Here is a 143,468-nt window from a genome sequence, read left to right on the forward strand (position 1 = left end):
TGGCCTAAGTAGATATATTCGCTTACAACTTCCACTGCCTCGCCACTTATCTCAAACTGCTGTGCTGTCCCGAGGTTATTGATCATTAAACTTATTGGTACTCAGGTTATCGGTACTCGAGGTTATTGGTACTCAAACTCAAAATGTACTCAAACTCAATTCGGACTCAAAACTCAAAATGTACTCAAAACTCAAAATGTACTCAAACTCAAAGTGTACTCAAACTCAAAATGGACTCAAAACTCAAAATGTACTCAAACTCAAAATGAACTCAAAACTCAAAATGGACTGAAAACTAAAAATGTACTCAAACTCAAAGTGAACTCACACTCAAAATGGACTCAAAACTCAAAATGTACTCAAACTCAAAATGAACTCAAAACTCAAAATGTACTCAAACTCAAAGTGAACTCAATACTCAAAATATACTCAAACCTCAAAATGTACTCAAACTCAAAATGTACTCAAAACTCAAAATGTACTCAAAACTCAAAATGTACTCAAACTCAAAATGGACTCAAAACTCAAAATGTACTCAAAACTCAAAATGAACTCAGAACTCAAAATGGGCTGAGAACTCAAAATGAATTCAGAACTCACATGGCCTCACAGAGATTGAGACAGTCAGAGAGTGAGAGTGAGATTTTGAGAGTGTGAGATTGAGAGTGTGAGAGTGAGAGTGAGAGTGTGAGTGTGAGTGAGAGTGTGAGTGAGAGTGTGAGTGAGAGTGTGAGTGAGAGTGTGAGTGAGAGTGTGAGTGAGACTGAGTGAGAGTGAGAGTGAGAGTGTGAGTGTGAGTGAGTGGGAGTGGGAGTGGGAGTGAGAGTGAGAGTGGGAGTTGGAGTGAGTGTGAGAGTGAGTGAGTGTGAGTGTGAGTGAGAGTGTGAGTGTGAGTGAGAGTGAGAGTGAGAGTGAGAGTGAGAGTGAGAGTGTGATTGTGAGTGAGAGTGAGAGTGTGAGTGAGAGTGAGAGTGAGAGTGAGAGTGAGAGTGAGAGTGAGAGTGTGAGTGAGAGTGAGAGTGAGAGTGAGAGAGTGTGAGTGTGAGTGAGAGTGAGAGTGAGAGTGAGAGTGAGAGTGAGTGTGAGTGAGAGTGAGAGTGAGAGTGTGAGTGAGAGTAGTGTGAGTGTGAGTGTGAGTGTGAGTGAGAGTGAGAGTGAGAGTGAGAGTGAGAGTGTGAGTGTGAGTGTGAGTGTGAGTGAGAGTGAGAGTGAGAGTGAGAGTGAGAGTGAGAGTGTGAGTGAGAGTGAGAGTGAGAGTGAGAGTGAGAGTGTGAGTGTGAGTGAGAGTGAGAGTGAGAGTGAGAGAGTGAGTGTGAGTGTGAGTGAGAGTGAGAGTGAGAGTGAGAGTGTGAGTGAGAGTGAGAGTGAGAGTGAGAGTGAGAGTGAGAGTGAGAGTGAGAGTGTGAGTGTGAGTGTGAGTGTGAGTGTGAGTGTGAGTGAGAGTGTGAGTGAGAGTGAGAGTGAGAGTGAGTACCTTTTGCTGTATACCTTTTGCGATATCCTCATAATTATAACCAGAAAGCATTTTCATATTTGTCCCACGTGACCCCCTCGATGAGACCTTTAATTTGATACCCCACACACCCTAGCAGGGTCATATGGAATTCATACCAGTCAAACTAACCATGACTCATGACTGTAACCAGGACGGATTATTTAGGTGTCCGACATGATTCCCCTAACTGGAACCTTCAATTTGACGCCCCACATGCTTCAGCGGCCTCACCTTGAATTTAACCCCATCTATGACTCATAATGACCATCTCATGATTCGAACTACGAAGCCTTTTTTTATTTGTACCACGTGATTCCCCTCTTCAAGACCGTAAATTTGATACCCTACACTCCCTAGCGGGGTCACTTCGAATTTTACCCCAATATAAGACTCGCCATGACAATCTAATGGTTATAACCAGGAAGCATTTTTGTATTTCTCCCACGTGATTCGGCTCATCAAGACCATTGATTTGATACCCATCACATCCTAGCGGAATCAATTTGAACGTTAAACCAATCAATGACTAACCATGACTATCTCATGATGTAGCCCTACCACATTTTTGTCCCACGTGATTTTCCTTATCGCAACCTTCAATTTGATACCCCGGACACCCAGTGGCATCATTGTGAATTTTAACCTAATTTATGACCCATTTTGACTATGTCATGATAATAATCAGGAAGCACGTGATTACCCTCATCGAGACCTTTAATTTGATACGCCCTAGCGTCATGAACCTGAATTTTAACCGAATCTTTGATTTACCATGACTACGTCATGATATATCCATATCTCATGTTCGTCCCGAATGATTCCCCACATCGAGACCTTGAATTTGATTCCCCACATGCCCTCGCAGCGTCATTTTGAATTTTAACCCAATATACGACTCATTATGACTGCCTGATGACTACAATCAGGAAGCATTTTTTTTATTTACCCCGCGTGATTCCGTTAATCCGGACCTTTCATTTGATACCTTACACGCCTTAGCCTCATCAGTTTCACTTTTCACCCAATCTAATGTGGTCATTATTCTGTCTTAAGGGGTGCTGCCCAGTCAATTCAGCAAATTCATTTGAAACAGTAGAAAGGACAGCCCCCGCTCCCATTTCCCCCCGGGTCTCACCTCTTCCTTTGTGACCCCTAGTATATCAAGCCGTTAGCAGTAGCAGGCGAACAACCAGCACGCCAGCGCCGCCGTGTGCTTTCCCACCACCCTTTCCCACGCTCTTAGTGGATCCGTCAGGAGGAAAAGTTAAGACAACCCTTTTTTATGACCTCACCAGTCAATTATCACTCACGCGCCCAGCCGCGAAAATTAGGTATACAGCAAGTGCTTATGGCCATAAAAATTCAACAAGAAACTAAAAAAAATCAGACACCACCTCCCTCCCAACCGATCATGCAGATCGCGATTGGTGCCATACCCGCAGGTAACTTGAATTCCGAGCCCACAGTGACGCATGAAACTTAACAGCCAACCATAGCTGCCTGCTAGGCTACTCATATGTACTCAAACTCCAATGGACTTAAAACTCCTATTTACTCAGAACTCAAAATGTTCTCAAAACTCAATATGTAATCAAACTCAAAATGTGCTCAAACTCAAAATGTACTCAGAACTCAAAATGTACTCAGAACTCAAAATGAGCTCAAACTCAAATTGTACTCAGAACTCAAAATGAACTCAAACTCAAAATGGACTCAAACTCAAAATGTACTCAGAACTCAAAATGGACTCAAACTCAAAGTGTACTCAGAATTCAAAATGGACTCAAACTCAAAATGTACTCAGAACTCAAAATGGACTTAAACTCAAATTGTACTCAGAACTCAAAATGGACTCAAACTCAAAATGTACTCAGAACTCAAAATGGACTCAAACTCAAATTGTACTCAGAACTCAAAATGGACTCAAACTCAAAATGTACTCAGAACTCAAAATGCACTCAAACTCAAAATGTACTCAGAACTCAAAATGGACTCAAACTCAAAATGTACTCAGAACTCAAAATGGACTCAAACTCAAAATGTACTCAGAACTCAAAATGGACTCAAACTCAAAATGTACTCAGAACCCAAAATGGACTCAAACTCAATCGGACTCAAACTCAGTCGTGATCACTCGGCTCAAACTCACTCAAGCTCAAACTCACCATGCCACACTAGCCTAGCGCTCACTCAAACTCAAACACACGCGTGAGTTTGAGTCCAAATGAGTCTGAGTGAGTGGACTCATGAGTGAGTTTGCCGACCTCTGTGCACTATGGGCTGCAAAAACTGTAGGTTGAGTTCCAAATAACCCACTGTGTATACAGGCGCGTGCTGATTTTATACCAGGCATCTAACAAGTATGTCGTTTATTGAGCAAAACGAGTCACGTCTACGTTAAATATACAGTAACACTATGTTTGTTCAGACCTGCAAGGATATTTCGGTACATTTTCCACAACCATATCTTCCCGATATTCGGATATGCGTTATAGGAAAACTGCACTCAAGAGGAGGAGGAGTAGGAGAAGGAGGAAAAAACTTTATTTAACAAATAAATCGAGCCGGTTAGTGGGCTCGGTCCTCAGTCCAGGACAAGAGAGTAAAAATAATTTCCTTCAATTCATAGAACGCCATCCCGAGTAGAATAGGATTTGTTCTTTGCGCCTGGAAGTGTTGAAAACAATAAAGAGCTACTTGGAATTATTATTCCTCGGTTTCTATTCTTGTAATATATGCAGGTATACTATTTATTGCGTTAGTTAGCGAGTATATCGTGCCTTCAACACCGTAATCATGTCACCATTGTTCGGGTTGAGAGTCAGTTCGTTATGATAACGATATGATTACGATAGAAATTCGGAGCACAAAAGCCGCTTTCGAGTACTGTGAACAACGTTGTTTAGGGCGCGATCGCGGTGGCGTAGCACCAACCTTCTCATTGTATTTGCATGTGAATAAACAAAGCACGCTGCGGATATGCACCTTCTTGCACGCAGCCGTAATGAAGGCCAATTTGTGAAGAAGGGAATGTATGCCATACAACATGAAGGAAATATACACACGATCTTTGTGAGCCTCCCAAACATCCCAAAACCTCCTAATAAGACATTTGTGACGGCGCAGAAAAATTAATGCGTTGGGCAGAAAAACAAGCAAGAAACATTATTCTGACACAAGACAACAACAACGAAAGAAATATAAGAAAGCCGCTTTATTTCCTGCTGTGCGATGCGCGTGTAGGGGCCGCTGCTTGGTACGTAGCATTAGACTGTTGAGTCTTCATAAGAGCATCTAAAAATACTGCAGGGAAGCCTACGCATTTTGAATACTTATCGAGGAGCTCTGATCGCTGATCCTCGCGAATAAGCTAGAAAGGACGAGTTACACACGATCTTCTGGCCGATGATCTGAAGAAAGTTGTTCTCTATCTCCTCGTGTGTTGCAAACTTGGGGGGATACAGCTTGATATTATTCAGATGCGTCTGAAGCTTGCAAAATAACTGAGTCACTAGAAATACTCTTTTCAACGCACTACAGCAACAAAGCGGGCGATTTCTAGCACAGGCACTGCTGCCTCTCACAAGCGGAGTGTAGCAGACGACAGCGGCGCGAGTCCCTAAGCCGATGTCATAGCCAGGGGGCGCCACTCAAACATCTCACCGCCAATATCGATTATTCCTTTGAAGTTTGCGATAAAACTGGTATCATTGTTATCGGGACACGGCAGACTTTTTAATGAACCAAACATGTATTTTATTTACCCCCCCCCCCCCGAACGAAAATCCTGTTGAGTCTTCATATGAGAGCATCTCAAAAATACTGTAGGCAACCCTACGCATTTTGAATACTTATCGAGGAGCTCTGAGCGCTGAACCTCGCGAATAAGCTAGAAAGGACGAGTTACACAAGATCTTCTGACCGATGCTCCAAGAAAAGATTCTCTCTCTTTCCTCGCGTCTTGCAAACTTGTGGGCGATACAGCTTGAACTTCAGATGTGTCAGAAGCTGGCAAAATAACTGAATTACGCTTTGAAATACGCTTAATCCACTAGAGCATCAAAGCGGGCGATTTCTAGCACAGACACTGCTTTCCTTACAAGCGGAGTGTAGCAGACGACAGCGGCGTGAATCCCTATGCCGACATCAGAGACAGGGGGCGCCACTCAAACATCTCACCGCCAATAGCTTATCACCCAATAGGGACCGGGCAGTAGGGCGGGTGGCGCCACCACTCGGCGCTCCCCTCGTCAGTGGAATGAGCCGGTGCATTGGACTACACATGGAGGACTACACAGCCTCCTGTTGTTTTTGTCGTGTTTGCTTCGTTGCTTTGAATGTTTTGGTGGTATTGTGGGCGGACATGTGAGATGACACGAAGTCTAGACAGATTTGTTGGGTTCTTAGATGCAGTAACGGCTACGCAAACTTGCCGGACGCTTCTAAAGATGGGTATCGGCTACAATGGTATGAGCGCTTTGTGCAGCGATCTACGCTTGGCTCCACCCGTTCTGAGTACGAATAAAACTACTATTATTAGTACTCATTTCTTCTTAAATGCACTAACGGCTACGTAAACTTATTTGAAGATTCTAAGTTTGGGAACGGGCTACACTGACATGAGCGAGCTTTTGGCAGTGCTCTGCGCATGGCTCCCTGTGAGCCAGCGCACCGACTACTAGCGACACCTGCCCGACACATCAGAAGCCAGCGCCGCAAGCGCACAGACTACGGCGACACCTGCCTGCCACATCGAAAGCAAGCACGAAGCCGAGGAGAGCGAGTGTGCGGCGCGCGGCCGGCGGTAGTAGCTTGAGAGGCTCCTCGAGGCGCCTTGCCTCGCTAATAAAGTTAGTTTTCTGCCTTCGAGTGCCTTGGTCGCGTCTCGGGCCCTCGCTGGCCCGCGTCGCCCCTCACAACTGGCGCAGTCGACCCCGAACCGTGCCTGGAGCATCGCCCCGTGAAGTTTCGTCGCCCAGCGCTCCCTCCGTGTGCAGGCCCCTAGTGAAAATCTTTCAGCTGGTCTTAACTGGGATCAACTGGTCCCAGTGGGGAATTAACTGGTCCCAGTTGGGAATTAACTGGTCCCAGTGGGGAACTAACTGGTCCCAGTTGGGATGCAATTGGTTCCAGTTGGTAGGCGACTGGTCCCAGTTGGGAAGCTGAAAGGGGGCAACTGGTCCCAGTTGGGAGGCGACTGGTCCTAGTTGGGAAGTTGAAATGGGACAACTGGTCCCAGTTGGGAGGCATGGTCCCAGCTGGGAATCTGAAAGGGGCCAACTTGTCCCAGTTGGGCTTAAGCTGGTCTCATGTGGTAGGCATGCTTATCGAATGTAGAATCAATGTATAATGTTACAGATTATTGTCTCCTCTGAATTTGCGCAAGCTTTTAACCCGAGGTACCCTTAATTAACAAAATCAGACGTCGTAAAATTGCCGTTCTCGCGCACCGGCGGGTGGCCCGAACTCTCTCACCGTTTCCTGCCGTTGCATATTATTTTCTCCTCCCTCGGCTTTGTAAATTATCATCCCTCTTAACTTCTCCTCCTGTGTCCTCATCCATTTATACTTTTCTTCCAGCACAACTCCGCAACACCCAGTCGACGCGTATGATGTAGGGGCGCGCTGGCGATCGAGACGGCCGTCCTAGGGCCGCGAGAGGGACGGTCGCGACGGCGAAGGACGGTCTCGCGAGCACGTTAGCTGAGAGGCGCGCTGCAGGGAATTAGAGTTTCGGATAGGGGGGAGATTTCACGACGCCTGCGACGCGCCAGAAAATTTTTTTCTTGATGTGCAGGAAAACAAATTAGGCAAGAGCGCTTTTACCGGGCATACAAGCAAATACAAGCATAATCGCGAGGAACGCCAGCTGGAAACAGGTAGCAGCATAGGCGTAGAGTTTTCAATTTCCCGGGGGGGGGGGGGCAAATACAGATGTGTATATATATATATATGTATATATATATATATATATATATATATATATATATATATATATATATATATATATATATATATATAATTTTTTTTATTTTCGTTATTTTAGTTGTTTTATTTTTAACCTTCTAGCTGTCTACATCCCCTTTTCCCGCGGGCTTTGCTGATCGCGGCTACTGCTGAATTGGCGTAGCACACACTGCATAGGCGTACAATTTTCCATTCTGTCGTGAGAGTGTGACGGGGGTGGAAGGCATCGGTGCCCCGCGTGAGCTCAGACAGTTTTACATGTTCGCTGAAACGGTAGGACAAAAAATTGAGAAAACTGTTACATGGTGTCATCATTTATTTTTTTGTAAACAAGACATTAGGGGCTATAGTGCAATAAACAAAAAATGGGATATCTACAAAAGCATGAAAAATGAAATATCTACAAAAACCACACTTAAAGCATACATACCCTTCCCCCCCCGCACACACACAAAGTATATGGAGACATGTATAAGTGCAAGCACAAAAAATAAAATCACGAATCAGAGTTTTTTACACGTATACATCAACACACAAAAAAACTAAAGGACATACACATACATGATATTTTACAAATGCTTCCATGGAATGGTGTGCTAGCTGTACGCAGGTTACTCATTCAAAGACAGAAATGAATTTTTGCGTACAGCCGATCTGCCGATAAATTCGTCAGCAATGAGATCTAAGTTTATCTTTCGGCTAAGCTCTTTGTGCCCATGGAGAAGAGCAACATGATTCAGCCTTGTCTGTCCCATCGTCGACCCCAAATATGTTTTGACTCGGCGGAGGCATGAGAATGATCGTTCTGATGCGCACGACGTGACTGGCACAGTCAGTGCAATTTTGACTAGCGTGGCTATTTCAGGAAGCAACGTCTCCCCCCTGAACATCTGAACAACGTCTTCAAGTGTTCTGACCGGCGGTTCATTGCGCTGCCTTGCAATGTCAAGCGGCATGTCTCGGTGCAGCTTTAGGCGCTCAGTTTGAAAATATGAGCCGTAAAACTGGGAAATGTATGTGGCGTCGGCCCTTCCAGCGAGGAACTGCTCAATATTGATGATGTGCTGCCACGTATCGGCGGGATAACGGTCGTCTAAGGAAGAAAGCACCGTGTCCACTACGTTGTAGTACAACTGGCGGTACAGGTCTTCAGTAGAGTGGAACACATGACCCCCAGATCCACCGTCGTAGCGGCGTGGAGTTTTTTTTGAAGCTGGGATCGATGGCTCTTCAATCTCGAGTTCACTAGCTTCGGCCAGGCTCTCAGCCCAAAAGCGGGGAAAGCTGTGACGGAGTTCACTAATGCTCTCCCTAGCAGCCTTAATCATCCTTTTAGCTTCGTCAAGCATTAAAGACCGTTTCTGTAGAGCGGGGCTCACCGTTTCTAAGCGTCATAATACTAGTTCCATTAAAGGGACACTGAAGTGATATGTAAACATTGCGGGATTACTAGCGCAAATTGTAGTCCGGAGTCCCCAGGCCATGTTTCGACCACTCTAGACGCGTTTACGCGATTTTATTTAGTAGAAAAAGTAATTCGAAAATGCTGTCCTCCTCTCTTTACGCTCGCCCATTTTCTGTGGCGTTTTCGTGTGACGTCAGGAGGGGATGAGCTGGCAATTGGCTGCGGCGCTACTGCACGGCTCCCCGGCCAACAGAGTCAGTCGGCCCAGCGTTTCGTCCGCCGGCCGCCGGCGGGTCGTCGCAGTCCAGGAGGTTAAAAAAAATTGCTTGGTCGCAATTCGTTCGCTTAGTTGAAACGAAGCCAGGACACGTTTGTGAATGGAAGAATGTGCCTTTCTTTACTTGGTTTGTTTGTACACTGTATCTAGCTCCAAGTCAATCACACAAGCGCTGCACAAGCGCACATGCGACGCTTCGCTGACTGGTACGCCAGTAGGAAAACATAAGGCCTCTTGAAGGCGGGAGAAGAGTCAGCGAAGTCAATATAGGTACTAAGGAAATAAAATCAACTGATATTTTTACCGTACAGCGTAAAACTAGGGCGCGGGAAGCACTTTTTTGCGCTGGGCGAACAAGCACAGCGGTCAGCAGCACGACTACGCATCTGCGAACGCTTTTCCGTCTACGAAATGCAATTGCTCGACGTGAGCTACTGTGGAAACTCGGGCGACGCTTACTGCACGAGCGCGATACAACAAATAGTCACCTAAGCTGCCTGAAATGCCAAAACTAAATAAAAGTGTAAACTGGTTGTACAATATATACCCTATATTAGCGTAGCTATCGCATCCCGCTCCGTGGCTCAGTTGTCTGAGGTGCTAGGTATATCACCGCGAGTGTTTTGCAAGTCACGAGTTCAAATCCCCGCGGGTACGTCCTTTTTTTTTTTTGTAAGTTAACTTTTTTGTTTGCCGCCGATGTTTTCTATATTGAGTTCACCTTTTTTTCGGCCGCAACGTTCATGGCTACACGAACTAGTTCACAAAACGCGCGCAGGCTGGCACTGGCGCGCTAGCGAGTTCTCGTTGGCGTGCTGTTGCCATAAGCACCGACTGCTTGCAGGCAGTGGGCACATGCCAGAATGAACAAACCCTTGGCCTGGTGCGAACACACTTTTTACGATACAGGCATGAGGGAGGCGAGCTCCAAATATGGGGGAAAAGCGCACGACATTTGGGCGACTGCGGGTTCGCGGAGGGCGTTCATGCACTGCGTAGGTCTCGGCTAGTGAATGCCAGACTACAAGCCGTCCTGGGAGGCTTATCTTGTGCATTTTACAGCCGACAACATGGCAGAAGCGCGGTACGATGATTACTGAGATATTGAGAATGCCCATCCAACAACGCCATTGGTTATGTTTTACAGAACCGAAACCGAAACCGAAACTTGTTTGATTGCTAACCTTGGGCATCGTCCAATCACGGCGCCCCTCCTCTCAACGTCACAGCCTTAGTTGGTGCGGCCGCCGCAAACCGCGCATGGTAGTTTTTCTTCGTTCGCGCTTTGTAAAATAATTACCGATTTGTCAACCGGATAAACGATGAAAAGTGTGCTAATTTGAGCCAGTCTACGCAGTGCAAGCAAAAACGGGAGCTTGACAAATTCACTTCAGTGTCCCTTTAACTTGAGCATGAAGTAAGTCTGAAACTTTGAAAGCGCCTTCGCGAGCCCTGAAGCCTTTGCGCTGCTCTCATTGTGTTCCGAGGTAGGTAGGTGGTTCGATGGAAAAGGAAAAGAAATGGACTGGGGATATTATTGAGCCCAGCTGGGGGCTCACCGGCATACAACCCCGTCCGGGGGGTGGGGAATATAGAAGGGGATAAATAGGATAGGGTAGAGAAAAGGAGATAGGTAAAGAGAGAAAAGTTAAGGCGCCGCGAGGAAAAGAAGCGTTGCCACAGTCACTGGGGGCCACCGAGCACAGTACACACCACAAACACAGGTCCTGGCGTCATGCTGCGTCCGGGAGAAGTTCTCGACGGGAGCGGTGGAGCGTAGAGGCGAGGCTGTGCTGCGATGAGTCGTGCGCGGAGGTCCGAAGTGTGGGGAGCTTGCTGAGTGAAGTTCGAGGCAGACGAGCGGTTACTGGCGAGCGGGAGCAGGCGCTCGACGGCCCGACGCAGCAGAGCGCGCGCCGCCCAAACAAACAAACACCCATGGCTCGCGACGCGTGGCCGGCATAATCGCGATACCGCCCCGGCCGCGCAGGAGCGAACGAAAAACACGTCCGCACCCCACTACGACCGAGGCCAAACTCTCCGAGGCTACTTCTTGCAAAAATAAGATCAGCGGCCTGTAGTTCTTCAAAGCAGAAGGTAGAGAAGATGCTTTAAGAGTCCACCTGGTGGGGCAAAACTTGACCAAACTGACGCTTTCTTCCTCTTCCTGAAATGTTTTGAACCAATGAAGGCGCTTTGGGGAGCCTGTGTCAAAACTTATCAGATCCGTTATCACACTCAGAATGTCACGGCATCTGTCAACTGTTTGCATCACGTCGTTCAAAACAAGGTTTAAAACATGGGCGAGACAGTGCACATATATAGCTCTAGGCTCCTCCTCTCGTATGAGAGCTTGCAGCCCACTGTGCTGCCCTCTCATGTTTGCCGCGCCGTCATAGCACTGTCCGCGACACTTTTCAATGGGTATGTTAAACCTATGGAGAATGTAAAGGGAAAATGAATGAATTTAAACACGCCTCTGCTTAGAACACAAACGACTACACTAAATAAATTTGTTAAGGGTCTCGACTTGACAAACAATTCTCCACCGACTGCCGGTAGCGAGTAATTCTAAACTACGGTCTGAACGAACAGCTGAATATATAGAACTGATGCCACACATACCTTTGCCTTGTTTCTTTGCATGGGTGTCCAGTCCACTCGATCGCGCAGCCCAGCACAACCAATTTCACACGGCACGCTTCCCGCCAAACAAAACGGTTAGACGGATGGTTCTATACTCTTGCCAATCACGTGTAGCGACTGCTTCTGTCCGGCCCGCTGCGTTGTTCGGTCGACCGGCCCTCGTCTCCAACTTCAAATTTTTACTTTCCTTGCTCCCAAAACACCAAACACTTCAGTTTTATGGCACAGAAACCACGCCTCCAAATGCGTGTCACAACAGTATACGAAGGCCAACTAACACACACCGGGCCGCTGACTGGCCGGATTGCTTGCGCTGTTTTTTTTTTTTTTTTTTTTTTTGTAGAGGCTTGGACTGAGTGTCAACTAGCCGGCCTAGAGGGGCCAAGGGGCGCGACGCGCCACCGATGGAAGTACTTTCTTCGAGTGCATTTTGTTGTGTTTCTCCAGGGGTGGCGGACACCGCTTAGCGCTTCGGCGGCAACTGGGAATCGGTTGGCCCTAATTCTCGGAAGCATGCGAGGGGGCCGGGGGCCATGTGGTTTCGAACCGGGCGCGTTGAGTGTTCAGGCTTCGGCGCGGGAACAATAGCGGCAGCGCAGCGGCCAGGTCATAAATCGCTGGGTGGACACGTCCCGAACACGCGAAATGTCAAGGCGGCGGCCGCGGCGTCGACGGCTTTCTTTGAGACTGTAACACGCTCTGGTTTGTTTTGAAGTGAGTAATTCGGGGATGACCGGAAACGGAGCGACAACTGGACATGAATTCTCAGAACCGTTGCCCCCCTCTCCAAAGAGCTCCTCAGCTTCTTATTTCTTGTTTTTTTAAGCTTACCACTTATGCGAGGTCGAAAACGTGTTGCGACCGTCAGAAATACGGGCACGAGTCCTAAAAACCACTGTGTCGCCAAGTGATTTGTGGGCATACGCGCACACGCCGGCATGGTTATCGCCTCCTCCGCAGAAGTAGCGCAAGGAGGGGAGCGGTTCTTTATCGAGGCTGCAACCGTGGCCGCCGAACCACGTGCACTTGTTTCGAAGAAGTCGCTTCCTTTACTAGTTGCCGACGACTGGGGCGTCCGCAGAACAGCCGGCCGGCCCCATTTTCCGCCTTTGCCGATGCCATGGAGGCTGGAGCATTGGGTTACTGCGGCTTCCCTGTGTCCCACTGGATTGAAGGCCGCACGCTTCCCCACCGGCCGCCTCCTTTCCAGCTTCCTCACCGTTTCTACGAACCGTGTGTGTGCGTGCGCGCACGGCTCAGGACGCATTCCGAGAACAGTGCGCCGGCAGCTTCCGAGGCATCACGGGTGCGTGTTCTTTTGCCATTTGGGTATCGGAGGGTCCTGTCAGCATGCGGCCTTTCGGGGCGCATGCGGCATTTCGGGACGTTCCGCATGCGTCACGACGAACGGTTTTAGTACAGTGTACTACACTGTAGTTTTAGGCCATCGACTGATTTGTAGTGGGGGTGCAACCTTTGACGTGACGTTTACGCGCGGAGCGCAGACTTGGGAACAAGTCAAAGATCCTCAGAGGTGCAATAAAGCCTCTGCGCCCCTAACTGATTTCGGAAAAGGGGACCGCTACACCTGCATGCTGCGGAGCATCGAATAATAACGACGAGTGCCCTGTTATTTCTTTTTTACTGCCTTTTTACTGTTTTTACTGTCTTTTTTTTACTGTTTTTCGGTATCAAAATTCGCACCCCCACCCCCCCCCCCCCCCCAAAAAAAAAAGAGAAAAAAAAAAGCAATCTCTGGGACCGCTACTGCACCCAGCCAGGGTTCTGTGGAAGACGTTCAAGCTTTTATTGTTTTTCTGGAAAAACCAAGATGTCGCGAATTTAATTAAGCGCACAACGGGCGGAGAGCCGCACCTTTGCGGTCTTGCCAGCAGAATGGCCGATAATTTGTATGGGAGTATTGAAAGACGCGTTTTTCTGTGCGACTGCGTAGAAGGGGCCTGAGAGACGTCGATGTTTCTCTTGTAACGCCGGCGAAATGTCAGTTGTCACGGGTAGTTACCGCTTTGGAGCGTGCAAAGAGCGGGTGCGTACTGGTCGGTATAGTTACACTAGCTGCGAGGTCATTACAGGTTTCACCAACTATCAATAGGATGTCCCCGGCTGGCCGGACGGAGAGAGTTCTACACGAACTTCCCCGGTGGGGGCGACGCCCCCACCGGGGAAGCTCGGTGGGGGCACGCGCCCCGTTGCCCCCACGTAGTTGACGCCTATGGGTAGCAGAGAAAAGTGCAGATGTCGCGGCCACAATTGCCGTGGCAGAAAAACCCCGTCATTAATACTGCCTTCAACGTGTGATTTTTATGAACTACGTTTATGAGCATGGAGGAAAACCTTTTCTTTCCGTCATGTTTATGAGCCACAGTAGCGTCCATTTTGATACGCCACTACGATGTTAAAGGGGTCCTGAAATGCCTTCCGCCGATGCATGGATGTACATGTAACCAAATAAAGCAATGTATTAGCAATCTCCTCCTGCAAGAATTTTGTTAAAGCGATGAGTATTAGCTGAGAAATCGTAAATCAAAAATCGTCGCGCCGTATTTCCTCCTCCTTTCAACTGTTTCTTCGCTGTTGGCCTCCCCTCCCATGATGCTCCGCTCCTCAGCGGTGACGTACTTCCGCTATTGCGCTCCCACAGACTGCCGTCTGCTACGGGTCAGCTCTTTCGGCTTTTTCATCTCTGTAGACACCATGGACACAGGCTGGAAAAGCGAACGAATGACCTCGCCGCATGTGTGCGGCCTGGCCTCGCCCTTTCGCGGTGTACGTAGCTGTAGTTGGTATCGGCGGCGAACTCGCAGCCGCGTGGGGAGAATCGTGCGCTCGTTCCCTTTGGTGCACCGCGCACTGTTTATCCAAAAAGCGCGGTCTCAGATGTGGCCCCGCTGGCGCCGGGTGTTATTTTGCGGTGGTTGTAATTCCTACTACCGGCGGCATGTGAAAAAAGACATTTTCAACCGACACAGAACCCGTGCACAAAACGCGCCGGATCGGATCGCTTTATCAGCGGCGATGAACGTGAAGGCGAAGAGCAAACCAACGCTGCACTCGATCAGCGAGAACCCGTGTTCTGACAAGCTGCACCCATGTGTTGCATTCAACACTGACGGGAAAGCGTTTGTTTGCACTTGTTTGGATAGTCGTAAAATGTCCAAACACTCCGGCACTCCGCTAGCAGATCAGCCGGCGAGACATTTCGGAAAACATTTGACAGATGGCGCCGTATGCATTAGTGTGTCGCTACGCCAAACTGATGAGACGCTCTACTAAAACTCCCATCGCGGTGTCACGTAGCGGGACGCAAAAATTTAGCGTTTAGCGTATGCAAAGGCCACAAACGCTGTACTAAAACTCTATTAGCAGCAAAATAGCGTGCGTATGTGACACCGCTTGCGTTTACAAAGCTGCACGCCGAGCGCGTACGTTTCAAACCTAGTGACATCGTTTAAATACACTGGCAAGCACAGTGTAACGTAGTCAGATATCAACCGTATGCTCAGGCGACAAGCAAGAGCTTGTTTTATGTGGGGCGGAGATTGCGCATAAAGGCCCCCTAGCAAAAATTACCAATAGACAAAACCAATAGCCTATTGGGTTATTGACACCAATAGCTATTGGTGTATCAGTCTATAGGTGTATTGGTACCTATTGGTGTATTGGTCAGTCCTATAGGTGTATTGGTACCTATTGGTGTATTGGTCTAGTCCTATAGGTGTATTGGTATCATGGGCCCACTGGAGCATCAATTGAAATATGGCCAAATGCATGACAAGGCGTTTAGTTCACTGCATTCATTTGGCCATGCTACACTTGCTTCAGCAAGTTTCTAAACGCAACGTGGTCCCACTACCCTTCAAATATCACAAAGCCGTAAGTGCTGGTTGACTGCAGCTTTATTGCCCAACAGGCTGTCGAATTTCCGGTGCATATATTCCTCGAGTCAGAGCTGCAAGACCTGCAAAAACAGTATGGCAATAATTAGGAACTTTCGCAATAACTGCACATTTTAATAAGTGTGTCTGGCATTTCGTCCAGGCGAAACATGCCAGCAGCACGCCGCTACGGCAGCACGCCGCTCGACCACAAACTACAGTGCGTGAGTACGCCGATGTGGTCGGAACGCTTCTAAAGCTAGACAATCCGTTTCGATGCCATCTGGATGAAACATTACCCGCGGCACTTCATTTCATCTGTACAAAACGCTATATGCACAGTTGTTAATCGGAACACAAAGTCCTACATGCATTTGTACTCAGTTCACACGTGGTTGCATCGATAGTGGCTTTTCCAAAAATAAAAGCGCCGCTTGCCGACCTGCTCTGCTATTTTTAACAAGAAATTTTATCAGGAAGTAAGAAGCTTCTACAGCTTCACGGTGAAAAGAAATGTATACATACCTTCAAATGCGAAAATCTGAGCTGCGTAATGCGTGCACGCTCGTCACCGCCGCCGTGCGTGAAGACAATAATCCTTGAATACGAGCGACGCCGAAGGTGTCTTTACGTTCTAGTGGTCCACAGATGATGTCCTCATAGCTTAATATTTAAAACTAACAAATACAATGTGTGGAACTAAAATTCACAAACAAGGTGGCTGGCCGCTGAGATGAACGCCCGCGCCGCGGGATCGCGCCGAAGCGCCGGACATGGAAGAAGCCATTTTGCTTTGTTTGGCATACGAAACCTCCGCTAGGTTCATATTATCAGAGAAGCATTATTGAGAAGTTTTAATTAATGTATTTCACCCTAAAATTATAATGCAATTTTATGATGCGGGCTTAATTATTTTGGTGTTAATTTTGATTTTGCAGGCTTTACTTTCTGCAAACATATATTAAGTACGACATTCATCCTAAGAATCGGCCGTTGAATCGGCACCCAAAACAAACATGGCCGCTCCGCGGCACAGCGAGATTGGAAAAATTAGAGGCGATGGTTATGAAGGCGACCGCTGACGCTTGCGAAAAGATCTATAACTACTGCAGGCACAGAATTACACGCGCGGTGTGTTTTGCTTGTCGCAGGCTTGCGGGCAACCACCGTGCGCCGGCGGCTGCAACTCGTTGCTACCAGGAAATTTTTAAGCGCTACAGGGACATTATTTTTGAGGCGTGCTAAATGCAAAATGCTTGCAGCTAACGTGAATCGAATGTTTTCGAGCAGAAACATTGCTTGCAGGGCGGCAGATTCATTTTGACCAGCGGTGGTGTGTACCGAGCGCCGCAGCGCGAGATCGACACACGGGCGGTTTTACCTTTCGCCTCGATCTGGAAAACAACCGCTGCGGCCAGGATCGCACCCCCGTCCTTGAGCTTAATCCTTTATTTAGTGACGCTATGGGCTTAGCAGCACACCGCCTAAAAAAGCTAAGAGCTCTACTTTTTATTTGTGCCTGTAAACCAATAGCACCGGACAATGTATTTGACCAATAGATATCCCCTATTGGTCTATTAGGCTGATACAACCAATAGCTATTGGTCCCACTATTCCAATAGCTTTTGGTCCCATAGCTATTGGTCCCAATGGGACCAATAGGACCAATACGAATTGGTCTATTGGACCAAGACATGTCACTCTATCGGACCAATAGATTTTGTATTGGTCCTATAGATACTCAAATAGAACCAATAGCCTGACCTATAGGACCAATACATTATTTCTATTGGACCAATACAAATTTCTATTGGAATTTTTGCTAGGGCCCGTTCGCACTTGCGACGAAAGCGAGTGAGAGCGGCAGGAATTCCGTCGCTTTGTCGCGCGACGATCGTTTTTGTCGAATGGTCGGGACAAATTTTGGTTGCGCGACAGAATTCCCGTCACTTTCGCTCGCTTTCGTCGCAAGCGGGAATGGAAAGTTCTGCAGCTGCCGTCTGCTACGCAGCTCGGAGGTAACCGCGCGATCTGCTCGGGCCGGATGAACGCGCACACTCCCGCACGGCAGCGCCCCAAGCGGCAGACGGCCGCGTACATCGCTCCCGGCGCCCGCCTGGAGCCCGCAATCGGCACACTAGCCAGTATATTTCAGGCACTATAATGGAGGAAAGATTTTTTGCTTCCGATCATGGAGGAAAGAAAAGCTTAGGAGAGGCCCTGACGTCACACCCAGCGCAGCCGGAAACGCCATTTCTGTAAGTCGAATGGCGGACCATTGGCCCTCCATGCCATTGGCGGACTCTTCTTGCCTCTCTCTCTCGGTGCACCTTCTCCGCCTCCTCCGTCCCGTATCGCCTCTCTTGTCGTCTGCATCTGCCAGCGCCGAGCCGGCGGAAATCAGCTGATAGGCAGGTAGAAGGCCGTTTTGCAGCGCGTGACCGTGAACCTAAACGCGCGGTTACACTGTTACACGTCTTCAGTGTGGCCGCAGCAGGTTTGCGAAGCGGCTCGCTCTAACAATGCCGCAATGCTCGGTGCCAGGCTGCAAGTCGCGATCGGTACCCAAGGAATTGGGCGTCACTTTCCACCGGTTAGTGCATCATTCCGCTGACAAGTATTGCTGTACATTGGTGTGCATTCATCCTTTGTTCGCAATCGCCGCCGTTTATAGGTTCCCAAGCGATGGAGAACGCCGCGAACAGTGGGCGAACGCTGTGCGGCTACCGGACTGGAAAGTGCCCAAGTTTGCGTTGCAGTTTCACTGGCAATCCCAGAGATGACTAGTCAATTAAACGGCCGTCCTATATATATATAGGTAAGCAGTACTTCATGCAGATTTCACGCTAAAAAATTGTGGAATGTTTTTACAGTTGTTCGCGTGCCTTCGATAGAATTTTTTGCGGAGGAGGAGGAGGAGGAGGCAAAACGTTTTATTGAGTAAAAAAAAATGAGAGGGTGGGTGGCGTCAATAAACTTTTTTTCGCCAAGTTTCAACTTGTCTCAGTGTCAATAAATTCAAGGTGATATCAGTTGAAAACGTTCATACACTAACCTCGCAGTATGAAGCGTTGAAAAGCGAAATCCAGAGCGAGACCACAAAAAGATCCAGATTCCAGATCCAGCACTAGCTCTTCCAGTCAACAGACGGACACCTACTAAGGTAATAGGACGATGGAAATATATCAACTGAGAATCTACCTTGTAACAGTTGCAAAGGCACTGCCGCGCATTGCCGGCCTAGCAAACAACATGCAGCGGCGATAACCAAAAAATTGAGTTGCGAATCGTTCGGTTGCAAGTCGCCTACGTACTGCACACCGTGTATCACTTCCCGAAAATCTACCTGACGGGTGTCCGCGCGTACGACGGGACGGCGCGTTCACGATATCTGCACTTCAATAGGCGCGTCGTGATCGCGACCGGAGCAATAGCTTGACGCGGTGCACTCGCAAGTAGAAATTAAATGACATATTCACATCGGCGCAGCTGTCACAACTCGCAGCATCCTTTTCGAGTTCCGCAAGACCACAGCGCAGCAAAGCGAAGCAGCAATCTTCGCAATCGGACGACAAGGCAGGCGCTGCCTTTCCTCCATGACTGGCGAACGGCGGGCGGGCTGTTGCTAGGACGCCGTTGCTAACGCGATTTCCAATGGCCGCCGAAAACACGTGACTTCCTCCACACTTTTGCCAATGCGCGGGGATAGCTGGGGGCCTCTCCTAAGCTTTTTTTTCCTCCATGCTTCCGATGAACCTAGTTCTTTGCCCCTGTGTTTTTAAATACGTGAAGTGGTTAGCACGTCGTCCTCACGCAGCTCTGTATCGTCGTAGCATCGCTGATTGTCCGAACGAAGCTTGCAGCTAAGCCAATGCAGCGACCGAAGCTGTGTGTGTGTGTGTGCATCGCCTCCTGTGTGTTGTGGACGCGTTCGTTTCGCGATGAAATGCGACGTTGTACTTCTGCGGGTGGATAGTGCTTCCCATGGTCTGGATTATCTTTCTCGAACGACGTACCACTCAACCTCGCATGGGGTATGTGCAGTGTGCCTGGCTAAAAGCCTTCTCGCTTGCGCGCCAGAGTTGTGACTTGCTGCTCGTCCCCGCAAACCGGGTGTGAGGCGAGTGCCGAATTTACGACGGGCAGGAGGAGGCAACTCATCGTCTGTCAATCGCGGTTCAGACTTGCAACGCATGTTGTGACGTTGCGTTCGTTCGAAACGCATCTATGGATTGTTTTGAAGTTGAATAAAATGTACGCGTCAAACCCGGGCATTCGGCTCAGGGCGTTCTCTGCGATTGCACCAAAGAAGTGCCACGGGACTTTCTTTATGGTACGTACTCACGTAAGATAAAATCCACGTCGTGTTATGGCCGTGTTGCATTCAATACAAACGGTTAAGCGTTTGTTTACTCTTGTTTCGTTTGTCGTAAAATGTCAAAGCACTCCGGCACTCCGCTGGCAGATCAGGCGGCGAGCCGACGCTGAGCAGACGACTCATCTCTTTGCCGGAAGTGCGTGAAAAAGCCGCCCAATAGCAGGATGTCTAGCTCATGACGAACATCTGGGAATCGATGATGTAGACATGTGAAGATGGCGGCGTCCAAAAACACGAAGGAAAGGGTGAGAAAAAAGCGACAAACTTTGCAACAAAAGTGTGAGCTTTCCGCTGCGCGTAAAAGAGTAATACTTGGCACAGGTGACGTTGGCGACCCAATCTAGCGATTGCGCTAGTTCATTTAGTGTGCTCAAAATGCCTTTCAGGGCCCCTTTAAGTTAGCCGTTTTAGAGGCGTTCAATCATCGTGTATCGAAGTAACAAACTGGTGTACAATGTATATTTTAAACAAACCTAAAAAATATTGCATACTGTAATTTTTGACATTTTGTTGGGCTAATTAAATGTTAAATGGCATATTTATTCAAAATTTTAGTCGTGCGGTTTCTGTAGTTTCGTACAAAGGCAAATGGCGCCGTACAAGTAAAACGTGATCGCAGTAATCGTGGTAACGCTACTGTTCTCTGATAGCCTACGTTTAAATATTTCGTGGGAGCACTATAGATTATATGCATAAGCTCTATAACAAGCAAGTTGTGCTTGAGGTCTCAAGGATTTTTCCCCAGCAAGGTGCAGCTATCGCAAGTTGAATAAGACTGAGGGACAAAGGATTTTGCCTCGGCTGGACTCTTGACAGTGCAGGTACGTGTCTCTGTTTTTTCTTTTTTTGTGTGCGTGACTATCATGAACTGGCCATTTAAGTGGTACTTGCTGCTTGAACTTTAGTTCTACAAATATGCTGTGCTCAACAAATGTGTTTTCTACGTGCTTTCGTTCTTAATTGCACCGGCGACCGCTCATGAAGGAAGTTGACTTAAATTTTACTTTATTTTGATTTTATTTTCACAAACCACACGTCCTAGGTATGTTTTTTTGACGCTGTGTCTAAAGGTACGTCGGACGTACGCCGATCCTAGAATCTAACGATACGTCGGACGTACGCTGACCCATAAAATCTGGTTGTCGTGCTGCATATCTAAATTGCCAAATTACACATTTTCAGAGACCGGAGCCTAGGGGGCGGATGCTGAGAACAAGTGCAAGCCATTCTTCCACCTCACCCTCGCCTGCTGATACGGGGACACCATCGAAGCAGAGTGAAAAAATCGTTGTGAGCCAAGGAAGCAATGAGGAGGAACTATATTGATGCAGTTTTAATAAATGACACCAAAGAAGCTCTGCTGCCTTGTGCCATTTATTGGTGCTACCTGCTTGCGCAGTCAAGTGCAGTTGGGAGAAACGTCCCGCTGCAGATGATTGTGGAACGGGGAGTGCCGGAGATCAGCTGCAAGTGGAGTAGGTGAGAATGGCCGCAACTGGTCCCAGTTGGGACCAGTTGCGGCCATTCCCAGCTATTCCACTTGCAGCTGGTCCCAACTGGGACCAGTTTCAACTGGTCCCAACTGGAATTTATTGCAACTGGGACCAGCTGCAACTGGTCCCAACTGAGATTCCCAGCTGGTCCCAGTTGGGACCAGTTGCAACTGGTCCCAACTGGGAATTGTTCCATAACCCAGTTTAACTGAGACCAGTTGGAACCAGTTGGATTCCCAGTTGAACATTTTCACTAGGGGGTGCTACCGCCCACTTCGCCGGAGCCATTTCGCGCTTCGCCCTGTGTTTCGCCGACTGTCGTGTTGGCGCCTGCCCGCCCGATGAAGTAACCTGCCTTCAGTGCCCAAACCGTTCGCCCTACTCGCCCTCTCGTCTCGTAACCAGTTTGCTGCCTTGTACCGCCATGCCCCTCGTGAATTGGAACGAGGCTACGCCAGAGGACCTCGCAGGCTTTACAGCAGATTATCTCCGTGAAGAGTTGGCTCGCCGAAACCTGGACGCTACCGGGCTGAAGGAAGAAGTAATAAACCGCCTTATCGCCGACATCGCTCAAAAACGCTCAGCCAAGCCCACTTCCCCAGACTCCGCGGCGTCCACCCAGCGCCCTGACACAGCACCGCCTCCGCCGAGCTCCGATGCAGCACAAACTACCGAGTTGCTGACAGGTTTACTTCAGCAGCTCCTTCATGTGTCGCAATGCGCTGCAGTCCCTGTTCAAGTCACAACTCTTCCAGACCTGTCCGCATCGCTTCCTACGTACAGTGGGGACGGCGGCATTTCAGCGTCCCACTGGATTGAAGAGTTGGAGCGAACTCAAAACCTTGCTTCGTGGCAGCCTTCAACACTACTCGCCGTCGCCATGGGCAAACTTCGTGGAGCGGCCGCTGATTGGAAAGCCGTCATTGGCCGTCAATGCCCGACGTGGGAAACGTTCAGGCAAGCGTTCCTAGATCAATTCAGCGCCAAGCAGACCTTGCTGCAGTGGCAACAAGCAGTTACTTGTCGCGTGCAAGCACACGAAGAGAATCTTGTCAACTACTCTCTGGCAAAGCTGAAGCTCATCTCTGGATGCCCAGTCACTCTCTCGGACACTCAGCGCGTAGAGTACGCCCTTCAAGGCATTGCCGACTCGAACCTGGCCACTACTATAGCAGCACAACGCCCACCGACCGTCGCAGCATATATGGACATTGTCACTCAGCTTGATCAAACACTGAGCCATTCGGCCATTCCATTTTCACGCCCAGGGTATCTAAACGCCACACCACCCACTCCAAGCCTACAGTCGCCTTCCCGCAACTCAGCGTACATGAATCCACAGGCTGTGTCAGACAGAACGAGCCGGCCACAGCGAATTTCAGCCCTGCCACCAGACCAACAAGAGTTCCGATACCACACCATCTCCGCTAAACATGGTGCTCCTGCCTACCGTCCTGGACAGAACTTGGCCGAAGCTGTGTGCTTCCAATGCCGCCAAAAAGGACATCTCGCATCCAAGTGTCCATCTAGAGCTACCGCTCCAACGTCTAGTACACATTCTTCCCCAGCTCTCCACAGTACCCCTTCGGAAACCCTCGATGGATCACTGGTCCAGTGTGCCCTTGTTACCACCACAATTGCTGGGATTGGTCAAGTGGATGCATTTCCCGACAGTGGATCGAAAGTGACGCTTGTTTCCCGCTGCCTGGTCAGCTCTTTGCCCCTCTTGCCCTGGACTAGACCCCCTCTAGTTGTCGTCGGTGGAGAAACAGTAGCTCCAGCTGGTGCCGTATGTTTGAAGGTTTCTGTCGGACCTATCACCGCCTTGGTTGAAGCAGCCGCCCTCCATAATAATGCTGTGCCACTTATATTAGGTGAAGACTGGTTTTCTGCAAGCCATGCACAATTGGTGTTTCAGCCACCCATGCCAACTGAAATTCGCCACGCACCCACAGGAACGATTGTTCGGTGCCATGAACGACTGTTGCCCAGGATGTCGAACGCTGTTATGATCCAGGGGTCCTTGTTCAATCACCATATGCCTGGACACCACAGCTCAGCAGGACTCCAGTGTTTGCCACTCCCAGGACCAGATGAGCCGCCGTGGTTAGCACTATCTCGCCAAGAGGATGTTCCCAACAACTACAGCCCCTCTCCTGAATGCAAGCAAGCTGCTTCTCCAATAGTTGAGCAGAAACGCAGCCAGTCCAAAAGCAAGTTGAGCAAAAGTCACAGCAGCACAAGTGGCAGTTCCCGCAAGCCCTCGTCCTCATCGAGCAGTAAAGCGCACCGGAGCAGTTCAAGAGACAAGGAGCGGCACAAAGATATACCCCAGGAGAAAAACAAGTCGTGTGACGCCAAACCTTTATCTGCAGGAGATGTTGAGCACAATGCAGAGCACAAGCCACCCGAACTAAAGCAGTTGGAAGCCAAAATTGTCTGAGGCCAAAAGTTCATCGTCAGAAACTGATTCAAGGCGAGCAGAGAAGTCAACGCAGAAGCACCGAGACAAGTCGAAGGACAAAAGCTCCAAGAAGCGTTCCTCCAAGGGGCACAGTTCTCAAAAGGCAGCAGCATTGAAAGTCTCTTCACTTCCACCGCCAGCGCACGCAGAACCCGCCTCCGCAAAGCCTTCAATGAGCAGCTCCGTGCTACGTCGTCCACCATCGCCGCCGCCTCCCCCTTCCAACAAACCGCGAAAGCAGAAGCCACCACCAGAACCCTCGGAACGGAAGTTACGGCCAGAGCCTCTGGAGTGGAAGCTGCCAGCGGGGCCCCTGGAGCGGAAGCCGCCCGAACCCCTAAGCGCTTCAAGGACTATTCTCTCTCGCAGTGAAGGCAGCAAGCAGTGCCACTTCCGTGACCAAAGGGACTTGGTCCAACAGAGAGGAGCCGGATGTGAGCCAGCGCACCGACTACTAGCGACACCTGCCCGACACATCAGAAGCCAGCGCCGCAAGCGCACAGACTACGGCGACACCTGCCTGCCACATCGAAAGCAAGCACGAAGCCGAGGAGAGCGAGTGTGCGGCGCGCGGCCGGCGGTAGTAGCTTGAGAGGCTCCTCGAGGCGCCTTGCCTCGCTAATAAAGTTAGTTTTCTGCCTTCGAGTGCCTTGGTCGCGTCTCGGGCCCTCGCTGGCCCGCGTCGCCCCTCACAACCAGTGATCTGAGTAGGAATCAAACTATTACGAATATTAGTATTCATTTGTACCACTTTAAATGATCTTCGCTGGCTTCAATGACTACTGCTTCCACTCCAGCCTTAGCGCTGGGACACCTCGATTCGTGTGCTTTGAAGAGAAAGGCACTTGCGTACGAGATGGATTACCGTGTAGCCGTAGAAATGTTGCGGTAGTTTATACATTCTTTTGGTAACCGTGAGCTTTGTGCCTTCGTTTTTGTTGAGCGACATTGTGACAGCATGGGAGCCTGAATGCAGAAGTGGAACTCCCACGTTTGTGGTGGTCATTTTATCAGCAAAACTTATTCACCCACCCAACTGCCCAAGCTACAAACCATCCCTCCTCCCTTTCCCATTTTACCACCTGCGTAAAATAAATGCTGACACCGATAGTTAAAAATGTGGCAGTGTTAACGTCAGCCGGTGTTTTTTAATGCTTAAGTAATATTTACAGAGTACCTGAAAAATCGTGTAGTGCCTTGTACTCAGTAAAATCGTATAAGCTTTAACGTGATTTTTGGGGGCTGGCACTGAAATAGCGAGTGTTCAGCTACAAATACAGGTAACAACGTTGCACTGCGTGACACTCGATTCTGGGAAGTAAGGTGGAAATCTGTACGAAAGTGCGCCAGCCAGCCTGCCACCTAATGCATTGAAAAGAAAGTAAAACAAGGAGTGGGAGAAGCGAGCGTATACTATGCTCAACACCACATACTCATACCCTCGGTTTTGTGAATATTCGGTTCCCGAGCCTTATCTCGCCTCGTAATCCTGTTAGATCATGCGAAAAAAGCGCTCACATTAACCACAACGCAAACGCACATTAGACGCACGTATTTGCAAATTTTGTAAGTTATGTTTCGTTGGTGAACGCCCATTAAGCGGTCATTTTAGTCACGAACGATCTCCAGGACGCAAGAAAAAGCAATGGAAACTAATGAGACAGTTGCGAGTCAGCGCCCGTCTTGTGCACTCTTTTCTGTAGTTTGTCTGTTTGCGATCTAACGCTTCCACATGGACACCCATTTGATAAATACAAAGGTGCGTCTTGAGTTGTGCGACCTGGGAAGGGCCTATCAGATGCACTCCGCACGCACTGGGGTACGTCGGCGCCTTCCCATTCTAGCAGACGACGCGCGAGCTATGAAGCAAGGCTCGACGGCAGCGCCGTTAGTTTCGGCGACGACCGTTCCGGCCACGCTGAACACAGGGCGAGCAGGGCGAGTATGGGAAGCTGCGAAACCATCAAGACCAAGCCATCATCGTCATCATCACAAGCGACGGTTGTCGTCGTTGTGCCGCCCGCGGTGAAGCTGTCGTGAGCGTTTTCCTTTGCGGCGACATGGATGAGAGCCTTGTGTACTACACTTTGTTGGTGCCCCTCACTGTGCCAGTGGCGATGTTCTTCATGTTTTGGGCATGGATGGGCTTTCAAGCGGTCGTCAACAACTGACTCCGTTCCACGTGCGCGCCTGTTGACAGTAGCGCGACAGGTACATACATACATACGTTGAACTTCCAGTGCGACAGACTGCTTGCCGAGATGGGTGAGCCCGAGGAACCGCAAGGTACGTTTTCCTTGGCGAGGGGACTCGCACATCACCGATTTGATGTGCGAACAGCGGAGCCCACTCGACCAGAGTGCGCTCAAACATAGCAACACTGGTCGTTGTTTCTGGTTCTGGGAGTTTCGACGAGAACGTAACGAAAGTCGGTGATTCCAGTGTAGGCTGGCTCGAGACATGCTAAAGCGTCGTCCCAAGTGGGAAGTGGCGACGAGTTCCGTCCGTTCCCTCGGCGATTTTCATGCTGTCCAGGCCATCCGGTTTTTAGCGCCCCGGGATCGCTTCCCCTGCCCCGATTCTTGGCGCTGAAGAAACCTGCACAGGTGTGCCGGTACAGAAATGCTGCATGAATAACCACGCAGCGGAAAATGACTTGTCGCAAACACCTTTGCCTCATCATGGGTGTTCGTGCTCTTAAATTCGTCCTTGTGGACTTGTAGTGGGACACGACACTTTCACTGCTTACAAATTTCGTGGCCAGGAGAAGTGAATAGTGGCATGGCCAGCAGGCTATGATTGCGACTTCCGTAGTCGAGATTTTTTCAGATCCTCGATAAAGTAGTTGGTGTTCTTGAGTGTCTTGTTAATGTTGTGACAGATGTCCCATTTAGATGTGTTAAAAGAACCACAGGGACTCGTTACACACCGGAATTTGGTTTGGCTGGAAAACTTAATGCCTGTACTGGGGAATAAATCTGGAGGCACAAATTTGGAACCACCGACTTGGTGCGGCATAATGTTTGTGCTGCTGGCGTTTGTTGTTAACCTTCCTCTGCGTAAAACAGTTAACATTTTTTGTAAACACCGAGTTTGGCCTAGAAAACCATTGCAATTGATGGCTGCTTTTGTCAGTCGGTCAACCAGTTGGGTGAATCGGTGCTGTTTTGTTTTCCTGGGTGTGTATTGTCTACACAATAGCACATCTTAAAGGATGGCAGGAAGGACACACGTTTGTATCACTCACTGGCCCAAGCTTCCACCCTCATCAACTCTACAGAGAGGTGCACATTACAAACTGTTGGGCCAATAACTGTGGCTAGTCTGGGCTCGCTACAGACCTCAACACACTTGCTTGAAATTCGCACAAACATAAAATAGCCTGTAAAGAAATGTTTCAGGTCGTCCTCGTGGTCCCTTTAAATACAACGCGGTAGCAGCTACGACGAGTTCACTGAATGAGAGAAGTTTGTTTTTGTTCAGTTGTTTGTGAGGAGGACTAGTCCTCGTCCTAAATGGCGGCCAGCAGCAGCCCCTGGGCCCTGGCAACATTTTCAGCCAACTGGACGTCTGGGTCTGAGTGGAGCTCCTACGGCTCATCATTTGAGATTTTATGGCTTTGTTGGGTGACAGGTATGCTTGGATCCATATTTGCTAGGGGGGGGGGGGGGGGTCGTCCAATTCTGTAATGGTTTCCCTGTATGAGACCATGCAGTCTCTTCCCGACCTCAGAAGAAGCTGCTTGTTGGCTCGGCATGCGAGTCTTTTAGCTGTGTTGTGAGCGGCCTTGTTACTTAGGGAAGAGTGTGCAGGTGCCCATGAAATTCGGACTTCTCTCAGGTCTTAAATTTACCAAAATGCGTCTTCCCTCGAGCAATATGCGCCTGTTAATAAACTGCACTTTTAGAGTCACTGATTAGGAATTTAGCTGATGTGGAGGCCAGTGCAATGGCCGATTCCTCAGCTGTCTCGGATTTTGTGATTTCAACCGTTTCGCATACGATTGATTTACCTTAGGCATCTAGAGCAGCTATGGACATCGTATCGCACGAGTCATTATCTGCCGCATCCACATAGCTCATGTCCCGAGATTCTTCTCTTAATGGCTCGCTCTTGTCATTTTCCCTCGCTGTGTTCCAGGTGCATATTTTGGGGTAACAAATATTTTCACCCATCCACATACTTCCTGCAGATGTCGACCTTGGTGGCTTGTTGGTACGTGTGGTTAATGCCTATAAAAGTGACTCTGTGGGCTTCCATAACTTCTTCCAGTGTGTTGAAGATTCCCTTGTTAGCCGTACAGGTAGGAAGCCCAAGAGCTTGCTTGTGTGCCCCCCTAATGATTTCTTCCAGTTTCGTCTTTTCAGTGGCTCGTAAATTCAGCAACATATACTATATGACTAACGAAATAAGCCTTCTCTAATCTTATGAGGTCTGCCTCCTTCAATCTGTAAAGCTCTAACCACATGGAGTGATTTTGCGAGTGATTGTGGGAGCGACGAACTACTTTTCACCGGGGACCAAATCACTCATCAAATCGCTCAGTTCTGGGTCACCAGAAAAAGTCGCTCACCTCCCGGAAGTGGCCTCAGCGACTGGTTAGGGGCACAACTTCCGGCTTAGGGAGAGAACGAGGCGAAGGCAGGGCTGCCTAGAAAAGTACCGCCATCCGCTTACTGGTTTTTGTGACAAATGCACGCGTAAAAAAACCTTGCGGTGCTGGGCCGCAATATTGGGATTGCGTTTCGCTGTCGCTTGCTCGATCTCTCTCATGTGGCTGCCTCGGGGAGCGATTGGGACGAGCCTTTGCGGATCCCCGCTGCATTGCTCGTCCCATTGGACACAAAAATCGCCCCCTGTGGCTACCGCTCATAATACCGGTTGTCAATCCTTGAATGATGGGCGCTGTACTCTCGTGATTTTATGGCTTCACTGTTGAGCCCATTTGCCTGGCGTTAAAGACCACGATACCTGATGCCTTTAAATATGGGAATAGTTTGGGGTTTCGGTGGGGCTTTTCCGTCGTCCACGCGTTGGCTGATAGAGTAGAAGCGCTGACTTCTGTGGCAAACATCTGAGACCTATGGTGGATACATAGTGCACGGCTGTATTTATGGTCGTAGGCAGCGTCGTGGCCATCACTACCTCCTGTGACTCCAGAGTGAAGTAATCCTGCAATCATCATCACTCAGTTGGACTCGTGAAAGCTGTGTGGGGAGTCGGCATTAGTTAACACATTCTTGCAGTACAACAAAAAAAAAACCAACCATACAAAAAACATTGCACTGAAGCTGGAGGTTGGTCGTCCTTCAGTTCTAGGAGTGCTTGGGAAGCCGGGCGGGGGTTTCCAACTGGGACAGGGTTTCTGCAGTCCACATTGTGAGCCGCTGCAAAGGTTACGGAGGTTTCCCCGTGTCCGTAGGCCGGAGTTCTGCGCGTGCAGAGACAGGCTTGAAGCTGGCAAGGGGATTCTGCAGTGTGGCCATAGCGAGCTTTCTCTGGAGTTCTTCAACATGCACCACTTGCGAAACTCCGTGTCAGAATCTGGGTGGTGCAAGCACCAGTGTCGTAGCCAGAAATATTTGTCAAGGGCGGGTTATGCACTGCCGACAAAACAGAAAAAAAAAAGTGCAGAAGGAAAGATAGCCTGCACGCAAACGTTATTTAATTTTTGTTTGTTTACGATGTGGATTGTGAGCAGTGTTGGCAAAAAAGGCCGAGATGAGGGAAAGACACCGCTCGGAAAATGGCGGAGGGCGTCAGGACACCCCGGATGGCTATGCCCCTGGCAAGCACCCGTACCTTGTTGAAGCGTGTACTGGTGCAAGACACCTAGGGGACAAAAATTGAGCTTTGGTAGACATTTGCCTAGTAATGCAACGCAATAAAATTAAGCATGCTGTTCAAGTGAGCAAGCAATGATGATTTCCACAGTTCTTCCTTTTATGACTTGCGAACTTTCTGTCGACAGATGGCAGGCTAAGTGCCCTGCCCCCAGCGGACTGGTTTTTGACACATGAAGGGGTGTCACAAGGGGTGTGCTATGTTGAGTAACTCTGGCTCTCTCTGCTTGCCCGAGGCCATTGCAGCATGCCACGGCTGCTGTGTGCAGAGCTGGGCAAGGGCAGCAGAGGGGCTCCCTGATTGGCTCGCCCAGGAGGCATTTTTCACATGCACGGTGGGAAGAATCTTTGGAGGACCTCCGGAGGGCAGCTTTCTCTGGTGGGCACATGTGGACGCCAGTCAGTGGGGCCATTTTCATTGCTCTCGGGGGGGACGAGGATTCGGTGCCCCCCCCCCCTGGTTGAGTAGAGCTGCGCACCAGCAGCTCGGGGTCCTCGTGTACTGACTGGCCTGTGGTGGGCTCCCCGAGGTGGTCGACAGCTGTTTGCACCATTCGCACCACCCTCGTACAACCTGCCTTTTGGACCGCCCACATCAGCTGCCTGCCTCTAGAGCCTTGCTTGCTGGAGGGGAATGTTAGCTGTGTCTTGGGGGGGGTACAGGGGTTGCCATCAGTAATACCCCTGTCACACGGGCACTTTCAATCGCTGTTAAACTGAATCGCGATCGAGTTTTCGAGCGCGCTCGACGCACTGCCGCTGCTACATGGCCCGTTTCAATCGCGATCGAGAAGTTGCACCGGTTGTGCTCGTGTACGCCAGATGGCATTAACAATGTACTTGCGGCCGGCGTCTGGTAACTTCGCGTGGTCGTAGGTATACGTAACTGTGTAAATCTTACCGAATGGTTATTTCGGTCAAGTTATTTGACACAGTTTGCGGCGTTAGTTGACGTAACCTTCTGTGCCGTTGCTGAGCGGGGACGAGAGTATCGCCGCTTTCGTTCGATCGCGCTTGGAAGCCCTGATCGCGCTTGAGAAACCAGGACTGAGTTCGAGTGGTATTGAGCTCGATCGCGATTGAAACTGCAGTGTAGCAGCAGCCCGATCCGGATCGAGCTCGATCCGGATCAACTCAGTTGTGATTGAAAGTGCCCATGTGACAGCGGTATAAGCCTCTCCAGGAGGCTCATTCATAACCTGTGCCGTTCGAATGGGCGTAACCATACTGTTGGTGGACGTTAGGACGCAGCTGTCCTGCCTAGTCCCTGTGGCTTTCTAACGGCCGGTCAAAAACGGGCAACTTGAGACCGGATGAATCTCACCTGGTCGGGGGGGCAGATTCGTGGTGCAGGGGTTCACTGACGGAAAGTGTATCTCTCAGCCTCCGCTCAGAGGCGTGGTGCACTCAGCCACCGAGTGAGTGAGGCTTCCGTCAGAAAGCTGAAGCTGAAAGCGTTTACGTCTTGGCTGGCCACCCCTTTCAGCGGCTGCAGCAGGCATGGAGGCCCCCGGGGAGCTCCGGGGCCTGGGCGTCTCCGTGTGCAGCCAGGCGGACCTGGAGCAGGGTGTGCTGGAGCAGGTGCAGCGGGCAGTGCAGCAGCAGGAAGCCGAGCAGCGGCGCCGGGCGCTGGACAAGGAGCGCGCTGCCGTCCGCAAGCGCATCGGGTCAGTGCCCTGGCTGGGGCTGAGGGGGTGGGGCCCTGGGGCACTGAGGAGACACGAGTGAGCACCAACCGCACGTAACAGCTTCACTGGTTAACCACAGACTTGCACTGCTAAGGCTGGACCAAGGCATGGGCAGAGACGGAGTGAACACAGCACGAATGGTAAAGCACAAACCATCAGCTGTGGTTTTACCACACCTGGCCACCGAGACTACTATGCTGACTTGTCGTGGTTGGTTAGTTCCCAGTGAAGTTGTAAACGTGACGAGTCTGCTGTCAATGCATGGCCATCGGTGGAGGGGCTGTGGTTGTGACAGAAGGTGGCTGCGACTTGCTCTATGGAAACTATCCCAATGAGCGGCTAAGAAGATTCTAGCATTATGCACCGCTGGTTGTCCTTCCTCACAGGCCAACAGCGCACGGAATTAGTTTTTCTTGCTTGTCGTGCCTGAAGCTTCTACCCTGGCAAATAGATCGTTTGGAGTGACGCTGTTCTGTCGATGGTGCAAGTTTGAGTGGCATTTGCAGCCATGGGCAACTTTTGAGCTTCTGGGCGGGCTATGCCAGAAACAAGGGGAGCACTTCTCACCACCGGCCCCATGCACCCGAAACTGGCCTGTGGTTGGCCCCCCTGCGCGGGGGCAAGTTGGCAGGCTGCGGAAGCACTTGCGGCTGCTGCCGTAAGTCATGAAGGAAGCATGAGGGACCTGTTTAATGTATCCAGGGCAAAAATGTAGCCGAGTTGAGTTTCTGTCCCCAGCCATGGCCCTTCAACCAAGCCACCCTGTGTCCGAGAGCTGTGGCCGGTTCCCCTTGTGCAGGGAGTTGCGGCAGCGGCTGGGCCGTCTGGGCAAGAGCTCGGCAGAGCTGGCGCGGAGCCACTACATCCCGGCGGCCATCTTCAGGGGCCGCGATGCACAGGCCGAGGCACAGGTCGGTCTCTTCTCTCTTCCGTCCTTGTTTTTGCTGCGCTATTTTCTTTTGAAGGCGTCCACACGAGTGGGCAGGAGAGGCCCAGGAAAAACTGTAAGCAGCTGACGTGGCTGCCTACGGGGACCCATGGAAATTGGCCGTTTTCGAACCCCTTGTGCAAATGGTGCTGTGCCTGCCTTTCCGAGCGACGGAATTCAGTGGCTGCAACATGCGAGACGCATTTTGCAGGGGGAGGAAGGAGAGCTGGGCTGCCACGGATGTGGTTTGAAGTTGCTCATGCATGCAGGAATGTATTTGCGATGCTGCCATGACGGCTCCAGCTGAGTCCCCTGGAGCTGTCCACTTGTGCAGGGTAGGGGTTTGGGCGAGTGGGCACGTACGAGGGGCACAAGCACAGAAGGAGGGCGCTCGGTGTTTGCCCGCTTGTGCTTCCCGCACACGGGAGGTGCAGTCGACCCTGCCTTGCGACCTGGGCGCATTGCCCCCACCCCAGGCGGAGCTGGAGGAGCTGGCGTCTCGGGAGCGGGACCTGGAGGCCCAGCTGAAGGACTGCGAGCACCAGGAGGGGCCCCACAGCGCGGGTGAGCAGCCACAAAAGGGGCTCGTCCGCAAGGGCCCGAGCCTTTCGCCCACCGGCTGTTAGCTGGGAGGTGTGCAGTGGCAGCTTTGGCAAACGCTGGAGGGTCAAGGTGACCAAAGTGCACACTTGCCCAGTCCGGCTGTGTTGTGCGGGGCAAAAACCAATGGACGGTGCGGGTCCCTTTTGCGATGAAAAAGATTGCATGGCGCACAGACGTTCCCCAGAGAACTCCTGTCGCAGCCAGCGCCACCGAAAAGATTTTAAACCATACTCAACAGTTATTTAAAGTTGTTTCATAAAACATTGTGCCGCAAAATAAAGGAATGAAACTCCTTAAGGATAAATTTAACAAATCTGGTAAGCAGAGGCCGCCAGGGAGGCTGCTTACAACGGGAGCTCCTCAGCAGAGATAGGCACTGCAAAAGGCCAGCCTTGAACGACATGCCTCTCTTTTCGAGCATACACATACCATAACACCAGCCAGAAATTGGTCTCGCACACAGCTTACTGCGCTCTGGCAACCCCTTGGAGAAACAGGGGCTGAGGTGGTCGCACAAACTTGAAAAGTGTCCCCTCCTATGCCCTCCTTTTAGGTTAGGCTGCTGCTTAGGCAGATCTATCTCCCAGGAGTCTTCAGGCCCTGGAAGAAGCAGCAGAAACTTTGACTGTGCGCGTTTACTAAGTAAGCGGCTATGCGTGCCTTTGGTTTGGTTGCGCCAATAGCTATGGCCAAGTCTAGGGGGCACCAACTGGACCCGTTTTTGCCCCTGAATCAAACCAAATCAGTTTATTCAAACATCCTGGGATGCTTAGGGGTACGGTCAAAAGGCCCAGAAAAGGCTTGACAGTGGTCTGTGCCCCCAACAAGGCATACAGGGGAAAGCGCGGCATATCGGAAGCACTCACAGTGAGTTTGCAGAACGCAGCTGCTCACAACATGGCCACAAAAATATAAGTAACAAAGGCAAAACAATTCCAGGCTGGAAACATGAGTTATCTGCCGTACACAGTATGCATGAGATAGAAAACAAACAAGAGTATAAAAAAAAAAAGAGAGAAGACAATGTGCATTACACCAAAACTAAATATGTGTAAGTACAAAAATATGTGATAAGAAAGTATGGCTTGTTCAACAAGGTTATAAGCCCTGCCTAATTTGCGTTTGCTTTTTCCGGCCGTTCTGTTGCAGAAAATGAGCCAATGGGTCGCACGGCCGTTCCCTTTTTTCCTAATTATGCAGCTTATTTCAGGGAAGTGTGCATTAAAAATGGTGCCAGTATGATTCTGCAATCTTTCGAATGAACCAAACTTGTGTTTTGTCTGCATGGCCTCTTTAAGGTGGGGGGGGGAGGGTATAACATAAGGGGGGGTGGGGGCAAAACAGTAATAGTACAGACATAACAAGAATACAGTGGCCTACTTGTGGTTCCCATTGTGCCTGCAGGGCAACAGTGCGCCAAAGCAAATGTTTCCTCTCTGTGTTGCTTTTCACGACCTTCACACCCCTGCCACACGCACACCTAATCACCGTCGTTGTGGGTGATGGGGGGTGTTGCTTGGGAATATTTACGCTGGTGGCCTTCCAATCAGGAAACGCATTCACACTAGCTTCTGGTTTCTGGTTGAACAACAACGCTTACCAATAAACTGTAGAGCACTGTGTGAATCACTGGCATGTTGCTGTATCAATGAAGAGAAGGTGAAATACGCTTTGCAGAGCGCCGCCATGCTCGCTGCTACCTTTTTCCGCTGTAATTCTCTGGTCAAGGCATCCGTTTACTCTTCATAAGTGTTTGCATTTCGCTCTTTGTTGCTCAGTTTTTTTATGATCAACTCTTACCTGCTTGACCAGTTTTCTGCTCGTAATTCAAAGTGGAACAGGATGACGCACAAGAAACAAGCAATCTGAGAGCACTGTTCATTTCAAAACAACACGTCTTATATTCGATCCTTCCTTTGTAATGCATGCGCAAAGCACACGACGGTAACGTTTGCCTCGACTTTACAAAGGAAGGATCAGTTACGGACGATGTGTCTGTTCAGAAATCAACGGTTGATAGAGAGCATTGTCTGCTTCTTGTCTGTTGTCTTGTTGTACTTTGCCTAAAGCGGTCCCGTCCAACTAGTTGAGCTTTCTCTTTTGCAATTCTTCCGCCAGGCCATTGTGCTGCTTGCTATTGAGGGGGACTGTGACTGGCCCCCAGTTATTTGCAAACTGGTTCAAAGGTGGGCGCCCGTGGGGACACTCCGCTCGGGGACGTGTTCATTGTGGAAGCAGGGCACACTCTGCCAAGCCTCTGCTCTGTGGTCAAGGGCACAGGGGCTGCTGTGGGGAGTGTGGCTGCCTGAGCCAGGCAAGCCTGCTGCTGCTGTTGCTTCTGCAGGGGCCGTCTGCAAAGAGGAGGAGACGGAGGAGGAGATGCTGATTCGGACGGGGCAGATGACGCCCTTCGGGACAGCAGCTCCGGAACAGCAGCCCTCCACCTCCCGCAGGGGGCAGCAGCAGGTGGAGGAAGAGGAGGAGGAGGAAGAGGAGGGGGGAGGAGGAGGAGGCTCGGACGACGAGTACCGACCCGAGGAGGAGGAGGAGGAGGAAGCCAGCGAGGAGGAGGAAGCCTCCAAAGGTGAGGGACAGGAAGGTTGAGGCTTGGGCCTTCTGTGCTTGCACGATTCTGGCGCACCCCCCGATTGTAACACGCAGTAGAATTCAACACCCGGAAACCACAGAAATAACTTGGTGCCGATTCTACCGTGCACACGAAATAAGGCCCTTAGCAGACGCCGCATAATTGCGCGAAACCTTTAATTGAACATAAATCGGCACACGCTGTGTGCAGCTTCCGCCCTTCCCTAAGGCTTTGCATTTAAACGAGTACTGACACAAAATTTTGAAGGTGAGATAACTTCAAAGATTGATTGGAGTGAATGGATACATCATCTGCAAAATATCAGCGGCAAATACAGCCTAGAACATATTTAAAATCAATTTTAAAGTGTGCGAAATGCCACCGAGCAGCCATTGGAGGACCTCACGCATGTGACATTCCCGGGATGTAGAGTAAATAAACCACATCCAAAAACGTTGTGAGTCGGTGTTGGCCGCTTCCGCACTGCTGGTGTTCTCGCCGGCTCGCTGCTCCGATCGGAGGTCGAAGCCCTTGCTCTCGAGCAACGAACGACCCGATCGTTGGCGGTGGAGGCGCCGGGATTTCGTTGGCTCACCGGGCAGCTGGCCACGACCGAAGTTCTACAGCGATTCCAGGCACTCTATTTTTGTTGCTTTTTGTTACACTGGACGCGAAAACGCGCCAAAGGCACGAATAGCACACTGAGCGAGCCACACGGTCGTTGCGCAGGCCAGCGCAGGTAGCTCGAGCGATAGATTGTTACCGCTGCGTGAAATGGGACTCAAATCCCAAACAAAGCAGCACATATGGGAAAGAAGGTAATGATGCGATTGTGAATTGCTTTAAAAGTCATCATCTGCACCACTTACGACAGTGACGGGAGTGGCAATCGAATATCCGCCGCTGTGTTAAGCCTAACACATCTTAGGCACACCTGAAGGTAGACGGGCCGGCTGCTCTCAGCGTGCGTCTGCCCATCCGCTTCCCCAAGTATTGTGTGTCGTTCTCTAGCTGCAACAGCAATTTGCACTCGCAGCGCCTGCGTCACATCCATGGTCGCTTTTTAATTAAGCGCCTCACGAGATCAGTACGTGGGGGCATTCGCAGAAACTGCCGGCGACGCGGATTCGACAGTGCTACGGCAGCTCTGCTCTGTGACATCCGTCCGACGGTCACGTGGACAGCTTTGTTTATACAAAATCCCGCGTTTCACAGCACCCGCTGAAACCGGAACTGCAACTGGCCGCATTAACAATGTCTCTAATCAAACAACTGTCACACGCTGAAGCATATGAGGTTTTCACACATGATAAGTAGGGCATTAGCTACTTATCGCAACAAAAAAACGAAAAATTTTTGTGTCAGTGCCCCTTTAAACATGCAATTCCTTTGTTTTCGCCAATTGCACTGATGCACGGGAAGCTGTGTAATTCCCTTGCGTTTCCGCGAAGATGATTACCGTAAAAACCCGCGTATAATACGAGGTTTTTTTCCAAATTTTACTCTGTTAAATTTGTGCCTCGTATTATATGTGGATCCCAAAGTTTTCCCCCGAGAATTTGCACTTTCGGTTTCAGCGGAGGGAGCGCCATCTTGCTGTGGCGTTAGCTGGCTGCTGCTTCTCTCAGCCGGCGCCATTTTGATTGTTTTGACTACGCGAAGGATCTCGGCACGTTCACCGCAAGTCTATCAAGATGTCGGGTGCACTAAAACAGTATTCGGCTGCAATTAAAAGAAAAGTTATTTTATGTGCCGAGACCATCAGAAATTGCGCTGCGGGACGGCAGTTCGGCGTTACCGAAGGCAGCATTCGTGGGTGGAGAAAGCAACTGGTGCTTGACTGGATAAAGTTTGTGTGGTGTCGGCGGCCTGGAGCACTGTTGGGGATTCCCGTCAGTGCTCGTGTTGGACGCCTTTCGCTGCCACCTGGCCGATTCCGTGAAGAAGTTGTTGCACGAACCCCGCACCGAACTCATTGTCATGCCAGGAGGAATGACATCCCAGCAGCTGCAACCGCTAGACATTTGCATCAACAAGCCTCTCAAAGACTGCATCGGGTCCTGCTACCAAGAGTGGATGAGGACAGGATACCCGTAAGTGACAGCTACCGAATGGCTGACGCGGGTTTCTCCAGCGGTGCTTTGTAGCTGGATCGCGGATGCGTGGGCCAGCATTCCAGAGGAGCTCGTCAGTCGCTCTTTTAAGAAATGCGGCATCTCGAACGCCCTTGATAGCACTGAGGACCACTTTCTGTGGGAAGACATTTCCGACAAGGCGACTTCAGCAGACAGCGGCAGCGACCCTGACGATGACTAAACGGACGTCGGGAGACGGTGCCAGCGAAAACTGACAAAGACTGAACGGTAACTGCAGTGCAAATAAATGTTTTATGTGCTCTTTACCTCGCATTATATGCGGATGAAAACTTTTTTTCTGATTTTGATGTCCCCGAATTACACCTCGTATTATACGCGGGTTCGTATTATACGCGGGTTTTTACGGTACTCTGCGTTTAGACAAAGCCGCCATCATTCATTGAGCCCCTTTGTTTCAGATTTGAGCTGGCGGCTTTGGTTTTGAGGTTTTTGAGTTTTGAGTCCAGTAGTAACGTGCAGGTGTGTTTGAACGCCTATTTTCATTAAAAAAGGTGCTTGTTAGAACTGTGCAAATGTGGTAACTGAGAGGGGAACAGCACAAAACAGATGATGTGCAAGATGAAGAAAAAGGACAACCGCAAGCGCCGACTTACGACTGGATTTTACTTTTCGGCATGTCGCATGCTGTTGAACCCTTTTATAAGAGACATGTACTGGGAAGCAGTTTCTGTCTCTTATGAGAGGTCTCTTATAAGCAGGGTACCATGTTTTCGCCTACTGATCAACCCCTAGTTCAATGTAGGCTCCCCAAGACTAAAATAAGCACGAAAGAATGCTGCAGCATGTTAAAAAAGGTTTATTATAATTTGTTTGGCCCCAAAATTTAAAATAGTTCTGAATCTTTGCTTGCTTTATGGCTGTATTAACAGGGTTTTGGGTTTTTTATGACAACTTCTTCAAGCTTTCTCTTCCTTCACTGTCTGCAGAGGAAGAAGCATCGTAGATGTTGAGTCTGCAAGCCGGATGAATAGCCAGAGCGTGCAGCTTCTTCCGATGCATGCTCTGGCTATTCATTGACCACGCTTGCAGCACTCCAGATCTACGATGCTTCTTGATTGGGAGCTCATTGCAGGTATTCTTGGCTTGCGCAGACCTCCCCATGTGCGGTCTCACTTGTACGCTTCGTGGTAGGCTTTAACCACTTCTGTATGTTGCACCTCTATTGCGGGGAAGGATGAACAGCGGAGGGATGAAAAACAGGAGGGGTGAACAGAGGAGGGATGAAAAACAGGAGGGGTGAACAGAGTTGAGCTCTGGTTAGTTGGGTAGTTTGGTGTAAAGCAAGGCAAATGCAAGCAAGAAAAGGTTTACTTTTGGGTTGAGGAGGCAGAGTTGTGGATACCATGGAGTAAGTGTACTCGAGGACAGCGGCAGTGCAGCAGACATGGCAAACACAGGAGGTGAGATTGGAAGTGAGCGAAAAGGGGGACGGAGGGGCGGGGCTCAGCCACTGCTGGCACAAAGGGGCGCTGGCACTGCATAGCAGGCAGGGCAGCTGCTGCACAGGTACACCCTGCGCAAGCACCTCCGCTCCACTTCTTCCTCACCGTGACGATACTTTGGCCACAAACTGTGCCCTCTGTTTTGCTTCCGAGTGCATTTCCTTGCCAGCCCAGCTGTCTTATGCGTGTTCCCTGCATGCTTCCTTCCCGCTCTCTTAGTCGATGGGGGGAGAGTTTCATCCTGTCGTCACTGAGGTGCAGCTTTCTTTATTATCTTGATGTGGTCTGTCGGTTCCAGAGAGAATACCGCGGATGCAAAGCATTGCGTTTGCTTTCTGGGCCAACACAATGCTTGTCTGTGCATGTCACTGGCTTTCTGCATCGGAACACGCATGTACTGTTCAAGTTCTCTGCGGGGCACAAGTTCAGTGCAGCAGACTTGTGAAAGAACCCTGCATCGGGGCTGCCGGCTCTGTGGAATTCCTCTGCTGGGACGTGAAAAGGGGTGTGGGATCGATTGCTCACCCAGCAGAAGGACTGCAAGGTCGCAACAGCGGGGCCCTGGTTTTTACACCTGTGCCTGCCAGGCGGGGGGAACCAGTGCCGCTTCCTTGGAGTCTTTGTGATTCACGCTGGGCGCGTATTTACTTGGGATTGGAAGAGTGCTCCATGGCGGCAGGTACACCCCTGGTGCACTGCAGGATGCTAATTGAGCACGCTTGGGACTGGGGCTCGAGCCCAGGCCCCTGGCGCCCAGAGACGGGCTGCCGAGGCTGGGGTGTGTCGTCGAGCGAAGGGGTTCGAGCAGAGGCCCCCCCCCGTGCAGGAGGAGGGCCCAGCAGCCGCAGCCAGAAGAAGCGGCCTGCCGCCAGCGGCCGGGCAGGGGGCGGAACCAAGCGCCCGAAGAGGCTGGTGGACGACGGCAACTACACCGCCTACGTCAAGCGCCTCAAGTGAGTCTGCTGCTGCACCCTGAGCATGCTTCCTTTTCTGATGGGCCAGCTTGTTTGTTGTGGAGACGGCACCACTAGCCACACCAGCTCGCATGCGTACCAGGGAGAGGCATCTGCCTGGTACACTGTCGATGCGACAATCAGGGCTCACTGAAGTCATCCTTTCGTGATCATGGTGGCGTGATTCACTACGCTCTTGAAATTGCCTTGCCTGCATGTTGAGGAAAAGCAAAAGAAAACAAAGAAAATGTTGCGACTTACGTGAAGGCGTTACTGCACTCCCAGTTAATTTTGATTGATTGATTGTGGGGTTTAACGCGCCGACGCAACGCAGGCGATGAGGCGCGCCGTAGTGGAGGGCTCCGGATTAATTTCGACCACCTGGGGATCTTTATCGTGCGCCGAAATCTCGTACACACGGGCGTTTTTGCTTTTCGCCTCCATCAGAAAAGCGGCCGCCGCGGCCGGGAATCGAACCCGCGACCTCGGGCTCAGCAGCGCAACGCCTTAGCCCCTGAGCCACCGTGGCGGGTCCAGTTAATTTTGTCTGCACAGGATGAATTACTGAGGCTCAATACTACAACCCAATTGTACTTTTGCCAGAAATTCGCTTATAGATTCGCAAACCTGTTCTGATCAAGGTTTTTTATTAGGCGTGTGCGAATATTCGAAAATTTCGAATATTACTCGAATAATAAATATCTTATATTCGTATTCGCTTCGACAACTATGTATTCGAAACATTTAGAATAATCGAAAGGGTTCGAATACGGCTGTTATCGAAAATTTGGATTGATTAGTTTAATTAAAGGAAGGGGGGGATGGGCTTTCAGCTTCAGAAAAATGACCAACATTTTGTCTTTTTTAAAGCCACATATTCGGTTTCTATGTTTTCTATCCTGTGCGTTTGCAAAGTTTTTCCGCCGAAAACCGTCGCATGGTGGCAGAAAAATACATAAAAAAATAAAAATAAAAAAGCAAAAAAACTGCAATTTTCGGAGCACTGTATCTTTGCAGATGAAAGGCAGATAAGCAGATTGCAACAAACTGTTTGATAGCGTGCAGCCCTGCGCATCTGGCCTTGCAACAGCAGAAACTCGGGAAAAAAGTTGTTGAAATCGTCAGCTAAGCTTTGAGCATTACCCGGAAAAGCAGCTAGAATAGAGGCAGCGTTACTGCCACGTTTTTCTGTGCCTTTACTATTGTTTATTAAGGACCGCGTTTTCTTGATGTTTGAGTGGGCTACATTCAATTCATTTCGAAGCTGAGTGCGTTAAGCAAGCCAGATCATCACGTTTACTTTGTTCCTGCACATTTTAAGTTTGCTTTGCAGCTCAACACAGTTAGGAGAGCGCCTTGCTTGTGCCCAAAGTAAATCCCTTTCTTTAATTGCGGCGAGTATTTCAGCTGACATCCAGTTGTTTTCGGGGTTTCGAGGTGTAATCTTGTATTCGCGCGTAGCTTTTTCTCTGCAAGCATCAAATACCTCAACCAAATTTTCATAAATCTGGGGAGTAGGCATGGTGCTTAAAAAGTGAGCCCAATCGTACTGACCTACTCCTGGGATCGGTAACCGAGATAACCTTCCCAGCAGGGGCTTCCGAAAGTGGTCTACACAATTGTGTTAGACTACAACAGATGAAGTAATGGTCTGCAAGCTTGGTTTCTACGATAGCTGATTGTGCCACGAGGTCACCTGCCCGGATGTTAATGTGGTCAATGCAGGACGTTGCCAGCTGTCCCGATAAAAATTCCTCGCGTGTTGGTTTACGAATGAAGTCTTTCATGCCGCACTTAGAATATCAAGATAATCTGCTACTAACGGCATTGTAGGGTGAAGAGCATCAATGTTAATGTCACTTAGCATGCACACGTGTTCATCCAAAGCAAAAGATTATTCTAGGCTGTTCACGTTAGTTCGGAACGCTCGCCCTATCAGAAGAGATATCGCATGCGGCATAGAAAGAAAGAATGGAACATGCGCACACTGATAACACAGACCGGCGCAGCCGGGTGGTAAAAGCAGAACATAAACAAACAAACCCAGTGCGGCAGTATGTGCATTTATGGGTAGCGTCTGGACGTTACGCCCCTCCCGCCTGGCTCCCTAACCTGCACAGGGGCATAGGTGAATGCATCAGTGGACGCACTCACTGAGCTGCCATGTTGGCCCTGTGAGGACAAACATTATCAGGGTCACTGCAAAGTAGGGGCAAAGTACAAGTGTGTGTGTTGGGCTGAAATGTGGGGCCTGCCTTGCTTTTGGGGGCTTTTCAAGTGCACACCAAGCGTGCAGTATGACCGTGCCCTGGTGTGGTATAACGCCCTGCCCAAAGCGCGCTGCAGGCAGACTTGCCACTCCGACCTCCCAGTTGGCTTTGGCCCAGGCCTTTTGTTGTTGGACCCCTCCGACCCGGGCACTCATTCGCACAGCTGGAGGAAACTTTGCAACGGGCCCCCAAGTTTTCCCTCGGATGTCTTTGACAGGGTTTATGTGGGTCCTTGAAAAGCCCGTTTGCGAGGCTTTGAAAGTTTTGAAATTATTACAGACCCCTGCGAATCGTTCGATTCCATGATATTAATTTTTAACCCTGTGTGGTCCGTTGTCAGGCCCTGCCTGAAAGCGCAACACGGCCGTAGCGGTCCACTGTCGCGTTTCACCTGACTTGGGTGTTAGAAGTTGAGTTTCGTGGTTTTTCTCACTGCGATAGTACATGCGCATTTCTCTTAGGTGAACTCTGTCCGTCATAGCTTTCTCCTTTGTGCACTGAGCTGCAGCGCAGTGTTGAACACGGGCCTTCTGGATCCCAGAGCGCTTTCACGTGCGTGCTGTTTGCTGAGAAGCATGGCCACTTGCTCCATCACGTGCACTCTATGGTGTGTAGTGCACTTGGCGGAAGCGATGACGACTTTAGTGATTACGTGCCTCCATCGGATGGTGATGACAGGGGTTCGACAGGAGCTGTGTGAGCTACGTATCTTGTCGAAAAGCCACGAGATGGTGACAAAAGCTTTTTGTCTGGCATCTAGGTGCTTCCATTGTGAAAAGTTTGATGTTGAGCCCCACACAGCTGCGGAATAATGGCGAGAAAAAGCAGCGACACCTGCAGTACCACCGCAACCTTATCCAGCAACTGGCGGGTGATCTGAGGGCTGGAGCCAAAAAGCTGCATGTACTGAGGGCAAGGAAGGGCTAGAGGGGACGAGCCAAGCTGCCAGGCCGATGCAGACAAAGGAGCTGCCAGCAGAATGCAGTGCTGTGATTTTTTTTCTTGCACAGTTTCTGTTTTTCTTTGCAGTTTTGGACCAGGATGGCCGGGTTAATTTCTTTCATTTATTTATTTGTTGATTTCAATGCCCAGAGGGTGTTACAGAAGGGAGTCGCAGGGTTCGCACAGGTCCTTGAAAACCTTGAAAACCCTTGAATTTAGAAGTGTCAATATCAAGGCCTGGAAAGTCCTGGAATTTTTAAATGGTCCTTGAAAACCCTTGATTTTTCCTGAGAGAATCAATGGCCCTGTCTTTTCACAAGAATTTAAAGTGTTTGTTGTGGATTTTAGGTGTAAAAATGTAAAGAAACATTGTAACAATCAAGTTTCAGTGTATTGCGTGAAATTACGAGTTTGGTGGATTGTCATTCTTACAAGGCAACATTGGGAGCAGCATTCCTCAATAGAATCCATGTCACGATACAATCCAGTGAAAGCCAGCTTCTCTTCTCTATCTTGCATGTTCCATTTAGTCTGCGGACGGCCGCTCATTGCATGTTTGCTGTGCGTCATACGCTCCATCTGCGTTTGCTTTTATGTGCAAATGGTAGACGTGTACATAGTTCATCCTGCCTTGCAGCAACACTTGCTGATTTAATTTCAGCTCATACTCTTGCTGACAAAGCAGAAGATGCAGGCAACATTATGAAGTTTTGAAATCAAACAGCCTCAGCAAAACACCAAGAAAAAAAAGACCTCTAAATGCCAACTGTGAAATAAAAAATAAAGCTGGGGGAGCATTCACGAACCCGTTAGCGCCTATCTAAATGTGCATTAATGTGCTTAGGAATTGGCCAATAACGAAGTTTTCCATTGTGTTGAAAAAGTTATCAATAATCCCAGATAAAACATTAGATGGGGACCTTGAAAATATGTTTTCTGGTCCTTGAAAGTCCTTGAATTTTTGCTTTTGAAGCCTGTGCGAACCCTGAGAGTGGTTATTAGCGTAAAGTGAGAAGAAAAAACATCAATTGCAGAAAACAAGAATGCAGGTAGTCGAGCATAGATGGAGTCATAAGGGACAAACATGATTTTCAGTGGCAGCCTTAGATGAAGATTGTACCAGCTTTTGCAGGGGGCAGGCAGCAGCAGTATTGGCCGAACCTGAGGGGACAAAAGGAGCAAGTGAGTTGGTTGATCCTCTTTAGCGAATGAAAGCGTGCGTTTTGTGACACACTGAAAGTGCCTGTCCCTGTAAGCTGGGAAAATGATGATGAGACACTGGGGCTATGTACTGTCTTGCACGCTGCCGTATTCCCATGATTTCTTATCAATTGGAAACCTCCATCTTCCTGTGAACATTGGTGTTGTTAAGGTCCTCGAAAATGCACACACAGAGCATTTTCCCATGACAAACTGGTGAATTTTGCCGTCTAAACCAGTGTGCACTCTGTTCAGAGTTTCTGCAGTAGCACTGTACTGTGGTGGGGCTGTGTAAACATTGGCTGCGCGTCATCCGCTGGTGTGGCTGCGAATGTCGTCCAAAGAAGGCGCTGTTCTGCCGCTCCTGGTCCACCCATGGGAGGCTGGCACACCGCCTGCTGCAGCCATTTTCAGTGTGTTTTTTTACTTCTCTCGCAAAAACCGAGCACGCACTTACTTGCAAAGGAAAGAAACTGCAAACACCAGTTTCCTTAATTATCTTTTTGCGGGCCACTGTCGACAGATACTTGCCGCCTTGGCTTGACGCTTTTACGTCTGGCATCAGTGGTGGGCACAGCAGAAGAAGTCCAGCTCTGGGACTGCAAGGTGGCCTCGTAAAGGAGCCATGCTCAGTTTACACTGGGGCTGTCGTGCAGGGAGCACCGTCGGCAGAGGCTGGTGGAGAAGCACCGGCGGATCGTGGAGCAGGAAGGCTCGGAGGAGGAGGAGGAGAGTTCGGTGGAGCTGGAGGACGAGTTCCGCGTTCCCAGGGACATCTGGGAGCAGCTCTACAGGTGGGGGCCCCTCTGTCCGCCTTCCGTGTCGCTCTTGGATAGGAGGCGAGTGTCTGTGTTACTGTCTTAACAATACAGCGTGACAGAAACAAAGACTTAAACGAAGCACACAGGACGAGCGCTGAACAGCGCTCGTCCTGTGTGCCTCGCTTAAGGGGGGACGCGGCTTTCAACTTCGGAAAAATGACCAAAACATCGTTTTTTTGAAACCCACATATTCGGCTTCTATGTTTCCTATTCTGTGCGTCTGCAAAGTTTTTACGCTGAAAAGCGTCGCAAAGTGGCATAAAAAAATACTTTTGTCAGGCGCGGTGACAAACTATCAGCGCAAAAGGGCGAAAAAACGGCAATTTTCGGAGCGCTCTATCTCCGCAACGGTGCCACCGGGCGCGGCCATTTTGATATGGTTAGATCGGCCGAGCGATCGTCTTTCCGGTTCTGCTCGTCTCTATTATCTTCGTTCATTCACAAACGCACAAACGGCAGAAAAGAAACGACGCACAAACGAAGCTAGGAATAGATGCTGAAGCGCTATTGGTCCCCGGTCGGGGCACAGAACAACGACCCTCCTGATTGGATGTTGCGGGCGCAACGCAAGATGGCGGCCGCCTGAGCTGCGTAGCGAGCGGATTGAGTTCATTTTCGCCGCTGCGCTCGGCCGAGTTTCTGTTCAATCTGTGGTATTCAACACGGACGTTATCGCGATGGGAATGCCAGAGATAACGAGCCGGATTGCGGGAAGTTGTGTGGCTCGAAAGGCGGAGGTCATCGAACGCTTCGTGGTGCGCGTGACTCTACCGTCGCCAGACCCCGGAGGGTGACGCGGTGTGCGCGCTTGCGATAGCGGTTCGTGAAGTGAACTTTTAGTCGGATTTGCGATGTTTACACGCTTAGTTATTGCTGTGTTTTGACTGTGGGCTCGCTAGCCTTGAGAAAGAAACGGTCGACGCGTCAAACGCTGCGGCGCGCACGGCATAGCCGACGCGCATTGGAGCATCACATGACTGGGCAACCGGTTACGATTGAACGCCAGTAGTTGTAATTAATGCCTGCGACGTTAGATTTAATCTTAAAAGCGACCTGACCAGCCATATCAGGTATAATCATAGTTCGATATGTCGCGGTAAGCGTGCGCTGCGATGCGCGCGAGCCATATCGCCTTTCTTGCGCAACGTTTCCCGTGCACTTGTAATGTAATTTTCATGCAAACAGGTTTGAGTTAGTAATATAGGAATAAAAATATGCTTTCTGCGTTAAAAATGTACGTTACTGTGGCAGCATTTCACAGTGATTTTTTTAGGGAAATTATTGATACCATTGCTCAGGGCATACTGGCTGTGCTGCGAGAAATATTGGATGCCTTGAATGTCAAAAGTAGTAAAAAAATATGCTCTTGCATTGAAGTTGGGAGTTATGCAGAATACTCTACCAAGCTTCAAAGTAGCTCATTTTCATCTTTATGGTATGCAAACTTTTGGCAATGAACACCTGCACATGAGTACTAAGTTGCTGTGCCAGGCAAGATAAAACATAAAAAAAGCCAAAAATGTTCAAATTTAAGTAAAAAAAATGCTTAACTTGTTGCCATGGTGACAACACTGCAAAAGGAGGTTGTCCAGTGCGATACAGCCAACCAACTAACCTACTTTGCATTGAAAGCCCATTGAAACCCATCTCCCCTCCGTTTGGTTTGCAAAGGGGGGTATGTACTCTTCACGGAGGAGCTGAAAATGATGTTTTCTGGAAAGAGAAAGGCTGTAAAAGGCACTCCAATTTCAAGGCAAGGCCTTCCAGAAGCCCCATGTTCAAAAGGACATGAAAGGCTACAACCGTGACGACTTCTGATATGTGAAACCCATGTTGCAACTTCGGATGCCGTTTTCTCAAAACAGTTTTTTTTGCCACCTGTGTCGCTTGTACCAGGGATTTCTTCATGACCGCTGGGTCTATTTTGATTCCGTTTCTTGCATTACTGTCCTTGATGAACTGTTCAGGTCGTGACACTTTTGGTTTTCCAGATTTGTTTTTTTGTGATTTTTTATTCAAATAATCATTCACAGTTGACATGCCTGTTGCACATTAACCTCTAAAAAAATGAAAACTAAAAAACATTGTGTTGTAAAAAAAAAATTCTAAAACTGTCACGACCTCGTCCATTCATTTGGGAATGCAAAGCACTTCGAACAAGTTTTCTATCATGTTTTATAAGCCGCTCAAGCTCGGTACAAGCGGAACAAAAAGAAAATTTCATACATAAAAAAGTTTTCAAAATATTACTTTGAAATTTTTATAGTGTTATCACAGAAGCATTTCCAGTTGCTGTGCCAATTTTCATCAAAATCCACAAAGAAATAAAAAAGTTGATTTTGAAAGCCACGTCCCCCCTTAAGTCTTTGTTTCTGTCGCGCTGTATTGTTAAGATGAATCACCAACTAGCCCAATACCACAATTTGCTGTGTTACTGCTCACACAGCGGGCAAAGTTTGGCACAAAGGGCAAACAAAACCCTGGAAATTAAAAATTGAGAAAACCTGGAATTTTACCCTTCTCCTTGAAAGCCACAGAGAGAAGACCCGGTCACGTGACTGGGTTTTCGTGGCTTGTACCAGTGTGGCCCTGCATACTCCCCATCGCAAACGTGCTGTTTACAATTGAAAGCCCGCTTGGGGGCGCAGTAGTGCTGCTTCATAGACCCTTTGCAAAATGGCCCGAGCGCTAGCGGAGGAGCAGTAAGGCGTTCCGGCAACACTGTGAACCGCCATCATGAGGGAAGCGAAAACCGCCAAAAGGCAGCAAACGCAGAGCAGCTAATGTCTGCCGCGGCATAATGATGGCATGCTCTTCTCGTGAAGTGGTTTCTCCCACAACTGGTGGGAAAATTCCCTTGCTGCTCTTCCTTTGTTTGAAGAACTCGGCTGTTATTTGGTGACTGACGGACCCTAGAGATCCTACAATTTCAGCGTCGAATACCGTTGTCTGCGATGACGAATAGCAGCAAACTAATGCAGGACTTGTTACTAACAATGAATTGCCTTACGTATTGTTGCTGTATTGTTGTTGCTGTAAAATATTGTTTACTTGTAAAATATTGTCCTTCGTCTCTCTTGATTGCTGCAATCCATCTTTTTCTCGTCTGCATGTCAGTCGTGATAGGATACATGCACATCAGTTGTGCAAGTTATAAACGTGTGTTGTATCTTCCACCTGTATTACGTAAGCTGTACAATTCGTGCATTGTGTCAGGGGGTTCGCACTTACGTCGAGATTTATAGAAAAGCAGGATTCTAATTCAGTTCGAGTATGGCGTGGTCGCTGCACTGTACGCTAACGCCACGAGAGAACAGAATTCGCATAATGTAAAGACAAAAATAAAGTCCTATAGACCGCATTCCTGATATATACTGTCGTTGAAATGTTGTAACAAGCAGAGCGAAATACACCTCAGGCTCGAATTTTTGACTGCACTGACACAACTCTTTTGCCTGAATGTTTGCATTAGAAGTTCTGCAATCATGATCCGCACGTAATCTGCGAATCACATGCTCTTTTTACTCTCAATTTTATCAAGGAACGTTTTAAGCCTCTCTCTCTAACCCATGAGTTGCCATCTAACAACTCTCTATGATTTTTAGACATAGCTTTCACCTTTCATCCGAACCGCACCTGCTGGGCGTACCAGCCTAGCAGGGTCAACCTCTTCCCCGATTCCATTCAGCTCACTCTAAACTTGTTAAAAGAGGCATTGTGAAGCTCTGCTTCCGCAATGCCCTACATAAGTCGTGCCCCCACCCAATGGTCGATAGTTTGAACGAGCAGTCTTTGAGGCTCTCGAATGCTGGTTATCCCATGCACATACAGATATCGGTAGCGGAAGCTTTGGTCAAGAAGCATATGTCAAAACAATCTCTTCCACAAGAAACGTCATTACCCCCGCCTAAATTCGCCGTGGTTCCGTATATTCATGGCGTATCGCACAACCTAAAAAAGATCGGAGCACGTGCTAGTGTAAAAGTAGTCTTTTCAGCCCCGAAGCCCTGACCCTGAAACAACACAGCAGGGGCTGTGCTCGATCAGCGGGCACCTAAAGGGCAGGAGGGGATCCGGCGTTCACCAAACCCGCGTTTGGAACCAGAAATTGCGTTTTGGCACATGGCTTGTGCATGTACTAGTGGCAACACTTGCCCCCCTCAGAAGGCCACTGAGTGGAAAGTGGAGTGGAAGAGCAAGCGGACTGTGCAAATGTTGGGGCATTGGAAATTCTCATCCCATCCTGCATGGGCCATGTTTGGTGGAGGGCAGCTTTTTCCACGCGGGTACCAGGTGGCCCTTGAAACCCTTGTAGCAGCCGATTTGGCTTCGCCCATGAGCTGGTGGCGATTTCTATACCTGGCAAACCTCAAGGTTAAAGGGGGCAGACGGGTCTTTGAGCTATTTTTTTTATTTTGTGAACCAATTTTAATGAAACTGCACAGCATTATGGAGTTCTTTGCGCTGATTTGAAATCTGCAATTATAATTTTGGCAAGTTGGTCATGTTTTTAGGTAATTCATGATTAATTGCCATTATTTTGGGTCCCAATTGCAATTATAACCACTCCATACAGAATGAGGACTACCCCGTGGCTAGGCAGACAAATGGCTAAAGAATACAATGTCGGAAGAATTTTTTTGGTTCAGCAATTTTTGATCATTTTACAACACACTGAACTTCACTCCTCGTGTGCTGTGCCAGAAATGGCTCAGAGGTGGTGTCAATTGAACACAATAATCATTTTCCAAAGCCTCCACTTGAAAAATGTTTCCAGCATTGTATGCTCCACACCTTTAGGTATGAGCAGCTGTACCTGCTCTGGGTGCCGAGATATCCGAGGGCAAAATGCTAGCGTAGCGTTAGAAAAAAAGTTCCGTTTCACCATTGAATTCCGTGCGAACTGAGCTGTAGAGTGCACTTTAAAATGCTATTTACAGTAAAATATGGTGCCTTAGGATGAAGAAATTTGCCGACTGATAGAAAAATAGCCGTGGATACCACAAATGCCATTTTCCAGAAAAGGATTTTTTGCCTGTTTTTGGGCCCCAAAGGCGTGTCGGTATGTCGTTTTGGGTCCTGGTTGAGGCAGGTTATGAAGCCAACTGGGCTGAGCTTTGCCCTGGGGCCAGCACTGGTGAGGGCGGGAAAGGGAACGGGCTGCCCTGTGGTCACTTCCTTGCACACGCCCCACCCCTGCGCAGGTACCAGCAGACGGGCGTGCGGTGGCTGTGGGAGCTGCATCGGCAGAACTGCGGGGGCATCGTGGGCGACGAGATGGGCCTGGGCAAGACCGTGCAGACCATCGCCTTCCTGGCCGGCCTGCGGCACAGCCGCCTGCGCACCCTGGGCGACAGGTGCGCGCAAACCACAGCCCCTTGCTCACTGTTCGCTGACTCTTAAAAATGCCTCAGTGGCAAACGCGGTGAGTGAGGTGAGAGGGGGCTGCGTCAACTGGGGGCCTGTTTTTTGCACGTTTTTTTACCTCCGTGGCAACGCACAGTTGTAAGGGAAAACTGGCCCGGACGGCAGACTAGCCATAGTGTTCGGGTCCAGTTGTGGCTCAACTGAGCCAAGTGCCGCGACAATTGGCGTACCAGTTCGCAAAGGTTGAGCAAGTCGGCGAAGCAGTCAAGCAGTGGGCCCAAATTGTTTGGCAGGGGAATAAAGGTGTGTGGTTCAATGTCGTCCCAAGTCCAGCGTGGAGGAGCAGTGCCGACCGTGGGATGGAATGCCTCTGGCTCTGTTGAGCTGCTGTTGGTGTCCGCCGTGAGAGAATGCGTCCCTTTAGCAGCCAATGACACAGCTTCCACTCAAAATGGGTGCACAGTGGGCCTGCGCAGACAGCCGTCTGGCAGCCGTCGCTGCCACTTCAAAGCAGATAGGCCTTGCGGCTTTCGGCGCCGGTGTTGTCTGGCCCATGTCTAGCCCTCTCCACCTTCTCTCCCGACGGCGGAACAGGCATTTGTTTGTTTGAAGCAGACGGTCGAACGGCCGCCGCACGGCGTTGTTCGCCACCTCTACGGATTCTGCACTCGTTTTTCACCATATGGAGGTCGACCTTTATGATGAAATGACCGACCACGTCAGCATGAGACTGTGAACAAGACGGCTCGGAGCAGTCTTATTCACAGTCTTATTGCGTTCTTATTTCGGGTCTTATTCGCTGTCTTGGAAGTTTCTGAAAGGCGTCTTATACCCTAGGGAATGTAAGACCCCGAATAAGACTGCCAATAAGATTAGACTGCAAATAAGACGGTCTTATTGAGGTTCGAGCAAGCGGGCCCAGGCTTTCTTTTTTTTTCCAGAACTGCCCCTCTTGTCAATGAAAATAAGCGCCATTGTGACTGCTGCTAGCTGTTGATTTCCGGGAGTTGGTTGAACAAGAGGACTCGGTTAAGCCCCATAGTGTACAGAGCACCAGTGCTGCCCAGTAACATGAATAACGACCTCAAAGTACAGTTGAAAGCAAATGTTGAGGCTAAATAGTGTCCACATATGTGCAAACTTTGGGAAATGGGCGATTATAGGCATTTAGGCAGAAGCTCTAAAATTAGCATTTATAGGCAGTATAAAAAAGCCACCCAATCCCTTCCTAACCTCTAATTCTTGGTCGTATATCAAAATGGCACAATAGGAGCGCTAGGAACAAATTAGGCATTTGCCTAATAACCAGTCTTTAGACATGACTTCCTGTGTGTTTGCACTTGGAAGAACATTGGAATGGTTTGGAATGCTTTCCACGTTTTTGATTGGTGCTGCGTGACTGGAAGTTGTATCGAGTATTCCACTGGGCCGAATATCAGTCTCTGATTGATTGATTGTAGGGTTTAACGCGCCGACGCAACGCAGGAGATGAGGCGTGGAGTAGTGGAGGGCTCCGGATTAATTTTGACCTCCTGGGGATCTTTAATGGGCACTGATATCTCGTACGCACGGGCGTTTTTGCTTTTCGCCTCCATCAGAAAAGCGGCCGCCACGGCCAGCAGTCCTTGTGCTCAGCCTTAGCCACTGAGCCAACGCGGTGGGTTAACGTCAGTCTCCCTGTGCGAAAGTGATTGTAGACAGACTTGACTTGGCACCAGCTGCTCCTTCCTCGCTGCACTTGTGATTCGTGACCACTTCTTGAGCGGAGACTCGCTCCATTTGTGTCGCTCTCATTCTATTGTGAACGGCAGCTGAAACGTCTTTGCTTGTTGCTCAGTGACAGAAAACTCCCCCTGTATGTCAACAGCTTCCGCGGCCTGGGGCCCGTGCTGCTGGTGTGCCCGGCGACGGTGCTGCACCAGTGGGTGCGGGAGTTCCACCGGTGGTGCCCCCCCCTCCGGGTGGCCGTCCTGCACGAGTCGGGCTCCTTTGCCGGCAAGAACAGGGTGGGCACTCCTCCCTCCCTCCCGCCCCCCTGCGCTCCTCCTCATTGAGCATGGCTGCGTTGAGTGTGGCCGCTGCCGAAGGCCTTGAGTGCATTGCGGCACTGCAGTGCCACCTCGGATGCATTGTGCTGATTTGTGATGTTCGGTTGGTACAGTTAAACCTTGATGTGACGAACCACGGAATTTTTTGCAACTTCAAGTGTATGCACACCATGTACTCTCACCCTCTGTGTCACAAAGTCCCGTTTACCGAAATTTCAGTGTAATGAAGTTTTATGGAGAACTGGGCATGGAATTTTAGTTGTAGAAGTATACCGTATTTTCTCGCATATAACCCGCACCAAAAATTGAAAAAATTTGTTTGAAAAGTGGGGGTGCGGGTTATCTGCGAATATTCTGGGACAGAGGTCGGCTTCACGGCAATGCACGGCCTGCAATGCAGTCCGCATCCCCATCGTCATCGTCTGGTGCAAAGCCAATAAGAAGCCAACACAGGCCATAGACAGATCCCCTCCATAGCGTGTTTATTCGGACTTTTCGCATGCTTTGTTTGCTTTGGTCAACAGCGTCTGTTGCTGTGATTTGCGTGCGCCTTGTTGCGAAGTTGTTGGGCCCCCAAGTCAGGTGCGGCTAGTTTGCACCGTTGGTCAGCCTTGTCTGGTGAGGTACCATGAGTGGGTCTCGGCGGCAATCTTTCACCGCGAAGGAGAAACTGAAGATCGTAGCTGCTGCGGAGGAAATCGGCAACAGAGCTGCTGCGAGAAAGCACGACGTCGACGAGTCCTGCATTCGTGACTGGCGAAAGAAAAAGGCCTCTCTCGAAAGTGCACACAAGGAGAAGCGAGCATTTCGCGGCCCGAAGACTGGCGCGTACCCCCTTCTTGAGACGCAGCTTGTCTCCGCTCTTGAGGAGCGGAGGAGTCGTGGCCACGCTGTGTCGACGGAGATGGCGCAGATGGAAGCTCTGAGGTTGGCATGGGAGATGAACATCCCACGCGAGTTTCGTGCGAGCCGTGGATGGCTCCAGCGATTCATGGCCAGGCACGGATTTTCGATGCGGCGGCGAACGACCATGTGCCAGCGGCTTCCCAACGCCTACGAGGAGAAGCTGTTGAACTATCAGCGTTACGTGATCGGGCTCAGGAAGGAGCACAACTACTTGCTGTCCCAGGTGGGAAATGCCGATCAAACGCCCGTCTACTTCGAGATGCCCATGGACACCACTCTGCAGAAAAAGGGCTCGAAATCTGTAAGCGTGCTGACGGGCGGAAACACCAAGCTACGCTGTACAGTAATGTTGTGCGCTTTGGCGGACGGCACAAAACTCCGCCCGTATGTAATCTTCAAGCGCAAAACGCTACCCACTACTCCACTGCCACCAGGGATTGTTGTATGGGCGGAAGACAATGGGTGGATGAACAGTGACCTCGTCGTTGACTGGCTTCGCATGGTCTGGGAAAAAAGGCCAGGCGCCATGTTGGCACGGCGGTCCATGCTGGTGCTGGACTCGTTCCGAGGCCACTGCACTGACGCAGTGAAAGCGTGCCTCGCTGACAACCGCACGGACCTCGTGATCATACCCGGTGGCATGACTTCCATGCTCCAGCCACTGGACGTGTGCCTAAATAAACCGTTCAAGGCCCACGTGAAGCGGCTGTATGCCGAGTGGATGGCCGACGGCCTTTACGCCCTCACACCGACGGGATGCGTGCGGAGGCCAGACATTGCGCTGCTGTGCCAGTGGATCGTGGATGCGTGGGGGGCGATTCCGGCCGACATGGTGCGCAAAAGTTTCAAGAAGTGCGCCATCAGCAATTGCTTAGATGGCATCGAAGACGACTGCGTCTTTGAGAGCGGCGACGAATCCTCGGATGGCAGCAGCGACAGTGGCGAGTCTGGCGATGATTGAGTGAAACGGAATCGGCGCTGACAACGTTGCGGCGATCGTTTCGAAATAAAGTTCTCCTCTAAACGAGATTGTGACTGTGCAATTGTGACTTCCTAAACGAGTTTTTTTTTTCAGGTAAGCATGCGGGTTATACGCGAGGATTTTTTTTCTTTTTTTTTGGGAGTTCAAAGTTAGGGGTGCGGGTTATACGCGAGGGCGGGTTATATGCGAGAAAATACGGTATCTTGGGAGACGCAAGTGCCAAAACGGGGTCTCAATAAAATGTGAATGGTGACACGGGCCGTGCAATGCCGGGGATGCAGCGAGCCACAGAGTCTGTGAGGGAGCTCCTTGCCTACAAACTGCGTATGGCGCCACCGCTTTACCCTTCGTCTGGGTTCACTCACACTTGTTGGGTTCCATCGTTCCAGCACGCATTTGCGAATATTTGTGAGCCTTGCACGCGCATTTTTTTCTCGCCCGCATACGTGATTGCACAGCGGCGGCGGCGGCTCTCCTGCCGCAATCAGAAAGCAACTCGCATTTCACACAACAGTGGGAGGAGCCTGACCAGTATTGCCAATGAAGAGGCACACACCCTATGGCAGGAGCTTCAAAGCGCTCGGGGATGCCGGCTGTCTCCGCCAGAGACAATTAGGCTCACCACCGTGCAGGATATTTATTTATTTATTCAGGTTACCCCTAAAGGCCCTCTAGAAGAGGGTATTATATGGGGGGGAGGGGGTAGGGCAGTACAACATGGTGTGAAAACAGCAACAAATGAAAAAGCAGTACTACAAGATACAATGCAACCTGACAACCGCAACAAAATGCAAAACATGAATACGGGCAGCAATTGCATGGCGTTATAGAATAGTTAAAAAGAGAAACAAAAACAAAACAACAAAAGCAAAAAAAAAAATTGAGTTAGTCACCGCAGTGCGCATGAGCTCTAAAAACTTAGCTGAGTCTTTCAATGTCAATGTCAATGTCTTTCTGTGTCAATGTCTGTGGAAATGTGGCAGTGTCTTTCTCGGTGGCAAGAAACTGAGGTGGCAAGAAACTTAGCTGAGTCTTTCTCGGTGGCAAGAAACATTTAACGACATAAGCCAAGTTGAACACCAATGATTAATTTTGTTAAGGTCAGATTGCAGAGCTAAGCGGTCAGAATCAGAAGAAATGTTACGGTATATTACGCAGTCATCCGCAAAAAGTCGAACGTTTGAAGATAAAGAATTCGGTAGATCATTAATATAAACCAGGAAGAGTAGAGGACCAAGAACACTTCCTTGGGGTACACCAGATGTTACCGGTAAAGAGGAAGAACAAGCATTCATAGCAAAGGTGAATTGAGACCTAGGGGAAAGAAAAGCTTTGATCCATGCAAGAACGTTAGGGTGAATGTTAAGTTGTTCTAGTTTTAGTAGTAATCTGTAGTGAGGAACGCGGTCAAAAGCTTTAGCGAAATCTAAGAAAATTGCGTCGACCTGGCAACCAGCATCCATAGATTTGTGAAGATCATGAACCAAACCGGCAAGTTGGGTGTCACATGAAAATCCCTTGCGAAAACCGTTCTGAAAATTGAAAATGATACTGTGACGTTCCAAATAGTTTATGACTTGAGCGTGTATGATATGCTCCATGAGTTTGCAAATGGTACTAGTTAAGGAAATGGGCCTGTAATTTAGCGGTGAGGAACGGTCACCCGATTTGAAGAGGGGGAAGACTTTAGCTGTTAGCCAATCTCGAGGTAGAGTTCCGGTAGACAAAGACTGTGAAAACAGAGCGCATAAGAAGGGGGTGATGCTGAATGATATAGATTTGAGAATTTTATTATTGAAGCCAATATCATCTGAGGTGGAAGAAATTTTTAGTTTCTGTAAAAGGGACAGAATACCTGCCTAACTGATGACAATTTGTGGCATGACTGTAGTGTCAAAGCTATGCAATATGGGTGCGGATGAAATGTCTTCTCTGGTAAAAACTGAGGAAAACGCTTGGTTTAAGACCTCTGCGCATAGAGATGTGGGAACTGACGCGCCATGGTTATTGCTTAGGACTATATCAGGATAACATTTGGGGTTAACAACACGCCAGAATCTGCGTGGATTATTTGCAAATATAGATGATAAATCATTGTTAAGGAAATGGCGGCAGGTAGATTTTAAGAGCGACTGATATTCTTTATGGGATTTTTTGTATTTCGTCCAAGAGGTAGAGGTATCTGTTTGGACAACCTGTTTATATAAGTGCTTTTTTTTGTTGTTCAACCGTCGGAGCTGCTGAGTAAATCAAGAAACCGTGCTTCGGGTTCTCACGGTGAGAACAGGTATAAATTTATTGATAAGACCATTAAGTTAATTCTTTAACAGCAACCAGTTTTCTTGAATGGTGCGCTGGAGGTGACCGGGTATGCATTCTTCGTAAAAGGCTGATAATTCATTATTGATGCCATCAAAGTTACCTCTGTTATAGCTCCTAATCGATTTGTTAGTTTGGATTTGATGGACGCTCTCGTAAGCGGCGCATGTGATGTTTTACGGTGAAAGTTTTTCCCACGTTATCCGCTTTTTCTCTTGCATGGCCCTCTCGTTTGCCCCTCGAGTGAAGTTTCAGCGAGCGGTTTAAAGCGGTCGCTGCAGGAGCTACCCGCATCGCGCGGGTGGTCTCCGCGGCTGCGTCAGCGCGCCTGGGGCTTGCGGGGCGCGTGTTTGCGGGGAAAAATCGCTCCATGCGGTTCACGCTGGTGCCCCTGTAGACGATTAAGCTCCGACAGAAACAGTGTGCCAGGTGTGTATGCGCGCCAGGTTTTTGTTTGCAGGAACTGCTTCACGCGGTGAAAACTTCATTATAACCGTGAATTTCAATGTAGCGAAGTAAATGTTACCGACTTCGTTACATCGAGGTTTACCTGTATTCCCACCTGATTAAACTTCTACAGGGGATGCTGTTACATTCGGATATAGCAGACTAGTTTGAAAAGTCCATTGTGGGACTTCTTCAGCAGACTTTTCAAGTGCAGGCCTATTCACTTGCAGTGTTTGTATTTCTAATTTACAATGGTGATCAAACAGAAACAATTTAAAACAAATAAAAATAAGTGTGCTTCAGTGAAAGGGAAATTTTTGCTTGCCAAAAGCTATCACTGTCAAGTGCATGAAGTGATACACTTGCAATATGTGTAAGTGTGGTGTCGTGGCAGTCAGCTGATAGGATTTAAAATTTAACAGTGTTAGTGCAACAGGTCAGATGCTTATATGAGAAAGTTACCATAACCTAAAGAAGAATGCGTAAGCTCGCATACCGTATAGGCGGCTTAGCAACAAGACCTGTACTTGCACTTTGCTTATGTTCCTGGGAAGGCTATGGAAGTGGTAGTGGGGGTGGAAGAAGTGAAAGGGCAAGGTGGGTAGGGTGCCATGCAGCAGGAGCACAGCAAATGTAAAGAGACTCGTGCGTGTGATTGTGCGACATGTTTGACACGTCTCAGGGGGATGAAACCGCTGAAAAGTACCAACTTGCGTCGGCTGGAACTGAGTCTTGAGAGATGACTCCTATTGTTTCTGTTGTGTTTTTAACGGTTGAAAAGTCCGTCCATGCGCTTGTTCTAGCAGACTTCACCTGTGATTCCATGGATGTAACAGTATTTGGACGGTTCATACTTCTTTTGGAGCAGGTTTAAATCATGGTCTGCTGCAACGAGGCTATGCTGTACCACCAGCAAACCCACAGGTGCTTCGGGCGCCTTTGAGTGACACACGAACAAAGTTTCCCGAGAAAACTGTGCAAGTAGTGGGGCCCCACACATGGAACCGGTGTGCGCTGGGCGCACTTTGCTATGTGCTCCAGCGTTCAGCAGAGTGCCGTTTGCTAGCCAGGTTTTACGTGTGGAGGGCAATGGAGGAGGAGGAGGAGGATAAATTTTATTGGGAGCATCGTAATGTGGTGTGGGGCCCTCATTCCAGGACTCCATTGGATGGTGGGCGTTCAGTTGCGGCAAGACAGAGCAAAGTGCATAGATGCCCAGTGCGTTTGCTGACCGCATCTATTTCAGCCAACTTGCTGTCCAGCAAAACAGGGGAGCACAGGGTAGAGCACAGCACTATCCAATCTTTGTTGTGTGTTTCCCACTGCATTTGAAAGGATCAGGGGCCCTGTGCTGTGCAGCAGCCAGGTCTGGGCTGCTCTGCCCTCTTCTTCTATGTTAAAGGGGTCACAAAGAGAAAATGCATTTGTCTTTGCTTAATTTTGTCTGCTTGAACGGCCTTTTAAGAACATAAATCCCAAATATTTTCACAATTCACTGCTTCTGGAATTTAGGAGGCGCCTCTGAAATTGTCGCTCTGAGGCGCATCGCAAGCGATGATGCGCGCGTCGTAGGTTGGCAGCGCAACTAGAGTGACGTCATGTCAAGTACATTCGAGAGTTCAACACGTTCATCGTTCTTTGTGTATACTGTTCTGTAAAGCTGCAAGCCTGATATTTTAAAAATAATGCATCCTTTATTCGTTGCCAAAAAACAGTTTTCTATCCACGTGAGCTGTGTCGTGACCGCTTCAGTTGTCTGGCAACCATTGCAGCAGAACTCAGACCTGCTGCCTGTTTGTACAATTTGTAGCCAGTTTCCCTGCTAAATTTCACCTTCTTTTGCCAAATTCTTTTGCCATATTGCCAGCTGGTCAATCTTGCGTGTCTGAGGCCCATGTCAAGGGTTATCTGCTCAGGCATATGAAGAAACGCACCGCCCGTGTGTGCAGGAGAGCCTGGTGCAGCAGATGGTGAAGGATCGAGGGGTGCTGGTGACGTCGTACGCGTGCGTGGCTAAGCAGGCCCTGCACAAGCACGACTGGCACTACATCATCCTGGATGAGGGGCACAAGATCCGCAACCCTGACGCCCAGGTCACCCTGGCCTGCAAGCAGGTGCCGTAGTGTTTGTTCCAATCTAAGCCGAAATACTGATACTCCAGGGTCGGCTTGGATTCGAGGATTTCCAAGTGAAATTGAGGGAAGTGGCGCGCAGCCAGCGCCACCCAGAAAAGAAAGTATTGTAGCCATTACTAGACGAGCCAGTAGCCACTTGAGGGGCCATCGCTGGGGCAACGCCTCCTAGAAAAACTATGCCTGGAACGTGAGCCGCGAACTCGCTGCCCTACCCTCTGATTTTTCTCTCCTCCTTCGGTACAAAGGCTCCTGTAAACATGCCGGCCCGTGGCCGCCGGGGGCAGAGCGGCCCGTTTCGCGAGGAGACGACACCTTGCCGACCGCGCTTTGTCACCGCTCCTATATGCAGATGACAACACTCAAGTGGTTTCTTTATCGCTGTTGCGAGACAACAAATTGCTAAATAAAATCAATTCCACTTTCTTGAAACTCATTTTTTCACATGAAACAAAGCTTCACACGAATAGCGATATAGTATCAACTGCTTAGAGCACCAGCTTTGCGTTTGTTTGCGGGATGTTTTTCGCTGCCTGTTGGTGCAGGGCTTGCAGAGCCAGTGTTCCGTTTGATTTGAGCAGTAATGCGGGGCTGTTGTGTACCAGGCTGCTCATCGAGCTGCCGACGGGAGCAATCGGGAGTGTCATTTCACGAAGTGCCAGCCGATATCTCCTTGCGAGAAAAGTGGCTGCATGCAATAATTACGAGACGCCTTCCCCAGCACCGCAATCAGGGACTGCTCTGTTGTATGTAGCCGGCACTTTCGTCTAACTGACTTCAAGAAAGACTTCACGAGGCGGCTTCTCAAGCCCGGTGCAGTGCCCCGTGTGTTCGGTGAACCGGCTGGGAACATTGCGGAAAATGTCGAGAGCACCGCAGTGGCCAGTGTGTCTGTGAGCACGACTGTGCCAACCGTACCTGGCAAACTGGTTCCGTGCCTTCCACAACCGGAAAATACGCCACTGGCAACTGTGTTCGGTGGACTGGTGACGTCCGTTCCACAACTTGAAAGCACGACTCAAGGCACAGCGCGGAAGCGTAAACGTACTCCCTCAGGCGTTTCCTTGGCACGCGGACAGCTAGGAGGCACAAACGACGGGCCAGCCAAGTCTCCGAGGCTGAACCATGAACACAGTGACGACGACAGCAACATTCAAGGCAGTGATCTCACAAACAATCTCGTCCAACTTCAGCAAGTGGAATTGGGTGCAACAGCCGAGGGTCCCGGTACGTTCAATGCGACACGAACGGGAGTGGTTTATGCTAAGCGTTCACTCAAGACACAGACACCATTCAAACTCTACCCCTCGACGTACTTTGTCCACTGCAAGCGATGGCGCGAGAGAGAGCGGGCACTCAAAACAAAAAACGAGAGACTGAGAAGGACAGTGGATTCGTATAAAGAAGAACTGCTGAAGCTGAAAGAAGCCGCGTCCGTTAGTGCATTTTTAGAAGGGGCGTCCGATGCCGAAAAGGGCAATGCAAAGGCCCCCCCTGATCGTCGACCAGCTCAAGAACTACCAGAAGACAAAACCACAGTGGTCAGAAACCACCTTGAGACACAGCACCATACTGTGAAATTTATCCACGAAGGCATATGAGTACTTGCGCTCCAAAGACCTCCTGAGGTTGCCCTGCAACAAGACCATCCAGAAGTACCGTATTTACTCGCGTAATCCTCGCACTCGCGTAATCCTCGCACCCCTAATGTGAGCCACCAAAAGTTGGATTTTTTGGTTCCTCGCATAATCCTCGCACCCCAAACTTTGCAGCGGCGAAAGTTGCCTGCTCGCGAAACCCGCATGGTGCACGCGCTCTCCAACGCGCGCCCTCCCCCGCCGCCTCTCCGTTCGGCGGAGAGCGCTGTGTATCCAAGGCCATCCAGGCGCCCTTGCAACCTGCATGGCTACTCCCTAACAGAGTATTAACTCTATGCTAACACGCTACTCACACTGTCCTTGAGCCGGTTTCGCGCATGTTTCGCGTGCGCGCAACTAGACGGTGTTCGCGCAGCCCGCTGTCGTGTCGTAGTGTCGCCGTCGTGGTCCCGTCGTTGAGCGGCAGCAGTCAGTGAGTCACTCGCGTCAGTGGTGGATAGCTCGCTGCCATTTTGAGAACTCTTTGATCTCTTTGTTTTGTGCTTGGTGCCGCTTCGCCATGGGGAAGAACGCCAGCTACACTGCCGCTTTCAAATTGAAAGCGAAACAGTACGCGATCGAACACGGCAACCGTGCCGCAGGCAGGCACTTCGGCGTCACCAACTTCAACGTGTGTTACTAGAGTAGGGTACGCACATACGACGACGAGATATGGCGCACGCCAGAAAGCAAAAGCGGCAATTTCATAATCGCTGATCGACGGGAGACTGTTTACATTGTAAATAATAAAATAAAAAGAAATAGCTGCTGTTGGCAACACTGAGCTTGCACATACAAAAAACGACCGCTACATTTAGCGGGATTGGCATAAGGCAAATTGGCAACACTGTGCACCGGATTTTTTTTTTTTTTTTTTCCCCGCATAATTTTCGCACCCCAAACTTTGCATTGACTTTTCCGAAAAAAAAAGTGCGAGGATTATGCGAGTAAATACGGTACATGGGCGCGGTTTCGGGCGAAGTTGGGTTCACTCAGCTAGTTGGTTGCTGCCTTGAAACAGAAATGCAGGCCCTTGAAACGCCACAATCAAAAGTTTGTTCGCTGACCATAGACGAAATGAGAATACGCCAGAAGTTGCAATACCACAAACAACGGGGCGCTTTCATTGGCGACGTCGACAAGCTGCAACACCTTGTCGAAAGCTCGAAAAAGAAATATCATCAATATACCTAAACAAGATCTACAAAATGCAGAAGAACTCAATAGTAAAGCCAATCAGGTTCCTCGCGAGAAAGCACCTGTACCCCTGAAACATTGAGACGATGAGCGTTAAGCTAGCCGTGCAGTTGCTGTCAGCCGCAGTAGTTGGAGCCTTGAAATATTTCAAAGAGCAGGCAGGGCACACTGCAGATGTGGAATTCGCATCGGCAGGTCCTGCGATCCACTTCCTGGAAGTGAGGCAGAAATGGTTTACTTTGATGGACGTAAGCAACTGCCAGCAGTACGTTCATTGCAACAACATTGATTGCCGCCCATTCACTGATGTAGACGACGAGAGGCTCGATTGGCTGGAAAACGATTTTATCGATTATGTGGAAGATCTGCGGGAGGCAAGCGAAGCTGAAAACTTCTTCAGCAAGGAAACGTGCCACGCCTTACTCTTTAAAACACAGTCAAATGTTGCCTGCATACGACTCCTACTGACTGAGAAGAAATTTAAATTTGTTCTCACTCGCAAGATGTCGAGTGACCCTATAGAGGCCATATTTGGATTCTTGAGGCGTAGTGCAGGATGTGATGATGCCTTGGATGTCAGGAGCACAACATGCGATCTCGAAAAAATGCTAAAAACCGGAATCGTAGTCGGTTCCAGTGGCAGCACCGTGCAGGGTTCGGCGACATTCACGTCAACGCAGCTTCTCCCAGTTCAGCAGGCACGCTGTATGAGCACACCAACCACAGACCTTATTTTGAACAGAGCAGCAACGCGTCTGTGGGAGCACTTGCTGTCAGACAGGCCAATTTTCTCTAACCCCGACGTTGCCAGCCTGGCAATGATAGGAGGTTTTATTGTTCACGCGGCAAGCGAGCACGTTGCCTGCGCTGAGTGCGTCGCAATGCTTCAGGCACCAAACAGCAGTGCTCCAGACCATGGCCTCATAACGCACCAAGACTTTACTACCCTTTACTAGTTCTTTACTACCCGACGCAGGAACTTGTCAAAGTTCTTGTAGGCCTACGCAGATTTGCTGACTACGTAGTTTTCCAAAGACGGTCAGTAAAGAAGCCTCTTGAAGTATGCGTGAAGAAGTCCGTACAGGAGCTCATGAGCCTGCCCGTCTTGAGCTGCGGCAACATTGATTCGGACCACCGCAAGGTTCTGCTGGAGCTAATCGCACGAAAGCTCGTCAAGCCACTTTTCGCCAACTATGCACAAGGGAAAACCAACACGCATGCTAACGTGAAGTTTCTTCAGAAAAAGCCTTTGTCAAGAAATATTGTGAAATTGTAGGTGTGCGCCTGCAGTCCCTGAGACATACGTCGTGCCATATAGCACCGACTCTTTCTGCTCAAAAGTGTCTGGAATCCTCTCCAGGTTTTGGGATGAACAATTTCACACACGTGCTGTTGTGGTAAAGCGCGCACCTTTGTCAACAGTGTTTGTGATGCACGTGAACAATATTGCGTGAACACGTACTAAGCCATTCCGAGAACAATATTTTCTTAGACTGAAGACTTCGATTCTCGCGGTCATCATGTGTATCTAATCTTTTGCTGTTTTTCTGTTTCGTTCACCTTATCCTCAATTAAATGTGCTCAAATTGGTGTCTTCCTTTCTTCTCCACCACGCGCGTAATATTTGACAGCACACCAATCTTGGTGTGTGTACCGGATTAGGTAAACGAAAGAGCATCAAGACGGGGGGCGCAGGCCAAGATAGGCACGGTCGAAGTGCCTTCGGTTCGCCGAGCAATGACTAATTTTTCATCACTGCTAAGCGTCGTACCGCAACAACCACAATGGGACGGCACATATACCGAGGCGCGAGCACTCACGGACCGCACCTCGGCAGACCGCCCGACGTGGTTCAGCACGAAAGATCGAATGACCGAGTACAGCGAAATAACGAAGGCCTTCTGCTTGGCTCGCAGAACTCTCCCGCCCCGTGGCCGAGGTTGAGTCGAGAACAAGACGTTTTATTTAGACAGCTGCAGACTGCCTCGCTACCCAGCCCGCTACTGGTGCATCGCATGTACCCTGAGAGACCGACACGTGCAAAGGCTGCCGAGGAAAGACGGCAAGCTGCACGCACATGCTGGGTGGTTGCACCAAACACCCGGAAGAGGCCTAGTCAGGAAGGATCCCACCGCGACTGGAAGTAGCCGCAGGGAGCAAAAACCCGGAATATCGGCACTGGGCCGTCCAGCAGGTCATCGAGGCGCTAGCACCTACGGCAGGGGCCCGGCGGATTGGCAACGGCGAGCGGCCCATAAGGAGTATAGAGTGGTTCACTTGTAAGCAATATCGAAGTGCCAAGGAAAACACATCGTTATAACCGATAATTGTTATGAGCGGTTCGCTGGAGAAAAAATATGAAATAGAGCTCAGAACATTTTATTTGCATGCAAGCGAGGTTGTACTACTGCTTATTTGAAGAAAAGATGCCATAGTCATTCAGGTTTGTTTGCTTCATGCAAAGTGGGAGCACATCTTTTTCAAGAGCATCTGTAGGTGCGTCACCTGGCTGCACTGGAGTCTAGCTAAGTGAGAGGTCCTTGGCGCAAACAAACTCCCTGCGGGACTGTATCATGTGTTGGGTTTCCTGTGCAGTCACTATTTGAATAGGCTGTGCAACCGCGTCGTCAGAGTTGTCGCTTTCACCACTGTCGGCAGCACGTATCCGCGCATAGTTTGCCTCTTCAGTGAGGCACTGGGGCGTTTCCAAAACATCAGCCCTGAATTCTCTTTCGCGAAAAAACGGAGGCAGTTGAAGAGGCACCCAGTGAAATTCAATGCGGTGCGGACGTGACACAACCGGTGAACAGGTGAACATAGGCAAACGCATGAGAGAGCGACGCTGGCACTGGCAGCGCGAGTTCGCCAGCGGACGCGGGGACGGTGCCAAAGGGGTGGCGCTGAGAGGGGGGTTCGGAAAGAAAACTGCTCTTCCCCTCCTCTCGCCTTCTTGTAGGTAGCGCAGTGTACGCGTTTTCTGAGGGATGCCATCTGCGCGGAGACCCGGCGGCAGCTCGAATTTTCGGTGCACGCTGTGACTGGATTCAATCGCTATATCCGATATTGTGACTCTCGAGCATACAAAAGTGGATGGTGGCATAGTTGTTTGTTGTTATATCCAGTATATTGTTACATTAGGTTGTGCGAAGCACGCATGCCGGCAACCATGTGAGCCACTGGTTACATGGGGATCCGCAAGATAACGCTACTTGTCTGTGCCAAGCAGACTGTACCCCAACGTGAGTGGGATTAAGAACAACATCTCTGTTGACACCACCGTTGAGAGTCTGGTTGAAAGGGAGCAGACGACGCCGGCCGGTTCCTGCGGCGTGCGTGCGCAGTGGAACGAGCCGTGCCACGTCCGTCGTCGTTTGCAGTGTGTCCAAGCAAAGAAATTGACAGCTAAACTTTTCAGGGAATGCCATCTGTAAGGTGTCGTTCGACTGCGTGCCTACGCTGCTACTTTGAACAACGCAGCAAAGTGAGGGTCCCTAGGGGCATGGGAATGGGGGTTTTTGCTTCTGAAGCTTCGTTGAAGTAGTTTGGATGGAAGCAAACATTTAGTGATTTCCTCAAGGAGAATGGAAACTTGCAACTCGTCAAGCATGCTTCAGTGACTATCCTGTAGGAAACTTCTTTCAGGGGCCCTCCCGTGGGGCCCACCATTTCACGACCCACGCACTTGAGAGCCGTTGGGCACGGATGGGAAAAGCTTCGCAATAGTACATAACAATGTTCACAACGGGTTTTAGAAATGTGTCACCTCTAAAACGTTTGCTTGCTAGACAGCTGGTGCCATCTAGAGAAAACTAGATAATCCAAACTGCGTTTCTTCAATCTCGGTAAGGGAGGGATACATTTGTAAAAGAAGCAAACCAGGCCGTTGGGGACATCTGTGTGGACGTGTGAAATGTTTCCTGTTGGTACACGATGCTTAATGAGCCCGTCGGTGGCATGTTCCCTAGGAATGTGAGTGGGTGAGTGCCCCTTCCAGGAGCCGCGTATTGTGTGGCAGTGTCGGACAGCGCGATGCCTGCCTGCAGTTCCGCACCACCCACCGGCTGATCCTGTCGGGGTCGCCCATCCAGAACAGCCTGCGCGAGCTCTGGTCCCTGCTGGACTTTGTCTTCCCGGGCAGGCTGGGCACCCTGCCGGTCTTCATGCAGGAGTTTGCCGTGCCCATCACCCAGGGCGGCTATGCCAACGCCTCCGACGTGCAGGTACGCCCTCCTCTCTTCTTCCGCTCTGATTCCTAGGATCACAAACCATTCAACACCTGGGATGGGCAAAGCTGCTAATGTCCAAATTCAGCCTTTCGAGGCTCTGAATGTGCCAAGCCTTTTCATCATCGTTTTTTCTTTTCAAATTCCCAGAAGTTCTCTACATCTCCAAGCCGTCAGCCTTATCTGGTGGGTTGAAGTCAGAATGACTCACGCTGCCAGCTTGTTAAAAAGCGCCTCACATAAGACAAGTCATTAGTCTCATTCCTGGCAGTCTCGTCTTGCCGCCCCGGACAGAACTACCAAGTGACTGGCCAAGTAGGCGGGCACATTGTTGTTGTCGCTCCTGCACTCGCAGTTCACCTTTCTGCCTTTCTGCCCTCTTTGGCGTTTCAGTCTTACGATTCTTTTTCTCAACAAAAGAAATCTCAACAGTAGCAGAAGACACGAGCTCGAATGCTGGGGCTCACAATTTAAAAATTGCACGCTTGCGGGGACCTGCTGAACGCAAAACAAACCTTCTTGCGCCATAAAAACGTTGCTGCTTGCGAACAAAGCCCAAACCGTACTCCACACTCCTTCTGTGCTCTTAGCTGTTCCGGCTGGTTTCGGCGGCTTGCGAACAAAGCACTAAATGTACTCTGCACTCCTCTGCTCTTGTTGTTCCACGACTTCGCCATTACGCTCCGTAGTTTTGTTGTTTGGCTGTGTTCCAACCTTTTTTTGAGCTCCTGATGTGCGCTGTGCAATGGGCCAGCACATGAGCTGCAGAGGCAGATTAAAACTGAAGGTGGTGGGGGGCATGCGTTGATGCATATGGAAACCGGCACTTCAGTGTTGACCCACTGCGTGTACGCTACGGGCGAAAACGAGAGGTTTCTGGGCGGTGAACAGCGATTGCCGCGTGTTTCGTGGTCCCAAAGACGGGAAGTTTTCTCGTGTTGGGAAAGAAATTTTGGAGGGCCTTGACGGCATGGAAGACAGTGTGCTGTGGGCCGAGAACAAATGTGAAGCCGCAAGTGACTTCAGTGAGGAGGACAGCTCCATGGTGAGTGAAGGGCCACTATAGCATGTTGGGAATAAAAAAGTAATTTGGTTACATAATTACCTACGTGTTTTTATGAAAATGGTAAGGCTCTGACAGCGCTTCTCTTGGCAACTTTATTGTGTAAAATTTCAACTCTTAAAAATCTCTTTTAATTTTTTCCCCCATAATGAACCCTCCCCCAAATTCATGCCGATTTTTCTGGTAAAAAAGGGGATCACGACGCAAGTAAATACGGTATACTAAAAGGTGGCATGGCAATTTGCGGTGATGCAGGGTCAGTTCCCAACGCAAGAAATCGCATCGCAGCGTACGTGCCTTGTTGCCGTCTCTTTGAACACTTGCACCCATCTCTCAGGGGCCGAAATGCCCAAAAAGCTCCAAACTTCTGGTTTCTTTTCAATGCATGGTCAACTGGTGAAGTAAGCGCCTTCTTGTAAGAGGCTACAATGGTCATGAGGGCATTTTTGGCTGGTTTGAATTTTCTTTTTTAAAGCCCATGGATTTAAAAAAATGATTTTAAAGGATTTTATTTTTTACAGCATGTCTCCACATCCTGAGCACGAATACGCAATCAGATCTCTCCCTTGTGGCTCACCATGTTTTCGCGATTCTAAGTACCCCCTTTTCTGTGCGCAAGCGCACGTTGTCCTAGTGCACTTGCTCTCCTTGGTGTGGCTTGCTCTTGCTCGCTCTGTTCCCTTTTATTTTCTCAACATTTGCCACATGAAGCATTATTCTCCACACCCGTCTGGTCTGGATGCCAGAGCAAGATTTTCCCAACCTCAGCGTCGGAGTAAATATGGTTCCATGTATGTTGGGGACCACACAGCACATTTTGCCAATCGTCTTTCCCCGAACATTTTGTTATGAATCCTCTGGAAGGACCATGAAGGGCAACAACTGTGCCATTAGGGAAGCTGCACCCGTATCATCTGAGGAAATAATAAGTGTGTGTTTTTGTTAAATGACTCGATAATTGTTTAGACTAATTTTATGCGAGCAAACACTGTATTGTGGCAGTCCTGCCGCACTATTCAGTTTGTAAGCTTTGGCATTGAGCAAGAAACGCGCAGATCTGACAAAGGCGTCCTGAGATATTGCAACTGGCAGTTTGGTCTTGTGGGGGGAAAAAATTTGTCCTCAGAAATCGAGGCACCAAGTGTGGAAGCATAGGTGAAAATGGCTATGTTTATGGAGTCCAAAGTGCAATGGCTTTGTAAATGCTTTTTATGTGAGGTCTTGGCGGGGACATTTCTGGTTTTGAGGTCCACTTCTGCCTGTTTATTGGGACAAAAATACGGGAGTCCCAATGAACAGTCATGTCCCGTTTTTGCAGGAATGCATAGTTTCGATATTGGTGCCAAGCAAGTTGATCAGACCAAAAGTGTTCCGACTCGCTACAAGTATACATTACAAACATGACCTTAAGTGCTCTCAAATATTTGCCCAGACAGTAAACTTTACATCTATTCTTGCCAGAGAATGCCTAGAAATTTCTAGCCGAAAATGACTTTGAAGAGGCATTACTTCACCAGTTGACCATGCATTGAGAAGAAACCAGAAGTTTGGAGCTTTTTGGGAATCTCGGCCCCTGAGAGATGGGTGCAAGTGTCCAAAGAGACGGCAACAAGGCACGTACGCTGCGCTGCGATTTCTTGCGTCGCGGAACTGGCCCTGTGTTTTCCTGGAGCCACAGCTCTAGCGTGACGCTTTTTTTTTTTTTCACATTGTGAACTCGACGTGGACATCAACCTGCTGTGTCGCTTGTGCGGCTGAGCTTTCTGCACAGTGTGAAGAATTTCACGAGTGAGTCTTGTGGGATGAAGTTGGGCTTAACAAAATTAGAAATACACCAACGAAGAACCCAAAGTGGGGCCTCTGAAATGAGCACGTAACCGAGCTGTGAGTGCGAGTGTTCCCTCAGCCGGGAGGAGGGCTCAGTGCAAAATGTAACTTTTATATGACAGCAGTCCTCTCATTAAAATGTTTGCTGCCAACCTCAACCTTTTGTTTTTTGAACGTGGCCGCCTCCCACGATGGTGTGTCCCGTTTTCCGCTTCCAGGAATATGGTCACCCCGTGTAGGTGTTTCTTTGGGAGGCTGTAAACATTTATTTGCTCACCATGACTTGCACGCTATAGGGGGCAAATACAAAACAAAAGATGAGACACTGTTGTAACAATAGGAGATACATCGGGGAGTGGGCAGTATCTACATGCGGTAGCACGCACAAAAACAGCAGTGAGGTTGCTACAATTTCACACCAAAAAATGGCATTCATAACAGGTAAGAGTGCACAATTAAAAAAAAGCAAAGAAACGGGGAGCGAAGAGTGAGTGGCTTGCCCAGGTGGTTTTGTGCATCTTTAAGTGGCTTTTGGGCCGATTTTTGGCTTTTGAGACGTCTGTCCCTTGCAGCGGAGCTGAAAAAGGTGTCTCCTCTAGGCCAGGGACGGGCGAGCGTGAATTTGAGTTTCCAAGTGAATTCGAAGCAGATAGTGATTTGGACGAATAATTTCAAATCGAATATGTTGAATAGTACACATCGCAAATTACAAAGGAAGAAGCTTGATCATTGCAAAGAAAGACCGGCCGGAGTTGCAAGCAGCCATTCTGGCCTCCGTCTCAGATGGGCAGTACAGCAGCAGGTGTCGGGGCTTCCCCTTGATGGCGGCCGAGTGGAAAGGGCCCTCTTGCTGTCGGCAGGTGCAGACGGCGTACAAGTGCGCTACGGTGCTGAGGGACACCATCAAGCCGTACCTGCTGCGCCGGATGAAGGACGACGTCCGCAGCCACCTCCGCCTGCCCAGCAAGAACGAGCAGGTGGGCTGGCCTCTTTCCCCCCGCTCAGCTATTTGGCAATTCTCTCTTCGCAAAGGGCTGCCCCTTTAGAGGGGCCTCCCGGACAGCTGTGCTCAGTTTGCGAGTACCAGCCTGTGGGGACTCCAGCCACGGAAGACGCTTCTTCTGGTGAAAGGACGCGAGAAATGTTCACAAACCTTGTGACGAAATATTGGCAGTGGTGGCACAACGTGTGACCACTGCCACGAGAGGCGTGCTAACTGCACACGGGCATTGAGAGGATGAGACAGTCAACCACAACTTGAGATCCGTGGAGAAGTTGCCAGAAAGCGGCTGGCCACTGCTTCAGCAGAGCGTTGGCGCACGGTGGAGTACCCAAGTGCAGGGACTGTCCCTCGTCTTGTGCTGCACTTCGATACTGGACCATGGCTTCCTCTGTAATCTCTCAGCTTGCAGTAGAATTTTGCGATTAAGCGGCCAGCACCACCGTTGTTGGGAGTCTTGTGCGGCCCGTGCGTAGCAAGCGCCTCCTGTGCAGGTGCTGTTCTGCCGGCTGACGGACCACCAGCGAGAGCTGTACCAGCAGTACCTGGACTCTGGGGAAGTGGCCAACATCCTTACGGGCAGGCTGCAGGTCGGTGCGGCATCTGCTCCCACAGTTGTTTTTGAGGCTGCCTAGTGCAAACGGTGGCTTGCAGATGGTGTCAGGATGTTTGCCGGTTGTTCTGCTGGGGTGCCACAGGGGTCCCACAATTTCAAGAGAGTCGCAAGCACCACCTGCTGCCTAGTTCCTCACAAGCGGTCAGTGGCAGCAACGCCAACCCTGCCCTGTCCGATGTCCTCCAGCGTTGCATTTGGCCGTGTGGGTCTGCAAGAAAATGACATTTGAGGATGACAGCAGTGATGACCGGGAAACCCACACAATTACGAGGGGATAACGTAAATGCAACAACCGCAATGTTTTTAAAACGCGACTCTTCAGATGAGAAAAGTGTAGCCCCGTTTTAATCCAGGGACTCTCTCACCACAAGCAACCAATCGATATCTGGGTAGCAGAGACATGGCGAAGCTTTGCAAAGGGGCTCCTTGCCCTCTTTTTCCTTATAACACAATGTGCAAGTGAAAATACTGGTTTACTCGTAGGTTTCAGACACTATACAGTCTGTTATTGAATCTCCTCCTTCAGTGACGGACCTCGGCTGTAGACGCTGCTCATTTGATTGCCGGATGCCCTTACCGTCATTTGGTGTTCTTCCGTAGCAGTCAACCAACAGCATTCGCATGTGCCGTGTGTGGCAGGGGTGCGGGCTGTGGACGCAAGTTGTCAAGCCTGGCAGTGGAGTGGCTCACGCTGGCAACGCTTCCGTGCCATGTCCGATTTCGCTGCTCTGCTGTACTGCAAGTGCAGAGAAAGTTGTCTTTGTTTCGTGGAAGTAAACATACATAGGGTTTTTCGTTTTCACAGTTTTTACACTTTTTTAAGGTTGGGGGAGGGGGGTGGTAAAAATTGGGTGCTATTTTTCAAGCTGAGAGTTGGTGGAAAATTGAGATTTTTGTTGAAACATTCCAAGGGTTTTTTTTTTTTCTGGTTAAATGTACGCATGTACTAAACTTATTTTTTTCCGGTGGTATCATGAGCTTCTTAAAGGACCCCTGCAACACTTTTCTTTGTGGTACTTTTCAGACTTTACATCTGTTGTTTGTGTCGTGCAGAGATAGACACAAAGAGAATTATCAAGATTTGTGCAGAAATGAAATACTTATTCCATTTTTAAATTTAAAAATACTGTAAAATTGATGGTTGTTCTCTCTGTGGAAAACCGGGGCACTGCTGCTGGTTTCCCACTTTCTCCGATGAGAGCGCATTACGGGACCAATGAGGGCTGCAAGGAACGCCGCTTTCCGGAAGTTTGAGGCCCTGGCTGCCTGTCCTGGGAAGTGCGGAGGAAAAAGTTGGCCCACTGATCTGGCCTTGTGCTTTTCTGCTCGCCTCGAGCCGCCGTTGGCCATCTGCAAAGCGTGCGTCGCTCTGCCCTTGTTAGGTTTGAGCAGGGCAGCTGCCGTGAAAGGTTCGTGCCGCCTGAGAGGGCTGTGATCGCCAGCTGAGGGGAAGGGAAGGTGCCCTCCTGAACGGTGCCTGACATTTAAATTTCTTCACAGGCCCCCCTTCCTCGCAGCTGGCTTGGTGGGGTCTGGGACGTCGGAGTAGGCGGCCACACCGGCCGCTTGAGCACCCAAGTGTTTGTCCCGCTCCATCAGTGAAAAATCGTAAAAGTCCCAGCCTTGGGCAGAGAAACACTGCGGTAGTCTGCCATGGCCTGGACATGGAAAACAAAGGGGCCAGCGCTGATGCTCGAGACTTGGTGACGCAACGTCGGGAGGCAACGAAAGGGAAGCACAGATGGGAGAAACGCCAGCTGTGTCTGCCCATTCCTCGTCGAACAAAAGCCGAGAGAGCTACGAAACGTGCGCTCTTCCAGTTGAAACAGAATTTCATTCCGCCTCTGTTGTCCCTTTACTCCCATGGACGAGTAAGCTCGGTGGACGTGCGGCTGCTTGGTGGGTTGAACTCCAGTTGAGCTGTTTTGGCGCGTACAACCTGAGTTCAAGCCCTAGCAGTGGCAACATTTTTGCAGGAGCTGTGAATTCCTTTTCACTGCAACATGTTTGCTTGGCTCCATTCTACGCATTCTCTTCATAAGTGCGGGTGGCCTGGTATCTTTTAGGTTGGTTTAGGGCGGCGTGTGGCATCTCGGCACATTTTCTATTAGGCTGAGTGGGCCACGAGGACAACATACAGGGTTGTTTATTTGAAAGGTTAGGTGTTTTATAGTTCTCCCAGCGCTTGTCCAGCAGTCAACGATGCTTTAGTCACTGAGAAATCAAACGGAATTTTGTGACGTCAGCAACTAGTACGTGTTTAGGGCATATGCTTGAATGATTGTTTGTACAACGACTATGACTGCAGCGAATGGCCAGACGTGTTTTTTTTGCCTCGTTTACCGTTTGTCGCCCAAGGTTGTGCCACAATACTGCTTAGGACCATTGTCCGCACTCTCTCTGTTTTTGACCACAGTTGTGCCTGGGAGATTTTTGTTAGGGTTGATAGTACTCATTTCGTGAAACCTTGAGTATGCTCGAGAAACCGAGTCACAGAAGACGGTGTCGCTTGTGCCAGTCGGCCAGTGTAAGCTCATTATGCCAGGCAGCTGTGCAGCTATAATCGTCCGCACTCTCTCTGTTTTTGACCACATTTGTGCCTGGGAGATTTTTGTTAGGGTTGATAGTACTCATTTCGTGAAACCTTGAGTATGCTCGAGAAACCGAGTCACAGAAGACGGTGTCGCTTGTGCCAGTCGGCCAGTGTAAGCTCATTATGCCAGGCAGCTGTGCAGCTATAATCGTCCGCACTCTCTCTGTTTTTGACCACATTTGTGCCTGGGAGATTTTTGTTAGGGTTGATAGTACTCATTTCGTGAAACCTTGAGTATGCTCGAGAAACCGAGTCACAGAAGACGGTGTCGCTTGTGCCAGTCGGCCAGTGTAAGCTCATTATGCCAGGCAGCTGTGCAGCTATAATCGTCCGCACTCTCTCTGTTTTTGACCACATTTGTGCCTGGGAGATTTTTGTTAGGGTTGATAGTACTCATTTCGTGAAACCTTGAGTATGCTCGAGAAACCGAGTCACAGAAGACGGTGTCGCTTGTGCCAGTCGGCCAGTGTAAGCTCATTATGCCAGGCAGCTGTGCAGCTATAATCGTCCGCACTCTCTCTGTTTTTGACCACATTTGTGCCTGGGAGATTTTTTTTAGGGTTGATAGTACTCATTTCGTGAAACCTTGAGTATGCTCGAGAAACCGAGTCACAGAAGACGGTGTCGCTTGTGCCAGTCGGCCAGTGTAAGCTCATTATGCCAGGCAGCTGTGCAGCTATAATCGTCCGCACTCTCTCTGTTTTTGACCACATTTGTGCCTGGGAGATTTTTGTTAGGGTTGATAGTACTCATTTCGTGAAACCTTGAGTATGCTCGAGAAACCGAGTCACAGAAGACGGTGTCGCTTGTGCCAGTCGGCCAGTGTAAGCTCATTATGCCAGGCAGCTGTGCAGCTATAATCGTCCGCACTCTCTCTGTTTTTGACCACATTTGTGCCTGGGAGATTTTTGTTAGGGTTGATAGTACTCATTTCGTGAAACCTTGAGTATGCTCGAGAAACCGAGTCACAGAAGACGGTGTCGCTTGTGCCAGTCGGCCAGTGTAAGCTCATTATGCCAGGCAGCTGTGCAGCTATAATCGTCCGCACTCTCTCTGTTTTTGACCACATTTGTGCCTGGGAGATTTTTGTTAGGGTTGATAGTACTCATTTCGTGAAACCTTGAGTATGCTCGAGAAACCGAGTCACAGAAGACGGTGTCGCTTGTGCCAGTCGGCCAGTGTAAGCTCATTATGCCAGGCAGCTGTGCAGCTATAATCGTCCGCACTCTCTCTGTTTTTGACCACATTTGTGCCTGGGAGATTTTTGTTAGGGTTGATAGTACTCATTTCGTGAAACCTTGAGTATGCTCGAGAAACCGAGTCACAGAAGACGGTGTCGCTTGTGCCAGTCGGCCAGTGTAAGCTCATTATGCCAGGCAGCTGTGCAGCTATAATCGTCCGCACTCTCTCTGTTTTTGACCACATTTGTGCCTGGGAGATTTTTGTTAGGGTTGATAGTACTCATTTCGTGAAACCTTGAGTATGCTCGAGAAACCGAGTCACAGAAGACGGTGTCGCTTGTGCCAGTCGGCCAGTGTAAGCTCATTATGCCAGGCAGCTGTGCAGCTATAATCGTCCGCACTCTCTCTGTTTTTGACCACATTTGTGCCTGGGAGATTTTTGTTAGGGTTGATAGTACTCATTTCGTGAAACCTTGAGTATGCTCGAGAAACCGAGTCACAGAAGACGGTGTCGCTTGTGCCAGTCGGCCAGTGTAAGCTCATTATGCCAGGCAGCTGTGCAGCTATAATCGTCCGCACTCTCTCTGTTTTTGACCACATTTGTGCCTGGGAGATTTTTGTTAGGGTTGATAGTACTCATTTCGTGAAACCTTGAGTATGCTCGAGAAACCGAGTCACAGAAGACGGTGTCGCTTGTGCCAGTCGGCCAGTGTAAGCTCATTATGCCAGGCAGCTGTGCAGCTATAATCGTCCGCACTCTCTCTGTTTTTGACCACAGTTGTGCCTGGGAGATTTTTGTTAGGGTTGATAGTACTCATTTCGTGAAACCTTGAGTATGCTCGAGAAACCGAGTCACAGAAGACGGTGTCGCTTGTGCCAGTCGGCCAGTGTAAGCTCAGTATGCCAGGCAGCTGTGCAGCTATAATCGTCCGCACTCTCTCTGTTTTTGACCACATTTGTGCCTGGGAGATTTTTGTTAGGGTTGATAGTACTCATTTCGTGAAACCTTGAGTATGCTCGAGAAACCGAGTCACAGAAGACGGTGTCGCTTGTGCCAGTCGGCCAGTGTAAGCTCATTATGCCAGGCAGCTGTGCAGCTATAATCGTCCGCACTCTCTCTGTTTTTGACCACATTTGTGCCTGGGAGATTTTTGTTAGGGTTGATAGTACTCATTTCGTGAAACCTTGAGTATGCTCGAGAAACCGAGTCACAGAAGACGGTGTCGCTTGTGCCAGTCGGCCAGTGTAAGCTCATTATGCCAGGCAGCTGTGCAGCTATAATCGTCCGCACTCTCTCTGTTTTTGACCACATTTGTGCCTGGGAGATTTTTGTTAGGGTTGATAGTACTCATTTCGTGAAACCTTGAGTATGCTCGAGAAACCGAGTCACAGAAGACGGTGTCGCTTGTGCCAGTCGGCCAGTGTAAGCTCATTATGCCAGGCAGCTGTGCAGCTATAATCGTCCGCACTCTCTCTGTTTTTGACCACAGTTGTGCCTGGGAGATTTTTGTTAGGGTTGATAGTACTCATTTCGTGAAACCTTGAGTATGCTCGAGAAACCGAGTCACAGAAGACGGTGTCGCTTGTGCCAGTCGGCCAGTGTAAGCTCATTATGCCAGGCAGCTGTGCAGCTATAATCGTCCGCACTCTCTCTGTTTTTGACCACATTTGTGCCTGGGAGATTTTTGTTAGGGTTGATAGTACTCATTTCGTGAAACCTTGAGTATGCTCGAGAAACCGAGTCACAGAAGACGGTGTCGCTTGTGCCAGTCGGCCAGTGTAAGCTCATTATGCCAGGCAGCTGTGCAGCTATAATCGTCCGCACTCTCTCTGTTTTTGACCACATTTGTGCCTGGGAGATTTTTGTTAGGGTTGATAGTACTCATTTCGTGAAACCTTGAGTATGCTCGAGAAACCGAGTCACAGAAGACGGTGTCGCTTGTGCCAGTCGGCCAGTGTAAGCTCATTATGCCAGGCAGCTGTGCAGCTATAATCGTCCGCACTCTCTCTGTTTTTGACCACAGTTGTGCCTGGGAGATTTTTGTTAGGGTTGATAGTACTCATTTCGTGAAACCTTGAGTATGCTCGAGAAACCGAGTCACAGAAGACGGTGTCGCTTGTGCCAGTCGGCCAGTGTAAGCTCATTATGCCAGGCAGCTGTGCAGCTATAATCGTCCGCACTCTCTCTGTTTTTGACCACATTTGTGCCTGGGAGATTTTTGTTAGGGTTGATAGTACTCATTTCGTGAAACCTTGAGTATGCTCGAGAAACCGAGTCACAGAAGACGGTGTCGCTTGTGCCAGTCGGCCAGTGTAAGCTCATTATGCCAGGCAGCTGTGCAGCTATAATCGTCCGCACTCTCTCTGTTTTTGACCACATTTGTGCCTGGGAGATTTTTGTTAGGGTTGATAGTACTCATTTCGTGAAACCTTGAGTATGCTCGAGAAACCGAGTCACAGAAGACGGTGTCGCTTGTGCCAGTCGGCCAGTGTAAGCTCATTATGCCAGGCAGCTGTGCAGCTATAATCGTCCGCACTCTCTCTGTTTTTGACCACATTTGTGCCTGGGAGATTTTTGTTAGGGTTGATAGTACTCATTTCGTGAAACCTTGAGTATGCTCGAGAAACCGAGTCACAGAAGACGGTGTCGCTTGTGCCAGTCGGCCAGTGTAAGCTCATTATGCCAGGCAGCTGTGCAGCTATAATCGTCCGCACTCTCTCTGTTTTTGACCACATTTGTGCCTGGGAGATTTTTTTTAGGGTTGATAGTACTCATTTCGTGAAACCTTGAGTATGCTCGAGAAACCGAGTCACAGAAGACGGTGTCGCTTGTGCCAGTCGGCCAGTGTAAGCTCATTATGCCAGGCAGCTGTGCAGCTATAATCGTCCGCACTCTCTCTGTTTTTGACCACATTTGTGCCTGGGAGATTTTTGTTAGGGTTGATAGTACTCATTTCGTGAAACCTTGAGTATGCTCGAGAAACCGAGTCACAGAAGACGGTGTCGCTTGTGCCAGTCGGCCAGTGTAAGCTCATTATGCCAGGCAGCTGTGCAGCTATAATCGTCCGCACTCTCTCTGTTTTTGACCACATTTGTGCCTGGGAGATTTTTGTTAGGGTTGATAGTACTCATTTCGTGAAACCTTGAGTATGCTCGAGAAACCGAGTCACAGAAGACGGTGTCGCTTGTGCCAGTCGGCCAGTGTAAGCTCATTATGCCAGGCAGCTGTGCAGCTATAATCGTCCGCACTCTCTCTGTTTTTGACCACAGTTGTGCCTGGGAGATTTTTGTTAGGGTTGATAGTACTCATTTCGTGAAACCTTGAGTATGCTCGAGAAACCGAGTCACAGAAGACGGTGTCGCTTGTGCCAGTCGGCCAGTGTAAGCTCATTATGCCAGGCAGCTGTGCAGCTATAATCGTCCGCACTCTCTCTGTTTTTGACCACATTTGTGCCTGGGAGATTTTTGTTAGGGTTGATAGTACTCATTTCGTGAAACCTTGAGTATGCTCGAGAAACCGAGTCACAGAAGACGGTGTCGCTTGTGCCAGTCGGCCAGTGTAAGCTCATTATGCCAGGCAGCTGTGCAGCTATAATCGTCCGCACTCTCTCTGTTTTTGACCACAGTTGTGCCTGGGAGATTTTTGTTAGGGTTGATAGTACTCATTTCGTGAAACCTTGAGTATGCTCGAGAAACCGAGTCACAGAAGACGGTGTCGCTTGTGCCAGTCGGCCAGTGTAAGCTCATTATGCCAGGCAGCTGTGCAGCTATAATCGTCCGCACTCTCTCTGTTTTTGACCACATTTGTGCCTTGGAGATTTTTGTTAGGGTTGATAGTACTCATTTCGTGAAACCTTGAGTATGCTCGAGAAACCGAGTCACAGAAGACGGTGTCGCTTGTGCCAGTCGGCCAGTGTAAGCTCATTATGCCAGGCAGCTGTGCAGCTATAATCGTCCGCACTCTCTCTGTTTTTGACCACATTTGTGCCTGGGAGATTTTTGTTAGGGTTGATAGTACTCATTTCGTGAAACCTTGAGTATGCTCGAGAAACCGAGTCACAGAAGACGGTGTCGCTTGTGCCAGTCGGCCAGTGTAAGCTCATTATGCCAGGCAGCTGTGCAGCTATAATCGGCATACATAGTGCGTTTAGCATGCACTGGTGCTTCGGTGTTTACGTGAACTTTTGCAACTTCCATTGTCTACCCAGCCATTCTTACTGCTATAAAAAGACTGTGCATTACGCAAGTAGCTCGTTCTGGAAGTTCCTGCCTAACATGCGTTTGCTTTTGACGGCCTCAGCCAATTGCACAGCCGACCATAGGTCCTAGCGTGGGGAAAGTGCTGGTAGGTTGCGCGGCCACTCTCTTGTTTCCTAATTGTATAGCTTATTTGACTGAAGTTTTCATTTCATGTTGTGTCGGTGTCATTCTAACGAGGCAGTCTTCTGAATGAGTCGGGCTGGCATTCTGTCATCGTGGCCCCTTTAAGTTGAGCAGTGGAATTGGCAGTTTTGGGCTGAGCCCCCCTTCCCGCTGTTCTGTGGCAGGTGTTTGTGGGCCTGACCAACCTCCGCAAGATCTGCAACCACCCTGACCTGTACGACGGGGGCCCCAAGGTGTTTGGTGACACGGACACACGCACGCTGCCGGCCGACATGCACTACGGCTTCCCGGGCCGCTCGGGCAAGATGGCCGTCGTGGAGTCCCTGCTGAAGCTGTGGCACGCTCAGGGGCACCGCGCACTCCTGTTCACCCAGAGCCGGCAGGTGGGTGGCACCGTCGCAGGCCAAGCCTCCTCTGCTCACTGAACCCCTGTTACCCCCGCCGGAACTTCTAAGGACGTTCTGCTGTGACGTAGAGCTTGCTTTTGGAACTGGGAAACAGTACACCAGGCACTGTCTGCTGTTGTGACCTGTTATGAATGGGCCAAGGACCACGCAGACAGAGAGCCGAACGCTGGTGGGCAGGAAGAAGGTGGGGCGTTATAGACGGGACGGTTTTGGTTCACACGGAAGCACGGCCAACAGTTCCAAGGTGCACAACACAGTAGGTCCGAGGGCAATGCCCGATAAGCAAGTGGTGGTCTATGCCTTCTAGCGGCCCCGACTGAACGAACGGCAGCACCAGTAGCCAGAATGGCGGTGCCCACATGCGCTCTCGAGCCTCGCCGGGGGGTAGTGGACCAGGTAGTGGACCACGGGGTCTTTTTGACGTAACCACGCCCTGTTCCATCGCTTGGCTTCCAGCCGCTGCCGTTCCAGCTTCCGCGAAGCTGGCTCAATTGCACGGTCAATTGCTCGTGTGGCCATTGATCACAGTTTGGTGGGCGACTCCCTCCTGCAGATGCTGCTCATCCTGGAGCGCTTTGTGAAGGAGCAGGGCTACAGCTACATGCTCATGACGGGCTCCACTCCCATCGGCTCCAGGCAGCCGGCCATCAACAAGTTCAACCAGGTGGGTGCAGGGCAGGAGCATGTGTTTCTCGCAGGAGAAGCCTCGAATGAGCGGTGGCCGCTGGCCTCTTACTGTCTCCTTCGCCGTCATGGCTACAGAGCCTCGTAGTCTGCACTGGTTTTCATTGTGACATTTTACGGTCGCTGGACCATGCCCGTTGCAGTGCGTGCTTCGCTTCCTATGCATGCTCTGGCTGCGGGGTCAGGTGCTACAGCTCTTGATGCCGTCAGCCCATCTTGGCAGCCAGTGTGGGTCAAGGATAAGGCTTGCTGGAATGCACAGCGTCACGCGCATGCTGTGTTCCCACGTCCCGGGGTCTCCACGGTGGGCACCTCACTTTGCTGTACGGAGGTTTGTGCTTTTTTCTGCGGGGTCCAGCTGTGAGGTTTTGTTCTCTGGGCAGGTTTCGGCGGTCCTTTTGATGACCCCAACACCCGGTTGGGGACACTGAACTGTGCACTAGCATAATGCCGTGTGCTGTGAGAAGGCAAGGGAAATCGCAGCTCACCAAACGCTGGTGCCCAGCTTGCACTAGGCACTGGGACTGCAGCTGGCAGGGGCTGTACTAGCTCGCATGAGTTGATCCTGTCGTGTGGTTGTGCATGCAACCGCTGACACGTGCTAGCCGCTTCGTCTGGCACACGTGCCTTTCAAAGGCTGCGCAAAGTAGCAGCCACTGGGGCACTCTGTCCACTGAGCCAGTCCACCCAGGGCTGGTGGAACTCCAGCAGGTGGCAGCAAGTTCCACCGTGCGGCCCTCAAGGGGGAAAGCTGGCCTCACTTCTACACTCACGGGGATGCAAATGGGGAAAAACATGTGCTTTCTTATTGCAGTTGCAAGGACAAATTTCATTTGTGCACAAAACGACTGTTTTCGAATTTATTCACATTTTCAGATCTAAAGGGGCCGTGAAGGCAACATACGTGCTCGTTTTATTCAACAGATGTGCGGTTTTTATAGGACCCTCAGCGCTTGTCCGGCAGCAAGCAATGCTGCATTCACTGTGAAATGAAGCAGTTTAAGCCAAAATTTAAATTTCCCTACTCATTCGTGTGTTTCGTGACATCATCTATGGCATGTATATTGATTGATTGATTGTGGGGTTTAACGCGCCGACGCAACACAGGCAATGAGGCACACCGTAGTGGAGGGCTCTGGATTAATTTTGACCACCTGGGGATCTTTATCCTGTGCCGAAATCTCGTACACACGGGCGTTTTTGCTTTTCGCCTCCATCAGAAAAGCGGCCGCCGCGGCCGGGAATCGAACCCGCGACCTCGTGCTCAGCAGCGCAACGCCTTAGCCACTGAGCCACCGCGGTGGGTCTATGGCATGTATAGCACATGTACCAAAAGCAAAGGTAGTACCGTATTTACTCATGTAATGAACCCCCTTTTTTTACCAGAAAAATCGGCATGAATTTGGGGGGAGGGTTCATTATGGGGGAAAAAATTGCGAGAGATTTTTAAAAGTTGAAATTTTATACAATAAAGTTGCCAAGAGAAGCACTGTCAGAGCCTTACCATTTTCATAAAAACATGTAGGTAATTATGTAACCAAATTTCTTTTTTTATTCTCAACATGCTATAGTGGCCCTTCACTCGCCATGGAGCTGTCCTCCTCACTGAAGTCGCTTGCGGCTTCACATTTGTTCTCGGCCCACAGCGCACTGTCTTCCATGCCATCAAGGCCCTCCAAAATTTCTTTTCCGATACCGGGAAACTTCCCGTCTTTGGGACCACGAAACGCGCGGCAATCGCTGTTCACCGCCCAGAAACCTCTCGTTTTCGCCCGTAGCGTACACGCAGTGGGTCCACACTGAAGTGCCGGTTTCCATGTTCATCAACGCATGCCCCCCACCACCTTCAGTTTTAATCTGCCTCTGCAGCTCATGTGCTGGCCCATCGCACAGCGCACATCAGGAGCTCAAAAAAAGGTTGGAACACAGCCAAACAACAAAACTACGGAGCGTAATGGCGAAGTCGTGGAACAACAAGAGCAGAGGAGTGCAGAGTACATTTAGTGCTTTGTTCGCAAGCCGCCGAAACCAGCCGGAACAGCAAAGAGCACAGAAGGAGTGTGGAGTACGGTTTGGGCTTCGTTCGCGCGCAGCAACGTTTTTATGGCGCAAGAAGGTTTGTTTTGCGTTCAACAGGCCCCCGCAAGCGTGCAATTTTTAAATTGTGAGCCCCAGCATTCGAGCTCGTGTCTCCTGCTACTGTTGAGATGTCTTTTGTTAGAATGCGTTTTTAGCATTTTGTGCACGTACTGTATGGTGATATCAAATTATACTGTGATGATCTAGGGCATTAGAGATAAAAACATATTCCTGCTGCATTTTTTATTCAAAGTCACAAAAAAGTAAATTATCAAGGATTCAGTACGCGAGTAATTACGGTATGTTGACCGCGGCTGCTGGCATCTCACAGACCCGGTTTATTATTGTCCGCATTCCTGGGTGGCGCAGCAATACTAGTACACAAGGGAAGGGTAGAGATGTGCCTTAAAAGTTTTGGCATTGGGGAAATGCACGCGGCCCACAGGTGCTGGTACAGTCAAATCTCAGTGCAACGAGCACCACATTAACGAACTTCTCAGATTAGCGAACATTTAAGAAATCCCAAGCTGACTGCTTATAGTTTTAATGAAAAATTATTTTACTACTACAAACGTCAGAAAAGCAAACTTCAAAATAACGATCGTTATATTTATTTCCATGCTATATTAACAGCACCTCAGTACTACGAACTCATATTTTGAGGTCCGGGAATTTCAGTGAAATAGGTAATCGTGGCAACCGGAGCTGTAGGCTAGCAGAAGACATGGCAATGTGCAGTAAACGGATGCCTTGCACCTTGCTCCACAGGAACCGCAAGCCAATGAGAGAAGAGAGAAGAAGGAGCAGAGAAAAGAAAGTAAAGATGACCGTTTTAGGTGGCTGGTGCCATGAACATGCGCAAATGTTATCGGAGGCCTGGTACCATGTGCGAGAAGAAAAACGAAACTCAGGAAGGAACTTTTTTTTTTTTTGGCCTATCGTTTTCGGATGCCACAGACAGTGTAGAAGCCCAGCTTATAAGCGAGACAATGTGGTAAGAACACGGGCTGCTTCTTTTTTTTTTTTTTTTTTTTTTTCCCCCATCCACTACTTGTGTTAGCTGTGCTGAATGCTGTGCTGAAGGTTGCCACAACCTGGATGTTGTGCTTATCAGCACAACATCCAGGTTGTGGTAACTTCTGCCGTCGCCTGGCTCACTATCTCCAGATGTTCAAAGCGGGAAAAGGTTGGTTGCTTATCTGCATGCGGTTCTAATCGCAACGACTTTCCACACCCAAGGGTGCAGAGGTGGAGGGCTGGCCATCTTCAGAGGTGTGTTGAGAGCAAGGGCAGTTGTGGGTATCACGGGAGTGAAAACGGGACACAAACTAAAGAGTGCCTATTTCTTTTATTTTCTGTATGAGTCTAAGCTGCTTCAGATGGCTGAATCTAGCTTGTTTCTTTCTTTGTTTGTGACCCTAAAACGGTGCCTCAGCTTCACCGGCCCATACCTGCCAGGTTTCCCGAATTTTCCGGGAGACTCCCGAATTTTTATAGTTTTGTACGATTGTACGACCGAAACAAAAATCTCCTGAAAACGCACCCGTCTTTAGCCAAATCTTTTTCCCAACCTGGCCACAATGCGCCGGTGGCGTATTCTGACAATCTAACCCAACACCAATTGCCATCGTTATCAGTGAAGTGCTTAAAAATCGTAGTCGGCTATGCGCAGACGGTGAACCTGTTCGTCCCATTGTTAGTTTACTGTTTATAAAAACGCAGCACCACCGCCGCTTTCATTTACGCACGAGCACGGCCATTCTTAAGATTTAGCAAGTCTCCAGTGGTGTAGCTTGTTGTTAGTTTAGACGAAACAACAAAACAGTTCAGTTCCTGCTGTTTTGTATTGCACTTGCAGTACTATTTCCAGGACTTTCTGAAAAGGGCGGCGTTAGCAACGTCGAACATTGAAGTGGTGTAGCTTGTTGGTAGTTTGGGCAAAGAAACAGTTCATTTCCTGCTATCTTGTAAGTAAATAAAAAAAAATGTGTGGAAAGTTACCCATTCTGTTGTTGCTACTACCCCCCTCCCGCCTCTGGTAAGATCTCCCTAATGCCATCCCGGCAAACCTGGCAGGTATGCCAGTCGATCAGAGGACCCGCCAAAAAACCACGCTATAAATGTATTGGGTTTTGGACCACTGCATTATAAGCGGTACACTTAAGCATTGAGTTCTATGTGAGGCGTACCGGTGGCCAGGAAAACCCAAATTGTATCCGCACTACAAGCGGTTACGTTATAGTGGTCTACACTGCTGTCCTAAAATTAGCGATTTTCACTACAACGACCTTTCAGAATAACGAGCAATTTGCCGCTGCCCCCTGAAGTTCGTTATACCGAGATTTCGCTGTACTACAGTTGAACCCGGTTATAGCGAACTGCAATATGCGCCACGATTAGTTCGATATATCCAGTAGTTTGAAATAGCCGAACCCGGCTCTAACGAGTTTTTGTTGTGAGTTCGCAGTGTACGCGGGACCCCAACCCCAACCCCCACCCCCCCTCCTCCTGCCATCCTCGCGTGCAGAAACGAACACAATAAAGTATGCCATTACCGTACACAAAACTATCTATTTATTGCAAGCAAATAAGCTACTTTCCGCTGTAACTACCTAATTTCCCAAAAAGCGGTGATTCTTGTTTTCACTTTCGTTTTAATAATAATACATAATAATACTTTATTTGTACTCAGGGTGGGTGAAACCAGGCATACAGGACCGCAAAAAGCAGAATTGCCCATACCAGTCGGGCTTGCGTACCCAACCTGGGACAGCATTCTCTACATGAGACATCATTTGCATCAGTTGCAGTCCGTGTCCTTCAATATCGAAGCAGTATTGACTGCACATTGACTGCCGAAAGTGCTTCATTAAGCATCGGACGGTTTTCACTCGCGACATCTTCCGCCTCTTGGATGCCTGCAGCAGCACCTGTAGCCATGACATCGGTGACGGTGTCGGCATCCGAGGGGCTCACAGTGAAGGCAATGTCATCGTCGACACTCAGGCAATCCTCGAAGGGCACTCCTTGCAGCACAGCATGGGGAACGTTGGTGAGCTCTTCTCACCGTTCATCAATGCTTCCATCTTGGTTCAGGCTCGCCCACTGGGAGGGTTCAGTCGTGAGTCGGGCGCATCGGAAAGAGTTACGGAGAGTGTCGGGGGTCACGTCGCTCCATGGGAGGCTCAGCATCTCCATCGTAGCCAATAAACATCTCAATCGCCGCTCCGAGTCCTTGCACTTTGGCGGCAATTCTAGGCAAGCCGAGTTCGATATATTCGATGTGAACTTCGTTATGGGAAATATGTTTCGCATGTATTTTCGTAACTGATTTTTCTGTGTTTGATATATAGCATAATTCGCTCTATCCGGGTTCGTTATAATCGGATTTGACTGTACAGTTGAACCCCTTTATAAGAGACACGTACCGGGGAGTGGTTTCTGTCACTTATGTGAGGGGGTTCTCATAAGCAGGGTACCATGTTTTCACCTACTGATCAACCCCTAGTGCAATGTGGGCACCCCAAGAGGGCGCCAGAGCGTGTTGCAAAAGGTTTATTCCCCAGAATGTACGAAATAGTTCTGAATCTTTGTTTGATTCATGGCTGTATTAACAGGGTTTTTTACGACAGCTTCTTCAAGCTTTCTCTTCTTTCACTGTCTGCAGAGGAAGAAGCATCAGAGATGTTGAGTCTCACCACCCTCATTCCGTAACACCGTATTTTGCTAGAACAGACATATAAATTCTCTTTGCTTCCTCGTACCATAGCCGAATGGAATTCCCTTACAGATCCCATGTATCGTTCTCAGTTATGTTTGTTGTTTTGTTTCTTTGTATTCATGTTCTCATTGTATTTCCTGCTTTGATACTACGTAACCACCCACCCTTCATGGACCTTCAATGGTCCGCAGTATTTAATAAATAAATAAATAAAAGACAACATGCCGTAACGTTTCTGCGTCGTCCCACCTGTTGAAGATCCGGACGCACTCCAGTTTCTCCAACCATTCTTCTGGATCTTCTGCGGGGGCTCCTCAGAATGATGGCGGTTCCCTTGGCTGCTGCAGGACGATTGGTGACGTTGCTTCTTGCACCATGGTGGTGGTTGCAGCGGTCGTTCTTTTGGGTCCGTCTGGCAGGAGACAAAACTCGGGCGGGAGGCCTTGCAGTCGGCGGCTGGCTCTAGTTGGACTGGCTTGGTGGTTGTTGGTAGCATAAAGGGTGCATACCCCGCACCTCTACCACATGTCTTGAACAAAAAAACAAGTTTATTGGAGCGAACTTGTGCTTCCCTAACAACTCAAAGAATACACAGGCGGCGAAACAGCAGTCAACAAAGTGACGTGCGTAGACTGGTGTTGGCAATTCAAATGCCGCGGCGTCTGCTCTGCAGGCTTTTATCTTTTGGCGCGAATGTTTCTTGAACTGTCGATTTGCATCCAGAACATTGTAGATCAATGAAGATTATTCGAGGCTAGTGACATTAGCGCGAAACGCTCTCCGTATCAGAATGAGATAACCCGTGTGGCATAAAAATAAAAGATGGAACATGCGTTTCGCTTGCGACACAGATAACACAGCCAAGCGTGGCCGGGCAGTAAAAACAAAACATAAACAAACCCAATGCCTAGTTCGCGGCAATAGTACTCCAACGATTGTGTACGTAAAATTGCAACCTTTGAAACCCTGTTTAGAGCCCCTTTAATGTGCACCGAAATCTCGACATATCATACATACTGATATGTTGATACATACATATGTCACACATGCATACATATCGTACCTGATGATGATAATCATGGGTGGGTTGCACCCTCACCATGGGCTGCAAGTGAAGTGGCTTCGCGAAGTGGCGCAGCCGTCTGGGCTGCTAGGTTGGCGGGACCGCAGCAATCCAAAACTTGCTGTGCAGAGTTGATGATGTATATATTGGATGACAGCTTAGGAATGTAGAAACAACTTGTATATCGTAGAATTGCTAAAACAATTTTTAGGCTCAGTACCTACATGTATTATGGGTATACTTTTCTGTGCATTTTTTTGTTTATTTCACCAATGAACTGTGAACAATTGTACCTTTCACAAAACTGCTCTTGTGTGTTTGAAAGAGCAATCTATAAGCCACAATTTAATGCATAGCAGTGGTAAATGTGTCCAGTAGCTGAGGAGAAACGAATAGTTTTGTGCAAGCACTCAAAACGGCCCCCTTTTTCCACCCCAGGACTCGTCGGTTTTTGTGTTCCTGCTGACTACGCGTGTGGGGGGCCTGGGGGTGAACCTGACGGGCGCAGACCGGGTGGTGATCTACGACCCCGACTGGAACCCCAGCACAGACATGCAGGCCCGTGAGCGTGCCTGGCGCATCGGCCAGAGGCGGGACGTCACCGTCTACCGGCTCCTCACCGCGGGCACCATTGAGGAGAAGATCTACCATCGGTGGGTGACCCGCAGCGGAGCGCTGCAGGTTGCACGTTATGCATGGCTAGAAGCAGGTTCCTCGACCCACCTGTGGAGGGGAGCAGCCTCGCGCGGCTGACTTGAATGGTCGAATTTGCGTGGCAACGGCTCTTCTGTCCACGGGCGAGCACCCGTTGACGTGTGAGGCGACACAAGAGAAGTACAGCTACCGTACTGACACGGTTGTAAGCCGGCTCGAATGTAGGTCGACCCCCGCAAAATTGCATCTTTCAAGAGCAAAGTGCGCACAGAAAGCAGCCCCTTTGGTTGCTGCTGTGAATGAGTTTTTCGGGCCCAGGGAACCTGTGACAGACGGGAAGTGACACGAGCACATTGCCTTGTCCCCTCTATTAAACTCATTGGTGTTTTTTTGTGAGTTCGATATAACCGGGTTTGACTGTACCTTATATTGCGTCACACATGATTTGCGAGTGCCTAACTTAAAGGAGTACTTTTAACTTTTATGCTGTAAGCAACAACTCTTTGGTTGGACGGCATACCGTCTGGTCAGGTAGCATACTACAAAACAAGAAACACAGGTCACTGACCAAGTCAAAAACAAATTGACGTTTGGCATCTTCCAGTGGCCGTTTTCATTGTGAACAAGGGAGCCGTAGCGCTCCCGAAACGTCAATTTGTTTTTGACTTGGTCAGTGACCCGTGTTTCTTGTTTTGTAACAACTCTTTGCCCACTAATAATGAAGATCAAGCAAAAACTGGTCAGCAGTCAGTGTAAAAAAAGTTGCAATGCATTTATTTCAACCAGTTTTGGTCACCCACAGCACAGACAGCAGTTGTGGGCAATGCCGGAAGGTATTATATCCCACTGTTCAGGCCGCAGATCTGCAATTTGTGATGTCAGTCAAAAACCTGTGCTGTCGCACGCGATTCCTGCATTGTCTGCGGTGGTCCCGCGTGGTCTATGCGCTGGTCCGCCCAGGCCTGCAGCAGCAACCGGGGCACAGTAAATTTGAGGAGCGATTAGTGGGCACCTGCTGGGACTGTGGTGATCCGCCATAACCGGGGAACCGGCTGAGGTTGGTGAGAGAGTGTCCACAGCTGTTCAGTTGTGTCTACAGCTGTTGCCGAGAGGGACATTGGTGGCCGCGCCCACTGAGCCCCGTCCTGTGCATGCAGGCAGATCTTCAAGCAGTTCCTGACCAACCGAGTGCTCAAGGACCCCCGGCAGCGGCGCTTCTTCAAGAGCAACGACCTGCTGGAGCTGTTCTCGCTGGGCGACCCGGAGCGGAAGCGCACCGAGACGAGCGCCATTTTCTCCGGCACAGGCTCCACCCTCCGCAGGCCCAAGAAGAAGAAGAGCAAGGGGCCCAAGGGGGCAGCAGCCCCGGGGGCAGCCCAGGGGGACGCCAGCACTGCCCTGGCGCCTGACAAGGTGCGGCAGATGCGGGAGCTTGCGCGCCAGCTCAGCCAGCGCATCGCCTCTGCAAAGAAGGCGGGGGTAAACGGCAAGGAGGCGGAGAAGAAGGGGAAGAAGCACAGGCCACATCGGACCCGTGAGTTCCCATATAGTTCCTCCCAGTGAGCCTGCTTCGTGCCGACAGTTTCGCTTCCTTTATGAATCTCGCTGATTCTTCCTAAGAGAGCGCCAGAAATAAACAGGCCAATACGATAATAGACGGGACAAGCGCTTGTCCCCTCTATTCTTTGTATGTGCCTGTTTATTTTTTTTGCGCTCTTTTACAAGCAGATATTCCTTTTTTTTTTTTACCCCGTTGTGTGCGGCCTTCTTAGGCTGCGCTCGTTCAAGTGATAGAAGGAAAAAAAATTAGAACTACATATTTGACGTGACGGAAGAAAAAGACAGTGTCATAATTCTGGTACCATTTAAAGACGGCTGCATGAAAAATTATGGGAAGCTTCTTGCGCTATTTTGCGTGCAGTTGCATGCAGTAGTTGTTCTGTTACCACTGGTGGCTCTCATGCCATGTGGTGAAGCACATTTTCAATTCTAAGCAATCTCAGGAGAATGCGGCAGCTTTTGTTGCTGGCGGCAACAGACCCTCCCCACGTGACATCAAAACTTCACCAATGAGTAACTTTGCATTCATGGCCTGCACATGATTCCCAGACAAGCACACGTGTTAAAAGTTAAAAACTGAATTTGGTGGCGAACGCATGCTATCAGTTGATCATGCTTCAGCTGTCGAAATTTCCATGGGTGAGGCATTGTCACTGTCACTTTCTGACTCACTGAAAGCCTTGATGGCAGAGACGGGCCAGGAACGAGGCCAAACGCTTTCACGGAAGAGCAACAAGAACGGTATGGTGACAAAAGCGTCCAGCATTGCAGTACCACTTGACTTTTCCTCATAGGAAGGATACCGAAACTTGCACATTTTGTAGGGGTGTGCGAATATCAAATTTTTCGAATACAAATCGAATACGAATATCTAGCTTCAAAATCGAATCGAATATCGAATAACTAAGACTTTCAAAACCAACTTTTTTATTTCATTATAGATTTTCATTAACATTAGCACAGCAACTGGAAATGCTTGTGTGATAACCCTATAAAAATTTCATATTATTTCGGAAACTTTTTTGTATAAAATTTTCTTTTTTTTTCGACCGAAAGGCCAACCGTGCTTCAGCATCTGTTTCTGGCTTCTTTTGTGCGTCTGTCTTTTTGTCATTCGTGAGTTTCAGAATGCATTAAGATAAAAGAGACGGCCAGGACTGGAAAGAGGATCGCTTGGCCGATCCAATGGTACCAAAATGGTAACAAATGGTACCAAAATGTTTCGGAGATAAAGCTCTCCAAAAATTGCCGTTTTTTCGCCCGTTTGCGCTGACATTCTGTCATCGTGGCTGGTAAAAGTATTTTTTATGCCACTTTGCGACAGTATTCGGCGGAAAAACATTGCAAATGCACAGGATAGAAAACATAGAAGCCGAAGATGTGGTGGCTTTCAAAAAAAACGATGTATTGGTCATTTTTCAAGTCCAAAGCAGTCCAAAGTCCAAACTAATCAATCCAAATATTTGGTAATAGCCAATTATTCAAACGCTTTCGAATATTCGAAATCTTTCGAATACATAGTTTTTGAAGCGAATACGAATACTATAACATTTTAATATTTGAGTAATATTCGAAATTTTCGAATATTCGCACATCCCTAGTATTTTGTTCAAACAGACCTCATAAGAGGGGACATTCTTTTATATGATGAATAGACAAAGGCACGTGTGGAATTGCTTACAGTTGGGTAACTGAGTAGTAGTGTGAAAAATTAATTTTGCAGTGGAATAATGGTATCAGGGGTGCCAGTAGGACATTTAACAATGTCGCAATGGCAGTAAAATCATTTCGAATTTAGAACTAGCTTTGCTAACTGTGGATATGTTTGTTCAGCCGACTCGGTTGGTTATTCAAAGGGTAAATCGGGCGTTTCACTGAAATGCGTTTCAATGAAATGCTGATGGCCCGTTGCCTTCTTCTTTGGAGCAGTGGTCCTGGTCCACTTTTCGCACCTAAATGACACAGATTTTCAAAAACGGGTTTTTGTCGTCTCAATGGAAATGAAACTGGTTCTGAACGAGCATCTAGCGAGCTAGCCGCCGAGTGACTTCACTTGTCAAGCAGGATGAGAGCAGGCATTGAGATCGTTGTTCAGCACCACCAGTCTTCAATTGGCGAGGTAGCTAGGGGGCTAAGTCCTGATGTGGTGGTGCACTTTTCACGTGTGTGAACATTGCTGTTTTTGCACTTTGATTTAGAGTCTCAAACTCACCACGGATGATTGTGCACGGGTAGACCAAGAATTCCCCCCACCGTAGAAACATGGGAAAAACAGATGGCCTCTCGGGGAATCCGCATTTTGTCCTGTGACTGACCCTGCTTGTCATGCTGCCTTTTTTTATCCCAAAGGACAGGTGGCTAGTGCTTGCCATTAACCGTTTGGGCATGCTTTCCAACGAGGTAACCTAGCCAGGTCAAGTTTGGGTAAGCTGGTTTGACTCGACTCGCACTACAGCACAGAAAAGGACTCACGGCGGGACAAGGAAGGGAACATCTGCAGCGCTGTGTATGTCCCTCTCTTGTCCTTTCTTGTCCAAACAAAGTGCCGAAGGACTGGGCGTGTTTTGTGGAAAAGCTTGCACTGTGTGTAGTGGGAGCCTTTCTGAGCAGGGCTGAGCAAGCCTCTCTGTGCAGCCTGCCCTGTTGTGGATGGCGAGCCCATCGGCCACGTGGTCAGCCAGGCCGTCTACGAGGAGCCCGCAACGGAGGAGCCCCAAGACGACGACTACGTGCTGCGCAAGCTCCTCAAGAAGTCCGGTGGGTGTTCACTGGCCGTGGACCGATGTGGGCACACAGTTTCCCGTATACTCGCGGGAAATCTGCAGTCGCGTGCCATAGCAGGAGCGCCGTTGCTTGCCTGCTTGGCTGGACCAGCCGCATAGCTCCTTTTCACTCCTGAAGCCATTACAGTCTACGCTCGTTACAGCGGATCCGGCAACAACAGACTTTCGGTTACAGCAGACCATTTCTGTTGGTTTGTCTGGTCCCCATGCATTTTAAATGGAGCCCACTCCACTCATAACGGACCTGAGTAGAGCAGACTATAGGCTACAACAGACTAAATTTTAGGCGAAAATTGTTTCAACTGAATGTTTATAGCGGACTTCCGCGGTGCCAGGCACCCGATATGCTTTTTCTTTTTTTATTTTGGCAAGGAAACTGTTATGTGTGGCAGCATTGTAGGCAGCCGGGCCGTTGGCGCAGCCAAGCCAAGCCAGTGCCACTGGCCTTTTTTTTTTTCTTCCTCCATGCGACCAGCGGTTGAGTGGCAGGCTAGCTGATTTCACTGACGGGTAAACTAAGCATGATTTATACCCCTGTTACACGGCAGATCTAATGACATTTAGAGCAAATGTCATTCGCCCTAAATGTCACTAATTCAGTGCTACACGAGAATACCGAATGACATTTGAGGCGAATGCCATTTAGCGGCTAACTGAGCTTCCGGACCTCAGTTAGTGGCCAAATGAGTAGCCTCGACAGCAGTAGCGCATCACTAGACAGAAAAATTCAGTAATAAACCAAAGAATACTGTTTCTAAAAACTGTTAGCAAACTTATATTTTCTTCTTTGTGTTGTTGTTTAAATAAAGAAAGACAAACAAGTACTAACAAAAAAGAAAATCTCATCCCCAGTGCACGCGCTACCCTAATCCGGATTTTTTGAAGACTTGTCTCGGCTTGTGTTGTCTACTGATGTCACCTAAATCGGTGGTTTTCTTGTTTTTATTTTTAAAAAATAATCCTTTGTTACATTTTTTCAAAAATATTACGTGTGAAAACATTCCAGATGTTCTTGAAATGTAATTTTGCGGTTTTGCAAGCTCGCTAGTCGTCACTGCTATCACAATCAAATGACATTTGTTTCGCCGTGTAGACCCGCACGGCCGAGCCGAATGTCATTAACAGCTAATGTCATTCAGCTTGAATGACATTAGATTTGCCGTGTGACAGGGGTATAACACTGTCGAACACGACAAAAAGCAGGCCGACATCGCCAAAAGTACAGGCCTGTCTAAGCAGACGGTCCGTTCGACCGTCCAGAACAAGGCCGCTGCCGGTAAACGCGACTGCTGAGACAGAACAGCGCTTTCGAATACGCAAAGACGCACTCAAAATTGAGTCTGCCCTCCCATCTTCACAGGTTTTTTATGTAATAAAGAACTCAGGTTCAGTGAAGCTCGGCATTTATTATTCCCATGCAAGCATCGTTCGCGTTCCGTCCGGTGAAAAAAGGTAAGAAATCCGCCTTTTTCGCTGCGGTGTGGCACCCTCTTGAGGTAGCGACGGAGAGCAGATCAGAGGTCAAGGTTAGCGCGGTGCATCGTGTGGTTGTTGCCCTTGGCGTGAGCGCGTTGTTTTTGGACGCTCGAAGAGAAGGTAGCTTTCCGTCTCATCTAGTCGCTTTTTTTTTTCCCCTGACGACTGCAACTGTATCAGCATGCAATCGCCAGGGGAACAATTCATTCTGGGAGGCTTTCTTGCCATTACCAATGGCATGACGGACTTGGCCTGGTCGACTACCCATAATACCCTAGTTACATGGGCGCAGTTAACCACGGTTAAGTGAACTGCGGTTACCCCGCTAACCATGGTTAACACAAACTGAGCTTGGCCACCTCAGTTCAGTCACGCTAACCGCAGTTCCCGCAGCCACAGTGCTCAAAATCGCGCAAGTCAGTTCGGATGCAAGTGGCGGCGCATCAGCAGAGGCGAAAAAAAAAAAAAAAAAATCACCTGGCGTTCGGAGGAGACGAAGGTTCTCAAATAGCGGGCGCCCCAACGCTGCCCCCCAAGAGGCGCTGGCGTTCTTTGCGTTGCTCTCGCAAGCAGCGCGACTGCCTATCAGCAGTGGCTCATTTCCCAATCCGCCCGATCAACTACGACAAAAGCCGGGCTAAATTTGTAAATTCCACGCGTCATCCACCAAAAAAATGGATAAACCAGGCAAACATGAAGCGTTTTCAGCTCTCGGAAACGATCGGCGCGCACGTCGGCCGTGCCTGTGAACACGCCGGCGCGCCTGCCCGCACGGAACTGCCAGCGGTTCGAACTGGCCCAGGCCACGGCAGCAACAGCTTATCGCATCGCCGCTCTTCAAAATCAATCTGATCGCAGAAAAGAACTTCCGCATGCGAGAAAATGGATGTTAGTGCGGTGAAAAATTGTGCTATGGATTGTAATTCGCAGTTGTAGAGATATATAGTGGCGGTCAAATATCTACCGCGATGCTAAGCCGAAAGTTCCCAACACCGAACAGACCTAAGCAAACCAAGCCGGTTGCGAGCTGTCCGGGAAGCCCCTCTCCTCTCCGCGCGTGAGTGCGTTGCGTTTGGGTCTGAAGCGACTGCTTCAACGATATTTCGTTTTGTCTACACTGCTTCTCTTTTGTTTTTTCTCGTTAAGTTAAAAGTGTGATAATTTATTTTTGTTACGCTCACAACCAAGTGACTGCGGTCACCACAATCGGAATTTCGTGTGTAACGGACAAAACCGCAGTTTGTGATAACCGCAATTAACTTTCGTTACGGTGGAAAAACGGCCGATTTTAAGTGCTTCCACAAAACTTTTTTTTTCTCTTGAGCTACTTACTGGACACACGTAGCCTTGCTATGCATGAAATTGTACCTTATAGATTGCTCTTCCAAACACAAAGCAGCAGTTTTGTTAAAGGTACAATTACTTACAGTTTATTCGTCAAGTAATCAGAAAAAAGCCCCCAAGAAAAGTATACGAAAACAGAAATCGGCGCTTTTACCGAGACTAAAAATTATTTCAGGTATTTTAAGATATACAAATTGTTCCTACGTTCCTTGGCTATGATTCAATATATAAATCAACAGTGTACACCAGGTTTTGGATTTTGAGGGCCCATCAACCTAGCGCAACTGACTGCTGTGCCACGCCGCGAGGGCTCTCAAGGGTAAGTGAGTCTCTGTAAAATGTGCATCCAAGTACCGTACTTACCAGATTCTAACGCACACTTTTTTTTCTGAAAAAATGGGTCGAAAAATCGCATGCGCGTTAGAATCGGATACGAAATCGAAACAGCGGAAATTTCGTCCCACCCATCGTCATCGCCATGTCAAGATGGTGGTAAAGCTTTCAGCAACGATTTTTCGGACGCAGGAAGCATAGGCGCCTAGGCTTTTCTATCGGCGTTCACACAAATCGTCAAATCGTTCCACTTGCGCGCTTGATAACAGAAATGGCAGCAGCGGCTCTCACGCGTTCAAAACGAGCCGTCGGCTGAAGCGTGCGCCTCTGGAGAAGCTCGCGGGATGGGCGTGTGAAGCGTGGGCCACGATCCCATCGACCATGGTTGAATGTTAGTTCAGAAGTGTGGCATCGCGAACATGCTTGATGGCACCAAAAACGAGATTTTGTGTTCAGCGGAGAGCGACGAGGAGTGAAATGAGTGAGATTACTTCGGGAAATAAATCACCCGTTTCTCTCGTATTCGTTTTTCTTGCTCACACAGTTCCGTGCGCGTTACATTCAGAGGTGCAATTTTTTCGGTTTTTTGTCAGGAAAATCGGGTGCACGTTAGAATCCAGGGCGCGTTAGAATCGGGTAATTACGGTATACTCTTTTGTGTCCTCGCACAAAATCCTTACCACTTCGGTGGTAAAAAACAAGAAAAAAAAATCGAGCGCTCTCGACAAGCGTCACACCTGAACCCTGCAGCGCTAATCTCACACGAGTGCCAGGTTATCTTGAAGGTGATAGCGCGATACGGCGCGGTGCATTTGGCAAAATATCCCGGCCGTACGTTCTCGAGACCCTAAACAGAAAATCAAAACCGCAGTCGTAAGATAAGAAGCACGTTTTGTTTATAAATACAGCGCGGAGTCACAACGAAATTACCTGCCAGTGTTTGTTGAAGTGCGAGGCACCTGAACCGGAGCTTCATCGTCCTAACTGAAATCTGAAGATCGCACATCATTGCTTGACTCCTCACTGCTGCTGGAATCAGAAAAATCAACAGCAGGAGCTGCCGAACTGCTTGCTACAGCAGTCCGACTGTGCGGAGCGCGGCGCGAACCCGACGCCATTTTTCCTCCCCTCTACCGTCGGTTCAAATTTCTCTTTCTCACCGCCACCACGCGAGGCACATAAACAAACGAAACCGAAATTGAAAGAGAAGTTGCCAATGAACACACCAGACGGCGATAGTTGTCTGTGGAGCGCGGGTTTCAGATTTTGCGGGAGATTTAAAATCATCGGACGCTGGCTTCCGATTGCCTATGGCGCCGTCGTGAAAGAGTTAAAGTTTCGTAACCACGGTTAAACTTAACTGCGGTTACTTCTGCTTTCCATTTTCGTACTGGCGTCTCACAGCCCTAATCCAGGCTTCTCAGCCTTGCCTGTCGCCCCTTCTTGTCACCCTTAGCCCGAGAGGTGCACTTGTATGCGCAGCACACGAAAGCGGCATTGCATTTAAACGACACAAAAGTGGCTAGATATTTGCAGTTCACGTTGCCGACGATGCACGGGCCTCAGCCGAGTATCGGTGGACGCTGCAGACGGATGGTGCAGTGGCCCTCCAAACAGTTTCTCGCGTTTACCGCTAGGGCTTTGCGCATGCACAGTGGTGTCTTGAAAAAGGCGAATTCCTAAAGTAGGAGGTTGGCTCCCATTCATTGTGTGCAAGCTGCCGGGGGCCGTGCACAGTCCAACTGGTTGAACTTTCGACATTCACAGCTGTCCATCAGATTATTTCGTATCAGCTGCTTTAATGCCCAGACTATAATTATAAGAAATGCGGAATCTGCCTTGGGGGAACGTCAAGCAGCGATCCGACTTGCTTGACGAATGGTGCCTCGTCACGAAGGGTTTTAAAGGAGCCTAGCTAATTCTGCTGGCTATGACTGATTTTATAGCAGGTTAGTAATTGCTCCTTGTTATATTCTTGCTTTCTTCGCTCAGCTTAGCGTGCGTCTTTACGCACTCGACCTTATGTGCTAGGCCTTTTCCAAGTGCCGGTGCTAAGCTTCGGAAACAGGGTTTTTAGGTGATTCTTTCCCCCGTGTGAACGCTGTGCAGAGGTGCTGCAGGCGCGTAAAAAGAAAGTGTCTGTAGCATGTATGTGCAGTACTGGTCAAAGCTCGCACTTTTGCGCTCGTATACCTCCTCCCCCACCCCGGTCGGATACTGCATACTTCGGCTACAGCGGATGTTTTTTTCCGGATTAAGAGGGAGTTATCTTCGCGATGTTCTTTTCCCCGGGGCTTCTCCTCCAAGCCGCAGCAGCGCTGATGATCTGACCCGGGTATCCTCAACCGACAAACTGAGCCTCCGATACAAAACTGTACATTTATTTACAGCCCAGCAGGCGGCTAAGAAATAGTGCTCGAGCAGAGCCCGAATACGACGGGCCGAGAGCTCCGGCGCCCGGACCGCGTCTGTCTGTCTTCATCTTCCGTTCATCATGCCGCTCAGGGCCGGGGAAGGGGGAAAAGCGAGTCCCCTTCGTCAGGGTCCATCCCCATGTGGTGGCCGTTAGGACATCCGGTGCGAGCAGGCGCGGCGTTTCTCTATATGCACGGCGTTCGAAAGCGCCGCGCAACACGTTCTTTCCATTTCCGCGCTGCTCTACCCAGGGCCTGTGCCAGTTAGTGCGTCGAAGCGGCCAACAGAGGGTCCGTCGTAACGAGCGTAGACTGTATCGGCAAAAAAAGGGAACGTCTGTTTTTTTTTTTTTTTTTTTTGCTTGTTTGTCTTGCATTAAAGGGACACTGAAGTGAATTTGTCAAGCTTCTGTTTTTGCCTGCATTGCATACACGCTCAAATAAACACAGTTTTCATGGCTTAGCCGGTAGATAAGGTGGTATTTATTTTATATAGCCTGAATGAAGAAAAACTACCACGCGCGGTCTGCGGTGGCTGCAGTAATCAAGGCAGTGATGTCCATACGAGGTGCTACTGTGATTGGACAAAGTCCAAGAGTAGAATTAATCCAGTTTTGGTTTTGTTTCTGTGAAATAGCATGCTTGGCATCTGGCGTTACCGTTGGCTGGGCATTCTAGATATCCCAGTAATCGGCATACCATGCTTTTGCAATGTTGTCAGCTGTAAAATGCGTCAGATAAGCTGCCAGCACAGATTGAAATCCTCGTAACGATCACTAGCCAAGGTGTGTGTACACAGTGGACGAACGCCCTCCACGTCACCGGAGACACTCAAATGCAATGCACTGTTTCCCCCACCTCTGGAGCTTGCCTGGCTCATGTATGTATCGTAAGAGGAATGTTTGCACCAGGCCAAGGGTCGGCTGGTTCGGGACTGCACCCACTGCCCGCAAGCAGTCGGTGTTTAAGGCAACAGCACTCCAACAAGAGCTCGCCGGCGCATCAGTGTCAGCCTGCACGCATTCTGCGAACTCGCTCATGGGGCAACAAACTTTCAGCACAAAAATGGTGAATTCAGTATAGAAAACATTGCCCAAAAACAAACAAATCAACTTAAAAAAAAAAGTGTTATTGGGGATTCAGGCTTGTGAATTGCAGTACAACAGACCTAATGCTCCAGGCCAACGCCGCCTGTATAAACATTGCCTAACGCGTCGCCCGCTTTCCAATGGGACCGATAGGGACGGCTTAGTTAAGGCACTCATCCCGTATGTGGTGTGCACTGGTGGACCTTATGTCACTGCTCGCGAGTCGCGAACACTGCACCCACTTCTACAACGTCTGTCTGTCAGCTTGCCTCGAAGGCATGGGAGCGCCGCCTCGGGAACACTAGAAAAACTCTCAACTATTTCGCATAGTTTCTGAGAAGTGGCGCTGGCTGGCGGACATGAAAGCACGCAGGAAGGCTACGGAGTTGGAAAGGGTAAGAGACAGCAACAGGAGAGTAGCTATTTGGCCATTTTTCGCTCACGCGTTAGGCAGCGTTGTCCAGACCACTTGGCCACAAGCCAGGATTGTCAGGCAAGAAATTCGGAGTATATATTGCCGCGTGGAACTTATTAGACAAATGGGCTAGCCGAGGGGCGCCGTGGTTCAGTATGACATCATAGAGGAGAAATTCGGCCACGTCAGTTGCACAGCTCGTGGGTAGCGCACGGGTGATAGCAAAGCGGGTAGCTTACTCGGTAGCGACAGCAATCCATTTGTTTCCGGGAGTAGACAAGGGGAAGGGCCCGAGCAAATCTAGTCCGATCCGGAAAAATGGTTCAGTGGGAATTTCAAGTGGTTGCAGCTGGCCTGCTGGTAGCTTGGAGGGTAGCTTACGGCGTTGGCACAGGTCACATTCACGCACGTAACGCTGCACTGAGCGGTAGAGTCCTGGCCAGAAAAAACGAATGTGGCACGCGGTTGTAGGTGCGGGTCACGCCGAGATGGCCGGCCATGGGTGCGTCATGAAGCTGGTGCAGCACAGTCCGATGTAGGTGTTCCGGAACGACGAGCAGATTACCAGGACCATCCGAGCGAAAGTTGCGACGATATAAGACTCCATCGTGTATAACAAAGGAGCGGAGGGCAGGGTCGTCGGAACCAAGGTTAACGCCGTCAATGATAGAGCGCAGAGAAGGGTCGCGCCGCTGTTCTTCACCAATGTTCAGGAAGTCGGAGACCGCTAGGACACAAGCGTCAGTGTTGTCCGCCGAGCATTCCAGAGGGCTGACCGGGTTTCGAGATAAACAGTCGGCGTCCATATGTAGGCGGCCGGAATTGTGAATCACCGAAAAAGAGTATTCTTGAAGGCGCAACGCCCAGCGGCCAAGCCGACCGGTAAGGTCTTTCAAGGAGGAGAGCCAGCACAGTGCGTGATGGTCAGTCACGACTGCGAAGTGCCTACCATACACGTAGAGGCGGGATTTGCCGACGGCCCACACTAGAGCAAGGCATTCGCGCTCCGAGGCTGAAAGGAGGCGGCTGGCGTACGCGACCACTCGATCAACACCGGCTTGGCGTTGGGCCAATACAGCTCCAATGCCGTAGCCACTAGCGTCTGTACGAATTTCAGTGGGAGCAGAGGCGTCGAAGTGAGCCAAAATCGGCGTTGAGGTCAAGAGTCCACTCAGTGCGGAGAATGCTTGCTTTTGGTCGGAGCCCCAGATAAACGTTGTGTTCTTCTGAAGGAGATCGGTAAGAGGGCGGGCGATGGTAGCAAAATTTTTGATGAAGCGGCGGAAGTAGGAGCATAAACCAATAAAGCTACGGACGTCTTTAGGTGAGCGGGGCTCAGGGAAATCACGAACGGCACTTATTTTACCAGGGTCAGGTCGAACTCCCGTCGAATCAACCAGGTGGCCGAGGATAGTGAGCTGATGGCATCCGAAGCGACATTTCTTGGCGTTGAGCTGGAGACCGGCCTGACAAAAAACTGATAGGATTTTAGAGAGGCGGGAAATGTGGCTGTCAAAGGTGGGCAAGAAAACGATGACGTCGTCCAAATAGCAAAGGCAAATGGACCATTTGAACCCGTGCAAAAGTGAGTCCATCACTCTTTCAAAAGTAGCCGGCGCATTACAGAGGCCAAAAGGCATCACTTTAAACTGATAAAGGCCGTCGGGTGTCACAAAAGCGGTCTTCTCGTGATCTTTTTCGTCCACTGAAATTTGCCAATAGCCTGATCGTAGGTCTATTGATGAAAAATATTTGGCTCCATGGAGACAATGAAGGGCATCGTCAATGCGCGGTAGAGGGTAAACATCTTTCTTTGTTATCTTGTTTAGGTGTCGGTAATCAACGCAAAACCTCCAGTTGCCATCCTTCTTTTTTACGAGTACGACGGGAGATGCCCATGGGCTGTACGAAGGCTCTATGATGTCTTTGTCGGGCATCTTGTCGACTTCTTGCTGTATCACGAGCCGTTCAGCCTGCGACACACAGTACGGCCGCCTGCGGATTGGGTTTGCATCACCAGTGTTTATCCGGTGCTTGACAGCAGAAGCCTGGCCCAACGGGCGGTCACCCAAGTGAAATATGTCTTTATAGGACTCCAAAAGGCGGTAGAGCCCTTCAGCTTCGGCTGCTGGAAGTCCGGAGGCAATCATGCCCACGAGCGCGTCTTCCTGCCTAGGCTTCGCAGGGGTCTCGTTGAAAGGGCTCGATGGTGCGTCCGCCGATAGAGGGGAAAATTGGTCACCGTCCAAAGGGCAAAGGGTTGCAAGCGAAATACCCTGGGGCAGCACTTGCGTTGACAGGCCAAAGTTCACAAAAGGGAGGCTGATCACATTATCAGTAATTGTCACTACGGTGTGGGGAAGAGTGACGTCGCGCTCGAGTAGCACTGAGCGTATAGGCAAAACGACGTATTGACCATTAGGCACGGGCGGCCGCGATGACAAGGGCACCAATGTCACGGTTTTTGCCGGCAGACGAACGCTTCTTTCGCAATAAAAGCGTGGCCCTGGTTCGTCACCCGCTGTTGACAAAAGAGGCAGCTCTAAACGGAGGACACCGGAGGAGCAGTCTATGAGGGCAGCATGTTCTGACAAAAAGTCGAGACCAAGTATAACGTCGTGGGGGCACTTTTCAAGGACAGTGAACTGGACGGGGATTTGGTGGCCGGAAATTTCTACGCAAGCAGTGCACAGCCCAGAGACGACCGGCATGCGTCCGTCGGCAACACGTATGACACTGGTTGGGGCAGGTGTGAGGACTTTTCGAAGTTGGCGGCGGAGATTAGAGTTCATCACAGAAATTTGGGCTCCAGTGTCAATAAGGGCACGTACAGGGACGCCATCTACAGAAACGTCGAGTAAATTCTTCCCTGCAGGTAACGGCAGTAGAGGATTTTGAGGCTGGTCGTCAATGCAGCGTCACCTCCAGGCGCTGCATCTGTTAGTTTTCCGGCAAAGTGGCGTAAGGGGTCGGAGAGGACGAGCGGCGAAACGGCAGGGAGCGCGATTGGCGACGCTGCGGGGGCGGTGAGCGGTCGATGCGAGAGGGCGAAATTCGGGCGGCATCGTGTGGCTGGCGTCGAGGCGAGAACGAACGGGGGGCATCGTTGGCGTACTGGAAATCCGGGTAGGGGCGACAGGTAGGCCGAAGAGGACGGCTTTGGCAGTATCTAGCAACATGGCCAGCCCTATGGCAGTTGAAGCAGATCGGCCTGTCGTCCCTCGTCCTCCATTCGGCTGGATTCCTGTAATTGGACGTGGATAAGTATTTCGGCTTGCCGTTCGGAAAGGGGTCTCGTGGTGGCCGGGATGGTCCACAGCGCAGACGGAGCGTATGCCCAGGTTTTCGATCTCCTGACGTACGACGGCTTGTATAAGCGGGATGGACGGGTGGCTGCTCTGAGATGCGTGCTGAAATAGGGAGGCTGGTGCCATTGCCTCGAGCTCGCGTCGTATGACGCGCGTCAGACCCTCAGGAGCATCTCGGCCAACGTCAGACGGGGACTGTCGGCGAGAGGGTACGGGGTCCTCGCACGAAGATGTTGGAGCGGTTTTCGGCAGTCGGGTGAACGGCGCTGTGATGCAGCGGCTTTTGGCCTGCTCAAACTTCTGACATTCTTTGATAATAGCGCTGGCAGTGGTGCAGTCTTTGCAGAGCAGCAAGTGAAAAGTGTCATCCGCGATTCCTTTGAGCACATGGCCTACTTTGTTGGCCTCTGTCATCTGGGCATCAGCCTTCATGCAGAGGGACGTCCTGGATATAAGACACGTAGGACTCGGTGGTTGTTTGTGCACGCGTCGCCAGTTCCTTGCAATGTACGTGTCTAGTGACCACAGCGACTGGGACATTGCGCTGCCTTTCGTCACTTTCGCGTATAATTCCTCCCGTCACGACACTGCAGGCTTCTCACCCTTTTACCTTCTCTACGGGAGGGAACCGGCCATGCCGCTTGATACCATTCTGCCTCCCGCCACCCACCCGTGCACCGAATATGTCCACGAAGCCATCGCAAGAGCCGACGAAGCACGTCAGCTTGCCCGTTCCCACCTCGCCGTTTCACAAATCAGCCAGAAGAACCGATATGATGAACGTCACCGTGTCGTGCACTTTTCACCAGGGTCCCTCGACTTACTATGGTGTCCGACTCGCCGTGTGGGACTTTCTGAGAAGCTGCTTTCCCGCTATGCTGGCCCTTACAAAGTACTACGTCAAGTTACGGACGTTACGTATGAAATCGTCCCCATCGTCCCTTCCAGCTCTGAACCTCGGAGTGACATCGTCCACGTTGCCCGCCTCAAGCCGTACCACTCCCCTGATTTACCTTCCACATTGCAGCCGCACAGCACCGAGTCGGTGCTTATCCTGCGGGGGAGCTATGCCGCGTGGAACTTATTAGAGAAATGAGCTAGCCGAGAAATGAGCTGGCCAGATACTCGAATTGCAAAGAGCGCAATCCCCCAAAGTGGGCATGGGCCATGGTTGTGCGGCAGCCTGGCTATCCGTTGAGGAAGAAGAAGACGCTCTTGTGGACTAGCGTGTGCACGAGCTGAAAGACCTAGCTGCCTGTCCGAATTTGCCTTCCTAATTATCTGCCATTAGAGACACATTCGTTTACTACTTGTGAATAAGCGTTTTCCTTGCTCCGCAACAATATTGTATAACGTATTTATATATAAATTCGGAGTACCGTACTTACCCGATTCTAACGCGCTCTTTTTTTCCGGAAAAATAGGTCGAAAAATCGCATGCGCGTTAGAATCGGATACCAAACCGAAACTGTCGAAACAGTGGAAATGTCGTCCCACCCATCGCAATCCCCATCTCAAGATGGCGCCAAAGCTTTTAGCAACGATTTTTCGGACGCAACAAGCCTGGGCGCCTAGGCTTTTCTATCGGCGTTCACACAAATAGTCAAATCGTTCCACTTGCGCACTTGATAACAGAAATGGCAGCAGCGGCTCTCTCGCGTTCAAAACGAGCAGTCGCCTGAAGCGTGCGCCTCTGGAGAAGCTTGCGGGATGGGCGTGCGAGGCGTGGGCCATGATCCCATCGACCATGGTTGAACGTTCGTTCAGAAGTGTGGCATCGCGAACGCGCTTGACGGCACCGAGGACGAGATGTGGTCAGCGGAGAGCGACGAGGAGTGAGATAAGTGAGATTACTTCGGGAAATAAATCGTCCGTTTCTATCACATTCGTTTTTCTTGCTCACAAAGTTCCGTGCGCGTTACAATCGGAGGTGCAAGTTTTTTCGGTTTTTTTGCCAGGAAAATCGGGTGCGTGTTAGAATCGGGGGCGCGTTAGAATCGGGTAATTACGGTATATATTGTATAGCCTGTTTACATTTTTATTTAGTTTTAGTACTCCAAGGAGCTTAGATAACTATTTCTTGAATAACGCTTGTGCGTTAAACATCGCCGAAATTCCCCTGAATATACCTCGTCTGTAGCAACTGCATTCCTTAGGGACAAAAGCAATCACAAATGTGTGGTCGTGCTGCTGGCTGTTGTGCTGGTTCACCCAGCGCGAAAAGTGCTTCCCGCACCCTGGTTTTATGCTGTACAATAAAAGTAACAGTTGATTTTGATTCCTCAGTACCTGCATTAGCTTCACTGATTCTTCTCCCGCCTTCGATTGGCCTCAGATTTTTCTACCAGCACACCAGTCGACAAAGCATCACATGTGCGCTTGTGTGGAGCTACTTGGGCTTAGAGCTTGATACTGTCTACAAACTGACAAGCTAAAGACACATTCTTCCAGGCACACACATGTGGTGGCTTAGTTTCAAGTGAGAGAACGCCTTGCGATGACACGCCAGCGGCTGGCCGACTAAATGCTGGGATTCTGTCAGAGCCGTGCAGTAGCGCAGTCAAGCCAAGCGGCCTTGCTTGAGCGTCGTGTGAACCGTCATGGGAACCCGGCAAGAGGGGGGGGCAGCTTTAACTGATTCTTCTAGCGAATGCAGTGGCGTAAATGCAGCGGGAGGTTGAAACATGGCCTACAGACTCCAGACCACAGTGTGCGCTAGTAATCCTGCAGTGTTTGCAAATCACTTCAGTGTCCCTGCAAGCTTCGAAGTAACATACCTGACAGATATATCTGTCTTTCAGGGCTATTGATGAGAGGGCTTTAGGTAATCACTGGGACTTGAGAGCCTGCTCGTGAGCTCTGCCAAGGACAAGGGGGGCGTTTTTCCTGCCCTGTACATGGCGGAAGTGCAGTGCACCAGGGCACTGGCCCCAGACCCTGGTATGAAACTCTGTAGTTGATGGTACCCTGCATCAATCAACACAATCAACACACACAGTCACTGAAGGTGCACTAGTTGTGAAACTTCCCATAGGCTTTCCCGTGTGTCAAAAAACCGGTCCACGGCTGGCCCCCTGCCCTGGGGCGGCAAATGGGCACAAGCATGGGGCGAGTTGACGAGCCTGCCACCTGTCCACAGAAAGTTGAAGGGAATAAACTCATAAACTCAAGTAAACACTCAAGTATAAACTCAAGTAAACACTCCCTCTGTTTCCCGATTTGAAAATTGAGCCTTATTTTGTTGAGTTTTTGTATTGAGAGTAAGTGCGTAACAAAGTTCGGTTTCTGTGGTGATGCTTTGGTGATGCTCGATCTCAGACATGGGTAAATGAATGCGGATATCTGGGAATGAGTATGTCTATTGATGTAGTATTGCAATTTCTCGTTTGAGAATTTTTGCTGTTTCTACGCTTCTTGCATCTTCTTTGTTATCACTTCCTTTAAAGGGACACTGAAGTGAATTTATCAAGCTCCCGTTTTTGCTTGCACTGCGTAGACTGGCTCAAATTAGCACACTTTTCATCGTTTATCCGGTTGACAAATCGGTAATTATTTTATAAAGCGCGAAAGAAGAAAAACTACCATGCGCGGTTTGCGGCGGCCGCACCAACTAAAGCTGTGACGTTAGGAGGAGCCGCACCGTGATTGGACGATGCCCAAGGTGAGCAACCAAACAAGTTTCGGTTTCGGTTTCGGTTCTGTAAAACACAACCGGTGGCGTTGTTGGATGGGCATTCTCAATAACTCAGTAATCATCGTACCGCGCTTCTGCCATGTTGTCACCTGTAAAAATGCATAAAGATAAGCCTCCCAGGACGGCTTGGAATCGTAGCATTCACTAGCCGAGGCCTACGCAGTGCATGGACGCCCTCCGCGTACCCGCAGACGCCCAAATGTCATGCGCTTTTCCCCCATATTTGGAGCTTGCCTCACTCATGCCTGTACCGTAAAAAGCGTGTTCGCACCAGGCCAAGGGTCTGTTCATTCTGGCCTGTGCCCACTGCCCGCAAGCAGTCTGTGCTTATGGCAACAGCACGCCAACGAGAACTCGCTAGCGCGCCAGTGCCAGCCTGCGCGCGTTCTGTGAACTAGTTCGTGGAGCCATGAACGTTGCGGCCCAAAAAAAGGTGAACTCAATGTAGAAAACATCGGCAGAAAACGAAAAAGTTAACTTACAAAAAAAAAAAAAAAGCACGTGCCCGCGGGGATTCGAACTCGTGACTTGCAAAATACTTGCATACCTAGCGCCCCAGACAACTAGACCACGGGGACGGGCTCTGCTGGCCTTGGTAATATAGGGTATATATTGTACAACCAGTTTACACTTTTATTTAGTTTTGGCATTTCAAGCAGCTTAGGTGACTATTTGTTGTATTGCGCTCGTGCAGTAAGCGTCGCCCGAGTTTCCACAATAGCTCATGTCTAGCAATTGCATTTCGTAGACGGAAAAGCGTTCGCAGATGCGTAGTCGTGCTGCTGACCGCTGTGCTTGTTCGCCCAGCGCAAAAAAGTGCTTCCCGCACCCTAGTACGCTGTACGGTAAAAATATCAGTTGATTTTATTTCCTTAGTACCTATATTGACTTCGCTGACTCTTCCCTCGCCTTAAAGAGGCCTTATATTTTCCTACTGGCGTACCAGTCACCGAAGCGTCGCATGTGCGCTTGTGCAGCGCTTGTGTGAAGCGACCTTGACTTGGAGCTAGATACAGTGTACAAACTAACCAAGTAAAGAAAGGCAGATTCTTCCATTCACAAACGTGTCCTGGCTTCGTTTCAACTGAGCGAACGAATTGCGACGACCCGTCGGCGGCCGGCGGACGAAACGCTGGGCCGACTGACTCTGTCTGAAGGCCGGGGAGCCGTGCAGTAACGCAGCCAATTGCCAGCTCATCCCCTCCTGACGTCACACGAAAACGCCGCAGAAAATGGGCGAGCGTAAAGAGAGGAGGACAGCATTTTCGAATTAATTTTTCTACTAAATAAAATCGCGTAAACGCGCCCAGGGTGGTCGAAACATGGCCTGGGGACTCCGGACTACAATTTGCGCAAGTAATCCCGCAATGTTTACATATCACTTCAGTGTCCCTTTAAGTTGTTGTTCCTGCTGGCCATGTGGCTCACTTGTTGTTCACAACAGTGTTGCTACAAGGGTGTTTTTTTTTTACGTGTGTGTTAATCCTGGTGCCACTGGTCCCTGAGGAGGGTATGTATAGCACTGCAAGGCGAAAGTACACTTGTGCGAGGGAATAGTAGCTCCGAGGGATGCCCCTTCTACTAAGCTGCTGCACAGAACGAGCCATCCGCGATGATAATTGTGATGAGTGTGTACAGGTGAGAGATTGGTCCCGCTAGTGGATGGCTATTCATGCAGTTCTTCCTGTGGTGCACAAGAAGAATCACGGATGGCCCAAAATATATGCTCACCATACGAATGAGATATTGTGCGCAGGAGGCGTGCACTCGGCGATGAGGCACGACGTGATCATGGAGTCGGCGGATCCGGACTACACGCTGGTGGAAGGGGAGGCGGAGCGGGTAGCCCGGGAGGCTGTGCAGCGGCTGCGTGCGTCCCGGCGCCGCTGTCTCTCGGCCGCCTCGGGGGTGCCCACTTGGACGGGGGCCCATGGTTCTTCAGGAGCACCTTCGGCCGCACTCAGGTGGGTCCTGGGCCACCATGGCATGCCTCAGGGTGCTGCTTTGAGCCCACGCTTTTCCTAGCGCAAGTCCTTTCAGTGATGCCTGCAAGGTGGCATTGTTATTGCCTGCTGGGAAGGTTCTTCATGCACAGTGCACAGGTCACAGAAGAAGTGACTCGGAAACCATCAGAACAAACATAAAACAGGCACACTCACAGTTTCTCATCTTCTCTCATTTAAGTGACTTCATCCCGTTTGTTCTGATGGCAGTCAACTTTTTCAGCGAAACTTTAAATCAGTGTTGTGCATGAAGATTGTCGAAATACCTACTAGCCCACCTGTTAGCAAGACTCATTGATTTCTGGGAAATTCACTTCCGGCAGCCTCTGAGATTCCGGAAAGAAATGATGGGGCCAGACGTGCCACCTCCTCGACTGTGCTGGCTGGCAAACCAGAAGAAGTGACGCTGCTGTACTTGTGCAGTGCACAACACGCTTGCCTGCAACAGCGAGTGTGACCACGGTCGAGAACTCCGCTTCAACGAAAATTCTGCTGTAGGCACGTTTGTTATCCAAAGAAACATGATGTAATTGCGCACCACTTTTTCTAAAGATTGCGTTATGCAGTCAATGATGTGGATAACGTATGGGGGGTATTTTTCGTGCCCTTTTGTGGTTTATTAGGGCATATTTCAGCTCGGAGAATTTCCGCTTTAGTGAAATTTTTCACGCGTCCCGCCAGTTTCGTTGTAGCGGGGTTTATGTGGGAACTGCTAAAACAGACTTTTGATGAACATGTTGGGGACAAGAGGGGTGGGCGTAGACTTCAGAATGCTGCAGTAGTTTTCTTTCGATCCTGCTCGGATGAGGCAGCATAGGGCTGAAAGTAGGAAAGCGGTGCTGTACTCGGGCATGTTGCCCTCTGTACATGCACTGGCTTGAAAGGCCACCAAGTTCACAATTCTGTTTGCAAGGCACCTGGGGAGGGCAGGAAAGCTTGCACCAGGAAACGGTATCCTGTCATGGAAAGGGGGGGAAGACATACTACCGTATAATGCGGAATATAGGTCGAGGCGGAATATAGGTCGACCGCCTTACCTTGTAGCCGAAAAATGCCTAAAAAATAATTAGGTAACAACCATGTTTTTATTGAGACTATAACTTGTTTCGTCTCAGATTACTCATTTAAAACTGTCTGAAGTATCGTCGGACGACTGCTTCTGGCTCGCTGTCGTCCACACAACAGGTCGTCTTGGGTGCAGTCCAGGCACTTAAACACTCGCAAGACAATGTCATCGTGAAGCGAGGGCAAAGCATGGGACACTCGTGTGCAGACCGGAGCGACAGCCAGTCTGTGCAGGCGGTCAGCAAACATCTTGGGGTATCCATTTGTAGAGACATCGCACGACGCTAGCGGACAAAATTTGCCCCTTTTGTAGAGCAGCACAGGTGCACAGAGCAGCGCCCATGAAATGATGCCTTCCGAGCGTTGCATACCCAGAGCTGCCCCTTCAGCTAACGCCGCTAGCAATACTTCTTTTGGTGATTCCGAACTGGCGCAAGGCGGACACGTCATTGGCCTTGGAAAACCCCCAACTTTTCTTTTAAATGCTGCTGTGAACTCGCACCAAGTGCCTAAACTCATTTTGAGCAAGAAGAAAATAGCACGGTCACATTCGCCGACAGTGAGAGAAGCAACAAAACAAAGATGGCGTCGCATACGATTGATGGTGGTGGCGATGGTGCCCTTGCGGTGTGGATGGGCTCAATGGGCTGCCCGGTCGCCACAGGACAACTGCCAGTGACTGCAATATAGGTGGTCGAGGGGTGACTTTTCGGCACATTTTTCTGTAAAAAATCTCGACCTATATTCCGCATTATACGGTAAGTTGGTTTTCAAGCTCCTGCCAGCATTCAGCTCTCATGCACCTGAAACCACTGTTTTAGTGCGTTACTTTTCCTCGTTTGTTTAGAGCTCATTGCTAGCGCTGTGCAAACAGTGATTTTTAGTTTCAAAGCAAATTGAAACAGTTGCATATCGAAGTGAATATTTTCAAATTACGAGCGAATGTTTAGTGATTCCCTGTAAGAAAACTGGAATTTATCATTTCTGAAACATGCTCTTGTAGAAAAATAAAAGGCTCGCATAAGGCAGAAATAACAAAGCTATTCTGTAGCTTTAGCTCTATGGGGTCACTTTTCTTCTTAGGTGGTGATCTCCACCATAAGTGCTTCAAAATTAGCGGATAAGGCAATTGATTTTGGCCAGTTCTGAATTAGAGGGGAGGAGGTACTGGAGAGCATAGGTGATCCGGCTAATAACGAATGCTTGAACGAGGCGGAGCCTATCTGCTTCCTTAAGCCCATGTTTTTTGGAAGCGATGCGGCGAAGGAGTCCGATGGTTTGGGAAACATGTGAAGAAAGGCGCTTGATGTACTCTGTGTTTGAACGATTACGGTTTATGACTAGGCCGAGGATTTTGATTTGTGGGACAACTGGCACAGGCTTTGAATCTATGTAGATTTGGATGTTAGGAGTTGTGCGGTTTGCGCGCTTCGGATTGAGGAGAAGTAGTTCTGATTTAGATGGGGAACATTGTAGGCCGGCTATAGTGCCTCCCTCAACCACGGCTGACGCTGCTGCTTGGAGAGTCTCCTCTACTTGTGCGTCACTACCTCCGCTTGTCCAAAGTGTGGTGTCGTCTGCATAGAGGCTAAAGTGTAGGTTGGGAATGCAATCTAGAGCCTTTGGAATATGAAGGAGGGCTATATTGAAAAGGAGAGAGGATAGCACAGCTCCTTGCGGAGTGCCTACTGGGGGTAGGTGAAGCTCGCCTGATTCTAAGGTGCCTAATCGGAGGGTTGCAGTCCGCGAGGAAAGGAAAGCTTTAACGTAATTGTACGTTCGTAAGCCAGGGGAGATAGAGGAAAGGCCATTGAGGATTGATTGATGTGAGACCCGGTCAAAGGCTTTCGTGAGGTCTAGTGCTAAAATCGCTGCTGTGTCAGACTGTTGGGGAGAAGAAATGATGTTGTGGTAGAGTTGGAGATGTACATCATTTGTCGAGAGTCCGGCACGGAAACCGAACATGGTGGTTGGTTTGGTTTGCGTGTTTGGTGAGTCTGGCATGTATGATATGTTCAAGCACTTTTCCGATGCAGGAGGTGAGAGAAATCGGCCGGAGGTGATCTAAGCTTAACGATTTTCCGTGCTTGGGGATGAGTGAAATGTTCGCATGTGTCCATGACGCTGGTAGTGTGCCTTCTTTCCAGTGTTTGTTGTAGAGGTGTGTGAGTGTTGTAATGGAGTTGTCATCAAGGTTGCGTAATATTTTTTTAGTTACTCCGTCTCTCCCAGGAGCCGAACTGGTTTTGAGAGTGAGAAGAGTGGCTCAGACCTCTGCTTCAGTTGTATCCGCGACGAGGAGTGCGTTGGGTGTTCCTTGGTAGTCTGGTAGGGGGTTACGGTCGCCAGTAGGGATGTATTTTTCTTGAAGCGAAGAGAGGAGTTGTTGTGGGGTACCTGGGTAGGAGTGGACAAGCTGGGCCATGCGGTTGGTCAGAGCAGTTTTGGATTTATGGTGATCGATGAGGTGATGGAGGAGGGACCAGGTGCGCTTCATGGTAAGGGTACCTCTGAGCTTGTCACAGATTTCTCCCCATCGGGCTGAGGCTAGTTCTGCTGCGTACTTTTTCGTTTTGTGACTTAGCTCTGTAATTTTCTTCCTGAGGCACTTATGTTTATTTGTCCGCCATTTTCGCCGAAGGCTGCTTAGTGCAGTCCATATATTTTTGAGACGGGAGTCTACCATTTCAGCCGGGATGTCAGGGTCAAGCGGTTGGTCGTGGGCTTTTTTGTCTCGAAGGAGGTCGGCTACCCATGTATCCAGGGACTGTACTGTAGAGGATTCAGTCAGTTGTTCGTTGCGAGTGGTCCTGAAGGCGTGCCAGTCTGTTATGTATTGTTGTTTGTGTTGGGGGGCATAAGTGTGTTGAAGGGGGATGGTGAGCTGGATGATGCAATGGTCACTTCCAAGAGTGTGGTCCATGTTGTGCCAGTGTGCATTGGATATGCGATGGGTAAGAGTGAGATCTGGTGTTGTGTCTCGTTGCACACTATTGCCAAGTTTGGTTGGTATGTCAGGAGGGGTTTCTAGTGTGAGCCTGTGCGAGCGAAGGTGTTCCCAAAGTAGGCGGCCTTTTTTCGAGATTGTAGGATAACCCCAAGCTGTATGTTGGGCGTTAAAGTCGCCTACTACTTTGAGGGGGTGGCTTTGTGCCTCTCTCTTGGCTAGCGAAAAAAGTTTGTTGAAAGTGTGCGTGTATTCTTTGGGGCCGGTGTATATGTTGAGCACGTGTAGTCGGGGAGAGGACGGAGTTTTGGAGTAAATGACGACCATGTCGTGAGGGATAGGAACGCTGTCAAAGTGCACTCGCTTGGCTGGGACGTTACGGTGCACTAAGATTGCGGTGTATGGGTTACGGGGGTCTTGGAAGGATTGGTAGCCACCTAGTTTGGCGTGGGGACCAGGTAGGGCTATTATTGAGGGGGGTTGGTCGGACGAGGCAGTTAGCATCTGTAAGTTGGCGCGTTTCCGTTGGAGGCCGCGACAATTCCACTGCCAGACTAAGAATTCTTTATGGGATGGGGGCATCTGTAATGGGGACGTCTAATACTGGGGCTACCGGAACGTTGATGGTGGTAATAATTCGCTGGAGGTAACTATGCATTTCCGCTCTTATTGCCTCTATGGTTCCCTGCATGGCCACCTGGTTGCTAAGCAAGGGTTGGTGGAGATTAGTGTACTCCGCTTTCTGTTCTTCCAGAGTATGTTCTAGCCTCCCGAGACGTTCCTCTAGCTGCTGAGGAGGCTGGTCCTGAAGTTCATCTTGGGAGACGGAGCAGGCTTTCCGTTTTTGTGGTGGGGAGGTTGAGTTCTCCTGCTGGGAAAGGGGAGCTGAGTGAGAGTGATTTTTTAGCAAAAAGTTTTCGCGCTTGAGAGCAGCGTTTTCCTCTCTGAGAGATGTGATTTCAGCGCGGATAGTCTGCAGTTCTCTAAGTACGTCTGCTATGGATGTACCTACAGGGGGGTTTTGGGAAGCGTGTGGGGGCTGGGAGCTGGTAGGGGCGCTTGGGCTGCTCACCTTCTGGGACTGTGAGCCAGAGGGTGACTTGAGGAGTTGGCGCATGGGATCAGAGGGAGTCCTGCTGCCTGTTGACTTGTGCGTTGCGGACTTGCGGTCTTGGGCTTGTAGTGGGGGGAAGGAATCAAGTAGTGGAGGGTGGCTTTGGGACGCGGCTTTGCGTAGGAGAGCATCCGTGGTTTGGCCTGGTAGCGGCGCCGGCAATCCGCCATACCTGTAAGGTGGCTTCCTTCACACACTGTGCAGCGTGGGTTGCAGGGGTGATTTTCATGAGCGTTGGTAGCGCCACAGCGAGAACAGCGGGGTACAGTTTGTTGGGTAGGGCACACGTCCTGGCGATGACCCGTTTTCCAACAGGTGATGCAGGCTTCGGTTTTGCGCCGGAAGGGTCGGCAGCGATAGGTGGCGGCCCGGTACCGAACCCAATACGGGACGTGAGGTCCATCGAAAAGTATTTGGGCCATGTTGGAGCTGTTCAGTCGACGGACGTCGAGGATTTTCAAGTGGGGGTTATAATTGATGATGCTGTGAGCGATTTGTTCAGGAGTGTCCGTTTCTGGGATATTGAAGATTATGCCCAAGGAGGTATTTGCGGGGGCCGGAACGTGAGCCGCGACGTCATACCGATGTTCCCCAATGAGCAGGGAGGAGATTCTAGAATAATTCATTGCACGTGCCTCCGAGGGAGTACTTATTACGATGAAGTTGGATTTGGCTTGAATGCGTATTTGATCCTCACCATTGGGTTCAACATTTGCGTGCTGTTGAATTGTATCCGCCAGAACCGCAAGGGAGAGCTTGGCGAGGGCTAGTCCGCCTCTCGGACGCAAAACAATCTTGACGTCAGTCGCAGGGAGGGGTTCGACTGGAGTTATTCGACGCAGGGGCTTTTTGCGGCCTTTGCATAGAGAGCTTGTAGAGGTTGCTGGGAGACTTGCCTGTTGGGATTGTCTCTCGGTACAACGGAGAGCTTGCTGCTTGCTTCGTATACTTTTCCAGCCAAATTGAAGCAGTTCGTCCGGGGTGATGGGTTCACCGACAACTTCGCTTTCCATAGCGGCGGGGCGGGCGACGAGCATCAGGGAGCAGCTGGCCGCCTGGCGTGCTGGGGGCGAGTACAGCCGCGGTGCTAGGCCTGGTTAGGCCTAGCAGTGCGAGCGGCGTGGTCCGGTCTTCCAAGGCAATTCAGAACTGGCCAAAATCAATTGCCTTATCCGCACAATATACAAAGCTGCTCTGCAACTCCCACCCGGCACCTCCACTGCCAGACTAGAAGGAACAGGGGTGTACAACACTGCCCAAGAGCTGATAGAGGCGCACCGGATGAGCCAACTAAGCCGCCTAGCCAAAACTAACCCCGGCAAACACCTCCTTCAACGCCTACAGCTAAATGCACCTATTATTAGAGATCCTAAACTCCCCATACACATTGAAACCCACTCCTGCCTCAAAGTACGTCCCCTACCCCGCAATATGCTTCCTCATATTCACCAGCGCCGCAGAGAGCAACGAGCTGGAGCCTTAGCAGAACGCTATCCCATACGGCCCGCCACGGTGTACGTAGATGCCGCCGAGTACCGGCACAAGACCTCTTTCGCACTGGCGATCATTAATGCCCCCAACGCCCCCCCAATCAACTCCCTTACAATTCGTACCTCGGAACCTGCGACGGCGGAAGAGGCGGCAATCGCACTAGCCCTGTCGCACCGGCCGACCCCTGAATTCATTATATCCGATTCGAAAACAGCCATTCGAAATTTTGCTGCGGGTGCCATCTCACCCCAGGCCCTAAAACTTCTTATGCAAAATCCACCCACCACACAAGTAGAACTGATCTGGACTCCTGCCCACACTGGGCTTGGAGGCAATGAGGCAGCTCATGCAACAGCCCGAGCGCTCACCTCCCGGGCATACCCCAGCCCCATTGCTTCCCACGGAGCCAGGTCAGCTTGTGACAGCCTCTTGGACTACCACGACATCACCATGTATTACCGCCCCTCTCGCCTCCGATACCCCCCCGCCCACCCTTCCCTCAGCTACACGGAAGAACGACTCTGGAGACTCCTACAAACAGAATCTTTACCCAACAGAGCTCTCCTTCACCGTATTCACCCCTCCCTATTCTCCTCTCCCAACTGCACATCATGCGGCGCGAAGGCCACTGTGCAGCACCACATGTGGGCCTGTCCCGACGACCCCCTACCCCCAATCACCACCCCGGAGCTATGGGAGGCGGCGCTGGGCTGCTCTGACCTGACGCAACAAGCCCTGACGGACAGAGCAGCCAAGGTCGCTGAGCAGCTGCGGCTGCTGGCCACCCGCCCCGCCTAACAGGGCCCGATTTTAATAAAGTGTTTCTCTCTCTCTCTCTCTCTCTCTCTCTCTCTCAAAATTAGCGTTACGAGAACTGCTGTAAACTGAGATTGAAACATTCCTCATGAAGTTTCATGCACGTTCGTGTCATTTCAAGAAAAGGAACTCTGTGTCGAGGCATGGAAAATTAGCCTACCGTATTTACTCGAATATAACATGCCTTCGATTGTAACACACACCTGTTTTTCGCAGTCTAAAGGGGAAAAAAGTGCTATGTCCTCGATTGTAACGCGCACTAAACTTTGATTATTTGATACAAAAATTCAGCTTTTTCTCACTTGGAACAAGCAAGGTTTGTTCCAAAGGTGGCACACAATGAAATGTGCCTGTTATCGCTGGCAAGACGGTCCAGGGCAGCGCCGTTGGGCGGCACCGGCGGCACATTATCGCTCGTCGTCGCTGTCGGATGACTCCTTCTCGCTCTCGACGGCCCAAAGCATGTCGTCTTCGGTGCCGTCCATAGCATTGGAAATTCCGCACTTCAAAGCATTGCTCACTATGGTAGGCGGGGTCGTGCACCATGCATCCTTCGCTCATCCGACGAGTCTTGCAGAGAGGCACGCTTAATCCGGTTGCTTGGCGTCAGTTCATGGCCATCACCCACAAGCCACTCGGTGTTAGAGCACTGCACCGGCCCGGCCTCAATGCCGCGGGCCCGGGCCGGGCTCGGGCTTGAATTCATAGGACCGGCCCCTAATAGTTCCGTCGCGAAGTGTACAAAAGGGCATTAAAATGAATATTCCGAGTTTATTTTTACACTCTTCTTGTGCTTCTTACACTGCGCTAAATTAACATTGACGAAGACAGTGGAACATAAAATAACATAAGGGGAATCTTCTGTTCCACCATCCTTTGTCTTCGTCAATGTCAAGGCGGCCATGACGCTGCCGCCGCAGGGGTGATCCACCAACCCCCAAGAAGGCTGCTGGTGCAAGCACAGTGCCAGTGTGCAAAAAGGACTGCACAGTGCACAAAGGCTGTTGAACAGAGGGGAATTTGGCCCCGGTGTCAAAGCCTCTTGCACCTCGGTGGAAACAATGGGCACAAGGGGAAGTCGAACAGTGGGCAAAGGAACCAGACTACGTGGGGTTTTCACCCGAAAAACACTTCATTCACAGTTTGCTGTCCAGAAGTTGCATGGCGCACAAGGGAGTCTGTATGAAATAAAAGTGCGCACTTGGATAAAAACGAGACGCGGAGATGAGGAGGTTTGCAAAGTACACATGCCATTTGCTGCCAAATACCGTGGGACGTGGACTTCTTCAAAAACTATTTGCGAAAGTCTCAGCAGTGGTACTTTTTATAGTTATCAAACTTTTTTGGGCACAAAGGATAAAAAGTATTTTTGAAGAAGCTATTTCAGCCTGAACATGGGACAATCACCCAGCTGTGCTTCTAGTGTCCGCTGGTACAGCTGGTCTACACTGTAGAAGCGGCATGGAAAGCTTGGCCGTCCCAAACGTTTCCCTGTTTGCTCAGCTGCAATACACCTAATTCGCAGGCAAGGACACTGCATATAGCCCTTGCATTTCCATGCTCATCCTGCCAGCAATGAATTCATAACCACCCACTGTGGCACCAGCACACTTGTGAGCACACCAGCACACTGGGAAGCCAAACGCATTTCTGAACACGTATTTGAACACGCTGCGTTTTACGTGCAGTAGCAAATGCCGTGACAAAGATTAAACTTTCTGCATGACTCAATCCACAGTACCTTCCACGAGACAAGTAGAATTCACTTTTGCCCATCACAGTGAAACTCTATGCGTGCTCCATGCGGTGTGGGATCTTGGTACCAGGTGTCCTGCAGGCTCCTCGAAGGGGGTGAAAATTGGTCGCTCTGCTACGGCGTGCCTCATGGCCCACTTGTCTAAAATCATTTTACGGTGCCTGCGTGGAAGCGTTCATCAAACGTGAAGGTGCATTAAAAAATGCCCCTCAGGTAGAAATGTAGAATTAACAGGAACCTGGTAACAGGTTGGTCGGTAACCTAAAGTGGCTGTGTGTTCCACGCAGGCCGCGTTTTGGCCAGAAGAAGGCCGGCAGTGCCGCCCTCCCTGGGTGCAGCGGCCAGCAGCAATCGGCGGGGCCCTCAACGTCATCGAGTGAGCTGCTGGCCTGCATTCGTGCCCGCCAGCCCCTGCACAGCAGCAGTGGCCCAGCTGAGGAGGCCGCGGACAGTGTGGACGCCTTGGGGGCCGCCACGGAGCACGAGGAGCTCCTGTCGGACCTGCAGACGTTTGTGGCCTTTGGGGCAAGTGTGGACGGCCAGGCAACTACGGCCGAGGTGTTGGCTGCCTTCCGGCACAAGGCCGCCGGCCGGGCGCCCCTCTTCAAGGCCCTTCTCAGCAAGATCTGCGAGTTCGGCCGGCGGCCAGAGGACGGCCAGGGCCTGTGGAGGCTGAGGCCCGAGTTTCGGTAGTTGGCAGCAGGCTGGCCGAGCGTGTAGTCCTGTTTGACAGGGGGTGCCCCCCACACTCGGCTTCGAGAATGCAGATTTAGTCTGCGCTGGATGCTCTGACAGGTGACAGTGACAGTAGAAGGGACAGACGTTGGTGCACAAACTTGCAACTGGTTTGTTGAAGGTGTTGGTGGTTGCATATCATTGACACATATGCATTCGATGGTCTAGCGCAGTCTATGTGAAGCAAATTCAGCCAGATGTTGGCTTCACTAAGCAAATCTGTTGGGCAAGTTGGTGCATTATGATTCACAGAATAGAGCGCGACTTGGACAACGACGGTAAAGAAGGATGAGAGCGCTTGTCCCGTCGTCCTTCTTTACCGTCGTTGTCCAAGTCGCGCTCTATTTTGTGAATCAAGATATTGGCTGGCGTGTGGGGTCATGGGCCATCAGATTTCTTCTTCAGAAAGGTCGCAATGCCGAAAAACAAATCCAGTGGCCCCTGATCCCATGTCACAATGAATCGCATGCTTATATGTAACGAGCAACACTTTTAACAAACTAGTTGCAAGCTCACTCACTAACATGTATGGTTTGTCCATTCTACTGTCTCTGTCACCCATTAAGGTATGCAGCGCATGCTAAGTTTGAATTGAAGACTCTGCTGACTAGCCCCTAAACGAGCCTATGTTGGCTTGGAGAAGAATTCTGGAAAGACACGGCTGTCCTGAAGTTAACATCAGCTGCCCTGTTCCCAGGGATATAGACACGTCGCTAGAATTTGGGGCCGATGGCGCTCCAGCTATTGATCAAAAAAGAGCACGCAACTGCAAGAGTGTGGGAGATCTTTGTGTGCCACTCTTGTTCCATGTGCGAACGGAAGGCACGAGTTGCACGTGTTCTTATGTTGCCCAGGGACAGTTGGCCGAGCATCTGCTCCCTGCTGTGTTCTCAGGGTGAAACTGCCAGGTTGCTTTTTTTTATTCTTAAATGCAGTCTTTGTACATTGAACCTTTTTACAGTTCTTTTGTGTGCGCAATTGTGTACATTGTTAAGCAACACTTGAAGATAAGAACGATAGAAACAAGCACTGTTTAACGACGTACAGGAACCACCTAGCCCAGCTGCCGATTCTACTGAACGTGATTCTTTGTTCTTGTTCCAGCTAAGTAGTAAATAATGGGCCGAACCTGGAAATATAATTGCAAGTAGTCAGTAGGTTGTAAGTCGGAATCGTTTCAACCCGAGTTGGTAACCACTAAAAGTGCTGTGATCAAGTGAAGCCATGACCCGAGCCAAAAGTGAAAAGCTAGTAGAGATGCACCAATGAGATGCTCTAAAGTGGTCAGGGAAAAACAGGGCGGCTCACACACGAGCCGTGGGTGAGCCTGGAAGAGGGCGTGTGTGGCCGCCTCGCCTGTGCCTGCATTGTGGGCTTTGGCCGCTCAAACGGTGGGCCTGTCAGGTGCTTGTTCCCGTCTAGGACATGGTCTTGGACAAAAGTTGCCGCTGCACCGTGATCCTGGGCAATCACACTTCTCACTGGCTGTAACCACTATCATGGGGAACAAAATAAAATGACACTTTTCCATCAGTTTGTCTATGGCACTTTCATTTTGGGCACCTTTCTTTTTTGCAAGAGCTGTGTGGACAATTTGAACGTTTGAGTACTTCACGACCACTGTTTCCAGTATTTCAAACATCAGGAACCACAAGCAATACTAACGACGTACGTACTAAGAATTTTATTTGCTTTGCTGCTGTTATTATTTTCACGACATGAGCAAAGCTTGTGTCGAACAAGCGTGGGGTAACCATGACATTTTTTCAGTACCGTCACTCTTAGCTGCCACTGCCCCAGTATCAGCACTCATCATTTTCATGTTTTCGCTGAAAGTAGTGTTTACGTCGTCCTTGGGCAACGTAAAGTCGAAAGTAGTGTTTACGTTCTTATCTCCCTGTACAGCAGCTGCCGCGCGGCGCTTTTTTCTTGTTGGGAGGTGTGCTTGTAATTATTTAGATTGGGTATTTTTTGTGAACTTGCTGGTGCACGTCTTGGTAAGCCTAACGCATTGTTTTCTGCACGCTGCTTCGCCTCGCTTTTTACATGCTCCTAGAACTGTAGTGTTGTCGTTTAATATTTTGTAAGCTTCACGTTGTCTTGCAGTTCATGTGCTATCGGCTTTACGCGCCTGCGTTCGTTGTCTACTTGTGCCTCACTTCTTCCATGCCAAGCCTTGTGTTCTGATTCTGGCGTGGTGGCTCAGTTATAAAACGTGGGCATCAGTATTTTCCATCGTGTCGCGCCGTGGCTAACGAGGTAGCTATCTTTGATGTCACGCCAACGCGAGCGACGTAGTGTCAGCGTGTGCACGAATCTAGTGTCGTCAGGTAGCACACGGCATCATCAAACGCAATCCGACCTCGCATGTAGCTTCTGCAATTTTTCCCCCGGGGCAGTAGTACTATCGCCGAGAAATGTATCCTGACTATTCCGCAGAAACGATCTGTGCACGCGGCGCTGCAGAATCCGTGCAGGGAGCGCAGCTTCACTTCCGTGGGTGGAGCCCAACTGCCTGTCCAAAGATGTCTACTCAAGATACTACTGAAACCATTCGCTGACTGGCTGGCTTCTTGTGCAAGGAGGCTCAAGCTCCAACTGTGCAAGCATGGGAGAAGTGCAGCCGATAAGGTCGCCGTGTGAGCCAAGTTTGGAAATTCTGCTAATATGTAGTCCTGTGCGTAAGGTTAACAAGTGGCAGTTCAGTTATTATTCATCTATGCTCGGATTTATTGCCTGGAGTACCATTGTGCTTTCAACTTGGAAAGTCTTGATGAAATTATAGGCAAGGCTTAAAATTACTGCTTGGCTTTTATTTCCCTTTTCTCTTTGTTTCCCTTTTCCTTCTTTTGTTTCTTTTTCTCCAGTACCTTTCGCCTCCTGTAACCTGGTTAGGCAACAAAACTTCCTCCTGCATCTGCTTTGAGTATGTATTTTGACAGGCTCGTTCCTTCTTTATTCTTGTGTTTGGCTTGGTTGGAATTGAACATAACCAGCCACAATGCTTTCATTCACTCTCGGCAGGATGGGCTAATGATGATGATAGCTTTATCTCGGAGGCTTGCCGTCTATGCACAAATTCCAAGTGGCTGCGACATCTATATGCCCATCCCAAGCACTCTGCGGAGTTCAACTTGACACTAATGCTTGTATTCGCAACTGGTGAAGCGTGCTTAAAGGAGCCATGAAGAGAAAATGCAAGTTGGTTTTATTCGAAAGATTTCGTGTTTTATAGTGCCCCCAGCGCTTGTCCGGATACAAACGGTGCTTTATTCACTGAGAAATTAAACAATTTAGGTTAAAATTTTGATTTTCCCGCTCAATCGTGCGTTTTCGTGGTCCCAAGTGGCATCACAGGAACCGACCGCTCTGCAGCCTAGAGTACCTTCATTCACGCATCCGCCGTACAGGGTAGAGACACGTAACGCTGGCGCCGCCATGTTCGGTTGCTCGCTCGCCGCCGAAGCAAGTCATTGTGTCAAAACCGCGCTAAAATTATCGCCGCAACGCGGTTTACTGAAGAATTTTGAATCATATTGTCTGTTTCGCGTTGCTAGGTCTCGTGGGAAACGAAAAGAATAACGCGTTGAGCCCGTTGGCCCAATTGCGGCGGCACGGGACCGTTCAAAAATTGTCTCCACCCTGTACAGCGGTGTTGGTTTGTTCCCGCGTTTCTTTACGTTCCGTAACCTAGATGGCGCCACCATACCGTGGCAAGCGTTTGGTTTGTTTTTACCCGCATTTAAACCTGCCTTGTTTTTGTTCTGGGAGAAAATATTCGTTCCCTGAAACAGTGCTCGCTCGACAAATGGGGTCACGTAAGACACCGTTGCTTGCGTCAATCGGCCAGTGTCGTCTGCGACAACCCCAAGCCCCGTAGTGCTGTGCAGCTAAACCAAAGCATGCTGTGCGCAGTACGAACAGCAGAACGCATCAGTACTTCTATGTTTACATGTGCTTTCGTAACTTCCACTGTTTGTCCCATCATTCTTATTGCTTTGTAAAGAATGTGCCCTAAATTTAAGCGCAAATCGCTCGTTCGTCTAGTTTGTAAGCTCTACCTAATTTGCGTCTGCTTCTGCCAGCCTCCGCCAATCGCAGAGCTTAGCCCATGTGACATCACAGGTTCTGTTGCGGGAAATGAGCTGGTGGGTCGCATGACCATTCCCGTTTTTCCTAATTATGTAGCTTATTTGAGCGAAGTTTACGTTAAAAGTGGTGTCAGTATGATTCTAACGAGACAATCTTTTGAATGAACCAAACTTGTGTTTTCTCTTCATGGCTCCTTTAAAGGCCAACTGCACTCAAAATTTTGACCTCTTGAAAACGCTATTTTCGTATAGTATGCTTAAAAAGAAAACGACATGCAAAATACAACAGCTGAAATACGCGCGTGGACGCCGCAAGCGGCCAGAAAAAATCGGCGATTTTGAAACCGAAACCGAGGAGAGCGCGGCCATTGCAGTGACGTTGCAGCCGTCCAGCGAGCGTCCGGTCGGTCACCAGCTCTGGAGAACGTCTGCGCGCAAGCTCTACGCGCGCACGGGGCAGCGCGCGCGAGAGAGCTCGACCGGTTCTCTAGCTGCGTGGCTGGTCAGAGGAAGAAGCCCCCGTCGGCTGAAACGTCGCAGGTGCGTCCACGGCCGGGCTGGAGGAGCGGCGGGCGCGCACTTTCAGCGCCCGCCGCTCCTCCAGCCCGGCCGTGGCGCGTCATGGCTGTTTACGCGATCCTCCGGCAGGTGCAGCGTGGTCTGCGGCGGAGCTTTTTTAAACGCTTCTGACTGATTAACGAGGCGTTTCACGGGGCTACCACTTGTGCCCCAGCTGATTTGAGGGTACTTACTACGCATTAAAAATTAATTTGGCCGAGGTGAAATTTGAGTGCAGTTGGCCTTTAAGCATCTACTGTCCAAGCCTGTGGGGTAGTGAACAGGAAGAGTTTCCAATTGTGAGGAGACGTTTCACATTCTATTATTGCTTTTTAACTACGCACTGTGTAAACTGTTTTGGAAAATTGCTCAAGTGAATTTACTTAGTGGTAAGGGGCATTATAAAATGTTCCACATTTCATTCACAATGATGCAAGTCTCGTCAGAAGCCAGCTGCTAGAAAACACATTCACGGGTTGTGTGTTGTGTGCCCATTAGGTGTTTCTTTTTCTTCCACAAAACGGGCACCTAAACAATCCTTTGGGGTAATGGTTGGTGTCGAGCGTGACATTGCCCATTCCCGAGAGTACCTCTTAATAGTACCTTGTGCAAGAACTGGAGCCAAGGCCACGTGCGTGGATGTGAATGTCTGTCGGTGTTTGTGAAAGTTGCAGTACAGCTGGAAGGTGTATGGATCATGGGTGGCTGGATCATGGGTGGCTTTAACAGTACAGTTGAACCCCTCTATAAGAGACACGTACCGGGGAGCAGTTTTTGTCTCTTATACGAGATGTCTCTTATAAAGGGGTATTCATACGTCGGAGCGTTTCAGCGGAGAAATCCGAGGGAGGTCATGACGTCACTGCAGGCGGAAGTTCCGCTCGGCCAACTCCTTCGCTCACACGGAGGACGGACATCAGTGTTTGCAGTCGCCTATCTCTAAAGCAGAGCTGCCGTAGCACCGCCGATTCCGCTACGGCGGCAATTTGTGCTATAGCCCCTACGTACTGATCCTGTCAGCCGCCAAAAAATTGGCCGTGGACGCGATGTAGGCGCTGCCGCGGGTACAGAACGGCGCGCGAGGCAGTGGGTGGGGATACGCGCGCTGGGAGCAGCCGGCCGGTCCGCCTATGCCACATACAGATGTTAGGCTTAACACTGCGGCGAATATTGAATTGCCGCTCTCGCAAGCGGCGCACATGGCGATTTTAAATGCAGAGCATTTCTTTAACTCACGATGTCACCCGGCGTTGGCGTGCCTCGGCGTCCGCAACAGCCGTTCCAGGTGCGCCCTCTCCTCCACTCCTCCTCTCCCGCATCACGCTACCCTCCTCGCTCTCAACAACAGGTCCGCACCCCTCCCCCTACACTATATAAAAAAATAATACTTACCGGCGCCTGGTTTCGATCCCACGACCCTGCGGGCGGAACGCAAGGTACATGGTGCTCTACCCACTGCGCCACAAAGCCGACACAGAATGGAAGGCTACGAACGCGCCTTATATCCTTGACTCATTCAAACTACGTCAAGAAGCTGCTGATACAACGCATTCACTACCTGTGGGCGGAACGCGAGGTACATGGTGCTCTTGCCACTGCGCCACAAAATCGACACAGAATGAAAGGCTACGAACGCGCCTTATATCCTTGACGCATTCAAACTACGTCAAGAAGCTGCTGATACAACGCATTCACTACCACCAACTCCCCGAACACTAAACGTTAACGCAATACACCCACCCCCTATGCGACGCATTTACTCGAGTCCCCCTCGCGGGGAGATGGGCCCTTTTTTAATGCAACTTTCCATCACATCATTACCCCCTTTCTCGTATGTGCACTGTGCAGCTATGTTTGCGCCTGGAGAAGCGATAACTAGCTATCGCTCCAGCTACGTGCGCCGGCCTGCGCCACTTCGCGGCCGCGGCCGCCGCTCGCCCAGCGACCGTGCTGGTGGTTATACGCGGCTCGCTCAGTGCGCCTGTCGTGTGCGCGGCGCATTTTCGCGTACATTGTAATAAGAAGCAATAAAAATAGAGTGCCTGCAACCGCTCTAGAAATTGAGTCGCGGCCAGCTGCCCGACGAGCAGACGAAATCCCGCCGCCTCCGCCGCCAAGCATCGGATCGTTTGTAGCTCGCGAGCAGAAGCTCCGACCTCCGATGGGAGCGGTGCGCTGGAAAGAAACCGTGACGTAGGGGTCACGTGATGCGCACTCCTAGGAGCCAAACAGCGGATTTCTCCTTCGTGGGAATACCCCTTAAGCAGGGAGCCATGTTTTCACTTACCAATCAGACCAGAGTTCAATGTGGGCACCGTACATATGACTAAGCTCAAACGAACGCTACAGCAGGTTGCAAAAGATCTCATTCTAATTTATGTTTGGCCCCCAGAATTTATGAAACAGTTTTGAATCTTTGTTTTGCTTCACGACTGTATTTACACTGTTTTTTTACAACCGATTCTACAAGCTTTCTTTCCTTTCACTGTTTGTGGAAGATGGATCATAGATGTTGAGTTTGCAAGCCTGATGAATAGCCAGAGCGCAGAGCTTCTTTCGCTTTGTGCTCAGACTATTCATTACGCTTGCAGGACTCAACGTATGCGATGCTTCTTGATTGGGAGCTACGCCAGTGGGAGAGCCCGCATGTGCGGCCGCGCTCCAATGGATGGCAGTAAGCTTCATTTCATTTCATTTCATTTATTCATACTGCAGGCCAAGATGCTGGCCCATGCAGCAGTACAGAGCAAGAATTCAAAGAACGCATGAACAGGAAATTTACAAATACTTGACTTAGCGCAACCGCGACATAAGAACAACACAATAAATCGCAGTGGGGCAAAACGCCTTGCCCCAAAAACACAGCACTAATATAACAAAACAGCAGGTAAATTTTCTTACAACGTACAAGTGGTCACAAGCCTAGGTTTAGATTATTCTAATAGGTGACGGGTAAAAAATTCACAGCATATCCACGGGGTGAATGATGATGAGTGGGCGAAGCTCCTGAGGGGAAATCATCGGTAAAACCGTGACTCTTCAGTGAAAGTTCGCCCACTACATCTGTGTCCGGACGTAACGTCTAGAAAGTCTCGCTTAAACCGCGCGTCGGCACTTTGGGGCTGAGCTCGCCTGATGCGTTTTGCAGACGCCTCACGAGCTCTCACTGCATCGGGGTCTGCCTGCCGATACGCGCGCTTTCTCGCCGCTTCCCGTTCTCTGACGTTTTGGAGATCCTCTTCGCGCCGCAGCCATGCCGCTTCGCGTACGGCAGGGTCCTCGCGCCGTTGCCGTGACGCTTGGGCCTCTCGTTCTCGAACGCTGGAATCTTGGCGGCGTCGTCGCGCAGCCAGACGACACGCTTCGGCCTCCCGCTCTCGTACGGCAGGATCTTGGCGGCGGCGTCGCGCAGCTTCACGGAGCGCTTCTGCCTCGCGGGCTCGCACATCTTCAGCCTTATCCATCGGGCGACTCCGAGCGCGCGCCAACAGCGAACGGATTTTATTACAACGCTCCCCGCCATCTAGTAAACAATCCAAGAACTAAACTAGAGGTAGCCACGCCATCTAGTAAACAATCCAAGCGCATCTTTTCATCATATACAAGTACCGCCATCTAGTAAACAATCCAAGAACTAAACTAGAGGTAGCCACGCCATCTAGTAAACAATCCAAGAACTAAACTAGAGGTGGCTACATACATACGTCGAGGATGGACAGACCCACGCCCTAAGGAGCTTCGCCCCTAAAAGCGCAAAGGCTCATGGGTACGTCGTCTGCTACCGCCACTTCCGGTTCGAGATCTCTCCTGCCCTCCCGTACGTCTGCGTGCGCCGGCGGCTGTCAGGCGCGTGCGTGCGTGTTGTTTATCTGTCACAGGGTGCTTACCTGTCAGATAAACTCCTAGTAGGGTCAATCGTTGTTATTTATGAAATTCCCGATGCATGAGCGTTTTTTTCCCCGGTGGAAACAGATAAGCAACAAGCACACACGCGCGTGAAAGCCGACGGCGTACGGGAGGCCAGGAGAGCTCCCGAACCGGAAGTGGCGGCTCTCCGCGGGAGAAAACAATGCACCCATGAGCCTTTGCGCTTTTTACCCGTCACCTATTCATGAGGCAAGTAGTTTTCCAGTTCTTGTAAGAAGTTTCTTGATTGTAAAACCTCAAGGGGGAGGGAATTCCATTCGTAAATGGTACGCACAAAAAAACTAATTATGTGAGAACTTGTTTTTAGAAAATATTGGCGTAATAGAGAGGTTATGTCTGTGTCTTGTTTTTCGGGCTTGAAGAAAAGTTACGTAACGAGGTAGTTTAAGTCCGAATTTCCCACTTATGATGCTATGCAAAAACTGTAGACGACAAACTTTGCGCCTGCGTTCTAACGAACTGATTTTATTTCTAAGCATTAGTAAGGTTGGGGAATCCTGTCTTTTATATTTTCAAAAAATGAATCTAACAGCCTTTCTTTGTACACGTTCCAAATTCATAGTGTCCTTTTTAATTTGAGGGTCCCAAACAACCGCCGCGTATTCGAGTTTCGATCGCACGAGAGAGAGAGAGAGAGAGAGAGAGAAGTGAACTTTATTGAAATCGCACGAAAGTGTTATAAGCTAACAGTTTGGTTTGTGCCGCCGCCTTTCTACTAAGTCTTCTCTTCAAAAACCACAGTTTGCGCAAAGCTGCTGAACACGTAACGGAAATATGGTCTGACCAAGATAATTTATTACTAAATGTAACACCTAAATATTTGTATTTTTTAACTTCAGTTATGATTGTGTCATTTAGAACATAAGAAAATACACTAGGTTCTTTTTTCTGTGTTACCCGAAGCAAGACAGTTTTTTGAATGTTTATTTCCATACCCCAAAGTTTACACCAATAGGAAATTGCAATAACTGAATTTTGCAAACATGAGTGACTGTTTGGTGACGCTATTTGTTTAAAAATGACACATGTACAGTCATCTGCAAATAGGTTAATATGCACATTATCAGGGATTTTGTTAGTTCTGTCATTTATATATATCAGAAATAAAAGCGGTCCTAGTACGCTCCCTTGTGGTACACCCGAAGTTACTTGACGGACACTAGAGGAACATTTGTTAATTTCTACAAACTGTTGTCTATGTCGGAGGTAAGCCTTAACCCATGATATGACATTTGAAGGGAGCCCAATGCACTCGAGCTTATGAATTAATTTTCCGTGGGGAACCTTATCGAACGCTTTACTAAAATAAAAAAAGAGCATATCAACTTGTCCAGATGAATCGAGCACTTCCGAAATTTCATGAACAACTGACACAAGCCGAGTTGAAGTAGACAGGCCCTTTCTGAACCCGTGCTGTATTGGAGACAAGACGTTGTGATCTGACAAGTACTGACGAATGAAGCCTCCTACAATATGTCCTAATAATTTACTGCAAGTGCTTGTAATAGAAACTGGACGATAATTTGACACTGTGAGGTGATCGCCCTTTTTATGAATGGGAGCAACTCTTGCCTTACGCCAGTCGGACGGTATTGCTGCTAATTTCATTTCATTTCATTTATTCGTCCTTAAGGGCCAGGAGGCATTACATAAGGGGGGGCGTACATCAAGGTTGTAACATCTTCGCAAAAATGTAACAAGGAATAACAAAAAAGAGGAAATAAAAAGACAGAAATCAGCACTCAAGTGATGGCGTACATTGGGTTTTCAACAACTGCGTAAAAAAGTGAAAATGATCACAAGTTAACAAGGGACAACAAAAGAGGAAATAAAAAGGAAGGAAATTAACACTCAAATGACAAGGCGTACGTCGAGGTTGTAACATATAAAAAAGCGACAATGGTCAGACATAGTAACTAGAAACAACACTAGAAGGAAATAAAAGCAGGAATGAACATTCAAACTAGTGACAACAGCAAGACTAAGAATAAATTTTACAGGAGTGTAATAACAGACAAAGAAAGACGAGTAAAAAAGAGATACGAAGAAGGCAGGTGGGGTCTTTAGGTAGCATCGTTCGGGTTGCTGATATACGTTAGTTTTTCGCGAAATTTTGTGCGATCGCTGCACGAAGCAATGTTGTCCGGCAGCGCGTTGCCAAGCGTGCGTGACGGTGTGGGCAAAGAATGAGCTGCTCATCGCCGTCGTGCGGCCCTTTATCGCCGCCAAGGGGTGAGTGTGAGATATACGGGACGATGTCCGAAACGGGCGTTTCAGGAGGGCGTGTCCTGACCGAGTAAAGTAAAAGGTGTGCGGGAGGCAGAGGCGAGAAATTATGCGCCGCGAAGCAAGCGGTTGAAGAGACAGAGTTTGTTTTAGGGCGGTTATGCTGGTTCGTCTTGAATATTCTGAAGCAATGAAACGAGCAGCGCGGTTTTGCACGGCTTCTAAGTCATCGCTGAGATAAGCTTGGAATGGGTGCCAAATGGATGATGCGTACTCAAGTTTCGGTCGAACGTATGTTAAATATGCAAGTTTTTTTATTTCGGAAGATGCGTATTTTAAGTTGCGTCGCAAGTACCCAAGTGTGCGTGAAGCTTCACAGCGGATTGTTTGGATATGTGTCACCCATGATAGAGATGGCGTCATATGAAGTCCTAGATACTTGTAAGCACTGGTGTGGTCAATAGGAACGGAGTGAATGCAATAAATGTTATTCATGGTGGTGTGTTTGCGCGTGAAAGACATTACTTTGCATTTTGTGAGGTTTAAAGACATATGCCATTTTTCGCACCAGGCAGCGATGGTGTCTAGATCATGTTGTAGGGCGATAGTGTCATTAGGTGAAAGAAGGGGGTTATACAGGACGCAATCGTCCGCGAAAAGGCGCAATAGACCCTATGCAAAATGCGCCCCGCCATCTCACGTCGACTCCGGTAACTAGGTCCGCCATTTTGGTACGGTCGTTTGAAACCCAAACCAATTAGCAAAACATAGAAGGCGGGCATTGACCGCTCTTGGTGATGGACTACAATGCTGGAGCATTGCTTCGTGCCGCAGAGCACGCAATACGGAAATACCGGTTCAAATGAAGAAAAGGTACGTGAAGTTCCACGCTTTTGAACGAATTTTATGACGCGAACTGTGCCGGCGCGAGCATTGTGACACGCTGGGCGCGGTGCGCTTGGAGCGAATATTTGTCGTTTGTTCGCTAAGCGCGGGGTTCCGTAGTCGCTGTCCGTATGAAAAATACAGCTGCGTTGGAGTTCTGTTGTCCAGCCTTTGTATTCTAAATGAAGCCTGAGCGTGCGCCGCCTATTCACGCGACTGACAGCGGCGCTCGACCGGGAAAACAGTACCACACGTTGCCAAAATTAGGCTGTTTCTCTACTCGTCCCTGTGGCTCTGCGCCCGCTTCATTTCATTGTTAAATGGTACCGCTTAGCCCCTACACGAGCCTTTATCTTACCTAGGGCTGTAAACAAACTTTTCTTGCCGCACTACGCCGTCACGGCGCGGTTGAAAATTTCCTCTGTGGCGGGCGCGCACGGTATGGGAGTGTGTTTGTTTTCTTTACATGGCATTTAGCCGCGTGTCGTTGCAGAAGTGGCGAACACTGTTCTATGATGATCTAACGGTGGAAAATTCGAGCTTTTGCACTTGGTTCCCGATTTGCCGTGCTGAAAGGTTTGTTGTTACGTCAAGTTAACTTGGTGCCCATTGTTATTCCAGCAACGATGTATTACTGCCGAATATTTTGCGACTAAAATACACACTCACTCCTCTAGTATGTCACATGCTGCATGCATGCCTCCGACGTAATGATAGTGGCCATTGATGTAGGTAGCTGAGACAATTTTCAAGTTTTATTCAAAAAGAAAAAAGAAAACGGCCACAGTTGCATCAGGCCGCCGCGCATCAGCTTGAGTGCTTTTGCGTTTTTTGTATCCACAGTGAAAATCCCAGTAAATTAAACTACTTCGCTGATTTATAGCGCGTGCAGTATAGCAAACTGTGTATATAAATGGAACAAAAAGAAGCATTCGCGCACCCCTGCATGTCGCGGTCTAGTAAACACGACGTTGCCCAGCCTCTGCGTGCTCGCGAGGTGCACGGCGAAATGTGGCATGAATGCTTGCTGGTAGCTCATAGGTGACCGTTCAGGTGCCATGACAGTCCTTGTTCCTGTCACTGTGGGGGGTGAGGCCAGCACAACTGGGGCAAAAAACTCATTCCCAAGGCTACCAAGTTTTCTCCCAAGCGCCTGCACGGCACTTCCTGTACTCGACGTGCATCGAACAGACGCATTGGCGAGGGAAGGGAGGGGCCATTTTATCGCGGGCTTCTCCAGTCAATGTTTTGGACACTCGCTGGCTTGATGCCCTCCTGTCTCGGACGTCCCCACTGCTGTGGCAGCTCAGTGCACGCAAGCTCCGGTGGCGCATCTTAAAACCTTCGGCTTGCAAGAGGGCGGGTAGGTGCACAGCAGCCAGCATGTGACTCCATGTTCCACTGCAACCCGCCGGGCACTCGCACGCCGCCTCCACAATCGCCCCACTGTCCGTCTCAAAGGTGAGGCACACAACATAGGGCCGGCCACTTTTATTGCGGGAGCGAAAGCAGCTGCTGAGCACATGCATGAGGCCGAACCTGCAAGAACAGAGACAGTAACAGTAAATAGCACTCAGGGAAGAACAGGACTAGTCCGCTACAGTTTATGGTAAAGGGACAGAGCAGAAAGAAGTGGCCACAAGGAACAGACTCAAAATGACCAGATTTTGTGTTTTTCTTAACACTGTTGCAAGGGCAATAATCTACACCTCAAACAGCAATGATGTCAAAATTGTTTCTCAAGTTTGAGCGTGCAAGTATCTCTGAATGCTTTGTTAATGCATTTTCAAGAGAAGGGTTTAACATTTAAAAACCTCACCGTGGGTAATAATACCAGTACCCGCAAATCGTGTTCGTCATAACTTAAGCAAGCAATATTATGATTATCTGGAACTCACTTCCAGAATCTTTCGAGATAAACAGGTAAACATTCGGGCTATACCGATGACCCATCGAATTAAAAAAAAAATCTTCTAGTTCAGTGAGTTCGAGCTAAGGAGGTTTTACTGCATTATCTATTCGGGCACACCAAAAACATGCGCTTTAGAAACACACAACCACCCCACCGCCAAACAAAGAGAAGAAGGACACACAAACAGATTTTTGCGCAGAACATGCGGAATAAATAATGGAAACACACAAAAAAAGAAAATTCAAGGCGTATGTGCGCTTTTGTAGTTGGTTTCGCCGCAAAGCACCATTGCTTTGCGGCAAACGCGCGGGCGGACGACCGTCACGGAAAACGGCCGCAACCTTTCCGTAAACATCTTCGCCAAAAATCATCCCGTAAATTCCATGTACAGCATTTGAAATTACCTAACCCACCCACTAGCGGTACGGTCTGGCGATTGCCGCTCTCCTCTTTCAGGGTTACTGCAACCAGACTGACTGCAACAGGGTCGCCGCTACGCATTTGCGTGGTAAACAACGGTGAACAAAGTGCTCTACAAATGCTCATACCGGTTAACTCGCGTCAAGTAAAAACAAAGAAGGCTTTACTTACTGCGAGCCGCACGTGTTTGTCCGCACCGATGAAGGCGAGCAATGCGCCTCGGTGGCTAGGCGAGATGCCCTGCTCCGCTGCCGCTCGGATGGGTCTTTGGCGCGGCACCCCGGGTGGTATGAGTCTTCAGACACAGTCGGCAGCGCAGGCAAGTCCTTCGTCCACAATCCGCGGTCGAGAGCCGGAAAACACCGTCCAGTTTGAGACATACCGCGTTACCGTCACCTACTCTTCCACAGTAAACAATACGAGACTTCCCGATCGGCGCCCGTACCAATATGGCCGACGGTCTCGTTTACATCAGTGTTGCTAGATCACCAAGCATTTTCGCATAGGGTCTATTTTGATGTCATGTTAGTAGGGAGGTCGTTTACGTAAATCAAAAACAAGAGTGGAGATAAGCCTGCGCCCTGGGGAACACCTGAGGTTACATTGGTTAGAGCAGACTGGAAATTGTTGGCGCAGGTAAACTGGACGCGTCCAGTTGAAAACTGTTCAAGCCATTTTATAATGTTTGGACTGATACCAAGGGGAGATAGTTTTGCAAGCAGATGTTTGTGAGAAACGCGGTCGAAGGCCTTCGAAAAATCCAAGAATATTGCGTCAATTTGAAGATTGTCGTCCATGTGTTGCAGCAGGTCATGTGTGAATTCGGCTAATTGAGTTTCGCAAGACAGAGATTTACGAAAGCCGTGTTGGAAGGGGTGAAAAAAATTGATTGATTCTAAGTAAAACATTAGGTTAGATGCTATGATGTGCTCGAGGAGCTTACATGGGACACTGGTAAGAGAAATCGGGCGGTAATTGGAAGGTACATCGCGCCTGCCTCCTTTAAAAATGGGGACTATTTTCGCTTTTTTCCAATCATCAGGCAAGGTTCCTGTGCTTAAGGACTGCTTGAATATAAGGTACAGAAATTTACTAGAGATATGTATAGTACCTTTAAGTAATTTTGCATTGATGTCATCGCAGCCTGCTGATGATGATATTTTAAGAGAGCGGATTAAGTTGGTTATGCCATCCAGGGTTATTTGTATTTCAGGCATTGTTTTGGGGGAGAAGTTGGGCAAGGGTTCTATAAGGCAAGAATTAAAATCGTGGAAGACCGATGTAAAGAATTCGTTTAGGGCTGCTGCGGAATCACTGACGCCTATGGGTTCCTCACTTGCATCGACAAGGTTTATCTGGTTAGTTTGTGGTTTGGTGGAAATGGTGCGCCAGAATTTATTTGGGTTTGTGCGGAGTATTGAAATCAAGTCAACTTGGAAATATTTGTCTTTGGCGTCATTTAAAGCTTTGATGTATTCAGCCTCACAGAGGCGGTGTCGCTCCCATGCTTCTGGACTGTTTTTGCTTTTTGCGGTTCTATACAGGCGCTTTTTCCGGTTTAGCAGTGATTTTAAGTGTTTGTTGAACCATGGGTTATTCGAGTCTGATTTTACAGTGGTTGTAGGTATATATTTCTTTTTTAAGCTGAGCAACATGTTTTTATAGAGTTCCCAGTTGGTGTTTACTGAACGAGCCTCGTACGACTTTTCAAAATTTTCATAGTAGTGAGTAAGTTTTTTATTGATTATTTCAAAGTTTCCTCTATTATAGTCTGTGATTAATTTCTTCGTAGGTGACCGTCTTTTTATTGGCATAGAGAGGGCTACATGAAGAAGGTTGTGATCGCTAAGTCCGGGCAGTACTGTTACACTTGATACATCATCAGGGCAGTTGGTGAGCAAAAGATCAAGTACGGTGTCACCTCTAGTAGGCGTCGTTATTGTTTGGTGAAGGTTAAAGTCTAGTACCAAGTCTAGAAACTGTTTGGGTTCATTCGAGGGCGACTGATTAGCCACCGCGAGAAGGGACCAATTGATGTGAGGGTAGTTGAAGTCTCCAAAAAGGAAAATTGGCGCTTCGGGGAATTTATCTTTGACGTTTGTGAGGGAGTTGCGAAGGTGGTCACAAAAAAGCGGATTACTGTCCGGTGGTCGATAACAAACGCCGAACACTAATTTAACCGATGAATTGTGCACACACACCCATGTGAGCTCAAGGTTGTCATCGCGGCTGACGAGTGAGGATGACAGGCTACTTTTAATTCCTACGAGAACGCCACCTCCTCTCTTGTCTTTTCTATAATGGCGGTATAGTGTGTAATTTAGGTTCAAGGGCAAAACTTCACAATCTTTAATGTTGTCATTCAGCCATGTCTCGGTGCGAAGAATTACGTCGGCGTCAATGTCTGTGATAAAACTGTGTAACTGATCTCGTTTCGGGACTACACTTCTAATGTTGGTGAAAGCAATGTTGATATCTACAGAGGAGGATGGACGGTTGTTTGAATGAACTTGGTTGTTTGCTCTGCGTCAGTTACCACATGCTTCGGCACTGAGATGATGCTGAGGGGGGAACGGCGCAAACGCAGGGAAGCTTTCGCACTCTAAAACGGTATCGGTTGCCGCGTCGTAAGAATAAGATTTACTTCCTACGTGCAGTTTAGCAACGGAGAGTTTGAAGGCACATTTTTGAGGTCGTATGAATTGTATTAATTTGGAGCGCGCGTATCGAGTAGCGGGAGCGAAATCTTCTCGGATGGCGTAATCAGTTTCCTTCAGTTGGCGGCCGCAAGCAAGGATATTTTCTTTAGTCTTGAAGTGGTTTAACTTTACAATTATGGGTCTTTTTTTGTTGTTACTAAATTTGCCTAAGCGGTGGGCACGTTCGGTTGCGTTGTCGTGCAATTGCAGCTTCAAGGTGGCAGAGCAAAATTCTACTATTTTTTTTAAGCTTCCTGCCACGTCTCTTTTTCTGCGTCGTCGATACCCAGGAACAGAAGATTGTTCCTCCGCATTCGGTTGTTGGTATCTGTGTGAGCCGCTTGAAGGACCGCGATTTTACGTTTGATTGCATTTGCCTCGTGCACAACTGGGTCGGGATTATTTTTCGGTTGCGTGATTTCCAGTGCGGCAAGCCTGTTAGTGATATCTGTGATCGTTTTTTCTTGTGATAACTGTGTGGTCTTCAGATATTTTAGCTCAGTTTGAATAGCATTTTGGCATTCTTGAAGTTTACTTATGGCAGCCAGAATTTCTGTGGTAGGACCAGGGTTTAGCTCAACCCTGGTAAGGATAATTTGAAGAACTCAGTTAGAAATTCACATATCTGTTCCGCATACCTTCTTAAAAAAGCGTTCGGAATCTGATCAGGGCCTGCTGACTTCGTACCGTCAATATTCAGGAGCATATCCAAAACACCTTCTCGAGAAATTGCAATATCGTGTACAAAAGACCTAGTTGAATTACATCGCTCAAATTCGTCCTTGTCAGAGAACACACTGCAAAAGTAATCATTAAACTGCTCAGCCATACTAGTGGCGTCTTCTACAATTTCATCGTTAACTTTTATTTGATGTATCAGCTTTTTTGATTTAGTACCTAAATACCGCCAGAACTTCTCTGGAGCGTTCGTAATGAAATCAGCAAGGCTATGACTGAAATATTTTTCTCGTGCGGTTTTCAGTTTTTTTAATAATTCAATTTTTAATTCTTTGAGGCACGAACTCTCTCCTTCATGTTTCTTTTTCATTCTTTTGGGTTTTCGCTTAGTTTGGATGATATCTCTATTTATCCATGGGTTGGATCGAGGTTTCTTTACCCCCTTCAATGGAATAAACAGTGTCCCTGAACTTTTGCCACGTTAGCTCGACATCATCATGGACAATATTAAGGTGTAGGTCCAAGTGATCAATAATTGATTCATCATCTGCGTTAGCATAATCCATAACGTAAGATTTTTGTCGAGGTCGTCTGACATTCACTTCCATTGTTGACGTAAAGGAAATCAATTTGTGATCTGAGATGCCAGGTTCAATTTCAACCATCCCTTCACTGAACATTTCACTGAGCAATAGGAGGTCAAGAACGGACAACCTGTTGAAGACTGAAAGTTAGCATAATATCAACAAGTAGATCACAAGAAACACTGTGCCCATAACTCAAATTGTTCCAATCGATTTGTGGCAGATTAAAATCACCAGTAATTACTAAATTTTTTCCCCTGAACTTCAAAAGGTGATAGTATAAGTGCTGCGTAAATTGGTCATCGGAATTTGGTGTCCGATACACTGAACATAGTATGAAAGACACACCTCAAACAGAGACATTCAAAAACAAACTTTCGTGGTTATCAATCTGATCTAGCTCCCCCACATCAGCACCATTTTTTACAATAACCGCGACGCCACCGCCTCGCGTGCACCTATCTCTTCTAAACAGCTGGTGGTTGGGTGAAACAATTTCACCATCCTGAATCCCTTCGTGCAACCAAGTTCCAGATATAACACATACATGTGGATCATATACTAGTAAAAGGTCTTGCAGTTTCTCCATTTTATTGACCACACTTTCAGCGTTCAAAGAGAGCAGACGAAGTTGGCGAGACCGCGATTGCTATTCCGCATGTTCTGATTGTATTTCGGCGTTCCCATTTCTTTTTGGAATCAGTTTTCGCGTGTTTTGTGCATCCATCATCCCAGAGGTACAAGTCGTCGTCAATGCTAATCTTATCGTGAATGAGCTTGACTTTTTTCCCATTGTTTTTATCTTCTTTCGCATTGCTCCAGAGCAGCCGACGCTTGCGCAGTGTTTCTGCGCAGTAGTCATTTTGCAACGATATTCCTGTTCCCTTCAACTTTCGTGCGTTTTTCAAGACGGCTTCTTGTTCACAATAATCCTGGAAAAAGGTTATAACTGGCCTTCCTGTGGTTGCTTTTCCTAGTCTGTGAATTCGCGCCACTGATGTGCAGTTTATTCTCAACTTAGCTTGAAAGACATCCTGGACCACTTTTTTCCTTAGCGTCTTTTCTGTTTCATTTGGACCCTCGGGGATTCCAAAAACTACCAAATTTGAACGGCGGCTACGGTTTTCCAAGTCAGTACACTGTTCTAGCTCCCCCACATTGGTGAATTTTGAGCATTTTCTGCACTGAAGTTAACGCGATGTTTAGCTCTTCGTTCTCGTGGCTGTTTGCTCTTAGTTCAAGCATACTGCCCTCTAAGTTATTTAAACGTTTTTCGAAACAGTGTACCGCTTTCTCCGTGGACTCGAGCCGTTCTTTCAAAGAACTAATGTCGTCTCTAATTGCCTGTTGACCCTTTATTAATTCCTGGAACATTTCTTCGACGGTAGGACCCGGGTTCTCTTCAACGTCACCACAAATGAGGAGCTTACAAGCATTCAAACACTCGTACGCAATACTTCTACACACATGTGGGCACGGCAACACAACCAGAAATCTATCTATTTATTTATTTATTTATTTATTTATTCAAGGTATCTTACAGGCCCAGCAGGGCATTGAGTAAGAGGGGCTTGTGGAGGAAATCACACCAAAATAACGAACAAGAGTTATACAATAATTAGTCATGTCATATACAGATATCAACAAGTCAAGTAAGCTGTCAAATAAAAAAGAACTTCATCACATCATCGTAACAACGGCAAGAGAATTATACAAAAAATAAGAACATCATCAAGTAAAACACAATGCGAAACTAAGAAAAAACCGATGCGAACGGAATCATTCCTGTTCAATCTGAAAAATGGATCTGCAAGTGATGACGGAATGTTTCCGGGTTAGTCAGCGACGCGATGGTATCAGGAAGATCATTCCACAAGCGGATAGCTCGTGGAAGAGCGGATGAATTAAATGCGTTGGTGGGGCCGTACATGCGTGCGAAGCTACGTTGGTTAAATAATCTGTGTGATGTGGAAACAGGGGTTATAATGCGCAAAGGGGAATAGCTGGTGCTATGAATGTATTTGTGAAAAATGCACAGGAAAGCGATTTGCCGGCGCAGATGCAGTGTTTCTAGTGAAAGATCGTGTTTTATTTTTGTTATACTAGAGCCGAAGTTATATGACTTGGTTATAAACCGTGCAGCCCGATTCTGCACTGCTTCTATTTTTTCAATTAAGTAATTTTGGTAGGGGGACCAAACGGAAGAAGTGAACTCTAACTGTGGTAGTACATAAGTTTTATAGGCTAGTTGACGAATATTAGAGGGCGCAGCATGCAGATTTCGACGTAAGTATCCCAGTGATCGCGAAGCTTTAGCGCATATGGCGTTAATGTGGGTGGACCACGAAAGGTTAGCCGTTAAGAGCACGCCTAGGTATTTATAATTTAAAGCGTCAGTAATTAAATGGTTGTTTAGGAAGAACGAAAAATTAGAGTTAACGCGTTTTCGGCTGAAAGAAAATTTTTGGCATTTGGTTAAGTTCAGAGACATTTGCCACGTATTGCACCAGTCGCAGATAGCCTTTAAGTCATTTTGAAGCGTTACATGGTCACTAGGGTTATTTATTTTCCGGTAGATTATGCAATCGTCAGCAAAAAGTCGCATGCAAGATGTTACGCGAGTAGGTAGGTCATTAATAAAAATTAAAAAAAGTAAGGGGCCAAGAACGCTGCCTTGAGGCACACCAGAGGTGACAGGGGAAAGCGGCGAAGTAGAACCATTAACCACCGTGAACTGTTCACGCATGGAAAGGAAGTTACGAAGCCAAGATAAAGTTAAAGAATCTAATCGGAGCGCGGATAATTTACTGATTAAACGGCAGTGGGCTACACGATCAAACGATTTGGAAAAATCCAGGAAGATACAATCAGTTTGCGAGTTACTGTTCATGTTATTGTGTAAGTCCGTGGTGAATTCAAAAAGCTGCGTATCACAAGAAAAGCCTTTCCTAAAACCGTGCTGGTTAGCGAAAAAGAATTTATTGGTCTCAAGATGACAGTAAATGTTAGAAGCGATAATGTGCTCCAGCATCTTACAGCAGATACACGTTAGCGAAATTGGGCGGTAGTTGTCCGGTGAGTTTTTATTACCCGATTTATGTATCGGCACGATTTTAGCTATTTTCCAGTCCCTAGGCAACCGGCCAGAGGATAATGACTGCATGAATATGTGATATAAGATCACACTTGAAATTGATTTCGTGTTTTTTAAAAGTTTTGAGTTTATGTTATCTACTCCTGCGGACGTGGACAGTTTTTGGTTGCTTATTGAAGCTTCAATACCTTCGACAGTAAGGGAAATTGGTTGCATATATGGGCAATCAAGGTCATCAAAAAGGGGAACGTTGGAATAGTTTTCCTGGGTAAAAACTGACGAAAAAAACGTGTTGAAGACACTAGCACAATTAACGTCGGAAATGGGAATGTGATCGTCACCGTGCAGCAAAATTTTATGGCCATTGTTTCGGGGGGATATTTCTTGCCAAAACTTCCTTGGATTGGTTTTAAGGATTGAAGGCAGGTCGCATGAAAAATATTTATTTTTAGCAGCCGTTAAAGCGGACACGTATTTTTGTAAACATTCTTTATACTTCTGCCATGCCTGAGGAGTACCTACACGCCTGGCGTTTTTGTATAATCGCTTCTTTTTGTTTCTTTGTTTGTGGAGACCCCTATTAAACCATGGATTTGTTCTATCGTTTGAGATAGAAATGAGCGGTACGTATTTTGTAACCAAAGCAGCCATTTTATCCCTGAAAAGCGACCAGTTTTCATCAATTGAACAACTCTCAAACGAAGGCATTAGTATTGTATTATGAAATATATCTAGTTCTTTGTTCACTTCATCGTAGTTAGCTCTATTGTAATCGTAAATTTTTTTGACATTGAAACCAGTGGATGTTAAGGGTATGTTTAGGTTAACTAGCAGCATGTTATGATCGCTAAATCCATCGAAATTTGATACAGACTGAATGGTTTCCGGTTCAGATGTAAACACTAAATCCAATATGTTAGTGCCTCGTGTTGGCTCATTAACAACTTGGAACAGATTGAAATCCAGGGTTATGTTGATTAGTTCTTCGGAAGCATGGCAAGATGATGTTAAGTTAACACAATCGATATCTGGAAAGTTGAAGTCGCCAAGGAGATATATTTTGTCAACAGGGCACAACTGAGTCGCTGTTGTCAGACTGGCACGCAAGTCGGTCATAGGAATAAGGGGAATCCGGGGGACGGTAACAAACACCTAACAGAATTTTTACAGAACCAGTTAAACAAACGACCCATAGAATTTCGACATCAGTGTGGCATGTTATCACGTATGACGGAATAGTTTTCTTCGTCACTACGTATTGTAGTATTGTAACTGACCTGTACAAGAAGAACAAGACGCATGGTCAGCGATGTGTGCCGAGCGCTTTCGCCGTGCCCACTGGTAAGTCCATCGTGCGGTGCTGGCTTGGTAGGAGTTGAAGCCGCTGACGTCAGGAAACCGTGACTTGAAAGCACCGCATCAACACTTCTGTAAGTTGCATTTCCATTGGCAGTACTTCTCATCGTCATTTCATAGCTGACTGAAATACTGTGTGTTTGCTGAAGTTATAATAAATGGCGACTGCAGGCGTCTGTCGTCCACCTGTGTTTCCACAATGGAAGGAACTGTAATTAGTGACTGGTGGCACTGCATCTGAAGTTAAAATGTCTGTTACAAGCGAGATTATTGATTATAGTTCAAGGATGACTTGTCCCTTATAACCAACGGTCTTCTACATCCGATGTCTGTTATAAAAGAGGTCAATTTATTGGGAAAGATAGGGCAGCCAACCATGTGGGTGAATAGTGTCTCTTATACCCATTTGTCTCTTACATCCGTGTCTCTTATAACGAGGTTCAACTGTAAAATGACTGCTGAACATACTTTTGCTCTGGTATCAATGAGCAGCATGTGAGCATTGATAAGTGCTTCACTGTTGACATTTTTGTTACACAAAAGCAGGCCATGTTAAGGCCCCCTGGCAAATATTCATGAAAAACACTGGACAAAAAAGCTGCCAACACATGGAATCCAACACATGGAAGCCATGTTGATCACGGCACCTTTCCTGGTACTTCAATACCGTTTATCAGCGTTGTGTTTTTTCCCCCAACTAGTAAACTATCCCAGCGTTGCACCTTAAGCCAGAAATCAAACATCTGCCAAACTTCCGTGTCTATGCAAAAAGTGAGTAGCTCTACTTTCTGTGCACTGTTTGTGCTGTGAAGATCCGTTTCTAAACAAAATACCAGGGTTCTTCTGGAAGATGCACAGCATTAAAACAACAACAAAAAAGGAATAAGCAAACGATACTTTCTTGCACTACACTAGAGTCCTGCGGGAAAGCCAAACCAGCAAGTGATCTTTTTCTACAAAGCGCTGCAGAGGAGCAAAGAAAAAGATTCCTTTTTGCGGACAGCAAAGCTACGCTGGAAAGCCAAAATGTGTTGTTTCTGTTACTGCAGATTGCTGCAAGACGGGCATGTATTGCAATAAGGCATTTATGTTCACGCAAAGATTTATGAACCAGGCTGGTGGGGTAACAAAATCATTTAGTGTGGTTACAACAAAATGTGTTATGAAAAATGATATAATACTGTTTGATATAAATAGCAATTAAAGGTATAAAATGGTTTTGACACTAGTTAAGTGGCCTGTTGGAAATCATTGACAAAACCTAAAGAGCAACATTTCATACAGCTCCAATTGTGAAATAGCAAAGCGTGGTTGGGACCTGAATTCAGCAGGCATGCTCCAGCTGAGAATGTATAATTGCAGAGCAAAACAATTATAAAGGCCTAGGGAAAAGGTGAGCTTAGTTCAGTTACCACCAAGGTATTTGGTAGAGAGAATAGTTACAAAAATAAAGAAGCAACATGGGAAGCTTTATTTTCCCTTATTTAAGTTTATCAGCACTGAGCTTCATGTTCTGCATGTCCCATTGAAGAATGTTACACCTGCATGCACTCGGCACATCACATTTTACGGTATAACACAGTTTACTTCGAACATAGGTAAATAAGAGAATATTGCATAAGCAGTTCATTTATACGTGAAATAGAAACAGCAGAATTTTTAAAACGAAGCCCGTAAGTGTGCTGAATGAGAGGGACCAATGATGAGTTTATGTTGTTACTAATAACAAATTTCAACGACCTTGTCTGAAACAAACCCCTTCTATGGAGGGACCGTGTGTAATCATAAGATTTTTTTTATAAAAGGTTGTAAATTCCCTGTAAATGTATGTCAAAAGGTATTTCAACGCCCTAGTCGTGGCCTGTGAGTCATCGGCGCTTTTTTCTGGTGTTTAGATGATCAAGGGCTGTTGTACGGGATCCGCCTTCTCTTCTCACTTTGGTCACCATCTTTCTTAGTCACTGCATTCATGTGCTTCGTCAGGGAGCTAGCAAGCGAGGACGACAGTCGGCACCAACTATCAGCCGAGTTCCTTCAGGTTGGGACAATTGCTGGAGAGGCTAAACAATGTTTTTAAAATCCCTAACTGAGAGCTTTCACTTTTTGTTTTGTTAAAGAACATTTAGGCAACCCTTCAAGAACTGCCCAAAATAACAAAAATGACTATTGTGCCCGTCAAACAGTTAATCTACGCACAGTGAACGTTTCCATAAAAATCTATCAATGTGGGCTACTGGTTTCCACCTATGGAGCCTGCGGGCCGCGCTAGTTTCCAGTCCTCCTGTCAAATGTTTTTGGAGACTAGCACTACCCTGCAGTGGTACGAGCCATGGATTCCTTGGGTTGGCCATGGGAAATTCTAGTGAATCGTTACAAGCCACCAAAGAAAGCGAGCATTTGTTTATCGACCACTGTTTTGTGGCCACGAAAAGTTTCGTTCATTAAAAAGACTAACAAATTACATAAATTTTATTGCAAACTTCAAACAAATAATTGGTATTACAGAAAATGTGTAAAGCAGCCGGAGCTCCTTAGCCACTTTCCAGCTATTTCTCCATGCCATCACAGAATCTTGTTTGTGCGACTAACAGATACCGACCTGTTCCACTCCAAAGAAACATAACTGGGCGATTGCAGTTGGGCCTCTAGTTCCGTTTGATCATATCACTTGAGTGTTTACTTACAGTTAACATACTGATGACTGTGTTTATAG

General features: G+C 49.0%; 1 protein-coding gene and 2 long non-coding RNA genes across 4 annotated transcripts; 2 read left to right on the forward strand and 1 right to left on the reverse strand.

Moving 5' to 3' along the window:
• Positions 1-15,689: 15,689 nt before the first annotated feature.
• On the reverse strand, positions 15,690-17,038 carry LOC144166974 (uncharacterized). Its single transcript, XR_013321798.1, has 2 exons — positions 16,212-17,038; positions 15,690-15,769 (listed from the first exon to the last, which is right to left on the reverse strand). It is a non-coding gene; the product is annotated as an uncharacterized LOC144166974 (long non-coding RNA).
• Positions 17,039-20,640: 3,602 nt separating this feature from the next.
• Positions 20,641-21,418, forward strand: LOC144166975 (uncharacterized). Its single transcript, XR_013321799.1, has 2 exons — positions 20,641-20,885; positions 21,247-21,418. It is a non-coding gene; the product is annotated as an uncharacterized LOC144166975 (long non-coding RNA).
• Positions 21,419-25,995: 4,577 nt separating this feature from the next.
• LOC144168704 (DNA excision repair protein ERCC-6-like) lies at positions 25,996-119,858 on the forward strand. 2 transcript variants are annotated; one of them, XM_077697640.1, is made up of 20 exons: positions 25,996-26,307; positions 31,351-31,531; positions 32,352-32,463; positions 32,957-33,044; positions 35,428-35,667; positions 40,095-40,221; positions 45,290-45,427; positions 50,659-50,811; positions 52,689-52,827; positions 59,473-59,637; positions 66,533-66,709; positions 70,463-70,579; positions 71,097-71,192; positions 79,540-79,758; positions 80,336-80,446; positions 87,768-87,982; positions 89,141-89,517; positions 92,178-92,300; positions 108,155-108,362; positions 117,878-119,858. In XM_077697640.1, exons 1-20 carry the CDS (start codon positions 26,283-26,285, stop codon positions 118,281-118,283), a joined length of 3,417 nt encoding a protein of 1,138 aa, XP_077553766.1. In that variant the 5' UTR covers positions 25,996-26,282; the 3' UTR covers positions 118,284-119,858. The 2 variants fall into 2 exon arrangements, with proteins under 2 accessions (XP_077553766.1, XP_077553767.1); XM_077697641.1 differs by having other exon boundaries at positions 40,098-40,221.
• Positions 119,859-143,468: the final 23,610 nt, after the last annotated feature.

Source organism: Haemaphysalis longicornis, unplaced genomic scaffold (assembly GCF_048455015.1).
Source record: "Haemaphysalis longicornis isolate Haplotype H1 unplaced genomic scaffold, Haemaphysalis longicornis Haplotype H1 scaffold_2, whole genome shotgun sequence".
Classification (NCBI taxonomy): domain Eukaryota; kingdom Metazoa; phylum Arthropoda; class Arachnida; order Ixodida; family Ixodidae; genus Haemaphysalis; species Haemaphysalis longicornis.

What these genes read in the sequence shown, in the direction of transcription:
- LOC144168704 (XM_077697640.1), top strand. Translation starts at nt 26,283, where the DNA reads ATGGGTGAGCCCGAGGAACCGCAAG. An exon ending in TCCTTACGGGCAGGCTGCAG is followed by an intron (nt 71,193 to 79,539) that starts GTCGGTGCGGCA and finishes GTTCTGTGGCAG; the next exon opens with GTGTTTGTGGGCCTGACCAA. An exon ending in GAGGAGAAGATCTACCATCG is followed by an intron (nt 87,983 to 89,140) that starts GTGGGTGACCCG and finishes CTGTGCATGCAG; the next exon opens with GCAGATCTTCAAGCAGTTCC.